The sequence below is a fragment of the Phyllobates terribilis genome, unplaced genomic scaffold (genome assembly GCF_046119375.1).
Source record: "Phyllobates terribilis strain yellow unplaced genomic scaffold, ASM4611937v1 Scaffold_11__3_contigs__length_659146591, whole genome shotgun sequence".
In the NCBI taxonomy this organism is placed as follows: Eukaryota; Metazoa; Chordata; class Amphibia; order Anura; family Dendrobatidae; genus Phyllobates; species Phyllobates terribilis.
In genome coordinates, this window is record NW_027362771.1 from 338,743,507 (window position 1) to 338,887,685 (window position 144,179).

Below are 144,179 nucleotides of genomic sequence, written 5' to 3' on the forward strand. Positions count from 1 at the left end.
TAGATATACATGCGGGTTTGCTGCGATTCAATGCAAGTCAATGGGCGTGAATTCGCCGCAGAATCGCGCTACAAATGGTCCTGCTGCGGTTTTTGCCGCAATGGTAATTTGGAGCGGAAATTTCCGCATCATGTGCACAGCACATGCGGATTACCATTGCTATACATGGCAGACCTATTATCAAGCGGTTTTAATGCGTTTCCGCGGTGGAAAAAATGCCACGATGTCCATTCCATAGTTGGTCATTTTTTCAATAAGGATGGTATGAGATACTTTGACAAATGCTTTGCTGAAGTCAAGATATACTATATCTACCGTATTTCCCTGATCCACCCAGTCAGTGATTCTGTCATAGAAGGAAATTAAGTTAGTCTGACATGACTTATTAGTTAAAAAACCTATGCTGGCTCTGGTTAATTACTGTAATCTTATCCAAGTACTTACATACATGCTGAATCATGTCACTCTGAGATTTAGATGGAAACCCCGATATAAGTGCTCAGCGTAGAGCGCAGGATAACTGTGATCCCAAATGTTATGTAAAATGTTCCCAATAAAAGCTTTAACTCCATTCACAGAAAAGACAAGTGCCCACTCAGGTCCGACATCTGTTAACGGAAATATGGAGGACTTCCACGTTACTGGTAGTACTTCCAAAATTTAAGGGCATAAAAATTAAAAGTTTGAAAATTGCTAAATTTTCACAATTTTCACCAAATTTAAAATTTTTTCACAAATAAACGTAAGTCATATCAAATAAATTTTACCACTTGAATCGAAAAAATTGACTAGTTCAGGAAGGTGAAAACAGGCTTCGGGATGAAGGGGATAAACTGGCTGTCTGCACTTACATGTGCACACAAAGATCGTTAGCATGATCATTCTGTGCGCATAGAATAATATTGTTCTTGGCAGCACATAGCACATGTACTAGTTACACAACTCACAGTAGGCTGATGACATTTAAAGGGGTACTCTGAGAAAAGTAATAAAATAATTAAAATAAATAAAGTACATTTAAATATTAAAAATTATACTAAATATCTTTCTTTAGCAAAAATTTAGCAAAAAGGTAATCTTTAGTTAGTGCGCTATCAGGATTTTAACCCCTTTACCCCCGGCAATTTTCCATTTTTACTTTCGTTTTTTCCTCCCCTTCTTCTGAGAGCCATAACTTTTTTTAATTTTCTGCACTTCAGCACTGCTATGTGTAGCAAAAATCACAACCTCTTTTGATTCACCTATGAGATTCAGGCACGGCGGTTTTCTGCATACCCCTGACTGTCAAGACAAGCCATCGGCGCCCTGCGATCACGTGACATGGGCACCAATGGGCTGGATTTGTGACGCACTTTCGGTTGGCGCGTGTTAAATGCCGCTGTCAGTGATTGACAGCGGCATTTAACATGTTAATAGCTGTGGGTGGATCTCGGATCCACTTGCGGCTGTTAGAGGCACTCGATGGCTGATTACATCAGCCATCAACTGTGGGTAAAGATGCAGGCTAAGTGCCGGAGCCCGCATCAAAGGCAAGGATATAACCGATAACATAAAAGTACGCCATTGGTCATGAAAGAGCTAAATATGTCAGCTCTCATTACGCTACACTCATCTAGAATATATATAGATATATATATACAGTACAGACCAAAAGTTTGGACACACCTTCTCATTTAAAGATTTTTCTGTATTTTCATGACATTGAAAATTGTATATTCGCACAGAAGGCATCAAAACTATGAATTAACACATGTGGAATTATATACTTAACAAAAAAGTGTGAAACATCTGAAAATATGTCTTATATTCTAGGTTCTTCAAAGTAGCCACGTTTTGCTTTGATGAATGCTTTGCACACTCTTGGCATTCTCTTGATGAGCTTCAAGAGGTAGTCACCGGAAATGGTTTTCACTTCACAGGTGTGCCCTGTCAGGTTTAATAAGTGGGATTTCTTGCCTTATAAATGGGGTTGGGACCATCAGTTGTGTTGTGCAGAAGTCAGGTGGATACACAGCTGATAGTCCTACTGAATAGACTGTTAGAATTTGTATTATGGCAAGAAAAAAGCAGCTAAGTAAAGAAAAACGAGTGGCCATCATTACTTTAAGAAATGAAGGTCAGTCTGTCCGAAAAATTGGGCAAACTTTGAAAGTGTCCCCAAGTGCAGTTGCAAAAACCATCAAGCGCTACAAAGAAGCTGGCTCACATGAGGACCGCTCCAGGAAAGGAAGATCAAGAGTCACCTCTGCTTCTGAGGATAAGTTTATCAGAGTCACCTCAGAAATCGCAGGTTAACAGCAGCTCAGATTAGAGACCATGCTAATGCCACACAGAGTTCTAGCAGCAGACACATCTCTACAACAACTGTTAAGAGGAGACTTTGTGCAGCGGGCCTTCATGGTAAAATATCTGCTAGGAAACCACTGCTAAGGACAGGCAACAAGTAGAAGAGACAAGTTTGGGCTAAAGAACACAAGGAATGGACATTAGACCAGTGGAAATCTGTGCTTTGGACTGATGAGTCCAAATTTGAGATCTTTGGTTCCAACCACCGTGTCTTTGTGCGATGCAGAAAAGGTGAACAGATGGACTCTACATGCCTGGTTCCCACCGTGAAGCATGGAGGAGGAGGTGTGATGGTGTGGGGGTGCTTTGCTGGTGGCATCTTGCAGCGGCATACTATTCCATCTGGTTTGCGTTTAGTTGGACCATCATTTATTTTTCAACAGGACAATGACCCCAAACACACCTCCAGGCTGTGTAAGGGCTATTTGACCAAGGAGGAGAGTGATGGGGTGCTACCCCAGATGACCTGGCCTCCACAGTCACCAGACCTGAACCCAATAGAGATGGTTTGGGGTGAGCTGGACCGCAGAGTGAAGGCAAAAGGGCCAACAAGTGCTAAGCATCTCTGGGAACTCCTTCAAGATTGTTGGAAGACCATTTCCGGTGACTACCTCTTGAAGCTCATCAAGAGAATGCCAAGAGTGTGCAAAGCAGTCATCAAAGCAAAAGGTGACTACTTTGAAGAACCTAGAATATAAGACATATTTTCAGTTGTTTCACACTTTTTTGTTAAGTATATAATTCCACATGTGTTAATTCATAGTTTTGATGCCTTCAGTGTGAATGTACAATTTTCATAGTCATGAAAATACAGAAAAATCTTTAAATGAGAAGGTGTGTCCAAACTTTTGGTCTGTACTGTATATCTACAATTGACAGCATTTACAGTGTAACATACATTTTTACTTAGCATAGACTGAATACAGTTTGTATAGTTTACTCCAGCTGCTCCACAGTGTCCTCCTGACCTCCAATAAACTTGTCAGACTGATGAGATAATGTTGAATCTCAGTCAGCTAGAAAGGTTATCTCCTGCTTTATTCCTCACTTGTGTTCACCTGATGTCTGTCTCAAGCAATCATCTTTACCCAATCGGTCCTACAACCTCACGGCTGGGAAACTGCTGGAAGCTGACATATTTAAAATCCTGATAGTGCACTAACTAAAAATTACCTTTTTGATAAATAGTAAAAGTATTTAATAAAGGTATTTAGTAAAATCTGAAATATTTAAATGTACTTTATTTATTTGAATTATTTATTTCTATTACATTTCTCAGAGTATGCCTTTAAGCAATCTTAAAAAATCATTTTACCCGACAAATGAAAATTTTGCTCAAACATCGGGTGATTGGCAGTCTGTTTAGATAGGCCAATAATAGGCTGGCTCCCGATTATCAGCCAGTATGCACCTTAAAGAGTAACTAAACTTTTTGGAGATTTTTTTATATGTTTTAGACCCTTCTCCTGTCTCCTAAACTGTGCACCTCTAAGAGGTCTTTTGAGCAATCAGTGGGGATTTCATGACCTGGACTCAACCCTGGAACGAAGCGTCATCAGTGACTTCGGCTTCAGAGGCTGGGCTAGTCCCTGCTCTACTAAAAAGCTGTATAATGTGGATGAATATATAGATTGTGTTGGTTTCTTCTCAGATATAAATTGGAAAAGTATTGTGTTACGCATTAGTAGCAAGCAGCTGACTACAGTTCCCTATTTAATGTAGCTGTTGTTAATAATGGTTTGTGTAATGCTTGTTTTCGAAAGTGTAGCCAGTTCAAAAAGGAAATTAATAAGTATAGCCATGAGATTCAACTGACATGACCAATAAGGACCATTACAAACACAATCTATATGACTTTTATAACTGTACCATCATTTACAAGAACAAAAGTGTCAGACTTATCAAGCTAGTATCAGTTAATGGTGATTGAAGAACAATTTTTTAAGCAAATTACCAGAGGGTTAAGAAGTGGCTGATAAGAACCGGATAGACATTTTAATCAGGATGGTCTTCATAGCCTACTAGTCACTGCTCTAGTGAGAGACTTTAGCTACACAGGAACGTCTTGAATAAATGTAAATGGATACGTCACAACAAGGCAAAATATATTTTGCTACTGTCAATGTCAATGAACAATAAACTCTTAATGTACTGCAGTTAGGAGGTGAGGAGCCAGCTGTCAATCAGCATGATATCGGCAGAAAGGCCCTGTCAATAGAGCAGAGTGAAAAAGAAGAAGCTGCTTTGTCAACGTGATGCCATGAGAAGCCACCAAATCGCCGGCCGGAGTCAGCAGAGATCGGTGCCCGGCTGAACAAGCATGTAGTTAGCCTGTAAGTTCTTAGCCACATTGCAAAAAATATACAAAGTCCCAGATAACCCCTTCAACAAAGGCCAACAATTATTTTTATGAGAAACTAGCAAATCTTGATGATGATTGGCCAATGTAAAAAAAAAAATTAAGTTTATTACAGCATAGGGACAACCTCAGTCTAGAAAGTACTCTGGCAAATGTTTATCACCTGGATATTATGAAATGCTACATTTCTCCTGTAGCTTCTATTTAAAAAGGGGATTTCTTAAGCAAGCTCTTTATCAAATGCTCATTACTATAAATGGTATTGATTGAATTCAAATAAAACCTAAATATTCCAATGTTGATGACCGCTCTATGGCAGTATTCAACAATATGTGTTTACTGTATATACAGTAATGTGTGCAGGGGAAAAGACAGGGGAAAAATCGGGCATGTGCTGGGGCATAGATGTCAGAACAGAGTCACAACAAGTACCACAATATTAACCCCTTAAGCCCCGGAGCATTTTTCGTTTTTGCATTTTCGTTTTTGCTCCCCTTGTTCCCAGAGCCATAGCGTTTTTATTTTTTGGTCAATATGGCCATGTGAGGGCTTATTTTTTGCGGGACGAGTTGTACTTTTCAACGCCATTACTAGTTTTATCATATCCTGTACGGGAAAACAGGAAAAAAATTCCAAGTGCGGTAAAATTGCAAAAAAAGTGCAATACCCCAGTTGTTTTTTATTTATTTTTTTTACCATGTTCACTGAATGCTAAAACTGACCTGCCCTTCTTATTCTACAGGTCATTACGAGTTCATAGACACCAAACATGTATAGGTTCTTTTATATTTAAGTGGTGAAAAAAAATTCCAAAATTTGGTAAAAAAAAAAATAAAAAAATAGCGCCATTTTCTAAGACCCGTAGCGTCTCCATTTTTCGTGATCTGGGGCTGGTTGATGGCTTATTTTTTGCGTGCCAGGCTGACGTTTTTATTGATAACATTTGGGGTAGATCCGATGTTTTGATCGCCCGTTATTGCATTTTATTGCAATTTTGCGGCGACCAAAAAACGTAATTCTGGCGTTTAGAATTTTTTTCTCGCTACGCCGTTTACCGATCGGAATAATTCTTTTTTTATTTTGATAGATCGGGCGATTCTGAATGCGGCGATACAAAATATGTGTATGTGGGGTTTTTTTATATATATTTTATTTTGAATGGGGTGAAAGGGGGGTGATTTAAACTTTTATATTTTTTTATTTTTTTTTATATTTTTAAAAACTTTTTTTTTTTACTTTTTGCATGCTTCTATAGTCTCCATAGGAGACTAGAAGCAGCAACTGTCCGATCGCCTCTGCTACATACAGGGGACCAGCAGATCCCCTGCATGCAGCAGAAATGGTCCTGTGCTATGAGTGCCGACCACTAGGTGGCGCTCATAGCGACAAGATCATGACAACCACAGGCGTCTGCTGCAGACCCTGGGTTGTCATGCACGCCCATCGGCGACCCGCGATCACGTGACGGGGTCGCCGGTGGGCGGGGCTTATGACGCGCTACCCGGAAGCGCGCGTTAAATGCTGCTGTCGGAGATTGACAGCAGCATTTAACTGGTTAACAGCCGCGGGTGGATCGCGATTCCACCCGCGGCTGTTGCGGGCACATGTCAGCTGTAAGAATCAGCTGACATGTGCTCGGTTCAGTGAGGGCTCAGCGCCGGAGCCCTCACTGAACCGGCGGTACGCAGATATGCGTACTAATACGTCCCCGGTAAGTAAGGGGTTAAAGGGAATCTGTCAGTAAGATTAACCCTCCTAAGCTGTCTATATGGGCATGCAGGTCAAAGAAAATTGAATAAAATGATACCTTGATATCTGTGATATGATGTCTTATTCCAGAGAAAGCCATAGTTTTAACAATATGTAAATGAACTGTTTAGGACTATGGGCCAGGCACTGATCTGTATGAGAATCTGCCTCCAAAGCTTATTATAAATGACAGGAGGCGTTACCAGTGTGAGACATGTAAAGACTGATAATCTGCTCTCCTGATCTATGTGTATCAAACTGAACCCAGGAAAAAAACAAAATGAACATATACCCAATGAGAATGAGGGCTGAGCAGGACAGGTCTCCGACTGAGACACTCATCCACGGGAACTATACAGATTAAATACTTAGCTTAGGAAGGGGGCCATGCACTTCTTTGTACAAAAACTGAGCCGGACCATAAGCTAGTGACACGCCCCATGGGCTGTGGGGTACCCGGTGCCGGGCCGGTAGATGCTGGGGGATGTCACAGTGGCGGTGACCCGGTCCGTGACCCAGGGCAGTCAATAAAAAGGGGTTATTGATAGGGGATTTATAGTGATTGTATAAAGTTCGTGACGCCACCTGTGGTATGCGACTAAGGGAGCCGCCGCTGCGGAGCCGGTCCTCTGGAGCTGATGTTACTGCAGCAGCGATGGTGTGACTCTCCACAGGTAGAGCTTAGCTCCAGGGCAGTGTAGATGTTATGATTTATGATGGGCATTGTAGTGCAGGGGTTGATGGCGCAGCAATAATCAGTCCACAACTTAATGGCGGTTTTCTCTTATCTTTACTGGTGGTGATTAGACAAGCCGGGACTAGGGTACTGGCTAGAAGTGGAAGTCCGGGCAGCCTGGAAGCAAGTAAAGAATCCTCCTTGCCAGGTGAAGTTGGAGGCCTTCCCTTTCCACTAAACTCTTTGGCCCTGCTGCTTGTAGCTGTGCGGTGGCCCTCGTCCCTGAGTGCAACGTTTCTGTGCTCACCCGTATGGCAGGCAGCTCGGGCCTTGCTGGTACGTCGCTCCCACATGGTGGTGCTGGGCCCTCTGTGCTGCTGAGCCTCCGGGCATCTGATGGGGCCAGGAGACCTGCAGTCTCCTGCCCTCCGGCTTCTGCTGCTGGGCCTTCAGTGCCCCACAGCCTTGGACTTCGGTGTCCGGTTCTTCTGTGTTGGTTCCTTCTGGGGTGAACTGCCGTGCAGCTCCACTCCCCAGCTCCTCTCTCCTCAACGTCCTCACTTCAACTTCTCACACTAAGACTAACTAACCCCGCCTCCAGATCCCAGTTGTCAAAGGGAGTAACTCCCCTTGCTGGTCTGGAGCCAGGAAAGTGTTGCATGCTTAGTATAACCTGATTAGGAGACCCTGCTTGCTTCCAGGCATGGCATCACCTCTTGTGAGGGGGGCAATGCCACTGTGGCAACCGGACCCCTGGGGTGCCACATTCCCTCCTAGTTAACTTCAGTACTCCCGGACTGAGGATACCTTTCAAAGTCAAAAATTACAAAAACCCAACAAAAATTGAAAGCAGTCACTGCGGCGCTTAGTCTTTACGCCCCAATCCTGCTAACTGTAATTTGGCTGGTGGGAACCGCATCAACCCACTTTGTGAATCGTCCCTGGGCATGGCTTCAGGGCACTCTTTTGGTGGGCCTGGTCTTCAGCCACGCCTGCGGTTTATTTTGTAGGCCGATTAGTAACTATTTTCAATATTGTCCTGACCACACCTAGTCCTGTGGCCCAATTGTCCATAAATTTAACAAATATACATTTCCAAGACCATTTAACGGGTACAACTATATACAGCATACATTTTAGTTCTCTTATACTTTATACTTTAGTTTCTCCACCGAGCAGGGAGCTGACCTTTTGTACTCCGGGTCGACCTACGTAGTACATTTGTTGTCACTGCCCTACCCTAGTCCCTAGTGTCTACCCCTGGTGTGGTGGATTCAGTGTGAATTACACTACGGGTAGTTTGAGGTAATACTGGTAAGCTGGGTAACCTCCTACGAATTCTTTGGCTCACCCTGGGTACGACAAGTTCCCTGCTAGCAGAGGGTAGAGTCTCCTGATCTATCGATGATGAAGCATCTGTCTCTGGGGCCGACTGGTCTTCCAGATGTTCTGGAGCCTCTGCAGCTTCCAGTGAGGCCGCTTGGAGAAAGGTCAGGACCGGTACCACAATCGCTTTGTTCACCTGCGTCCAAGACCGGGGAAATTCTCCGAGGACTGTCTGAACCGTTTCCTCCACTTTTTCTGTGGGCCAAGGGCTGTCTTGATCTTCTACTGTGTGTTTCAACTGTTCAAGACATATCTTCAAGTGATCTCTTGAGACTGCCGCTGAAGTTTCTCCTCCATCCTTACTGATGAGGCACACTTTGGTGTTTTCTAAATACGAGGGTAGGACGGTGTATGGCTCAACCTCCCACTGGTCATATAACTTGTGGACTCGTCTTTTCTTCTTAAGTACCTGTTATCCAGGTGATAAGGGAATGGCAGGTGCATGCTGATTATAAGTTTTCTCTTGCTTCTGTCTTGCCTGGGACAAACTTCTCTCAACACATTCTTGCACCTTGCGGTATTGCTGCTGCTGCTCGGTATCCCAATCTGCATCTGGTGATGTCATCTCTGGTGTTAAGATTCCCATGTCTAAGTCGATGGGTAGTTTACCAGGTCTTGCTCTCATCAGGTAGGCAGGTGTACAGTTGGTGGAGTTCACCGGGATGTGATTATATAGGTCCACCAAATCTGGTAACTTCTCTGGCCACAGGCTACGTTCTTCAAGGGGCAACGTCTTCAACAGGTCTATCACCACCTGGTTCATCTTTTCACACAACCCGTTGGTCTGGGGATGATACGGTGTCATCCTGATTTTCTTGCAGCCGTTTAAGTTACAGAATTCCTGGAACACCTCTGCTTCAAAGGCTGGACCTTGGTCGGTAAGCACCGATTCAGGGTAACCGTGCGGGCGACAAAAGTGCTGTTGGAACGCTTTGGCTGCCGTCTGAACCATCTGGTCTTTTACTGGCACTACTACCAGGAACCGGGAGTAGTGGTCTACTATGGTTAGAGCGTAGACATAGCCTGACCTGCTTGGGGCTAGCTTCACGTGGTCCAAGGCTACCAGTTCTAGTGGCTGTTTGGTGATGATGGGCTGCAGGGGAGCCCTCTGGCTGTCATAGTCTTTTCGTCTCAGGTTGCATGGACCACATACTCAACACCATCTCTCGATTGCTTTCCTCATGCCAGCCCAGTAGAATCGCTCGCGTAGCAGGACTTCCAACTTCTTCCACCCAAAGTGTCCTGCTCCATCGTGGTACGCTTCTAAGACCATTGACGCATCCCGCCTCGGGACTACCACCTGCCAGACCAGTTCATGTGTCCGGGAGTTGATGCTTCTTCGACACAGCTTTCCTTCGTAGATGAACAGTTTGCCCTTCTCCTTCCACAACTGTTGGGTCTCCTGTGGAGCATCTGGATCAGGGTGCGAGTCAGCTTGCGTCAGCAACTTCCTGACTAGGCGGACAGCCGGGTCGCTATCCTGCGTTTCTGCCCATCCATGGTGGGGCAATGGGTTGAACGTGGCCTCTCTGTTGGCGGAGCGCTTGTCCCTCACACAGTGTGAGCACTGGGTTACCCCATGACGATGGAAAGCGGGTATCTCTATCTCCTCCAGCTCTTCCGGGTCTTCTCCCCCATCTAGCAAGTTGGGCATCCTGGACAGCGCATCAGCATTTGCATTTTTATGCCCCGCCCGATACTTGATGGTAAACTCGTAGTTAGACAGTCGGGCCATCCATCGTTGCTCTAGGGCACAAAGCTTCGCAGTCTCCAGGTGTGTCAGCTGGTTATTGCCCATGAAGACTGTAAATTTGGAGGAGGCGAGATAGTGCTTGAAGTGCTCTCTTACCGCCCAGACTATGGCGAGAAACTCCAACTTGAAGGAACTGTAGTTGTCAGGGTTCCTTTCCGTAAGACGGAGCTTCCTGCTGGCGTAGGCAATCACTCTCTCTCTGCCTTGCTGTACCTGGGACAGCACCGCTCTTAATCCCACGTTGCTGGCATCTGTATAAAGTATAAAGGGTTGGCCATAGTCGTGGTAGGCCAGGACTTTGTCTCCGGTGAGAGCCATTTTCAGTCGGGTGAAGGATTCGTCTTCTGGTTTTACCCCATTTGAACGGAGGTTTCGGGTTCTTGGCCTTCTTGGACTGGCCTACTAGGAGGTCCTGCATGGGTGCTGCTATCTTGGTGAAACCCTTGATAAATCTTCTGTAGTAGCCTACCAGCCCGAGGAACTGCCGCACTTCCTTAATAGTGGAGGGTCTTGGACAGTCCTTGATCACGGTGACTTTTTCAGGGTCTGGCGCTACACTTTCGGTGCTTACCACATGACCTAGGTATTGCACCTTGGGCTTCAACAGGTGGCATTTGGATGGCTTTACCTTCAGGCCAAAACCAGATAGGGCTTTGAACACCTCGGCCAGGTGCTCCAAGTGGTCTTCATATGTTTTCGAGTAGACAATTACGTCGTCCAGGTACAGCAGGACAGTTTTGAAGTTCTTGTGTCCTAGGCAGCACTCCATTAACCGCTGGAAGGTTCCTGGGGGGTTGCAGAGCCCGAATGGCAAGCAGTTGAACTCGTTGAGGCCCATTGGTGTTGTAGCGGTCTTTTCTTTGTCCGCCTCTGCCACAGGAACCTGCCAGTACCCACTGGTGAGATCCAAAGTGGAGAAATAATTAGCAGATCTTAGTGCAGCTAATGACTCCTCAATCCTGGGTAATGGGTAGGCGCCCTTATGTGTAATGCGGTTAATCTGCCTGTAATCAACACACATCCTCATTGTACCATCCTTCTTTCTAACAAGAACTAATGGAGCTGCCCAGGGGCTACAACTATCTCTGATCACCCCAGCCTCCTTCATCTCCCGTAGCATTCCTTTGGCACATTGATAGTGAGCTGGGGGTACAGGCCGGTACCTCTCTTTAATGGGCGGATGATCTCCCGTGGGGATATGATGTTGAACCCCTTTTACCTGCCCAAAGTCTAGTGGGTGTTTGCTGAAGACTCGCTTATATTCTTGGACCACCCGGTATACTCCATGCTTTTGGTGCAAAGGGGTGGAGTCAGTGCCCACTTGTAGCTTCTGACACCAATCCTCCATCTGTCCCTTGGAACCATTATCCTCCACCGGTTTGGATGGAGGCAAGGTTTCCACTGTCTTTATTGAGTTGTTACTGACAGTAAATAGCTTAGCAAGGGTAGCATACCAGGGTAAATGGACCTCTTTTTCCCCACAATTCAGGATGCGTATCGGTACTCTCCCCTTGTGGACATCAACTTCCCCCCTGGTCGTCAAGATAGTGGGCCTACTGTCAGAGTACACAGGCTCTATCAGGGCCTGATAATCTTGACCCCTGAGACCAATTGCTGCTCGACACCATATCAATATTTCACTCCTAGGGGGCATTGCAATGGGGAACGGATCACTCATCCTTACACTGCCAACTTCACCCACAGACAGTTCTATCTGTTCTCTTTTCATCAGGGCTCTGATTTTTTTCTGCAGAACCCGCTGCTGACTGGAACTGGTAGTTTCTGCGATCTGTTGTAACAAAACAATAATTTCTCCAAGACAATTTTCTATCACATTAGTGCCTAAGGTTATCATGGGATGACTTTCTCGGCGATCAATATCACCAATAATCATTCCTTGTGATGGCAATTCTACTTTGCCAACTTTTATGGTCACCTCTTTATACCCCACCTGAGGCAAGGGCTGACCATTGCAGGCATAGATACTAAGATGTTCATCTGGACGGCGGGTAATGTCTGAATCAGTCCAGTATTGTTTATAAAGGATATATGGCATTGTGGTCACCTGGGACCCAGTGTCCAGCAACGCGTTCATTGGGATGCCATCAAGCACTACAGGTAGGACCGGCCGTCCCCCCACGTACTTGTCTCGCCAACTTTGTGGGCCTTGTCGTCTTACTCCTGCGGGTTGGCCCTCTGCCCCAGGTGGTGCTCGTTTAAATTGCAGAATCTTGCGTAGTGTCCCGCCTTTTGACAGCGGCGGCAGATGGGTTGTCCATCCTGGTCATAGCAATCGCTGTTCCTCCCTCTGGTTGGTGGAATTCTTCACTGTCGCCGCCACGGGACGTCATCTGGACTGGAAGCCAGCTGGATCTTTTCCTTGGGGGACACTTGAATGGCTCGCACGGTTTTGGTTAATGCAGCCACAATTTTGGTCAGCTCCTGGACCTGAAGGCGCAGGTCTGCAGACGGGTCATTGTTCAGAGTCTGCGCGTCATTGATAGGGGATTTATAGTTTGTATAGATTGTATAAAGTTTGTGACGCCACCTGTGGTATGCGACTAAGGGAGCCACCGCTGCGGAGCAGGTCCTCTGGAGCTGATGTTACTGCAGCAGCGATGGTGTGGCTCTCCACAGGTAGAGCTTAGCTCCAGGGCAGTGTAGATGTTATGGGTTATGATGGGCGTTGTAGTGCAGGGGTTGATGGCGCAGCAATAATCAGTCCATAACTTAATGGCGGTTTCCTCTTATCTTTACTGGTGGTGATTAGACAAGCCGGGACTAGGGTACTGGCTAGAAGTGGAAGTCTGGGCAGCCTGGAAGCAAGTAAAAAATCCTCCTTGCCAGGTGAAGTTGGAGGCCTTCCCTTTCCACTAAACTCTTTGGCCCTGCTGCTTGTAGCTGTGCGGTGGCCCTCGTCCCTGAATGCAACGTTTCTGTGCATACCCGTATGGCAGGCAGCTCGGGCCTTGCTGGTGCGTCGGTCCCACGTGGCGCTGCTGGGCCCTCTGTGCTGCTGCAGTCTCCTGCACTCCGGTTTCTGCTGCTGGGCCTTCAGTGCCCCACAGACTCGGACTCTGGTGTCCGGTTCTTCTGTGTTGGTTCCTTCTGGGGTGAACTGCCATGCAGCTCCACTCCCCAGCTCCTCTCTCCTCGACGTCCTCACTTCAACTCCTCACACTAAGACTAACTAACCCTGCCTCCAGATCCCAGTTGCCAAGGGGAGTAACTCCCCTTGCTGGTCTGGAGCCAGTAAAGTGTTGCATGCTTAGTAAAACCTGATTAGGGGACCCCTGCTTGCTTCCAGGCATGGCATCACCTCTTGTGAGGGAGGCAATGCCACTGTGGCAACCGGACCCCTGGGGTGCCACACTAGTATATGTGCAAAGTGTAAGAGCACGTCCACCCTGTGACCATTTCACAGACAAAATCCAAGAAAAATAAATAAATAAATAAAATGAGCATATACCCTATAACAAGTAAATAGCAATAGTACATATAAATAGCATAGAGTACTTAGTTAACGATACTTTAATCAAAAGAAGCATGAAAACCATCCCACCACAACAAGATGTACTCTTCAATGCACTCTTCAGGACGGTCATGACCTATCTCTAGTATTAAAACACTGCCATGTGTCAATCGATATCAATGTGAAGGGCAGAGCAGGACAAGGCCCCAACTGAGACCCCAATCCATGGTAAGCTATACAAATGAAATACTTAGTTCATAAAGGAAGGCCACACCCCCTGTTTGTACAAAGCACAAGAGATTACAACAAAACCAAAAAATTGAGCTGGACTTTAAGCTGATATACGTGCAAAGTGTAAGAGCACGTTCACACTGTGGCCATTTCATTTTCAAAATTTAAGACAAAAATAAAATGAGCATATACCCTGCAGTAAGTAAATCCATAAATAGTAATGGTACATATATATAACATACTTAGTTAATGCTATTTTGATCAAAAAAGCATAATATCCATCCCACCATGACAAGATGTACTCATGTCTCAAACTGGTCATGCTGCCTTTCAATTAAAATAATCTCTGGAGGCAGATTCTCAATGAGAGCTATGTCCAGCCCATAGATCTTAACAGCTGATTTACATATAAGAAAAATGTGGATTTCGAGGAATAAAACATCAGGTCGCAGATATCAAGGTATCATTTTATTCAACTTCTATCCCCTACATGTTCCTATAGAAGGCTTAGGAGGGCTGGGCTTACTGACAAATGTCTTTTAAGATACATATTTATGGCAGCAAATGAAATCTAAGAACTGGGTGAAGGAAAAGCCAACTCCAGCTCTGATGTCTCTTACTATTAGCTGACAGACTATGAAGGTTTGACCTCTAATCACTTCCACTAACGGAATGTTATTCACCGGGGCATGGAAAGATGTTGACCCATGATATTAACAAAGAAGAAAAAGAGGAACAGTGGATGTATTAAGCGCAGATCATGTGTCACAGTTCTGCTACTGTCATCACATCGACATTTTAGTGTATGGATTGCTCAGCAGTTCCTTTTTCCTTTACTTACAGCACATTACATAGTCTACAAAATTTTAGGGAAAAACAACTTGGATGCCAATAATGATATAAGCTGTATACATGTACATTAATTTAACATGTGCAATTAATTGTACTCTTTTTGACATTATAATGTATATGTGGCCATAGTTTTAGCACATCATAAATATCTTTTCATTTATCATAAATAAGCATTAATACTATTATTTATTTTAACACACCATAAAAGGGGTTGGCCACATTATCTTTGATTTAACAAATGTGTCTGGGGACATGATTTTGTGGCACATACAAATATACAGTACAGACCAAAAGTTTGGACACACCTTCTCATTTAAAGATTTTCATGACTATGAAAATTGTACATTCACACTGAAGGCATCAAAATTATGAATTAACACATGTGGAATTATATACTTAACAAAAAAGTGTGAAACAACTGAAAATATGTCTTATATTCTAGGTTCTTCAAAGTAGCCACCTTTTGCTTTGATGACTGCTTTGCATACTCTTGCCATTCTCTTGATGAGCTTCAAGAGGTAGTCACCGGAAATGGTTTTCACTTCACAGGTGTGACCTGTCAGGTTTAATAAGTGGGATTTCTTGCCTTATAAATGGGGTTGGGACCATGAGTTGTGTTGTGCAGAAGTCTGGTGGATACACAGCTGATAGTCCTATTGAATAGACTGTAGAATTTGTATTATGGCAAGAAAAAAGCAGCTAAGTAAAGAAAAATGAGTGGCCATCATTACTTTAAGAAATGAAGGTCAGTCAGTCCGAAAAATTGGGAAAACTTTGAAAGTGTCCCCAAGTGCAGTTGCAAAAAGCATCAAGCGCCGCAAAGAAACTGGCTCACATGAGGACCGCCCCAGGAAAGGAAGACCAAGAGTCACCACTGCTTCTGAGTATAAGTTTATCTGAGTCACCAGCCTCAGAAATCGCAGGTTAACAGCAGCTCAGATTAGAGACCAGGTCAATGCCACACAGAGTTCTAGCAGCAGACACATCTCTACAACAACTGTTAAGAGGAGACTTTGTGCAGCAGGCCTTCATGGTAAAATAGCTGCTAGGAAACCACTGCTAAGGACAGTCAACAAGCAGAAGAGACTTGTTTTGGCTAAAGAACACAAGCAATGGACATTAGACCAGTGGAAATCTGTGCTTTGGTCTGATGAGTCCAAATTTGAGATCTTTGGTTCCAACCACCGTGTCTTTTTGCGAAGCAGAAAAGGTGAATGGATGGATTATACATGCCTGGTTCCCACCGTGAAGCATGGAGGAGGTAGTGTGATGGTGCTTTTCTGGTGACACTGTTGGGGATTTATTCAAAATTGAAGGCATACTGAACCAGCATGGCTACCACAGCATCTTGCAGCGGCATGCTATTCCATCCGGTTTGCGTTTAGTTGGACCATGATTTATTTTTCAACAGGACAATGACCCCAAACACACCTCCAGGCTGTGTAAGGGCTACTTGACCAAGAAGGAAAGTGATGGGGTGCTACACCAGATGACCTGGCCTCCACAGTCACCAGACCTGAACCCAATCGAGATGGTTTGGGGTGAGCTGGACCGCAGAGTGAAGGCAAAAGGGTCAACAAGTGCTAAGCATTTCTGGGAACTCCTTCAAGATTGTTGGGAGACCATTTCCGGTGACTACCTCTTGAAGCTCATCAAGAGAATGCCAAGAGTGTGCAAAGCAGTCATCAAAGCAAAAGGTGGCTACTTTGAAGAACCTAGAATATAAGACATATTTTCAGTTGTTTCACACTTTTTTGTTAAGTATATAATTCCACATGTGTTAATTCATAGTTTTGATGCCTTCAAAGTGAATGTACAATTTTCACAGTCATGAAAATACAGAAAAATCTTTAAATGAGAAGGTGTGTCCAAACTTTTGGTCTGTACTGTATAAGTATGACAAGTTCTCATCCTATACTTTTTAGTTCCTCCTTCCTCACATACCGCAAAGTTCTCCTGTTCATAATATGGCCACTTATGAAAAGCAAAATGTAAAAAAGATCTACTGCGCTGGTAAACTTACTCTAAAATGACACGAGAGGGTTAATGATAAAACGAAGAATTTATTTATACAAAGAATTGTTTAAAATATATAGTTAAAATGCAGGGTTAAAATTCACAGAAGAAGTAGGGGTTCCTTGGAGAAATATGATCGGGATACCAGATTTTCCTAGTTGGTTATTCTCGGTAAATCCGGGACGTACGAGTACCTGTGAGGGGTATATATATACTATGGTAAGCTTAGGATAAGTTGGCGGATTACCTTTTTAGTATATGGAGGTTCTAATTACCTGGAGGGCAGTTAGGTGGTGGAAGAGTAATCACAGGAGTATGGACGCCTCTGGCTAGCTCTGCTGAAATGGTCAGCTGTGAGTAAAGAAGGGACTAATTATTAAGAGACAGGATGTTACCACGTTTAGAGATTAAGTTGGGTATTTACCTGTTATAGTTCGGATCTTAGATAGGTGGTAAAGCCTGTTTACATCTGTTTTGGACTGGAGAGTCTGGCCTCTCCTGCTCTCCGTCTCTAAGTCATGTGACTACCAGGACCTTACGCTACGCAGGTCCTAGTGTGATAAACGGCTTCTATCTCCGGGCGCTGTACGCAGGTGCCGGAGTCTCCGGCCGGGACTCCGACATCCCTCAGCCCCGACACCCACCCGGCCCGTCTCCACGAAGCAAGTCTTCTATCACAGGACGCCGACCAAGGTAAATACCTCAGCAGCACGCAACTCCCGGGACTACTAGGCTTTTGCACGATCTACTCTCTCTTCCCAAAGAAGCTGGGCTACTTACAGCAACATATGCTTGCTACCATCACTGCCTAAAGAAACAGCCACAAAGCGCTGTAAGCTCTTTTAACTCCTGTTACAGATAAGGATATTTACCAATAACCTGACCTTCCCTACAGCAGAATTTTATCCATCATACAGAGCCAGCAGTGGTAAGACCTCTCACCCTACTGTAGTAAAACGAAACTTTACCATATAATAATAGAATATCTTACCCTACTTTTTAACCCTATGTGTACCGATTTTTTATACTAACTAATATTGACACATAGCTTCCCTAGGTTGAAAAAATAATCTTGATGACCTGGATGACTAAATTGTGACTACATCCACCACCATTGGATACAACTACCATACAACTACCCCCTTACGGGTAAGATACTCAACTGTGTAAAAGTGTGTACTATATATCTATATGACGCACCCCTGGGCCTGTGTCACGCAGCGTTGCGCACGCGGGAGCTTACCCGGAGCCGGATCTGTTGAGGGTTGTAGTCTCGTGGCGGTGACCCGGTCCGTGCCCAGGGAGTCAGACTAAGTGGCGCTGTATTAGTGGTAGATGTTGTACGACTACGCCACCCGTTGAATGCAGCGAAGGAGCTGCCGCTGCAGGGCGGACCGCTGAGGCCGGTGGTAGGATTGTGCAGCGTGATAGTATCACCCCCAACGGGAGGGGTATGGCCTCAGGGCAGCCGACGTGGATGATGGGGGTAGCAGGAACCACTCGGAGACGGTACGGTGTAGTTCAGGGTCTTTACTGGTGACAAAGATAGACCCTCCCGGAGTACTGGCTAGCGATTGGGGCCTGGTCAGTCCTTGAGCAGATGGGATCTCCCCTGGCCAGGCGGAGTTGTAGGCCTCCCAAACTAACTGTACTCTTCTGGCTACCTTGCTAGAGGCGGGTATAAGTAGCCCACGTCCCTGAGTGTACCGTGTGGTGCTCACCCGTATGGCCGGTGACTCGGGGCCTTCTAGTAGCTTCCGCTCCACGACGGCGGTGCTGGTCCCACGCGTGTGACCGTGCCTTCGGGTTTCTTGGCCAGAGGACCTGAAATCCCCTGCCGGTCGGTTTCTGCTGCTGGATAGGAGTTAGTCCCCACAGCCTCGGACTCCGGGTCCGGTGATAGCTTCTCAGTCAGGGCGAGCTCTGCAGCTGCCAGCCCCTGACTCTTTGTAGTACTGCTCCCACAGAGCTCCTGATGTTCTTTTCCTATATCTGCTTCTCTTCTCTGTCTCTACTTCTTCTCTACTCACTAACCCTGCCTCAGCCCTAGGTTTATATAGGGGAAGTTCTTCCCCTCCCAGGACTGGGCAGGAGGTGTGGCATGCATAGGATTCCTGACCAAGAGACCTCCCACCTGCTCTCAGACACAACATTGCTGTTACTGTGGAAACCAGACCCCTGGGGTGCCACATTCCCCCCTAGTGAAATCTAGTACTCCGGGACTAAACATATTTTTAAACATAACAAGGTATAAACAATAATAGTACAATAAGAAAAACAGGTAACCACAAATAAAACAATTTATACACTTCAAATCCTCCAACGTGCGGGTAACTGGCCTCTAGTGGCCCTAGTGGACCTACGGAGCTGACTGTCTAGCCCTGAACTACAGGGTGTAGGAGCTGTCAAGGGTAAACTGGGCAGCTGTCTACCGGCTCTTTGGCTCACTAGGGGTACGGCAGGCTCACTATAAGCAGAGGGTTGATCCTCCTGTTCTGCTTGTGTGGAGTCTTCTGCCTCCTGGACCGGCTGCTCTTCCAGCTCTACCTGTTGCTCCGTAGGCACTTGGGATGCTGGTTGGAGGAACGTGAGGACGGGTACCACAACTGCACCATTGACTTGAGTCCAGGACCGAGGGAAGTCTCTGAGCACAGTACTAACCATATCCTCCCTTTCCTCTACGGGTCGATGGTCTTCTTGTTCCTCTTCAGGGTTCCGTAGCTGTTCAGGACACTTCTTCAGGTGATCCCGGGATACAATGGCTATGGTCTCCCCTCCGTCTTTACTGATGGTACAGACTTTCGGGTTCTCGTGGCTTGAGGGCAGTACGGTGTACGGGTCCTTCTCCCACTGGTCGTCCAACTTGTGGAGCCGTCTTTTCCTCTTCAAGACCTGCTCTCCGGGTATCAGGGGAACAGCGGGAGCATACTGGTTGTAAGTTTTCTCTTGTCTTTCCCTAGCCTGACAGAGACTTCGCTCCACGCTCTCCTGTACTTTCCGGTACTGCCGCTGCCTCTCTGTATCCCAGTCTGCTTCTGGTGAAGTGTCCTCGGGTGTCAGGACTCCCATTTCCAGGTCAACAGGTAACTTACCAGGTCTCGCCCTCATTAGGTAAGCCGGGGTACAGTTGGTGGAACCTACCGGGATGTGGTTGTATAGGTCCACTAGATCGGGCAGCTTCTCAGGCCACAGACTGCGTTCTTCCAGGGGCAACGTTTTCAGGAGATCCATTACCACCTGGTTCATTTTCTCACAAAGTCCATTAGTTTGCGGATGATAGGGTGTCGTCCTTATCTTCCGGCAGCCATACAGATTGCAGAATTCCTGGAAGACCTCCGCTTCAAAGGCAGGTCCCTGGTCCGTCAGCACTTGGTCCGGGTACCCGTGTGGACGGCAGAAGTGCTGCTGGAAGGCTCTAGCTGCTGTTTGAGCCGTTAAGTCCTTAACGGGTACGACAACCAAGAACCGGGAGTAATGATCCACAATGGTTAACGCGTAGACGTAGCCACTTCTGCTTGGGGTCAGTTTTACATGATCCAAGGCTACCAGTTCCAACGGATGCCGGGTGACGATGGACTGCAGGGGAGTCTTCTGGCTGGCACGGTCCTTCCTTCTTAGGTTGCACGAGCCACAGTCTCTGCACCACGTCTCGATGGTTCCCCTCATGCCTACCCAGTGGAACCGCCCACGCAGCAGGAACTCCAGCTTCTTCCATCCGAAGTGTCCAGCCCCGTCGTGGTATGCCTCCATCACCATGGCTGCGTCTCTCCGTGGCACCACTACTTGCCAGATTAGTTCATGCGTCCGGGAGTTAACCATTCTGCGGCACAACTTCCCCTTGTAAAGGAACAGTCGACTCTTCTCAGCCCACAGTTGCTTGGCTTCCTCCGGAGCGTCTGGGTCAAGGCGAGCCTCTGGCCGAGTCAGCATCTCCTTTACCAGCCGGACGGCAGGGTCACTGTCTTGCGTTTCCTCCCAGTTGTAGTGAGGCAAGGGGTTAAACGTAGCGGCTTGCTTACTCCTTACCCGATGGGAATACTGGATAGTCCCATGACGGTGGAACGCGGGGAGTTCGACTTCTTCCAGTCCCTCTGGATCTTCTCCTACGTCCGGTAGGTTTGGCATCCTGGACAGGGCGTCCGCGTTGGTATTGGAGCGTCCTGCCCGGTATTTGATTGTGAACTCGTAGTTGGACAGACGGGCCATCCATCTCTGCTCTAGGGCACCGAGTCTTGCCGTGTCCAGGTGTGTCAACAGGTTGTTATCCGTGTACACGGTGAACCGGGAAGAAGCGAGGTAGTGCTTAAAGCGTTCGGTGACTGCCCACACCACTGCCAGGAACTCTAGCTTAAATGAGCTGTAATTCTCAGGGTTTCTTTCGGTGGGTCGCAGTTTTCGGCTAGCGTAAGCGATTACTCGTTCTTTCCCCTGCTGGATCTGGGACAGTACGGCTCCTAGCCCGATGTTACTTGCGTCGGTGTAGAGGATAAAGGGCTGGCTGTAATCAGGGTACGCCAGGATTTCATCCCCCGTGAGGGCCATCTTCAGCTGGCGGAAGGACTCTTCTTCTAACTTCTCCCATTTGAAGGGCGGCTTCTGGTTCTTGGCCTTCCGGGACTGGCCTATCAGGAGGTCCTGCATAGGAGCTGCCTTTTTGGTGAAACCGGGGATGAATCTGCGGTAATAGCCTACCAACCCGAGGAACTGCCGCACTTCCTTTACACTGGAGGGACTTGGCCATTCCTTAATTGCGGTGATCTTATCAGGGTCGGGAGCCACTCCGTCAGCGCTCACCACGTGTCCCAGGTACTGCACCTTTGGTTTCAAGAGGTGACACTTGGAGGGTTTTACCTTTAAGCCGTAGCTTGCCAGAGCTTCGAACACTTCCGCCAGGTGTTTCAGGTGGTCCTCATAAGTCTTGGAATATACGATGACATCGTCCAGGTACAACAGGACCGTCTCGAAGTTTCTGTGGCCCAGACAGCACTCCATTAATCGTTGGAAGGTTCCCGGTGCGTTGCAGAGTCCGAACGGCATGCAGGTAAACTCGCTAAGTCCCATCGGGGTGGTGAATGCGGTCTTCTCCCGGTCCGCCTCTGCTACAGGAACCTGCCAGTACCCGCTAGTGAGATCCAAGGTAGAGAAGAAGTTAGCAGATCTTAAAGCAGCCAAAGACTCCTCTATCCTTGGTAAGGGGTACGAATCCTTGTGTGTGATACGGTTAATTTTCCGGTAATCTACACACATCCTCATGGTGTTGTCTTTCTTTTTGACTAAGACTAGTGGAGCTGCCCAGGGGCTACAGCTATCCCTGATCACCCCAGCCTCCTTCATGTCCCTAAGCATCCCCTTGGCGTGTTGGTAGTGTGCAGGGGGTACGGGTCGATACCTCTCTTTTATGGGAAGATGGTCTCCCGTGGGGATGTGGTGTTCTACCCCTTTGACTCGCCCGAAGTCTAACGGGTGTTTACTAAACACTCTCTCGTACTCTTGAACCACCCGATAGACTCCCTGTTTCTGGTGTGAGGGAGTGGAGTCAGTACCCAAATGTAGTTGCTGACACCAGTCCTCCATTGTTTCCTTAGAGCCGTTACCTTCCTCCGGGGAAGATGGAGGCAAGGGTTCTACGGACTGTATGGAATTTTGATTGATGGTATACAATTTGGCTAGCGTGGCATACCGGGGCAGGTACACTTCCCTCTTCCCGATATTTATTATGCGAACGGGCACCCTCCCATGGCGTACATTGACCACCCCCCGTGCTGTCAAAATGGTGGGCCTACTGTCTGAGTAAACTGGTTCTACCATTGCCTGGTAATCTCTACCTCTCAGACCAATAGCTGCCCGGCACCAAATCATCATTTCACTTTTTGGGGGCATGGCAATAGGGAAAGGGTCACACATTCTTACGCTACCAATCTCACCACCGGAGAGTTCTATCTGTTGCCGTCGCATCAGTGCCCGGATCTCTTTCTGGAGCACTCGCTGCTGGCCGGAGCTGGCGTTCTTGGCAACCTGTTGTAAAAGGAAAATCACCTCTGCAAGACAATTTTCAATTACATTAGTTCCTAGAGTTATCTTTGGGTGACTCTCGTGTTTGTCAATGTCTACAATGATCAGTCCCTGTGCTGCCAGTTCGACTCTACCGATTTTAATGGTCACCTCTTTAAATCCAATCTGTGGCACGGGCTGACCATTGCTGGCGATGATACTCAAGTCGTCGTCAGGGTAGCGCGTGATATCCGAGTCATTCCAGTACTGCTTGAAGAGCACGTACGGGATAGTGGTGACCTGTGACCCGGTGTCCAATAGGGCACTCATAGGGATGCCATCCAGTACCACAGGCAAGACTGGACGTCCTCCCACATATCTGTCGCGCCAGTTCGATGGGCCTGATGATCTTTTTCCTGGGGTTTGGCCCTCTACCCCAGGTTGTGCCAGTTTAAAGGACAGTACCTTGCCATATGTCCGGGTTGATTGCAGCGGCGGCAGATGGGTTGTCCGTCCTCGTTGTATCGGTCGCTGGGTCTTCCTCTGGCTGGTGGGGTCCTCCTTGGTCGACGCCATGGGATGTCCTCCGGTCCGGATGCCAGCTGGATCTTCCCTGGAGTAGAAACCTGTAAAGACTGCACAGTTCGGGTTAGCGCGGCAACGCTTTTAGCTAGCTCTTGGACCTGATGGTGCAGGTCTGGAGCCGGGTCATTGTTCAAAGCCTGCGCATCAGCTCCCACAGGCCCTGCCGACAAGGGTGCCGCCTCCTGGTGGTAAGTGGTAGTGGGGCGTCTGTGGGTCACAACGCCACCTGGTGCTGGTTCTCGGAGCACCCGGATGGCTCTGTCCTTGAACTGTGCAAATCCCAGATGAGGGTCCTGTAAGGCCATTGCCCGCAACTGGGTTCGGTGGGCATTGCAATATAAACCCTCTATAAATTGTTCAGTCAACAGCCTGTCCTCGTCTCCCACGCCGTCAGGGTCGGTCTGCTTAATGGCTCTCAGGGCCTCTTGTAGGTTCAGGGCATAGTCCCTTATACTCTCATGTGCCCGCTGTTTGCACCCGTAGAATCTAAGCTTGATCTCGGCTGAGGTGCGGGTATCAAAGGTGTCCCTCAGCCGGGTTAGTATCTCTGCGACAGTCCTCCTCCCAGGTGGCCAGGACTTTACCTCCCTTTGGGCTGCCCCGGTTAATTGGGCCACCAGGATGCTCACTTTTTGCTCCTCTGTGAGGGGATACACCTGGAAGAGGCTATCCAGCTTTTCTCTAAAGTCATGCAGGGTATGTGACTCCCCTGAGTACTGGGGTAGCCAGGCTGCCCCCGGGATATAGGGCATGGTGAAAGGCATGACCGCAACGGCGGTGGCGCTGGCGGGGGTTGAAGCGGTGAAGCTCTCCTCCGTATCCGACATCCTTCTCCCCCCTAGTGGACCGTGGCCTACCTTGCGATGATCCTCTTCCGTAGGCCGCGGCTCCGCAGTGGATCGTCAGGGTTGAGGACCTTCCGTCGCGCTCCTGTGACGTCAGCGTCTGCTGGGCTCCTTCCAGGACCTTACGCGACGTCTGGACGTGAGGCGGGGCTTCAGTTCTCGCACGCTTTTGGAGTCCACGCCCCTCTTCTTCCCGCGCGGCATCTTCAAGATGGCGTCCAATGGCGGGAAAACTCCACGGAAGGCGGGAAGAAGGCTGAAAATGGCGCCGGATGGCGGGAATCTTCACCGATGGCGGGAAGAAGGCTGAAGATGGCGCCGGATGGCGGGAATCTTCACCACTGGTAAGTTTGAACAGTCTTTTTCAGGCACGCAGTACCCGGTGGTTGCGGGCACGAGATCCTGCCGACTACGCCAAAAGTTGACGCACCCCTGGGCCTGTGTCGCGCAGCGTTGCGCACGCGGGAGCTTACCCGGAGCCGGATCTGTTGAGTGTTGTAGTCTCTTGGCGGTGACCCGGTCCGTGCCCAGGGAGTCAGACTAAGTGGCGCTGTATTAGTGGTAGATGTTGTACGACTACGCCACCCATTGAATGCAGCGAAGGAGCTGCCGCTGCAGGGCAGACCGCTGAGGCCGGTGGTAGGATTGTGCAGCGTGATAGTATCACCCCCAACGGGAGGGGTATGGCCTCAGGGCAGCCGACGTGGATGATGGGGGTAGCAGGAACCACTCGGAGACGGTACGGTGTAGTTCAGGGTCTTTACTGGTGACAAAGATAGACCCTCCCGGAGTACTGGCTAGCGATTGGGGCCTGGTCAGTCCTTGAGCAGATGGGATCTCCCCTGGCCAGGCGGAGTTGTAGGCCTCCCAAACTAACTGTACTCTTCTGGCTACCTTGCTAGAGGCGGGTATAAGTAGCCCACGTCCCTGAGTGTACCGTGTGGTGCTCACCCGTATGGCCGGTGACTCGGTGCCTTCTAGTAGCTTCCGCTCCACGACGGCGGTGCTGGTCCCACGCGTGTAACCGTGCCTTCGGGTTTCTTGGCCAGAGGACCTGAAATCCCCTGCCGGTCGGTTTCTGCTGCTGGATAGGAGTTAGTCCCCACAGCCTCGGACTCCGGGTCCGGTGATAGCTTCTCAGTCAGGGCGAGCTCTGCAGCTGCCAGCCCCTGACTCTTTGTAGTACTGCTCCCACAGAGCTCCTGATGTTCTTTTCCTATATCTGCTTCTCTTCTCTGTCTCTACTTCTTCTCTACTCACTAACCCTGCCTCAGCCCTAGGTTTATATAGGGGAAGTCCTTCCCCTCCCAGGACTGGGCAGGAGGTGTGGCATGCATAGGATTCCTGACCAAGAGACCTCCCACCTGCTCTCAGACACAACATTTCTGTTACTGTGGAAACCAGACCCCTGGGGTGCCACATATACACGTTTTATCTTCTTGAGTTCCCACTCTATAATATCCTATAGTCCTTCAAGCAAACCCAGGACAGGGACTCTCCAGTCCAAAACAGATGTAAACAGGCTTTACCACCTATCTAAGATCCGAACTATAACAGGTAAATACCCAACTTAATCTCTAAACGTGGCAACATCCTGTCTCTTAATAATTAGTCCCTTCTTTACTCACAGCTGACCCTTTCAGCAGAGCTAGCCAGAGGCGTCCATACTCCTGTGATTACTCTTCCACCACCTAACTGCCCTCCAGGTAATTAGAACCTCCATATACTAAAAAGGTAATCCGCCAACTTATCCTAAGCTTACCATAGTACATATATACCCCTCACAGGTACTCGTACGTCTCGGATTTACCGAGAATAACCAACTAGGAAAATCTCGTATCCCGATCATATTTCTCTAAAGAACCCCTACTTCTTCTGTGAATTTTAACCCTGCATTTTAACTATATATTTTAAACAATTCTTTGTATAAATAAATTCTTCGTTTTATCATTAACCCTCTCGTGTCATTTTAGAGTAAGTTTACCAGCGCAGTAGATCTTTTTTACATTTAGGTTTTATTCTTATGTGGTATATGGTGCCCCTTACTACTTGCTGCAGGTAGACTAAACTATACCCACCAGCGCCCTTAATAACCCCCATGTACTTATGAAAAGCATGTGACCCAACCTGTCCATTTGCCTCCTCCAATTGAAAAACAGTGAATATGGGGAAGCTGCTTTTCTGTTGGAGGCTAATGAGCTGGTCTGTTCATATGTTCCTCTCTCAGCAGTAGAGATGAGCGTTGTTAGACTCGAACTGTTCGCCAATCTCAAATTAAAGCTGTTTTGGGCGGTGTTCGAGCCGTTCGGCGATCACGAACGATTTGAGAAAAATTCGGCTGTTCGAGGTTATGTTCGATAACTGTTCGTGCACCAAAATCATAACTGGATTTTTTCTCAGTAATGATGAAAATTAATGTTAATACGCAGTTTGAGTGTACAGCGGGGTGGGGGGAGGGGCAGGGGATGGATCTCTGCAGGAATAATGAAGATCTCCATTTTTTTTTCTCTTTCCCGCATTTACAGTGGGGAGGTGCAATCTGTCAGCCTATCAGCAGCGCACACACAGAGCGAAGTGCTTTTTTTCACACAAGCAAGGGCATGTGTCATTGGCAGTGTATGTCACATGTCCTTGCCCTATAAGACCAAGCCATTTTCCCCGTCGCCACCGTTTTCTCACTGCTGCAGCTGCGTGTTAGACGGCACCGCTGTTGCTGTGTGCGCTATACCTTGTTAATTTCAAGCCAATTTTCGCACAAATCTACAGATAGCTTGGGAGTAGGGAATAGTTGTGATTGCAGTCCTTTTAAGGACTAGGTTACAGCATTTCCTACGACTTTTATCAGGCAGGTCTGTGCTCTTAAATAGATAGATTGTGGGAGTAAAGACTAATTGTAATTGCAGTCCTTTTCAGGACTAGGTTACATCAGTTCCTATCAGTTTTTGACAGGCAGGTCTGTGCCAGTGCTGTGCAAGTTTTTTTCACAGCATTTGGCTGAATCTAGCAAAGCTAATCCTTTTTGGCCTATTGCAGAGTGTGTTAGTCAGTGGAGTAGCCTATCTGTGTTGCAAGATATACCACCTGTGTATAGAATACCAATTTTTTTACTGCACCTAGTGAAGTAAAATCTTTTGGGCATAGCATCATTCTATTAGTCCATCTATACTGACCTCCATCAGGTTGCAAATTGAATATAATTTTTTTCTGCATCTAGCTCTGAAAAAATATTTGGGCTTCTAGCAGTGTGTGGGACTTGTTCTTTTAGTCCATCTATACTGACCTCCATCAGGTTGCAAACTGAATATAATTTTTTTCTGCATCTAGCTCTGAAAAAATATTTGGCCTTCTAGCAGTGTGTGGGACTTGTTCTATTAGTCCATCTATACTGACCTCCATCACGCTGCAAATTCAAAATAATTTTTTGTCTGCATCTAGCTCTGAAAAAATATTTGGCCTTCTAGCAGTGTGTGGGACTTTCTCTATTAGTCCATCTATACTGACCTCCATCAGGTTGCAAATTAAAAATAATTTTTATCTGCATCTAGCTCTGAAAAAATATTTGGCCTTCTAGCAGTGTGTGGGACTTTCTCTATTAGTCCATCTATACTGACCTCCATCAGGTTGCAAATTAAAAATAATTTTTTGTCTGCATCTAGCTCTGAAAAAATATTTGGCCTTCTAGCAGTGTGTGGGACTTTCTCTATTAGTCCATCTATACTGACCTCCATCAGGTTGCAAATTCAAAATAATTTTTTGTCTGCATCTAGCTCTGAAAAAATATTTGGCCTTCTAGCAGTGTGTGGGACTTTCTCTATTAGTCCATCTATACTGACCTCCATCAGGCTGCAAATTAAAAAATAATTTTTATCTGCATCTACCTCTGAAAAAATATTTGGCCTTCTAGCAGTGTGTGGGACTTTCTCTATTAGTCCATCTATACTGACCTCCATCAGGTTGCAAATTAAAAATAATTTTTTGTCTGCATCTAGCTCTGAAAAAATATTTGGCCTTCTAGCAGTGTGTGGGACTTTCTCTATTAGTCCATCTATACTGACCTCCATCAGGTTGCAAACTGAATATATTTTTTTTCTGCATCTACCTCTGAAAAAATATTGGGCTTCTAGCTGTGTGTGGGACTTGTTCTATTAATCCATCTATACAGACCTCCATCAGGTTGCAAACTGAATATAATTTTTTTCTGCATCTACCTCTGAAAAAATATTGGGGCTTCTAGCTGTGTGTGGGACTTGTTCTATTAATCCATCTATACAGACCTCCATCAGGTTGCAAACTGAATATAATTTTTTTCTACATCTACCTCTGAAAAAATATTTGGGCTTCTAGCTGTGTGTGGGACTTGTTCTATTAGTCCATCTATACTGACCTCCATCAGGATGCAAACTGGATATAATTTTTTTCTGCATCTAGCTCTGAAAAAATATTTGGCCTTCTAGCAGTGTGTGGGACTTTTTCTATTAGTCCATCTATACTGACCTCCATCAGGTTGCAAATTAAAAATCATTTTTATCTGCATCTAGCTCTGAAAAAATATTTGGCCTTCTAGCAGTGTGTGGGACTTTCTCTATTAGTCCATCTATACTGACCTCCATCAGGTTGCAAATTAAAAATAATTTTTTGTCTGCATCTAGCTCTGAAAAAATATTTGGCCTTCTAGCAGTGTGTGGGACTTTCTCTATTAGTCCATCTATACTGACCTCCATCAGATTGCAAACTGAATATATTTTTTTTCTGCATCTACCTCTGAAAAAATATTGGGCTTCTAGCTGTGTGTGGGACTTGCTCTATTAATCCATCTATACAGACCTCCATCAGGTTGCAAACTGAATATAATTTTTTTCTGCATCTACCTCTGAAAAAATATTTGGGCTTCTAGCTGTGTGTGGGACTTGTTCTATTAGTCCATCTATACTGACCTCCATCAGGTTGCAAACTGAATATAATTTTTTTCTGCATCTAGCTCTGAAAAAATATTTGGCCTTCTAGCAGTGTGTGGGACTTTCTCTATTAGTCCATCTATACTGACCTCCATCAGGTTGCAAATTAAAAATAATTTATATCTGCATCTAGCTCTGAAAAAATATTTGGCCTTCTAGCAGTGTGTGGGACTTTCTCTATTAGTCCATCTATACTGACCTCCATCAGGTTGCAAATTAAAAATAATTTTTTGTCTGCATCTAGCTCTGAAAAAATATTTGGCCTTCTAGCAGTGTGTGGGACTTTCTCTATTAGTCCATCTATACTGACCTCCATCAGGTTGCAAACTGAATATATTTTTTTTCTGCATCTACCTCTGAAAAAATATTGGGCTTCTAGCTGTGTGTGGGACTTGTTCTATTAATCCATCTATACAGACCTCCATCAGGTTGCAAACTGAATATAATTTTTTTCTCCATCTACCTCTGAAAAAATGTTTGGGCTTCTAGCTGTGTGTGGGACTTGTTCTATTAATCCATCTATACAGACCTCCATCAGGTTGCAAACTGAATATAATTTTTTTCTGCATCTACCTCTGAAAAAATATTTGGGCTTCTAGCTGTGTGTGGGACTTGTTCTATTAGTCCATCTATACTGACCTCCATCAGGTTGCAAACTGAATATAATTTTTTTCTGCATCTAGCTCTGAAAAAATATTTGGCCTTCTAGCAGTGTGTGGGACTTTCTCTATTAGTCCATCTATACTGACCTCCATCAGGTTGCAAATTAAAAATAATTTTTTGTCTGCATCTAGCTCTGAAAAAATATTTGGCCTTCTAGCAGTGTGTGGGACTTTCTCTATTAGTCCATCTATACTGACCTCCATCAGGTTGCAAACTGAATATATTTTTTTTCTGCATCTACCTCTGAAAAAATATTGGGCTTCTAGCTGTGTGTGGGACTTGTTCTATTAATCCATCTATACAGACCTCCATCAGGTTGCAAACTGAATATAATTTTTTTCTCCATCTACCTCTGAAAAAATGTTTGGGCTTCTAGCTGTGTGTGGGACTTGTTCTATTAATCCATCTATACAGACCTCCATCAGGTTGCAAACTGAATATAATTTTTTTCTGCATCTACCTCTGAAAAAATATTTGGGCTTCTAGCTGTGTGTGGGACTTGTTCTATTAGTCCATCTATACTGACCTCCATCAGGTTGCAAACTGAATATAATTTTTTTCTGCATCTAGCTCTGAAAAAATATTTGGCCTTCTAGCAGTGTGTGGGACTTTTTCTATTAGTCCATCTATACTGACCTCCATCAGGTTGCAAATTAAAAATAATTTTTATCTGCATCTAGCTCTGAAAAAATATTTGGCCTTCTAGCAGTGTGTGGGACTTTCTCTATTAGTCCATCTATACTGACCTCCATCAGGTTGCAAATTCAAAATAATTTTTTGTCTGCATCTAGCTCTGAAAAAATATTTGGCCTTCTAGCAGTGTGTGGGACTTTCTCTATTAGTCCATCTATACTGACCTCCATCAGGTTGCAAATTAAAAATAATTTTTTGTCTGCATCTAGCTCTGAAAAAATATTTGGCCTTCTAGCAGTGTGTGGGACTTTCTCTATTAGTCCATCTATACTGACCTCCATCAGGTTGCCAACTGAATATATTTTTTTTCTGCATCTACCTCTGAAAAAATATTTGGGCTTCTAGCTGTGTGTAGGACTTGTTCTATTAGTCCATCTATACTGACCTCCATCAGGTTGCAAACTGAATACAATTTTTTTCTGCATCTACCTCTGAAAAAATATTTGGGCTTCTAGCTGTGTGTGGGACTTGTTCTATTTGTCCATCTATACTGACCTCCATCAGGTTGCAAATTGAATATAATTTTTTTCTGCATCTAACCCAGCCAATAGTTTTGGCCTAATACCACAGTTTGGCCACTCAGCTCTGCTCGGTTCCCATCCATTGTTTTTTTGTGCAAACAACTCCAGAGTTGTGAATTAGTTAACCACCAAAATGAGTGGAAAAAGGCCTGCTGCTGGTGGAAAGGGGAATAGGCGTGTTGGGAAGGGGAAAAAAGGTTGTGTCCGTGGGGTAGGTGTTAAAACAACAGTAACATCTGCAGAAGAAAGACCATCTTCCAGCCAAACTAAAATGTCTACTTCTTTTAGCGGACAATGTGATAAGATCCCTTTCTTACGGCCACGCCAATCGCTACAAATTCCAGATGAGGCACAAAAACAGCAGGTGCTTCAACGGATATCAAGTGCTCCTTTAAGTGGGCTCTCCTCCACATCAACTTCAACATCACAAATACTCCATTCCTCAAAGGTGTCACCCCAATCGCGCTTGCTTCCTCACAGCTCCCAAATCTCCAGCTGCCCGTCTGAGTATGAGGTAGAACAGATGGTTGAGTCTGCAGAGCTGTTTACTCATACTATAGCCTGGGAATCAGAGGTCGACTCCAGCGCTTCTGTGAATCCAGACGAGGAAATGATCTGCACTGATGCCCAGAATCTTTATGAGTCGGATCCAGGACCAGACGCAGAAGGTTCTGACCATAATGTAGACCCTCATTCCCAAACTGTAACTCCTGTTGGTGGAGACAATGAGGAAGACGATGATGAGACTCAAATACCTGATTGGAGCGACAACTTTAGTTTTTTGTCAGGGCAGGAACAGGTTGGCTCTGAGGACGACGGGTGTGATAACGCACAGGGTGATGATGATGAGGTTGGAGATCCCACTTACTGTCAACCCACAGTCAGCCAAGAGATGAGGTCAGCAGAGGAGGTGGAGGAAGATGCTAGTGACGACGAGGTCAGGTTGCGCCTTCCTGGACAGAGACGTAGTACTGGAAGCACGTCAACAACTGCATCCTCAAACACAACTCTGCCTCTCACCACAAGTCGTGGTGGCTCTTCAGGTCGCATGGGTGCTAAGCCTTGCATAGCCTGGGCATTTTTTCAGATCGATAAAGATGACCCAACTCGTGTTATCTGTAACATTTGTCAGCAAAAGCTAAGTAGAGGCCAAAAAATACATAGTTTGAGTACTTCATGCATGAACCGGCACATGGACATGAAGCATAAGTTGCAGTGGGAAGCTCAGTGTGCTACAATGCGGCCTAGCCGGCCGGGCCAACCACCGTCTGCCATATCTTGTGCATCCGCGGCCTCTTCATCCTCTGTGACTGGGGGGACAGCAGTCACACCTGTTTTGGGGCACAGACCTGCCACCTCTTTACCCGCAACAGCCAGCGTGATTGGCAGGTCATCATTTTCTTTGGAGGTGGTAACACCAGCTGGTGTTGAGCGCTGTCCGACATCGATAGCACCACCTTTGGATCAAGGCAACCTAACATGTCCGCCTGCATCTTCCTCACAGACCGGCAGTTTGCCGGGGACACCCTTATCAACCCCGTCTAAGCACAATAGCCAGCCCTCGGTCCCTCAGATGTGGACAAGTAAAAGACCATTTCCTCCTAGCCATGAGAAAGCTATGAGGTTGAATTTCATCATCTGCAAGCTCTTGGCTACAGAAATGCTGCCTTTCCGCCTGGTGGACACAGAGGATTTTCGAGACCTTATGTCCGTCGCAGTGCCCCAGTACCAGATGCCCAGTCGGCACTACTTCTCAAAGAAAGGTGTGCCTGCGCTCCACCAGCATGTCGCACACAACATCACCGCTTCTTTGAGAAACTCTGTGTGTGACAGGGTGCATTTCACCACAGACACTTGGACGAGTAGGCATGGACAGGGGCGTTACATGTCGCTGACTGGGCACTGGGTAACTATGGTGACAGCAGGACAAGGGGCTGCTGTCCAAGTCTTGCCGTCCCCACGAGTTGTGCGTCAATCCTCTTTATGTCAAAGTTCCTCCACTGCTTCTGCCTCCTCAACCTCCTCTCGGTCTTCCACCTGCACCCAAAGCCTGTCTGGTCATGCCACAAGCTTTCTAACTGCACAGAAGGGATCCTGCACACCTCCTTACTATGCTGGCAGTAGGGCTCAACGTCATCAGGCGGTTTTTACTTTGAAATGTCTGGGAAATGTGAGTCACACAGCTGAGGAGTTGTGGTCAGCTCTGGAGAACCAATTTCATGAATGGTTGTCTCCACTGGACCTGAAACCAGGGAAGGCCGTGTGCGACAATGCTGCAAACCTGGGTGCGGCCCTTCGCCGGGGCAATGTCACACACGTGCCTTGTATGGCTCACATGTTGAACCTGGCTGTCCAGCAATTTTTAGCCCACTATCCCAGACTAGATGGCCTTCTGCAGAGGGCACGGTCGCTGTGTGCTCACTTCCGCCGTTCGCATCCCGCAGCTCAGCGACTTACATCTCTACAGAAGTCGTTGGGCCTGCCACTTCACCGGCTAAAATGCGATGTGCCTACCCGGTGGAATTCAACTCTGCACATGTTGCAGCGACTGTGGCAGCACCGACAAGCCCTGGTGCAATACGTTCTGACGTATAGCCTGGGCCAACGAGATCCAGAGGTGGGGCAAATCACGCTGGAGGAGTGGTCTCAGATCAGGGACCTATGCACCCTTCTGCACAGTTTTGAAATGGCGACGAAGATGTTTAGTGCTGACGATGCCATTATCAGCATGACTATTCCGGTGATTTACATGCTGGAGCACATGTTAAACAGAATTCGGAGTCAGGTGGTGGCACAAGAGGAGGTGGAGGAAGTAGAGGAGGAGGAGTTGTATGCGGAAGGGCTAACATCTGCAAGGTCCAGACGGTCGGCAGCACCAAGGCGGCAGGCATGTGAGGGTGGGGGAGATGGTTTTACCAGGGCGCATGGTAGCAGCCAAACTAGTGAGGAAGGTGCAGGAGCCCAGGAAGAAGTGGAGGACGAACTGATGGAAGACTCATCAGATGAGGGAGACCTTGATCACATTTCTGTTGTGCGAGGTTGGGGGGAGAGGACAGAGGAAGGAAGCATGATTGTTACCTCGCCACCAACACAACAGGGACTTGGTGCTCCTGGATGCGCAACACACATGAGTGCCTTCTTGCTGCACTACCTGCAACATGACCCTCGAATTGTGAGAATTAGAAATAATCCTGACTACTGGGTTGCCACACTGTTAGATCCCCGGTACAAAAGTAAATTTGCAGAAATTATTCCTGCCATAGAAAGGGATGCACGCATGCAGGAGTATCAGCAGAGACTGTTGCAGAATCTTACATGTGCTTTTCCACAAAACACCAGTGGTGCACGTAGTGAATCTCACAGTTCCAACTTGCCAACCGTGGGACCGTCAAGTGTTCAGCACTCAAACCGTAACAGAACCACAGTATCTGCTGGTAACATCAATTTTGCGGAATCATTTCACCACTTTTTTAGCCCATCCTTTGCAAGGCCACAGGAGACAAGAAGTCTGACACATAGTCAACGCCTAGAGACGATGGTACAGGAGTATCTCCAAGTAAACATTGAAGCCATGACTGTGTCACTGGACCCTTGCTCTTTTTGGGCTTCCAATCTGGATAAATGGCCGGAGCTAGCCACTTACGCCTTGGAGATCTTGTCATGCCCCGCAGCCAGCTTTCTGTCTGAACGTGTGTTCAGCGCTGCTGGTGGTGTGCTGACGGATAAGCGCACGCGGCTCTCCACTGATAATGTAGACAGACTCACGTTCATAAAGATGAACAAATCATGGATCCGAAACGACTTTTCTACCCCTGTGTCATCCTGGGGAGAGTAAAAGCTTGATGATTGGTTAAAATCACCCTACCAACCGTTTTAAGCTTTCAAATTACTAATCATGTTTATCTGTATCTTGGCTGGAAAATAATTTGGGCTTTGTAGCAGTGTGCAGCACTGATTCTATTAGGCCATCTATAATAAGCTCCACCAGATTTAAAATTACTAATCATGTTTATCTGTATCTTGACTGGAAAATAATTTGGGCTTTGTAGCAGTGTGCAGCACTGATCCTATTAGGCCATCTATACTAAGCTCCACCAGATTTAAAATTAATAATAATTTTTAGCTGCATCTAGCCCGGAAAATAATTTTGGGGCTCCGAGATGCGCAAGACACATAAGTGCCTTCTTGCTGCACTACCTGCAACATGACCCTCATATTGTCAGAATTCAAAGTAATCATGACTACTGGGTTGCCACACTCTTAGATCCCCCAAACTTTTCGATCAACCTTTTCATTTTAATAAAGACCAAAAAAATGGTCATTTTTGAAATTATAAGCATTAGCAGGTTATTAGAAACTGAAATCAAACAGTTTTCAACTCAAAACTTTATTCTAGGTGATGTTACATTTTCACATAGGACCCCTTGTTCGAAAGGAGCTTCTGAACTCTCTCGTCCATTGAATTTGTCAGGTTTTGGATGGTTTCTGCTTCAATTGTTTTGCATGAGGACAGAATACCCTCCCAGAGCTGTTGCTTAGATGTGAACTGCCTCCCGCCATCATAGACATTCCTTTTGATGATGCTCCAGAGGTTCTGAATGGGGTAGAGGTCAGGGGAGCATGGGGGTCACACCATAAGTTTGTCCCCTTTTATGCCCATATCAGCCAGAGATGCAGATGTTTTATGTGCAGCATGAGATGGTGCATTATCATGCAAAAAAATGATCTTGCTGTGAAATACACGGTTCTTCTTCTTGAACCATGGCAGGAAGTGCTGTTTGAGAAAATCCACATACATTATGGAGTTCATCTTTAGCGCCTTCAGGGATCCTAAAGGGGCCCACAATCTCTCTCCCCATGATTCCAGCCCAAAACATTACTCCACCTCCTCCTTGTTGGCGCTGTAGCCGTGTTTGCGTGGGGTGTCCATCAACCAGCCATCCTCCACTCCATCCATCTGGACCATCGAGCGCTGCACGGCACTCATCCGTGAACAAAACAGTTTTGAAATCAGTCTTCATGTAATGTTTGGCCCACTGGAGCCGTTTCTGCTTGTGTGAAGTGGATAGAGGAGGTCGACAGGATGGCGTATGCACAGCTGCAAACCTCTGAAGGACCCTGCATCTTGTTGTTCGGGGGACGTTGGAGGCACCAGCAGCTTCAAAAACTTGTCTGCTGCTATGACAAGGCTTTTTTGCCGCTGCTCTTTTAACCTGACGTAATTGCCTGCAGGAAAGAGTCCTCAATTTGCCCTTATCAGCACGCACACGTGTGTACTGTGAATCAGCTACATACTTCTTGATTGCCAAGACACTTCATCCTGATCATCGCACAATGTTGATTGTAGTCATGCCTTGATCTAAACACTCCACAATTTGTTGCTTCTCAGCAGCCGACACATCCTTTTTCTTTCCCATTTTGGCAGAAAATGTAGGCTGCTTAATAATGTGAGACAGCCTTCTTAAGTAGTCTTGCCTTTCATTGGACACACCTGCCAAACTAATTAGCACAGGTGTCTGCAATTGCTTACAGTGATATAAAGAGCCCTGACACACATCACCATCAATGAGTTTAACTGACAAACAAATTCTTCCCTTATCACTCCTAAACACTTTTTGCATAATAATTTGAAACACAGTGTACATGTGCTTTTCCACAAAACACCAGTGGTTCACGTAGTGAATCTTACAGTTCTAACTTGCCAACCGTGGTCTGTATGGAGTTGTTCAATAAAGGGCCCAAAATTAAGATAACATAGATGGGAGAGGTCTCTATGAATAGGAATTCCTAAGTATTTGATACCCTGTGAGGGCCAGGCAAAGGGAAAGTTGGACTGGATGGAATCCTATATGGATTTGGGGAGGGAGACATCGAGGGCCTCAGACTTCGCTGCATTGATTTTAAAATTTGACCATGTAACAAAGTGATCTATTTCAGCCATAACAGCATGGATGGATATATGTGATTGAGTGATATATACTAGGACATCATCAGCAAATAGAGAGCACTTGTACTCGGTGCCTCCCACCTCAATCCACCTAATATTGGGGTTATGGCGAATTGATGAGAGCAGGTGCTCCGTCACTAGGATGTATAAGAGAGGGGACAGAGGACATCCCTGCCTTGTCCCATTGGTGATTGTGAAAGGTGATGAAAATGTTCTGATGCACCCCCTGGGCCTTGGGACACCCGGAGCCGGACCCTTTTTGGTGGATGCTGGTGGTTGTAGTCTTCGTGGCGGCGACCCGGTTCCGTGGCTCAGGGTGGTCAAACCAGTGGCGGAACTATTTATGTGGTTTTGATGTTTAAATGTCCGACTACGCCACCCGTGGATTGCGGTCAGAGTGAACCGCCGCTGCAGGGCAGACCGCTGAGGCTGGTGTTGTGGGTGCAGCAGAGCGTAGCATAACTCCCCACGGGAGGAGTATAGCCTCAGGGCAGTGTATGCGGAGGATGGGGGTGATGGTGCAGGGCAGCAGCAGTAACGACACGGAGTCAGTGATGCAGTCCAGGGCCTTTACTCACAGTTCTTATTATCCAGACCACGTCTGCAGGTAACGGCTGCCCACGTCGTACTGTGCTCACCAGGTGAGGGGCTCAGACAACTCCCAGATAACTTTGGAGCGCTTCACAGGACCCCCTTTGTGTGTCCTTTGTCTGGCCTTTCTTACCAACCCTTCTGTCCGGCTGCCTCGGGCCTCCTCTTGGTAAACTTGGCGCCAGTTTCCCTGACCCTATGTGGTGACTTCCTAGCGGGTGTAGCGAGGGGCTAGCTGAGGGTCGTTTCCTGCCTCCACTAGTTTCGGGGACCGGTCTCCCCCTTTGGCCTGACCCCTCCACGCAGGTGGATTCGGGCGTGCGGTGGCGACTCGCCCGTCCGCACCCCTGGGATCCCTTCATTCCTCGTTCCTGGAGCCTTCTCCGCTCCTCTTCCTTCCTTCTCCCTCTTCCAGGCCTGGGCCTCTGTTACTAGGCCCGCCTCCGGAGCAGAGCTCATGCAGAGCCCCTGCTCCCTGCCACTTCTGCTCAGACTTCTCTGCACTGAACTAAGATGGTGCCCACCTTTTATACTCCCTTCTCAATGCACCCAGGACCTGCTTCCTCCCTGCTCCTGCACTACAGGGTTCCCCTTCCTCAGTGTTCCCTCCCCCCACTCCAGCCAGGGACAGGGACTGTCGTGCCCATCTCAGAGGCATATTGGTCGCCCTGCCCCACGGCAATGTGGTGTAATGCATGCAGGTGTCGGGTCCTGATCCACACTCCATCCTTACCTGAGAGTGAGATATCACACCTCTGGGTGAGGTGCAATACCTCCGTAGCAACCGAGCCCTCAGGGTGCTACAGTTCCATTTATCTTCAGCCTAGGTGACGTATTGTGATACAGGGCCGTGATTTTGGCTATAAAAGGGTCCCCTAGACCCCTACCCCAAGCTTTTTAAGAGAATCATATATGGCGTGCCAGGAGACTCTATCGAATGCTTTCTCAGCATCCAACGAGAGTATCTAATTACAAATTTTTAACTGCATCTAGCTCAGGAAATACTTTGTGCCTAGTAGCAGTGTCTGCTAGTCAGCGGATTATCCCGGCTGTTAAGCAAGCTACACCACCTGTAGTTTGGACACTTAATTTTTTCAAAGGAAATGCTTCGGGACCACGGGATACTCAGTGAAGAGCATCAGGAGGCACCCCAAGGCATAGGGGCTGGGACTGGCAGTAGGATGCCTTGCGGTGGACAGCCGAGCTCGATCCTTATAAAAGCTTTTTAACTGCAGCAGCTTTAGTGGACGCTACTGGAGCTGGAATTACGCGGCTGCTGGCATGAGACTTGCCCTCCAATAGATCCTTGTAAATGGATTTAAAGTGTATTCATTCAAATTAGAGAGACAATTTAAATTAAAAAGCTTAGAGCTGCCTCCACCACAGGGGGGCTCGCTCGACCCACCAGCGGACAGGCACCAGTATTGGGAGAGGGGGGCTGGCCGTCAGAGTTCACCGCGGCTCTGGCACAAACCCGGCGACACGGAGGTGGCACGGGCAGGAGCGGACTGAACGTGTCGGCTTCTCACTTTTTGGATTTTAGAAGGGCATGACATGCCTATATCTGTGTCTCCCCCTCCTTTTACTCCTCCACCTCTTTTCTTTTCGCATGACTATATGTACTTGTCACTTTTCCATGTGTTAGTTGTGTCTTCTGAGCAGTTTGTCAGCTTTTGGACACCTTTGAAGGTGTTTTCTATGTGTTTCTATGTGTTTTTGTTTGCCTGCCATTGGTTTTAACGGTGTTCGAAGGTGTTCGACGAACAGTTCGACGAACACACGGGTGTTCGACGAACCGAACCGAACTCGAACACTACGGGGGTGGCTCAACACTACTCAGCAGCCATATTTTTGGATAGGAGCTTTGTGCAGTCTGTGATCAAGGCTGAGCTAACATTTACAGAAGGATTTGTAACGGCTTGTTCACATATGTTGCGTTTTTGCCGCATTTTCTTTGCATTTAAAAAATGCAGCGTTTCACTGTGCCAGCAATAAGAAATACGATTTCTGAAATCTCGTGCACATACTTATTTTTTCCTTTGAAGATTTGAACCATCCAAGTTTTTTTTTCATGTCTTGCAGCACGTCAATTCTCTCACTATTTTTTCCCCATTCAAATGAATGAGAGAAAAACGCAAGTAAATATTCATCAAAAACACAGGCAAACACGTGTCGAAAATGTGTATATTTTATGCAGCGTTTTTCCTGCTAACACACTGAGTTTTTTTGCTGCAGAAAAATCTGCTGCAAATACTCAACATATACACATACTCTAAGGCTATGTTCACACACGTTGTGTTTTTTTCTGCTACAAATATGCTGTTAAGTTTACTCCGGCAGGAAAACAGCTGCTTTAAAAATGCAGGTTTTGTTGCGTTTTTTGTTGCATTTTTTGCTGCATTTTTTATGCTTTTTTTTTACCACTTATTACTTCATATGGGTGCAAATTCCGCAGCAAAAAACACTTGAAAAACGCATCGTGGGCACGCAGCCTTATACTTGCCAAATTTCATGACAATCATCTGCAATAAACACATTTTGGTTGCAGTCTCACCCCTTTTTAAAAACCAAACACCTCATGACCATTCCCCACCTCTCCAAACATTTCCTACTTTTCTGAATAAGGAAACCTCCCAGAATAGCTAATTTCTGGAAAATCTCAGGAAGAAATTTCAGGGTCAAGGAGACTTGTTGACTCTTCTACTGTAGGAGATCTCTCCTTATTCCAGGAGCCTCCTGGATGTTCTAAAAGAGCTGAAAATATATATATCTATATATATATAATCGTCTAATTCTGTCTGTCTGTAACAGAAATCCCGCGTCGCTGATTGGTCGCGCCAGCCGCCCGCGACCAATCAGCGACAGGTGCAGTCCGGCCGCGAATTGGCGCGGGACTTGAACCACACTTCGCTGATTGGTCGCGCCCGGGCGGCCGCGACCAATCAGCGATATTGGCGCGGCTACTTTAAATTAACCCCCCATTCTCTCAATGAATGGGCGCGCGGTGGATGCCGGGTGTGACGCGATGGGGGATAACCCAGCCCACAACCCGTCACTCACCATGGAAAGCGGAACAGGAGACCCTACAATGAGGAGTAGATGACGAGTAACAAGAATAGAGGAGGACTAAATATGCGCAAAGTTGAGGGTGGATTGGAGGGGCGCAAGCATGTTAGATAAGAGACCACAGAGCCACAGATAAATTTTGCAACAGTCTAGTATTAAATCAACAGTGTATGACAAAATTTATCATAGTCTATCTCTGGTGACTTTTTGACCTTTTGCACTGACCCTGATATTTTTTGAAAAAGTGAAGAGTCCTTAACAAAAAGGACGTGGTCTGCTGCTCCTCCACAAATCATTATAATGTACCCCAGAACACTGGCACTCATGGCAGCACATGAGCAGACCAAAGAGGTGGCAATTTTATTAAGAACCGTGTTTGCGTGCGTTTCCTCCGGGTTCTCCGGTTTCCTCCCACACTCCAAAGACATACTGATAGGGAATCTAGATTGTGAGCCCTGATGGGGACAGCGACGATAATGTATGTAAAGCGCTGCGGAATATGTTAGCTCTATATAAAAAAAAAATAAAGAAAAAAAATAAAGATTAAGAACCATACACCTCTCAATAAATGTGTTGCACCTTATCTTATGCAGGTATCAGGTTAAGATTGAAACCTTAGTCTTAATAAATTCCTGATTTAGAAAGTAAGGTTTGTATTTAGATGAAAAACTGACCTAAGAACAGTATCTACAAAGTAATGGTTAATGATTGAAAACCAATGGTGACCCAGACTTCTAAGCCAGAATAATCTCTCTATCCCCCCAATCTACCCCCCTCCCCCCGGAACTCCGAATATCGCAACGGAGTAACTGTCCGATACAAACACTGAACTTTTAACTTCAGGCACACTCATCTCTAGTGTTAATATGTGGTCTGGTCATGGTATGGCTGTATTTATCCCATGTATGTGGTATTATTGGTGTACTGGAATTGGCATAGTGGATTTGTTTAAGTGGATTAGTATAGTGGAGTGGTGTGCATGGATATAACGTTTAATTCCTCTCTGTCCTGTGAATATTACACAAGGGCAGAAATGCACTTCGAGAGGTTCTCTAGTGAAAACAAGTTAACACAGAATAGGTGATAACTGGTTGATTTGCTGGGGTCCAACTGCTGGGACCAGCACTGATCAGCAGAACGATTTTTCCCCGTTAGAATGGAGTCGCAGCCAAACTCCCTATGGGACTGCCCAGTGCTGTGCTCTGCTTATTCTGGCAGCCCAAAAGAGAATGAATGGAGAGGCAATCAGACATCCGACCTGCCGCTCCATTTTGAAATGGGGATAAAAATGCCCTCTCTGGGTTAAAAGCTCCCGGTTATGCCAGTTTGTCTGGGCTCTAGCGGTAAGACCCCCTACCAATAAGTAAGTTACTACCTATCCTATAGAAAGGTGATAACATATTTTCACTGGTGAACCCCTTTAATGCAAACCACCATAATTATACATCACAGTTATGATTTTGGCACAGTAGATGTGCAGGAGCCATCTCTGTTTTACAGACGACTCTCCACTCTGCTCTAGGGGATAATGCCTAACACAGGGGTCCACAAGTTTTTTTGGTCTGAGAGATGCATTATCATATTGAACCAACCCCAAGGGCCACAATTAAACTTGGGTATTAGTGAGTATTACCTTCTGAGGGCATATTGAAAGCATAAATATCTAATAGGTGCCGCATCTACTTTTAGTTCCCCACACCTATCTGGAGGATAATGGTTCCTTTTTCCCCATTCACAATCCAGAAAGGAAGAAACCACACATTCAGCTTTCTCCAAAGTAGTTTAAGGGGTGGTCTGGTGAAAACAAGTTGGCACCTATCTACAGGATCATGGGGGTGTGACTGCTGGATCCCCTTGCTCCATTCTTTCCTTATGGGGCTGCCGAGCGCTGTGCTTGGCTTTTTCCCCAAGCTCTATAGAGAATGAATGGAGAAGTGGTTGCGTGTCCAACCACTCCATTTTGTAACAGGGATAATAGTGTCTCATCAAGCACGTTCTACCTATCGGTGCAGGTCTCAACGGTTAGATCCCCACCGATCATTAAGTTATAACCTATCCTGTGAATAACCTCTTTAATGTGAGATGCTGAAACAGTTGAGTGTTTCCCTTCTCCCATAAACCACAATAAATGCACCAGAACTCATGCATGGTCAACAGTTATTTGCATATAGCTGTATTGAGAGCCACTGTAGTCAATTGTAGCTGTGGATCCTAGGCATCCCCGTCCTGACATTAATTGCTGATATATTGTACTTATTGGCACATTTTTTAACACTAAATTGATGCCATTTAGGTAAGGTTTCACTGAGTGCAGGAGCCAGTTCTAAGCTGCTAATGAATAATACAGTTTTGCACGGTGGCTGCAATGTTCTGTTGGGGCAGGCTCTATTCCTGGACTGTTAAGACCCGGACCTTCAGGAGGGGAATGCATGGCATTATTATGCACTGTTTTCTTCTCCTGAAAGGGTTAATGTGACTGGAATGGTTTCCCGCCTTGCTGGGGATTGGTTCAGGTAGCCAGCCTGTCAGTGAGGTGTCGCAGGGGGAAGACTACTTCTTCCCTATGCGACAGCTGCTGATAGGGTCCTAATATTTATTAAACATTGGTGGTGCAGGGTATTAAAGATGGCAGCGCCTGAGGAGAGTGTCAGACCTCAGACGCTGCTCATCTAGTGCTGCTGCCGCCACCGTGCCTGTGTCACCATGGACGCCCTGATGGAGGAGCTGCGCCGCAAGGTGGGGGAGGAAGGTGCCCTGTCGTGTATCCGTCGATACCTGGACCAGGATGAGGGAGATGTGCCCGGACCGAGTGCCGCCCGCAGACTGAACGGAGAACAGGAAGCACTGGAGGAGCGCATCACCGACGCTGAGCCGGAAGCCCTGATGACATCGTCCGGCGGCGCGGTCCTGCGCACCGGAGCCAGAAGCAAGAGGAGGAGAGTGGTATACTCTCTATCCCCAGTGAGGGCGCACGGGACACCAGGGAGGAGGCGAGAACGCAGGGGTGCCACTGATGTCACCCCACACACAAGGACCAAGCTGGCCTCAGTTGACCACCGGCTGGAGGAAGCCGTTGCTGGTCCTGAGGCTGACGGTCCGCAAGCTGGAGAGCCCGCAGAGAACGAGGTCTTCAGGCGTGAGGACAGTCAGGACGGGTTGTCTGAGGGCGGTGAGTATAGCCATCATGATACACACTACACTCTGGAACAGTTGTCACATGTATTGTCCTCATTGAGGGATTTATTACAGCCCACTGCTGTGCCTTCTAGGCCAGCTAGTCTGTCCTCCAGGGCCCCGGGTGTAGCTGAGGTATGGAAGCACTTAGACCAGGGCCTGGGAGGCGAGAGGGGGGAGCAGGAATCCATGTTAACTCCTGTAGCCTCAGGGGTTAAAGGGGTGGGGGAGGATTGTTATAAGGAAGCGTTAGTATGCACTGTCTCCCCTCTGGGTTATCACTTACCCATAACAGTGAAAAAAAAAATTTGGCGTAATGAATATTTGGATATCTTGTCTTTGCTGCCAGCATCTAAGGACTTTTTGTCCCAGTTGGAGAAAGACGATGATAGACGCAGACCGATTCCACGGTCTTTTAATAATTGGCTGCAAGCCTTTTGTATTTACGCCAGTGTTATGGGTGAGAGGTTTCCCAGCAAGTGTTCAGGGCTTTTCCAACATGTGGAAATAGTATTGGAAGCATACAAACATTTTGGTAATTTGAGCTGGTATTTCTATGATGAGAATTTTAGACAGAAACTATCGGTATACCCATCCCTTAGATGGGGGGTTAAGGATGTGGGTTTGTGGCTGAACCTTATGTTGCACTCCAAACCTGCTAATGTTCAGCGCCAAATACCAGCTCAAACTACAATGAGGAAAGGTACTTGCTTCGCTTTCAATGAAACACAGTGTAAATGGCCCAACACGTGCAAATACAAACACGAGTGCTCCTTTTGTGGAGGGTCACATCCTATGTCCAGGTGTTTTAAAAAAGCGAGCCTGTCAGGACAGCCCTCCACAAAGGAGCACATTAACAAGGGCATTGACTCCAGTAAATCTGGAGAAAATGCGCCCCTGGCTAGAGCGGTACCCAGACCGCAAGGGAGCCAGCTTACTAACTAATGGTTTTATGGAGGGTTTCTATATTCCCCAATTCCTGGGGGAAGGCTGCATATGGGCGAATAATTTAAAATCTGTGGATCTACACCCAGAGGTGGTAGAGAAGAAATTAAGTAAAGAAATAGTGGAAGGGAGAGTAGCGGGTCCCTTTAGGGTGTGTCCGTTTAAGAATTTTCGTTTATCACCTCTGGGTGTAGTCCTTAAGAAGGAGCCAAATTCGTTTAGGCTTATTCACCACTTATCATATCCATACGGGTGTTCTTTAAATGACAGCGTTGACAATAGCGTTATTTCTGTTAGCTATACATCATTTGATACGGCAGTGGAGATAGTTAAAAGTTTTGGGCCTGGGGCTTTAATGGCCAAGGCCGACATAGAATCTGCCTTTAGGCTGCTGCCTGTACACCCTAGTGGGTTTAATTCTCTTGGTTTTCAGTTTAATGGTTCTTTCTATGTAGATAAATGCCTGCCTATGGGTTGTTCAGTATCGTGTTTTTATTTTGAGGCGTTTGCTTCATTTATGGAGTGGTTGACAGCAGTCAAGTCCATGAAGGGCGGTATAGTGCACTCCTTGGACGATTTTCTTTTTGTAGGCCCAGCTGATTCTGATGTTTGTAGTGAGCTATTAGCTATCTTTCAATCAATTTGTGTGGAGTTGTGGTATCCCGCTAGCTAGAAAACTATTTATCCGGTTAGTTGTATTGAATATTTAGGTATTGTAGTAGATACAGTTAGTGGCGAGTGTTGATTACCTTTAGTTAAGATTGACAAATGTAGGAATGCATTGCTAGCATTATTCAGTAAGAAGAAAGCAATGGTCAAAGAAGTTGAGTCTGTGTTGGGTTTGCTAGCCTTTGCGTCTAGAGTTATGCCTATGGGTAGAGTTTTCAGTAGACGCTTGTCCGTGCACATTGCAGGAGTTGGGAACCCACAGTTTCATGTGCGCATAACCAAGGAGGTCAAGGAAGATTTAGAAGTCTGGTTAGATTTTTTGCAGTATTTTAATGGCCTATCAATTTGGCGGTCTGCCTTTGTTGCTGAGGTTGAATTGGAGTGGTATATGGATGTAAATTCTTCCTTAGGTTTTGGTGTCTATCTGGGTGGTAAGTGGTGTGCAGAGAAATGGCACCCTGCCTGGTTAAAAAATGGCGTTTTAAATAATATAATTTTGTTAGAAGTTTTTCCCATTTTGGTGTCAATAGAGATTTGGGGAGAGCAGTTGTCTAATAGGAATATTCTCATTCATTCCAGTAGGAAAGGAGTAGTTCTTGCTGTGAATTGCTTGTCAAGTAAATGTAAATTAGTAGTTAGACTGCTCAGGCATTTAGTTCTGTTGTGTCTCAAAAGGAACATTTGGCTGAAGGCGGTAGAAGTTGATAATAAATATAGTGCAGTTGCTGAATCACTTTCTCATTTACAGTTCTCAGATTTCTTCAGGCTCGCACCCCGCGCTCAACGGATAGGAGAGGATTGTCCATGATATTTGTGGGGAATAATCTGGGCCTAATAATGGAATTGTTGCAAAGGTCACTAGCGGGTTCAACCTGGAAGGGTTACCTGGCGGCTTGGGAGCTGTGGTCAGAATTCTGTGCGGGTGGCAGGTTGAGAGCTGACAGGTGTTCGGAGCAGGCTGCTTTAACTTTTGTGTTGACATGTATTGATAAAGGGTTTGCATATTCAACAATAGCAAAAAATGTATCCGGTATTTCTTTCTTTCTTAAAATTCTGGGTCAGCGTCCAATTAATGATTATTTTTTAATTAAGCAGGTATTGAAGGGGTACAAGAGGAAGCGTTTTGTTCACGATGGAAGGTGCCCGATTTCCCCAACTATGCTAAAAAATCTGTGTGAAGTGGCATTTACTTGTTGTTATAATGAATTTGAGGCTATTTTATTTTCCACAGCAGCAGTTTTAATGTTTTTTGGAGCTCTTCGTATAGGTGAGCTGTTACCCAGAAGTAAGACGGGCACAGAAGGATTGTCATGGCAGCATGTGAAGTTGGAAAGAAAATCATTAATGCTTTTTATAGCTAGCTCAAAGACAGATCAGTCCGGTAAAGGTTGTGGTATTCATTTAAAATGTTTTTCTGATGCAGCTATCTGTCCAGTCTGCAGGGTGAAGAGCTACTTGGATATTCGCCCGGCAAATGGAGAGAAGTTCCTGCTTCATCGGTCTGGTGAGCCTCTGACGCAATTCCAGTTTAGGAGTATTCTTAAAAAGTGTTTGTCGGTGATGCAGTTGGGAGATAGATATTTTTCTACCCATTCCTTTAGGATTGGTGCTGCGACAGAGGCTGCCAGATTGGGATTGAGTGAGGAAGTCATTAAGAGAGTGGGAAGGTGGGATTCCAAATGTTATAAGTTGTACATTAGGAGATAATTAACACTATTGTTTTTTCTATTGTAGTTTTTCTAGGTGTCACAGTCTGGATTTTGGGCCATTCATTTATCCGATGGGCTGAATGGAGGGCGCAACAGCGCTGCTACGGGCCAAATTTATCATTGTCTTCGGATAAAGTGAGAATTTTTGGTTTGGAATTAGTGGACAAAGATGGGGCGGTCTTTTGGATCAAGTGACCCTAATGGGTATTTGAGCTCCGGCCCCTGACATCATTATCGTACACCTAGGAGGAAACAACATTGGGAAGTTGGGCACTATTGACCAGTTATTCCAGATGAAGAAGAGTTTGTTAGAGTTAAAAAAGTCATCTTGTAATGTTAATATTATATTTTCTGAGGTTATTTCCAGGCTTTTGTGGGTTAGGTCAGCGGAGCTGAAGTTTTGTGAGAAAATACGTAAAAGGTTAAACAGGTCTTTGAGTAAATTCATGCCACTAATTGGTGGGTTTCCATTTAGACACGTGGATTTGGAAGGAGGTTTGCCAGGCCTTTTTCAGGTTGATTGTGTTCACCTATCTGATGTAGGTCTTGACATATTCAATCTAAATTTACAAGCAATGGTTGAGTTGGCCCTTGGTGGGGCGGGGCCATGCGTGTCTTTTTAGTCACGATGTCCGTTTGGGGTTAGTCGTTTAGGAGACTGAATGGACACCAGGTTGGTAAGGTAAACGGGCTTGAGCTTATGGCTAAGCTGCGGTGCTATAAGAGTTTTATTAAAGTTATGGTTTTTTAAGTATAAGAATTTTTAATAAAGGCCGTGGCCAAAAATTTTCCAACCAAATCTGCGTATGTCATGTTTATTGAGTGTGGTAAATAATAGTTTTTTTTTTTAAGTAAGGTTAATATGCAGTATAATGCCATGAGCTCTGAACCCATGGTGCTTTCCATGGGCCTGCTGCCTGCATGATGCTAGCCACTCCTTATTGAACATAGCCCTAGCCCTACCTTTACCAGACATGTTAATTGGTTTAATGGGTGAATTGCAAATAAAAGCTGTAGTCGACCCCGTCCAACAAAAGAATTCATGATGTGTGTTGTGTTAGCGGAAGGCCAACATTGGTAAGGGCCTCTGCAGTCTACTCAGAGCACCTGTATTTCTATAATGTTTCTCCACTAGATTCTAAGGCATTTTTCATCCTTTTCTTCTAATGATGCCAGATGTTCTGCGATCTGTATCTTGAATCTCCTTATTGCTCAACCAACATAATTGAGGCCGCACATTGCACAGGATAAAACATATATCTCATGAGTTTTCACTTTCCTCTGGATCAATAGTGGGGCACCTTTCCCTTCATCCCCATCCTCTCACTTTGCTTGGTTTGTCTTCATGGACACGTCTTTTTTCGTAGGACTAACTGTGTCTAAGTGCTTACGATTACTGTACAGCATATAAAATACATACTGCGAGCTATAATATACATACACACAAATATATAGAACATACACTGTATTGTTTTGGTAACGTCATTTTTTTATTTTGTAAAAAAATATAAACAAAAGAAATGCAGTTATAAATAAGTCTATAAATGAAGCCTTTGTACATAAAAAATATCCATTTTTTCCATTGATGCCAGCATTAAGAGAACTGTTAGAAAAATAGTCCAAAATAGAAGTACAGTTTATCTAGCAAAATAACTTCTTTATTTCATGGCTCAAAAGCTTTATTAACAAAGTAATCATTTAGAACGCAGAAATATAGGAAGCTGTGGGAATGAACACTTAAAATAAACATTTTGAAAGCCTTTAACAAAGTCACGTATGTAAAACAACGTAAATAATATAAATACAATAATAGAAAAACACTTTACTCTCTGTACATGCAAGCTGTATTAATCACTGCTTGCAGTTTCTATTAAAGGGACTCTGTCACCAGGTTTTTGCTATGTAATCTGAAGACAGCCGAGATAGAGGCTGAAACACAGAATTCAGGGATGTGTCACTTGTCAAAGTGCATGCTGTTACTAACTGTGAAGGATTTATTACTAAGAGATTAACATTGCCAGACTCCCCCTGTGGTAAGCACCTCACTGTCTATGGACTTGTATACAGATAGCCTTGTGTGGGCGGGGTTAGCTTTCTCAGCTCTGCTTCATTCTAAATCTAAAAGCTCTGATTGTGTCAGAACCACTGCACCAGGTAAACTAAGTGATACATAGTTGGATTCAGGGTCTCTTTTTCAACATCATGCTGCTCTCAGATGAGGTAGCAAAAACCTGCTGACAGATTCCCTTTAAATCGTCAAGTGCAAATATGCAACCAAACTATGATTGCCTTTAATGTTCGGCTTTAAAACGGTTTTCTGACTTAATTAATTTTTACTAATATCTGATGAATAGAGTCAGCTTTCCACTGCTCAAGCTAAAGTCTTTTTTTTAAAGGGAACCTGTCACTTAATTCATGCTGCCCAAATCATAGGCAGCAAGAATAAGAGTCTGACTTCCTCCGGCATTTTGAAGGAAATATAGTTTGTCGTTCTGGCCAGGAACCATAGGTAGCAACGAGACTAGTCCGATGCCGCACCCATCCAGCTTTTCCCAACACCAGATCAGATGATTGGCAGGTCTTTCCTGATGTACAAACATGGGGTAGACCTGTCAATCACCTAGGAAGAAGACGTCCTAGGATGGAGCCAGATTAGTCTTGTCTTTCCACAGCTGGATCTTCAAACTGTATTTTCTCTGAAATGCCAGAGTATTTCAGAGAAAAATATACTGGCTGCAATCATGCCTGGGGTTCGGGCAGCATGAATCAGCTGACAGGTTTACTATAAGGGGCAGTCCCAAGAGATGTTTCTACAAACGAGTCTGTATTCTTAAGGCCTTTGCTGTGGTCTCTGAGGCAAGTGCATGGAGGACATGGTACCCTGTTTCTACACACAGATATGCTTCTAGGAGCAATACTTCTAGAGGTCACTATGACTTTCTGTACTAGTCATATGAAATCTGACAGCTCTGGTCTAGAAAGTCTGTTCTGAAATTTTCTTCTACGAGGCCTGGTCCTTCTGAGAGTCGCATTGGAATAAATATTATCAAATGCATGGAGACTTTCACTATTTGTTGATCACTAAATGGTTTATTTCTCTTACTGACACTGATGTCTTTCTTTATTTCCGTTGAAGCTAAATCAGCATGCTATTGTGGTTTCCTGTGAGCGGAGAGCAGTGTATTTTGGGAACTCAGCAGTGGATAAACAAATTACACTGTAAGATGACATGATTGAGATAAACCACTGTCTACTTCCAAGGGAACTCAGCAGGGTTTAGGGTTCGCTCACACTACGGTACACAAAATCAGTCCCATTCTCATCCAGGAGAGCAGGATGATTTTTTCTCACTTGTCATCCGTATGCACTCCATTTTTATACTCAGCAGCTATTAATCTTTTACAGGACCATTTACAGTTTCCTAGGTACAGAAATGTAATGTATCCGTAAAAATCAGATGCCACACTGATGGTCCGAACGGCATGCAATATTTTTCTCGCACTGTACCAATTTCAGAGTGAAATCGCAGCATGCCGAATACAGCTGAGAAAAATTATGCAGATCTGCACTGCCTCATTGAATAACATTGGTCCAAGTGAAATACTATTTTTTATCGGATTACACTCATTAAATTTATACACTAGCATGAGTGAGCCCATATAAGAAGCTTTCTATAAATGGAAACCATAAGAGCATGGAATAGTGCAAAAATAATGACGCAAAGTTGCTCAACTTCTAATGGTTAATAACACAAATGTATTGTATGTATTCTTCCGTCAAATCATAAAGTTTTACTTAATTTTATCAGCAGCCTGTCTACTGTAAATTAAATTATCTTACATACATTATTAGTTTTGCTAAAGGAAACTTGTCATGTCCCCAAATGCTATTAGCCTGTAGATATGGGGTTAATCTGCAGGTCAATAGCGTTCTAAAGCACTGACAGCACAGCTACAGGGAGGAAATGAACTTTATTCCTCCAGGCAGCCTCTGGCTTACAGGCAAAGAGTGCAGCTTCAGTGACCGCTCAGTCGCAGCTCATGATTTTGGCTCTGTTAAGATAAAAACACTTACACTCAACCACCGGTGCCGGCACCGTGCCAGCAGTGTTGGCGCTTGCGTTCCCAGGGCTTATGTGAAGTTGTTAAGCCATGTGAGCCCTGCGCCCAATTAGTACCAACTTCACTGTCCCTACCTTCGGACAAATCAAACATCAAGAGAAAGTCAGAGAGCAGCCGAAGCCCGGACTTCCTGTTGATGTTCAACATGTCCAAAGGCGGGGACAGTGAAGCTGGCACTAATTGGGCGCAGGGCTTGTGTAACGTAACAACTTCTCGTGAGCCCCGGGAACACAAGTTCCGACACCACTGGAACGGCGCTGGCACCGGAGGTGAGTGTACGTGTTTTTATTTTAACAGAGCCAAACATGAGGGATGAGAAGGGGTTGTTCAAGTAATGGATAACCTCTTTAAACCTGAGATCACTTGGTTGCTTATATTATATACTGCAATTTCCACATATGAAGAAGGTTTAGTTCCTAAGCCAGTTTCATACTGCCCTCAGTGACTTAAGAAAAATTTATTTCATAGATTCTTGAGGAGTTGATCTGGTTTTTATAATAAACATTTTTAATCAGCTTTAATACTGGCTATTAGAGCGCTTAACTAAAATATCCTACTTTCTGCTGTTCATTTGCCAATTTTGCTGTTTAGACTGGATCACAGTTAGCAAAGTCATCTCATTATTATAAGAGGAAGTGACAAGCTGATACTTAAAAGAACAAACACATTTCTTCTCTATAGAAATAAAACTGAACCTAGGAAACAAACATTAAATACATGGCATTACATTTAACATTTCAAAAAAGAAAACACTTTTATGTGTTAATAAAAATTCACAGTTAATTGACTTGTCTGTTGACGGATCCACAACAAAGATATAAAGTGCAAGAAGCCAATACAGCAATAGTCACTGTTAAGGGTCCCATACTGTTCACCAAGCTTTAATGGTGAGATTTTATAGATTTATCCGCTTTTACAGTATTGTTACCCTTATGGACAGATTCTGTGCTCCATACAGTAATTTGGGACAGAGAAGTGAGTGAGTAAACTCTGCAGAGAAATTAAGAATTTTGTGGCTCTATGTTGGCCATACATGTCAAACTCTGGCACGTGAGCCAAATCTGGCCCGTAGGGTGGTTATATTTGGCCCGCAACACCAGAACCACCACCCCTATGTGGGGCTATGATTCTGTATGGAAAACTATGTGGGACCCATTATTCTGTATGGAAGACTATGTGGGGACCATTATTCTGTATGGAGGACTATGTGGGGACCATTATTCCGTAGCGAGGACTTTGCAGGGCCCATTATACTGTATACTGGTTGGCCTGCGAGTTTGTCCAAGTTTTTCATTTTGGAACTCTGTGTGTTTGAGTTCGACATCCGTGATATAGGCAATGTCAGCTACAGACAACCCCATAGAGCAGGCCCGGCGTCAGCAATCAGCGCACCCAGGCAAGTGCCGGGGCCCTGAGCAGGCAGGGGGCCCACTCGCCATCAAGCACCACTGCGCGCTATGGGACCCGTGAGCGTTGCGGTGCCGGTGCCAGTGCCCGCCCTCCCCCCGCTTGCTCAGGGCCCCCGGCAGCCGGCGGCACAATACTTACCTCTCCCCATGCCTCTGCAGCAAGTCTGATGTCTTCCGCGTCCTCTGACTGTGACATCTCAGGTCAGTGGGTGCGGTGACGTCTTTCCACCGTGCCCTCTCCTGAGCCATTACTGCGCAGAGCGGGAAGACGCCAGCGCGGGTGAGGAGTACAGAGCAGCGGCAGCAGGTGAGAAGTGAGGTACGTATTTGATTTTTTTTTTTCTTTATGTATGGACGCATGGGGCATTATATGATGTGGGGGGTGATGACATCCTGCATGGGGCGTTATATGGGGGGGTGACATCCTGCATGGGGAATTATATATGGGGGGGAAGTGACATCCTGCATGGGGTATTATATGAGGGGGAAAAAGTGACATCCTGCATGGGGCGTTATACGGGGGCGGGGGGGGAGTGAAATCCTGCATGGGGAATTATATATGGGGGGGGTTGACATCCGGCATGGGGCATTATATGCGGGGGGAAGTGACATCCTGCATGGGGCATTATATGGGGGGGAAGTGACATCCTGCATGGGGCATTATATGAGGGGGAAAAAGTGACATCCTGCATGGGGCATTATAAGGGGGGGTCACATCCTGCATGGGCTATTATATGGGGGGGGAGTGACATCCTGCATGGGGCATTATATGGGGGGGGGAGTGACATCCTGCATGGGGCATTATGTGTGTGGGGGGGGGGGGGACAGCCTGAATGGGGCATTATGTGGAGGGGCACAGCCTGCATGGGGCATTATATGGGGGACAGTATCCTGTTTGTAGCGTTATAAGGGGGCCAGTATCCTGTATGGAGCGTTATAAGGGGGCCAGTATCCTGTATGGAGCGTTATAAGGGGGCCAGTATCCTGTATGGAGCGTTATATGGGGGCCAGTATCCTGTATGGAGCATTATATGAGGGTCAGTATACTGTATGGAGCATTATATGGGGGCCAGTATTCTGTATGGAGAGTTATATGGGGCCCATAATACTGTATGAAGGACTATGTGGTGCCCATAATACCGCATGGAGGACTATGTGGTGCCCATAATACTGTATGGAGGACTATACTGTCTGGTCTGCACTGTGCGCTGCAAGGATTCGCGGGTTTCTGAGCTATTGTAGAATTTACTATAGATATCGCTCATGTAATGTAAGAAGTGAAATCTTTGGCATTGTACTATATATATATATATATATATATATATATATATATATATATATATATATATATATATATATATATTTCTCTGCCGTATCTGTGCATCATGAATCGCAGTATGTGTTAAAGGGGCCCACTGAGATTCTTTTGCCCGGGGCCCACAAAAACCTGGAACCGCCCCTGCCATAGAGCACTATAAGCAAGGAGAAATATTTCTATAACTTTTCAAAATATAAATCTCATTCACCAATTTGCTGAAAATTCTATGATACTATAGAAGTCATGTATGAGCAGTGTCGTTATAATAACCTATTGATGAACTAGCTACAGCAAAGTTACTTTCAATGCGCTGCTTAGTGCATGCTGAAAAAGCATATCTATTAAGAAAGAAAAACACCCAAATTTCTAGCTGTTGGTTAGAGAGGTAAAACTAGCTGCAGTTCTTTCATAAATATGACGTTAAGTATTGATGCTGTACTTTCAGTGGAATCAACATTACTTTTATTTTAATGACACCTCATACATGATCCAAAGCAACTAAAACTTTGGATGTGTCACATCTTTATCACTAATTGAATAGTCAATACCAGAAGCCAGGTTAACTGAAACTTTGTAGCAGTGTTACGTATATGTTGCAATTTTGCATATTCTGACTCCATCTCCTTAGCTGTACATTCTCTGGAGTTTTTGACATCCTTGATGATCAGCTTACAGGTGTCATTGTCGCAGTTTTGGACCATTTCCAACTTGCCATCTTTCGAATTGAAGGAGGGAAGCTTTGATACTTCAAGACATGTCATAGAAGAGTGAGGTTCCTGGTCTTCCTTTTGGTACTCTTTTGATGACTCTGTTAGGAAAAATTGCAAATCCGGTTTATAGCATTTGTATTTCAGATAAATATTCTAAACTAGATGGTGGCCCGATTCTAATGCATCGAGTATTCTAGAATAGGTATGCGGCCGACCGGGCGCAATTAGCAGAGCGGTGTTTAAATTTTGTGCCAAAATCGCTGATTGGTCGCGTTCGGCAACCGCGACCAATCAGCAAAGCGGTGTTTAAATTTGGCGGCAATATTGGTGATTGGTCGCGGGTGGCGGCCGCGACCAATCAGCGAACCGTGTTAGTGAGGACTGGAGAGCGTGTTTAAATTTGGCACCAAAATCGCTGATTAGTCACGACCAATCAGCAGAGCGGTGTTTAAATTTGGCGCCAATACTGCTGATTGGTCGAGGCCGCCGGCCGCGACCAATCAGCGATTTTGGCGAAAATTTAAACAACGCTCTGCTGATTGGTCGCGGCCGTCAGCCGCGACTAATCAGCGACTTTGGGTCCAAATTTAAACCCCGCTCTGCATCGCTCTGCTGATTGGTCGCGGTCGCCGGCCACGACCAATCAGCAGAGCGGTGTTTAAATTTGGCGCCAAAATCGCTGATTAGTCGCGACCAATCAGCAAAGAGGTGTTTAAATTAGGCGACAATACTGCTGATTGGTCGCGGCCGGCGACCGCGACCAATCAGCAGAGCGATGCAGAGCGGTGTTTAAATTTGGCGCCAAAATCGCAGAGCAGAGTGAGGTTTAAATTTGGCGCCAGTACTGCTGATTGGTCGCGGCCGGCGACCGCGACCAATCAGCAGAGTGGGGTTTAAATTTTGCGCCAATACTGCTGATTGATCTCGACCGCGATCAATCAGCAGAGCGTTGTTTAAATTTGGCGCCAATCTCGCTGATTGGACGCGTCTGGCGTCTGCGACCAATGAGCAGAGCGTTGTTTAAATTTGGCGCCAAGCTCGCTGATTGCTGATTGTAGCGCCAGCGACCAATCAGCGATTTTTAACACAAATGTCCGGATCTTTGTAACACCATGCGGATACTGTGGGGACATCAGCGGCTAGGGTGTGAAGGGAGGACCGGGGCGCGGCGCTGCGGGTCGGGATACTTCGGCAGTCGCTCATGTCCCGGCTTCTCGGAGTGGAAGTATCCGCACAGGCAGCGGAGCTCCCCGGTCCTCACTAATACGATTCCGCTCCCCGCTCCTCACCAATACGATTCGCTGATTGGTCGCGCTCTCCGCACGTGACCAATCAGTGATCTTGGCACTAAAGTTAAACACCGCTGTGCTGATTGGTCGCCGACGCTGTGCGCGACCAATCACCGATTTGGGCGGCACATTTAAATAGCGTCCGCGACCAATCAGTACAGCGGTGTTTAAATGTGGAGCCAAGATCGGTGATTGGTCGCGGCCGATATTTAAATTTGGCGCTGAAATCGGTGATTGGTCGCGGGCAGCGCCAGCGACCAATCAGCGTTTTTTAACACAAATGTCCGGACCTTTGTAACACCATGCAGATACTGTGGGGACATCAGCGGCTAGGGTGTGAAGGGAGGACCGGGGAGCGGCGCTGCGGGTCTGGATACTTCTGCTCCGAGCGCCCGCTCATGTCTCGGGTTCTCGGAGCGGAAGTACCCGCACAGGCAGCGCCGCTGACATCCATGCGGCTAGGGCGTGAAGGGAGGACCGGCGCTGCGGGTCCAATTGGTCGCGGCCGCTATTTAAATGTGCCGCACAAATCGTTGATTGGTCGCGGACTTGGCCCGCGACCAATCACTGATCTTGCGGCCAAAGTTAAACACTACTGTGCTGATTGGTCACGGACGCTGCCCGCGACCAATCACCGATTTGGGGGCCAAATTTAAATATCGGCCGCGACCAATCACCGATCTTGGCTCCACATTTGAACACCGCTGTGCTGATTGTTCGCGGCCGATATTTAAATGTGGTGCCCAAATCCGTGATTGGTCGCGGGCAGCGTCGGCGACCAATCAGCACAGCGGTGTTTAAGTTTTGCGCTAAGATCAGTGATTGGTCCGAAGACCGCGACCAATCATCGAATCGTCTTGGTGAGGACCGGGGAGCGGCGCTGCCTGTGCGGGTATTTACGCTGCGAGAACCCGGGACATGAGCGGGCGCTCGCAGCAGAAGTATCCCGACCCGCAGCGCCGCTCCCCGGCCCTCCCTTCCGCATGGAGGTCAGCGGCGCCGGCGGTCCTTCCGCTGATACCGCCTCGCGCCGCTCATCTCCCGGCCGCATCTCCGTCCCGCAGATGGGTCCGGCGGTCGGGTTCCTTCTGCTGTTGCCGGCCGGGAGATGAGCGCCTCGCGGCACTCATCTCCCGGCTGCATCGCCGCTCAGCTCCGTCCCGCAGATGAGCCGCTAACGGCCGCCATCTTTATTCAGAAATCCCGTGGCGCTGATTGGCCGCTGCCGGACCAATGAGCGACGAGGGATTTCCTGGACAGACAGACACACAGACAGACAGACAGACGGGATAAGACGATTATATATATATAGATATTCAACATGCACTTTTGTTTTTACGTTAACATATCTCTACTGTTGCAAGATAATACAGACAAAACACACAAAAATAAAAAAGAGTAACGAACTAGTGAGATTTTTCTGGCTGGTTTTCTACAGCTACCCCCGAGTACATGTGATACCTTTAACTTGGGGAACAGAATGAGCAGGGCTCAGGCGGCTGATATGTACAGTTGAAACCAGTAGTTTACATATACTATATAAAAAGACATATATGCATGTTTTTCTCAATATCTAACATGAAATCAGAATAAACCTTTCCCATTTTAGGTAATTTAGGATTACCATAATTTTTAATATTTGCCAAATGCCAGAATAATGAGAGAGAGAGAGAGAATGTTTTAAGACATTTTTATTACTTACTGCAAAGTCAAAAGTTTACATACATTTCATTAGTATTTGGTACCATTGTCCTTAAACTGAATGACTTGGGTCAAACGTTTGGGATATCCTTCCACAAGCTTCTCACAATAGTTGGTGGGAATTTGGGCCCATTCCTCTTAACAAAACTGGTGTAACTGATCCAGGTTTGTAGGTCACCTTGCTCGCACCTGCCTTTTCAACTCTGCCCATAAATTTTCAATAGGATTGAGATCAGGGCTTTGTGATGGCCACTCCAAAACATTGACTTATGTGTCTTTTTATATAGTGTATGTAAACTTCTGGTTTCAACTGTATCCGACTTCCCCCACATAGTCCAATACAAAAGGCACTAAACAAGTCTTATAGGGAGTTTCTCTGACAAAATGACTGTTCAAACAAAACACAGGGTTGAGTATTTCAGTGCACCGTCACATCTGTTTTCCTTCTTCGTCCTCCCTTCTCCAGCTTCTGTAAAGCCAGGGCTTTCAATCTAATAAGAGAAGGTGGAAATAGATGGAAAGCAAGTAGATAGGTAGGTGCACTGGACAGTTTGGCCACACCAAGGGTGCAAGAAGCACCTGTGCTTGGTTTGAACATTTGTGTTATTTTGTTCACTTTAAGTCACTTTCTAACGGTTGTAAAGCAGGTGCATATTATACATAGTAGCATCATCTCCTTATAGTTCCTCAGAACCAATTTTTCAAAAACCATATTGTAAATCTATAGAAGTTTTCTGAAAGGGGCAAAGTGGTGATGTTTACTATAAAATGGCAGAATGCTGAGGTCTGAAAAATTGTGAGAATGTAATAAAGAATTAGAAAATTCTATATAATTTCATTATGCAAAAAAATATACTTGCTCAATTCATAATAATTTTTTGGAGTATAACTCTGGTTTTAGGTGAACAACCTCCTCGTCCCCCTCCCTTCTCCATAGACTTTTGTAAGCAGCAACATCCTATCCCTCAGTGAGCAGAAAATCTGTTTTGACTGAAGACAGGTTTTATCAGTGAAATGTGAGTGAGTAATCAGTTCAGGAGCAAAAAAAGATAATTTATCTGGTGAGAGAAAATGTCTTGTTAGGCTAGGCACTGTTAATAGCAAAATCAGTCATCTTAAAGGGATTTTGTCAGTACAGAATGACCGATCAAATCAAGGCCAGGCGTTTGGTGCTCAATGGTGGGGCCAATAATTTATATACACCTTCACATCTGCTTGGTTTCCATCTATTTCCACCATTCTCTGGCCCAGTGAAGCCAGAGCTGTCAATCAAAGAAGAGGTGGCAGAGATAGATCTAAAACAAGCAGGTGAGAAGGTGTGTTTTAATGATTGGCCACGTCTTAGTGCACCGCGTGGTGGGACTTGGTTTAATCAGTCATTCTGTGCTGACAGAGTCCCTTTAAAATTTCTATTTCCAACATTAGTCAATAGGAAAAACTACAAACAGTAGTGAGAAGGTTAGGAGAAGCCATATTGTATTCTTTTAGAGATAGAGACACACGTGTGTAATTCTACAACTAATATTCCCCATTCATCCTATTGTAGCATGTCTCAGGTGGAAATAAGCAGCTGAGTCAACCATATAATGTGGTAATCCACACTGCCTTTGCATTATGTGGAAAAGATCTGTATAAAATGGCAGATGATGTTGAATGGAAGTTTCCCTTTATCTGTGATATTCTATTTGCCCGTCTGATAACGCATACCCACCTTTTTGCAATGCACATGTTGCATTCAGGTTCTGCTGCTCCAAGGAGCTGTTAAAAGGAAATGAACATGTTAGTTGCATGTATAGAACTATTGAGTAGTCACAAATGAAGCCGTTTTTGCAGCATAGTGAATCCCACATCACCAGGCACACACAGCGACATTCCCTTCTCCATTTGATCCATTGTTCATGACATAGGGTTACATTCAAATATGTTGCTTTCAGGACATGTATTTTGATTTACAAGAAAAAGTCAGACTGCTCGTCAAAGGAACGCAGTAGGCCTAGGCGAGAATCAGCGTGGTCACTTTAAGTGGAAGAAGTTAAATAGAAACTTCCTGTAACGCTAAAAAAAGATAAGTAAAACATGCAGAATTTTGGTGCTTTATCTGAAGCACAAACATAGGAAATGGCTGTAGACGGTACAGAAGTAGCAGTAACACGTAGGCCCTGGTACGTGATCAAGCCCAAAGGCTGAACAATTCAGATAAGGCTTTTTCTACCCACATTACAGTTCTTTCCAGGGTAAGAGAAACATACAGATATATTCAATTTGACTCTTGATTCATAAGTACAAAGCTGACAGAATTAGATTAAGCCTACATTAAAATCGCAGCGACACATTGCAACATTGGTGGTAATGATTTCCTGTTTCTTAGGCATTCCTCACATATATTAAAGCTGTCAAACAGTCACAAATCATGAACACAGCGCGACTCAAACATAACACCTGAGCACGCTGAAGATACTCGGCGAGCACCCGAGCATGTTCGCCGAAAGGGTTAACAGAACATACTCGCTCATCACTACTTGGCACTCAAGAAGGATTGCAGTAAAACAGAAGAGATGTTTATTCAGGCAATCGTAAATGGTTAAACGTTTCGGTCCTATGGCTGCACTTTCATCAGAACTGATTGCCGGTGGGTGAGGGGTAGGCTGCCTTGCACAAGCGCTGGGAATGTGACGCATGTCGCTGCAGGGAATGTGTTCCCTTAGTGTTGGAGAAAAGATATGGCCATTTATGCATTGCTCTATGAAAAGCTGGTTTACAACCCATAGGAAGGCAGTTCATGCAAACAAGCACCTGTTATATTAGTGTTTTTCAGCCTGCCTTATACAGGTTCGGGTATATGTTGTCTGTACTCAGCGTTGTTAGACAATCTTCAAACACTATGGTTTTATTGCAGTTTTACCAAGATTTTCAGAAAAACTGAAAAATGCTGCTATTTTTTTCTGTAATATATTCAGAAATCATGGCAAAACTGTGATCATACTGTGATGTGTAGAGACAGCCTGCATATTCAGTATAGGTCAACCCTTCCCCCTCCTTTTGTGAAATGTGAGCAGAGAACATGATAAATATAATGGCTTCCGACCCAAGATCTTGACCTAGAGAGGGAGCTGCTTTGTAAGTTTACCTGGGTGGTTGTGCGTGTGTCTTTGTACAGGTGTGAATACCTGTGTACTAAGGTGTCTTCATGTATTTGGATATTTGCATGTCATACATTTCAATATGCCTCATAAAAACCAGTGCTTACTCACCTAAGATTAACATCCTCCACAAACTTAACTTTTTTCTTCCTGTCTTCAGGACTTTTCTTAATCAGCTCCTTTCACATTGCCCATGTTTTTGCCCATGTTCGTTGGTCCCGTCAGGGCTTACATCTGACTGCCCCGTCCAGGGATTTGGGCGTATGTGCCAACAGGGCCATAGACTATAATGGTGCCGACAGAGTCAATGTGCTGACTGATATGCATCATTTTTGGGCGTATACGCCTAACTGGAGTCGGACACCCGGATGTAGTCGACGTGGTCAAAAACGCAATGTGAAAGGAACCTTTGCCATGCGCTAACACAGATGATTAGGATATTTGCCAATATCCTCAGTTTAAGTGTGTCCTTAAAACACATCCTCACTTTCACTAATACAACTCTTCTCCATCCTCTTTATCTCTTCCAACATTGTTCTTCACAGCCCAATCCCTTCACTTAAAAAATTATACATGAAAATCATAAAACTGTTTAATTGATTATTCTCACATCTTCAGCTTCAATTCTTTAGGCTTAGCCTAGATTTATTTAAGCCAATATTAATAAATATGATAAAAATATCCATTATATCGATCTTGTAAATATACTCAATAAACCCACAATATTGCAGCTGGAGCACGGCTATAATACACTGCCAGACTTCGGCCACAGCTGTCGGCATCCAGAACAAGCCCTCACCTAGCAACATTGAAAGAGGAAATAAAAAAAGCTATTGTTCAGAGAATACGAGGTTGAAAAAAAATGACTGTCACTAATTGCTTTAAAGGCCAATCAGACCTGGTCTTTATTGGGTTAAAAGACATCTGAATAGACTACACACGCATTTTGCTCCTATAGTCATTTCCTGGGCTGATCTCATTCATGTGCTATTCATATGGCTGGTGATACAATGAGTGTGTGCTGGTGATCACTGTATGACATACCTGTTATGCTGTAGGACTGATTCACATTTCCCTTCAATCCAGCTACAATAGGGGCCCATTGACTGAATACAGCTCGTGCAGTTGTTGTAGGAAGTGCAGTTATTCAGTGATAGTCTGGAAAATTCCCGAGTAGTTCCCACGTACAGGACGTGCTGCACAAAGAGAACTCAGATGTCAGCGACTGAACAAGCATTTCAGTAACCAGATCTCTCCTCCTTCTTAGTACCACATCCCACCAGAATAAATCATTTATACTTCCATTTTTATACGAAAAGAACCTACATCTGCTGACACATCCAGAGGCAATAGGAGAATATCAAGCTACAGAAACCAGAGATTTCTGAGGTTTCATAAAAATTTCTCTGAAGAAATGAGTCACAAACCACAAGAAGTCATATCCTACTCAGACCTAAGGTCACAGCAGTCATCTATACGATATGTTTATCCATATTCCTCCAGTCACCAGTTGTTATAAATGTATGAGACGTATGGGTTAATACTATGGTTAGCTGTAATCTGGTACAAAACCCTGCAAATATATAACTGCACATCTGCCATTAGAGCCATCAGCTGAAATGTTGTCTCTGGGGTATCTAGCATTTGTTGTACTTCTCACCTCGTTCGGCTTCAGTTCCATGAACTGTAGTTTTGCTTTTAGTTTGAAAGGCTGCACTTCCGTAATTGAAAAATGTCCATCTTCCCGCTCTAGAATCTTGTGAACAGCTCCATCATCTTAGAAAGTAAAATTAAAGGGGACGTTAACTAGTTTTCATCCACCAAGTACTATAGCAACTAAAAATCACCAAAAATATATGATATAAATTCATGACTTATGCCGTTAAGATATGATGAATAAAGTTTAGATGTTAAAGTGCACTTTTATAGGGGTGGTCTGGGCAAAATCAAACTTTTCCGGTAGGCTTGGTAAATTTAAAAAAACAGCAAATGAAGCTATGCTTACCGGCACTTTCTGGGATCCCGCACAGGCTGCTCCATGAAGTCACCACCGCTCAGAGAGGCAACATGACCAATGGGACTTGTGATTGGCTGCTGAGGTCAGGTGTCTTCAGCAGTGCGTCATTGGTGATATCAGCTGCAGCTTTGAACAGTGACAACTTACTTAGGTTTGTAAAAACTGACCACGGAGCAGACTGTGCTGGATTCTGATAAGTGGGGTCGAACACTCGGCACCCTCACCAATCAGCTGTTATCAGCTCCAGCAGCGGCCGGATGTAAACAGGTGCACATCTGAACAGCTCTGTCAGTTGTTTAATGGTCAGTTCCATATTTTCACCGCATTTGACCTGTTGTTCCATTTTAAAAGTTCCCCATCAGGGATAAAAATTCCTTGTTCTGCCAATTGGACCCAGTACTTGGACCCCCAACAAATCATTAAGATATCACCTATCCATAACATGTTTGTTACATAATGCAGGCTCACTGGGTGAGGTGGATACACTAATCCCAGGGTCCAGGTGGGCATATGGGCCACGAGCGTCAGTGCAGTAGCTAGGTAGAGCAAGCAGAACACGACAGCAGAGGGACTGGAAACCGCAATTAGACAGGTAGAATTCTGGATGCTGGAAACTGCAGGCAAGTGGGAGACATCCAGGAGACCACAGGCAAGCAGACTGGATGCTGGAAACTGCAGGCAAGTGGGAAACCTCCAGGAGACCACAGGCAAGCAGACAGGATGTTGGAAACTTGGAAACTGCTGGCAGGCGAGAGACATACAGGAGACCACAAGCAAGCAGGCAGGATGTTGGAAACTGTTGGCAGGCGGGAGACGTCCAGGAGACCACAGGCAAATTTCAAAGTTACAAAAGACCTCAGACAGATTGCAGAGTTACTGAAGAACATAGGCAGTCTGGAGCTCAAGGACTGGAAGCCGCAGGCAGACAGGAGGCGTCATGAAGATACAAACAGGAAGCAGACAAAACTCTGGACTAACAAGCAAGTCCAAATACCATGGAAGTTGTAGATGGCCAGGAGATGTCCAGGAAACCACCAGACATGCAGTAGAGGTCCTAGAAGACTGGGAACCGGTAGTAGAAAGAACTCCAGAGTAACTAGAAAGTCTGAAAACTATGGAACCTGCAGGCAGATAGGAGAAGTCCTCCACTGACAGGTAGCAAGTTTACTGAAAACTGCAGACAAGCAGGTGAAGTCCTGAACACCACTGATAGGTATCAAGGTTACTGGAAACCGCAGACAAGTAACTCATGGACGTTAAACCACAGACAGCCAAAAGACGTCCTGATGCCCGTGGACTGGAACTGTGCACAGACCAACTAAAAGAGTTGCTAGAAAGTCTTAATACAATACCAAGACCCAGGTGTGTGCCTTGGGAGGCCTTATATAGGCCGAAGAAATACAACACATAGTTTTAAAGCCAAACGTGGAGCACAAAAAAATCTACCGAACCGATAGTATGGCGTAACAATGAATTAACCGCACAACCCCATTAATTAAACAGGACAGCTGGGGCCAGAATACTTTTACATTTTGATTGCTATAATGTGGATGAAACGATTTAATAATCATTTGTCTCACTGCATGTGTCATTGGATATAATGTTGGGTCTGATTAAGTTACCTGTGCCTAAGATGAGAACCCTAGAGATGTTCTGGTTTACTGCAACTATTTCATCCACCACTATCTTCCTGTAGCAGACTAGATTTTGGAAAACAGTCCTATTTCTTGATGGCCACAACCATTTTGTCAGTTCTGGATGACTGAATACTTCTTCTGAAGTGTCCTCAGGGGTCAAGGTAGGCGGTGGAAGACACTGTGTTTGAAGGACAAATAATGTTAAGAGAAAAAAGAAACTATAAGTGGAATAATAAAGGGAGCACTGCCTAGCAAAAAGGTGGTGATATTAAATTATATTACAATATACTTCATTTGTGCAATGCATTGGATAATATTTATACTATATGTGTTCATTCACCATAACGTCATAATTGCTACAAGTAGTTGTTTTATCCATGTTCATTAAACGTGCAGCCACTATAAGAAATATATACTACAGAATCAAGAAGCATCAGAAAGGGACTTTGCCTACATAAGCAATAAATATCAAAAATTTGTTTTACTGACAGGCATAGCCAAATTTTTAGGTATTGACCTACTACTGCTAAATTCAACCTACTGAAATGAAATGTACTCAGTCTAGGATTGGAAGCTATGTTTCGGTAGAACCTGATGTTCCTGAGCTTTCTTCACATCTGTGGCCCTCTTAAATTACTTGAGATTCTGATTTTTCACATAAAATATACTTCTTATGGTATGCTTAGCATTTAGAAGATAATAAGTAAGCAGTAATCATGTGTTACCATCCCAGGACGAATCTTTAGTTCATTTTTAGTAGAGCCCAATAAACTTGAAGTGTTGAAATGAAGCTCAATATCCTGAACCTTATAGGAGCACACAGCACTGTGATTCCTACAGAGATGTGAAAAATATAGTCAAATGTGATATGTGAAAAAGCCAAAGAAAACAGGGATGTTGGTTGTAGTGACAAATCGCATTTCAGTTGATATATCCACAAAGTCACAATAGTTTACATCACATAAAATGGAGGCATATCACTAGGAAATGCCATCATTTTATGATCACTTTGGGCCCAATTGTCGATACTCCCAACCATCCTGACAATGAACGGGCAACAGAGCGGCTCAAGTTCAAATCAAAGTTCTCTCTCGAAACCCCAAGACTTGTCAATACCCAGAAAAAAAAACATGAGAACCAAAATGCCCAACCCACAACAGCTCTTTTTAAATGCAATTTTTATATAAGGTATCACTGATCTAGATCCAATGGACAATCTGTTCTCATACTGATTTCATAACAAGCATTCCCCGATGGCCCCATTCACAGCGGCAGTCAGGGCCACCAGCCATGTGGTGAACATTGGACATGCATTTTTGTATTGTAGCCCCTTCATACTCAGAATGGACAATTTTATGAAAGAGTAGTAATAGTATATCCTAGCAATGTGCCATCATTTTCTATGTTGGAAAGACCCCATGAAATAAATATTTTAGAAACACCAAAATAATATTACTACATGTGGCCCCATATAAATTCTAACACAAGTAAAAAGAGCAATTGTCCATAGCTACCAGTCAGTTCCACCTTTTATTTTGTCAAAATAGTTGGAAATGGAATGGCTGATGCCTTTAATACAAAGATTTATTTACTTATGTTATTTTTTTTTTCAGAATTTGATCAATGTTTAAGTGGTGTATATGTATATGAGCTACATTCAAGCTTCTCACCATGAATTTTTGAAAAGTCCATAAATCACATTCTCAGCTTTTCCTTGTAAAAAGTAGATATCTTGTAGGTGTGGATAATATTGCCCAGTTAACTGGTTTCCACATATTAAACGTGATTTCAATGCCGTGCTAAATATATAGCGAATACTATTTTTGTCAGATCCTTGGTCATCCTAAGGAAGTAAAATTTAGATACAAACGTTGTAGTGTCTTTACCAAATGTGGAAGAAGTGAACAGAATAAACAAAAAAACTAAATATACCATTGATTGGGCAAACTTTAAAAGAAAAGGGAAGTTTTAGTATTTAGAAAAATTATAAAGAAACACAGTAGAAATACCATACTTCCGACATGTGAAAATACACCTATTTTATTCTTAAAGGTGTTGTCCAGGATATTTATATAAATTGTCACGGAGTCTGACGTGGAATCCTAACACTGTGTAGTGTACTCACTCTCAGGATTCCTTTCTGTTCACGGTTACGTGCCAACCACTTTTTCTTCAGCTTCCCTCAGTTGTCTCGATTGTGAGAAGTGGAAGAGAAAGCGGTCAGTGAGTTTATTACATTCCCTACCAAATTTTATAAATGTCCCAAACAACTCCTGTAAAGGGAATATATCATGCAGTTAATTTTAGTTTTGTTAAATAAATATGAAGGAGAGATATAATAGGGTAAATATATTATGTGAGTGGTATATCAGTATCTTTCCTCCAATGTAGTGTGTATCAGATTGATTATCAGGTCAGACATTTTGTAGTTATCCACCACTACTACTAAGTGAAAAGGTGGGAAAAAAAAGTATTATTCAATTTAAGAGCTGCTAGTCATGAGTTTAACATCTTTCTTTGCAAAGTAAATGGGATGTCCACTTAAACAGTTTATACCAAAGGCTCCTCCTGATATCCACAGCACCCACTGTGCATGGGCCACCACTAACCGTCTTACCTTACAAAGTTGAGCCACCATTGACAGTCTATTCTCTGTTGTTCTGGTTTGAGTATTGTCCTCATTGAAAAAAAGAAGAATCTTATCTTGTACTTTGTCTTCTTTCTCCACAACTAGAGACTTCACAAACTCCGGCTCTATTAAAACCACACCAAAAAATTTATTTTAAATGCTGTATATTCCCCTGCTCCTCTTTTGAGGATGATTCAGAGAAGTACTCCAACATACTGAATAAAAAATAAGTATGTATAAAAATAAATAAATAATAAAATAAAGAACATTGAAAGGTAACCATCCTGTTCAACATGCAGTCCAATCTGTGGATCTCATGGTATAGAGAAAAAGAAGCTGAGCAGAATGATATATTGTAATGCACACGCCCGGGCTGAGCGGCGTGTGCGTGTGATTCCACAGGACCGTGCCGGAGAGTGAATGCCTGGAGGGGCGTAACTAGGTATTCACCCGATCCGACCAGGGTCGCACGACGGCATACGACGCCAGTGCACCAAGGAGGAACCGAGCAGAGGGACCAGGTGCTACTCCAGGACAGACCCCGGACACGGCTGTTGACCCACACAGGGGAATACAGGAACAGACTGGTTAGGCTGGCACACAGACTGGTGGGAATAGGCAGGCACGACTGGTATGCAGGCAGGCGGGTATGCAGGCAGGGGGGTACAGGCAAGCACGGCTAGAGTGCAGACAGGAAGGCACTAGCAGGTAGGAACACAGGCGGGATAGGACCCAGTACACACTGGGACTCTGGAACAGAACCACAGATGTGGCGGACAAACACAGCAGAGTGAGGCCGCCCAGAGAGGTGAGCGAGAGCAGGGCAGGACGAGACCGCCCGGAGCGGTGAGCAAGAGCAGGGCAGGACGAGACTGCCTGGAGCGGTGAGCAAGAGCAGGGCAGGACGAGACCGCCTGGAGCGGTGAGCAAGAGCAGGGCAGGACGAGACCGCCTGGAGCGGTGAGCAAGAGCAGGGCAGGACGAGACCGCCTGGAGCGGTGAGCAAGAACAGAGCAGGACGAGACCGCCTGGAGCGGTGAGCAAGAGCAGAGCAGGAAGAGACCGCCTGGAGCGGTGAGCAAAGGGTCAGAGCTGAGCGAGACTGCCGGAGCAGTGAGCAAGGAGTCAGAGCAGGACGAGGCCGCCTGGAGCAGTGAGCAAGGAGTCAGAGCAAGACTGCCGGAGCAGTGAGCAAAAGGATAAGAGCGGAGCGAGACTGCCGGAGCAGTGAGCAAAAGGGTCAGAGCGGAGCAAGGCAGCCGGAGCAGTGAGCAAAAGGGTCAGAGCGGAGCAAGGCTGCCGGAGCAGTGAGCAAAAGGGTCAGAGCGGAGCAAGGCTGCCGGAGCAGTGAGCAAAAGGGTCAGAGCGGAGCAAGGCTGCCGGAGCAGTGAGCAAGGAGTCAGAGCAGGACGGACAGGGCTCTGTTCACACGGAACAGACAGGAAGGGAAAGGCAGAGCCAGACACCCACAGGGCACCCGCAGTGAAGCAGCGAGTGGACCACAAACTCACAAACGGCAGTACAGAGACAACAAGCAGGAGTTAGGTACGAGTTCAGACTCTGCAGAAAAAGGAAAGGAACGGACATAGAGGCAAAACAGGTAAAGGATAGGAGAGAGTTCAGACTGGAACTGAGTGTACGGAAGAGACCGACACTGCAGCGGGATACAGGAGCGGGTCTGGGAATATGGCCCCCAGAGAGGCGGGACGAACAGGCAAGGAGCGTGTTCAGACAGGACAGACAAGATACAGGAGCGGGTCTAGGTAATCGGCCCCTAGAAGGCGGGAGGAACAGGCTAGGAGCGTGTTCAGACAGGACAGACAAGATACAGGAGCGGGTCTAGGTAATCGGCCCCTAGAAGGCGGGAGGAACAGGCTAGGAGCGTGTTCAGACAGGACAGACAAGATACAGGAGCGGGTCTAGGTAATCGGCCCCTAGAAGGCGGGAGGAACAGGCTAGGAGCGTGTTCAGACAGGCCTGGAAATACAGCCTCCAGGATAGGCAGAAAAGAGAACACAGAACGGGACCTGGCACCTTCAGAGTGCAAGCACACACTGAATGAAACACAATGCTCAGGCAGGGATTGATTGGAGCAGCTGGGTTATATACCAGGTGACAGACAGCAATAGGCTGAGGACGCACAAGGGGTGTGACCCACAGCAGGTACAAAAAGCAGGAAGTGATCGGGCACCGCCCTTAAGCAGCAGAAACAGACACAAACAGACAGCATGGAGGGAAGCCAGAGAGACATTCTGGACTGGAGATCAAGTGCGCGCTCTTGCACAGTGGGAGATGGACCACCATGCAAGGGCGCCGCCAGGTATGTTACATATATGGGTTGCTGGGAACAAAATCAGTGTAACTTGCATTTTATTCATGGCAATCTCTGGTGTTTGTATGCATATGAGTCCAGTGGGCGGTCCTACTCAGTGATTGACAGCTATCTCTGCCTGCACAGTCATACTGGGAAGTCGGTCGCTCACTGAATAGGACCGCCCACTGGACTCATGGGCATACAGATACCAGGGATTACAATTAATAAAATGCAAGCTTTACTGAAAGCTTTCCCATAAAAATGTATATCGATCTGATCATCGTCTCCTGTTCTATAACGTCCTGCCTGCAAATCAGATTTCATTTTCAACATTGCTTTTATGGGGAAAACCTCTCGAAATAATCTTCCATCATGTCACAGATAAATATTAGATCATATTGGCGTCCTTCAGTTACAGCCCGAAGTTCTGGAATTTAGTTCACACGGATCTAATGTGACCCTTTTTTTACTGGATTTCCCCTTTCCACATCAAACAACTGCAGTCTGATAGGGTTAAGTTTCTGTATATGCAACCATTAAATATATACGAATTACGAATTGCATTACAGCAGTATAGTCTCAACTTATAAATGAGAATCTACTAAATAAACCTTTGATCCATAAATGCACGAGGCCTGTATGTACGAGAAGCCAAACTGAAAAATAGTTATTGCAGTGCAATAGTCACTATTCCACTTGTAGAAGAATAGAGGGCAGGTACCACAATTGTTTTGGTTCAGGTTGTGTAGCTTCAACTTCTAGTATCAAAACAAGATGTAAATTGTGGATAATACATTAGAACCTCTATCCACACTGCTATCATTAGAAATTTGTAGTGTTCTGCATTTTAGGCATCACTTACGTCTCAAGAACTCATCTCCTGTGTATAGTAATGGTTCATCACCAGAGATTTTGCTAAATATAGTTTTCTTCCCAATCACGCCATTGTTGGATTTTCGGGGTAATGTAGAGAACACTTGATCGCCTAAAAATAATATATTTTCATATATAAATATATCTGTACAGAAATGATAGATGATAAGATGAGGAACAGGTTTATGAATAGAAAACATGATGTGCTAAGTCAGAAAATAAAACAAAACAAATCACACTTTGGGGGCAGATTTATTAAGGCTTTTGCTCCAGTTTTCTGGCATCAGAAATTTATAGGCCAGAGATTTATGTATCACAAAAAAGTGAGAAGTCCCGACTCATCAAGACCGGCATCTTTCACAACAGTCTTGATGAGGCGGTGGGGTGGAGTGCGAGGCTACTGATTCATTAAGAGGCATATGAGCCTGGAATAAGATTTGTGCTGTAAAGAATGCCACCATTCATCATGAATTTGAAACGTGGGGGTCCCCACGCCCCATTCCGCCCCAGCTCTGACAAAGTGTCATGAAAAATGTTGCAAAAACACCAAAAGTCGCAACATTTTGTGCAACCTCGCGTTGCGCAAAAATGTTGTGACTCTTCACAACTTTTTACACCACAATTCAAGTGAAAAAATTATGATTAATCGGGTCACAGTTCTCATTCCAGCAGAAAACTAGGGAAAACTTTGAGAAACAATTCTAGACAAGAGTTGTATTTAAGAGATATGTCAAATTTATCAAACGGCAAATTTTCAGCAAAACTTACTTAAAAAATAGTCTGCGTCTGGTTTCTGCTGTTTGGTGCCATTCACGTCAGTGAACGAAAACAAAAATACAAGATGCAGCCCTAGGTCAGAAGTAGTGCTGTTTATGGGAACTAAAGAAGATCTATTTTTTTCTTATTTCTCAAAAACTTTTTTATGCTACTTGAAGCTGACATAGAAGAGGTTGTATACACTGTAAATTAAAAGATTTGCATTAGTCACCTGCAATTAAAATGGCATAATTGGACACTGGAGTGCGAGGAGCCAATTGATAAGCCCACGAGTCTTGAAGCTTGTTAAATGTTTCACCAACCTGAAACACACACCTATGTATCAGTACTTTTGCGATTCATCTCTGTTTCAGAAAGAATTCACCAAAATGAACATATCTTATTCTTTATTGAATGTTAAATCATATAAAATCAAAAAACAACCTCGCAGATAATACTTCATTAGGAGACATTAGGGACATAACATACACATAGATAGGCACCTAAAAACTGCCAACATAATGCTAATAAATAATATGGACTTATAAGGTGAGATTTATCAAAGCTTTTAAAGCAGAATTCTGGTGTAAAAAGCTTTGAAAACTCACAAAATTTGGGCAAAATGGGAGGCCATCCTAAAATCTTATGCCATTCTTGCCCAGCTGCAGCAAAGTAAGAGGAGCTGGGGCGGGAGAGAGGCGTTGCAACTCCTGCTCATCAAATTCATGACAAGCGTTGGCATTCCTTATGCCACAAATCTTACCGGAGTAAGATTTGTGACAAGGCGCAAACGTATTTGCATGCCACTTTTCAGACACCCCAGATTCATTAACTGACTTCAGCACGCCTCCTCATCAAGGTGGAGGTTTGCTTTAATGCATATTCATTTGCATGTGCTATGCACCAGTGGTGCTTAACACACAGTTAGGCACAAGGGGTGAAGAGGTAAAATTTGGCATGATCTAAAATGAGGAATAAAACTTGTGTGTTTGGGATTTATGAATAAAGTGATGTTGTGCAAATAGCAATATGAACCCAATGAAACAAAATATCTGATTTTTCAAATGCAAGAAGGGGAGGTACCATAATGTGACCGTCCGCTGGAAACAATGGGCCTGATTTATGCTTTGTAAAGTCACATAACTTTTCGCAATTGGAGGCTGCTCAAAAACTATGCGACTGTTGGCGTTCTCACTCCATTTTTGCCCAACTCAGACAAAGTGTGCAAACCTAGGGTGGGGTGGGGTGGGATGGGGTGTGGTGATCACCGCTTGTCAAATTCATGATGAGCGACGGCATTTGCTATGCCACAAATCTTACTCTAGCAGGGACCATAGTAAGATTTTTGGCGAGGCGCATACAAAAGATGCAAGCCACTTGTCCGATGCTCCTGATTCATGAAGAGCATCTACCACCAGCACATCTAATCAAGACTAATATGAACAACGCCAGTCTTTACACTGTGTGCAGAATTATTAGGCAAGTTGTATTTTAGAGGATTATTTTTATTATTGATCAACAACTATGTTCTCAATCAACCCAAAAGACTCATAAATATCCAAGCTTAATATTTTTGGAAGTTGGAGTGTTTTTTTTTTTAGATTTGGCTATCTTAGGAGGATATCTGTTTGTGCAGGTAACTATTACTGTGCAGAATTATTAGGCAACTTAATAAAATCCAAATATAATCCCATCTCTCTTGTTTATTTTCACCATGTAAACCAATATCAGTGCACAAAATTTAGAAATAAACATTTCTGACATGCAAAAACAAAAACCAAAAAAATTAGTGATCAATATAGCCACCTTTCTTTATGATGACACTCAACAGCCTTCCATCCATAGATTCTGTCAGTTGCTTGATCTGTTTTCGATCAACATTGCGTGCAGCAGCCACCACAGCCTCCCAGACACTGTTCCGAGAGGTGAATTGTTTTCCCTCCCTGTAGATCTCACATTTTATGATGGACCACAGGTTCTCTATGGGGTTCAGATCTGGTGAACAAGGGGGCCATGTCATTATTTTTTCTTCTTTTAGACCTTTACTGGCCAGCCACGCTGTGGAGTAGTTGGATGCATGTGATGGAGCATTGTCCTTCTTGAAAATCATGTTTTTCTTGAACGATACCGACTTCTTCCTGTACCACTGCTTGAAGAAGTTGTCTTCCAGAAACTGGCAGTAGGTCTATGAGTTGAGCTTCACTCCATCCTCAACTCGAAAAGGTCCCACAAGTTCATCTTTGATGATACCAGCCCATACCAGTACCCCACCTCCACCTTGCTGGCGTCTGAGTCGGAGTGGAGCTCTCTGCCCTTTATAGATCCAGCCTCTAGCCCATCCATCTGGCCCATCAAGAGTCACGCTCATTTCATCAGTCCATAAAACCTTTGAAAAATCAGTCTTAAGATATTTCTTGACCCATTCTTGACGTTTTATCTTATGTTTCTTGTTCAAAGGTGGTAATTTTTCAGCCTTCCTTACCTTGGCCATGTCCCTGTGTATCACACACCTTGTGCTTTTTGATACTCCAGTAACGTTGCAGCTCTGAAATATGGCAAAACTGGTGGCGAATGGCATCTTGGCAGCTTCACGCTTGATTTTCCTCAATTCATGGGCAGTTATTTTGCGCCTTTTTTGGCTAACACGCTTCTTGTGACCCTGTTGGCTATTTGCCATGAAACGTTTGATTGTTCGGTGATCACGCTTCACAAGTTTGGAAATTTCAAGACTGCTGAATCCCTCTGCAAGACATCTCACAATTTTGGACTTTTCAGAGCCCGTCAAATCTCTCTTCTGACCCATTTTGCCAAAGGAAAGGAAGTTGCCTAATAATTAAGCACACCTTATATATGGTGCTGATGTCATTAGTCAACACCCCTCCTCATTACAGAGATGCACATCACCAGATTTACTTAATTGGTAGTTGGCTCTCAAGCCTATGCAGCTTGGAGTAGGACAACATGTATAAAAAGTATCAAAGTGATCAAAATACGCATTTGCCTAATAATTCTGCATGCAGTGTATGTATCAGGCCCCATGTCTGTCTGTTGTGCAGATTTGCAATGGTTGTAAATATTTATGTGGATACATATTTTTAATTAATTTTCAAAAAGCTGAATGGACTTTATCCATACTAAACACATTTTTGTTAATCCGTAGTCCATTCAAATTTATAAAAATTTAGATCACATACAGGGTCCATTAAACAAATAAAAAAGTCATTTTATGAATATTAATCTAGTGAAGGCCCATTAGAATATTGAAACCTACCATAGCCCAGCAGCCAGGCTGGTACGCATTGGTACCACAGACAGTGAGTTTTCCTAATAGCAGACCAACAAATGTTACATAATTCTTACAATAAGGCTGCAAGGAAAAGAAAATCAGTTTAATGTATTGGGATTTATGAGATAAATAAAATGGTAATTGTGAGTACAGAAAGTGAGTATGAGATTTCACATGATTGTGGAAAGACTAGTAACTTACCTTTCCCATACAGTTTTTCGGCTGAGCTTCAATCTAGAAAAATAATGAAGTATTGAGCATAACGGATAAATCAATTCTATTTATCTAGTATTGTTTAGTAGTAAGAAGACAATTATATACCGAGTAATTCTTCATGGTCTCAAAATTAAAATGATACAAAATCTCTTCTCCTCCAATGTACAAAGAATTATTTTCTGATAGGTAGAAGACAGCATTAGGCTCCTCTGTGGGTAGAGAAAAAGACCATTCCCCTGTTGGGAAAATGAAGAGCGTTAAAAAAGAAGAAGAAGAAGAAGAAGAAATAGCAAACTGACAGCACTGCTTAGATATCAGAGAATGGGAACATGGATGATCAGCAAGTGCACCAACGTACCAACGTGCAAAGGACAGAGACCTAGATATTATTTGCATCTAAGAACAGAGGGAAATAAATGTTATCCTGAATTAAAGGGAATCTGTCAGTAGGATCAACCTTCTTATATGGGCAAGTAGGTCATAGGAAGCTGAATAAAATGATGCTTTGATATCTGTAATGTGATATCTTATTCCAAAGAAATCCGCATGTTTCTTATATATAAATGAACTGGTAAGATCCGTAGGTGGGACATAGAACTTCCTGAGACCCTGCCTGTCCATCAGTATCCTCCAACTGTAAAACATTGCAATTGAGAAGCTGCTTTTAATTAGAGGAGGCTGATTGAACAGTCATATGGCCCTTCAACTGCAGAGAACATAGAATACTTAGAGATTCGTAAGTGCCACAAAATTATTTCCCAAACACATTTGTAAAAAAATGTAAACTGGATAGCCCCTTTAAAAGAAAATTAAAGTAAACTAAAGTAGCGAAACTAGGTACTTTTAATGCCACATGATGTATATTACTGTCATTCAAAAAAGAGGAATAACACCTACAAAAGATTGTTTGCACTTCCCAAATTTGAACAATGAAAATATTTATTTAGCAACAAACACAAAAGCCTCAACAAGACAAAAACATTTACAATTGCGCACATCACGCCAGAACCTGTTTCCTAGGTGAAAAATTGGCTCTGAGCTACAACCCTTATGACTGGCATGATAACCAATAAAGCCATGTAAATGTGGTGGCTATCTGAGATAAGTATGAATGGACAATACCCCTAATGTGATGTCAAGCAGTATTCGGTAAACATGCACAGACAGTAAATAATGCAGTATCAATATAATGTACAAAAGTAAATGAGCAATGACTTTATGCAATACAGTGTAATGTGCAGAGTCACCTAGCTAAATTATCTAATACAAAAAGCATCATATGGGACTCTAGCGTATCGCCGTGAGAGGTGGCTTCCTCAGGGGTTCAGGGGCTAGGATAGGGCTTTATATACCAAACATTTTTGAAAAAATGATTTGACCTGCATGATGGGTACTGATGGTATATTTCTGCCATGCCTATAAGCTACTTCCGTCTTGATGATGTTTATATCCTACTGATCGCATGAGTACTGCTACTTTACTACCAGATTAGTGGAATTAAAGCATTAGTTAGTTTAACCCATTAGATGCGTTAGTCAATAGCAACCATGGCATCCAAAAGGGTAGTCAGAAGGATGGGGCAGCCTATACCAGCCCACTGCCTCGTTGCAATGGAATTGAGATCTGCTGATATATTATTATGATAGCTGGGGCCCTACTGATCACCCACAGCACTGCTATCATAGTGAAGACAAGAATGTGCCTTATGGACACAATCATATTGACTTAGTGTGTTGCCATGTTCTGTCGGGTGTCAAATAAGAGATTTAGCCCCAATGCCATATAGTGGGGCATACCCCAATTTCATTATCTGTCAGACTTATATGTATATTCCTTTGGTGTGAAAGCAAAGTGTTTTCATCAAACCATATAAAGGCAATGCTTCAGCTATGAAGTAAGCAGCCAGTAACCAGTAAGCAACCAGTTAAGTTACAACATTGTCGTAATGTCGCATTAGGTTTATGAAATGTTTCCTGGTAAATTTCTAGACAATTACTTTATTTCCTCTTGTAAAGAAACGCCAAATGTTATTTTCTTAAGCTAGACCAATGTTTTTTCTTGAATCCTAATTGACTTGGCTGCATATAGCCAGTTAATAACCAGTTAATTTTCTAACAGCTTGGTCTCCCAGAAGATGGCTACATAGAAGGAATATGTTTTCTATAGTAACCAAAAATAATTGAAAAGCAAATTATGAAAAATAGCAGATATGAGCTGAACGGCCTAAAAATGTATTTTGATAGGCTTACAAATACTGATGGAAAATATGAACCAAAATACTCCTGTATGAAAATGGCCTAAATCCTAATTGTAGGAAATTAAGATAAATTAGTGTCCAGAACAGTCAAAATTAAAATAACACTACGAACAAGTTCAAAAAATATATCTGCAAAGTGAACCTCATACATGTTTTTCTGCAACATGTTTCATGAAATTGCCCAATAAATACTGGATTTTCATTTTGGATGTCTGGATCACTGCTATGTTATATAATTGAGAGCTGATGAGGAATTTGGAAACTTCTGTTCAGACAACAGCTGGGCTAGACGCCTACTGACAGATTATCTCTAACTGATATAGCTGCTTTTTCTATAAAGACTTTCCTACACTTTGTCATATAACAAGCCATTTATAAAAGTAGTTCTTTATACAACGATGGAACTGTTAGATTATTGATAGCATAAGACAATTACAGGTTGAGAGACAATGAGAACATAAAAATGAACAATGGTTGTACACACATTGTTCTTGCTGATACAAAAGATATCCATCTGAAAGCAATTATGTCGTTAATTAAAAAAAAAATAGTGATAACACATTGCTCATTTTGGCTGTGTGCCCACGTAGCATTTTTCAAGCGTTTTTGATGCGGAATTTCCGCAGCGTAAACGCTTGAAAAACGCTTGGTAACACGCACCCCATGGTCCCCAATGGGATTCCGCAAGTTCTATGCACATGCTGCGGATTTTTCCGCAGCGTTTATGCTGCGTTCAAAAATCCGCAGCATGTCATTTAATTTTGCGTTTCCGCAAGCAGAATTGCCTTTGTTCAATGCATAAAAAACGCAAGGCAATTCCGCATGTGGAAAACGCGTGATAAACGCGCGAAAAAAGCGCGATAAACGCGTGCGGAATTCCGCATGCGTTTTTCCGGGAGAGGACTTGCATTTATGCAGCAGAAATTTTCTGCTTCATAAATGCAACGTGGGCACATAGCCTTTCACTCATCAACCAAACCAAACACAAAGGATGGCACGTCTCCATATCCTCTCCCAGAAATGTCAAAATACAGTATATTGTACCACACCTTAACAAGAAAAGTCCTCTGAAATGACAATCTCAACCCCAATAATTCAAATGGAGCATGCTATTTTAATATACGGGGTCATTTCCTACATATAAAAGAATTTTAAAGAATGGTGCGTATTTATGAAACAAATCCAGTGGGATAACAAAAGTACTAAGTGATTTCCACATAGAGATCACCCCCTTACTTTTAATCACAGCATGCACTAGTCTGATCCATTTTTTTTAACGAGGCATACCTAGGGGCAATGGGTGCACACAGAAAATGCATGCCATACGGCCGCCATCTGCATGGCATCTATTTTTATTGGATCCAATTATTAACACATGCAACAGTATTTAAACCTGTATAATTCTTATTGATGTATAAAATCACAAACCATAAGGATGCCAAAAATGGACATACAGATTAAAGCTAATTTCATCAGAAGTCAAGCACTATGTGACTTTGTAATTATTGGTGTTCTTACACAAGTTTTGGCCAGCTCTGACAACATTTTGAAAAGTGGATAGAGCTTGTCCAAGAGGGTGTGTTGCTTAGCGCATCCTACAAATGCGTCATAAATTCCAATGGAAACCACAGAAGGTCCATACAGATGTTGAACCCAAAGCCCAAGTGCTGCAAAGTCACAATGCTATCTACTACTTTGAATCCAGGTGCACACACAACAACAAAAAATGCTTCACTACTGCTAAATAATCCTTTATGTGAACAAGATTTCCCAAATACTCTACTTGCAAGATTAAATCGATAGCATTTCAATAAATTATAAGGCTTTGCTCGCACCGCGTTTGGCACTATGTATGGCTTAAAGGGAAGCTTTCATCAAAAAGTGTTTACATCAGGTTTTTGTGTTAAATGTGTTTACAAATACATTTTGTAAATTTTTCTTTTTTTACTCATCACAATCTATTAAAAATAAAAATAGTAATCTTGTCATTTTCACACTGGCCATTGGAGCTTTTTTACCATTACTTCCTTTTATTTAAGGAAACAACACATGTACCTAACCACAATGAACAGAAGCCAACCCAATCTTTTGTACTGATGCAACTAATGAGCATATGCAAGGGTCATTGTGAAAGGAGTGGGAGCAGGTCAGGTGTGACATTGTCATTGGTGGATCCTGTGTTATCAGCTGTGTATAGAGGTGTTACCTATCATTGTAATCCTGTCTCTGATGATATGGAACCTTGCTGATAACTCTTCCTGACAGGACAGTAAGTATGAGTCTAAAAAAAAAACAGTGACCAGTGTGAAAACTGCAAGATTACTATTTTTTTTAATAAAAATCGTGATATAAAAAAAAAGTTACCAAAGTTTTTTTTTTAAATACATGTAACATACAAAATCCCGATATAAACAATAGGTCATTCTCTGATGATAGCTTCCTTTTAAACATTTCCGGCCGCCGGGTGCATTAAGGTCAGAACTGTTGCTCCTGACTCCCTGAGGCCCAGTGAGTAGAGACAAAGAGAGGGGGGGCCCGGGCTGGCCGGGGGCACGGTCCCCAAGAGCCCGGGCTTGCCGGCCCCCCCTTTTGCTTCTGTTCACCAGGCCCCATACAGTAGTAAGGGCAGTAATGCCCTGATGGCGGCCCTGGACACAAAGCACATTTTGGTGGAGCTGGGAAAAACTGGTGTGAAAACGTCAAAAGTCGCAACATTTTTGCGCAACTCTGAGTTGCAAAAAATTCTTGCGACTTTTCAAAGTAATTGAAGATACAATTCTGGCAAAATTACTGTGAGGAATCAGGGCCCTAGTGTGTAACTATGCATTGACGTCAGACCAAAAGAAGGTACTAAACACTCCTAATAGGGAAATATAAAACCATGTATAATCAGAATATCAAAACCACTGGATAGAAAATGCCAGGGTCAGACTGGGGCACTGGGACACCGGAGGATTTTCCGGTGAGTCACGGGTCCTCGGTGGGCCCCCGAGCAGAATGTAGAGGGGGGGCCCACTAGTTTCAACTGAATGTACACCGCAAGACAGTGACATCACCGGCGTATGACCTCACTGTACCTGAACCTGAAGTCATCCGCCGGCGGCCATTTCACCACGACCACGTCAGACCTGAAGGAAGAGAACACCGCGCGGCACCTGGAGCACAGGCAGGTAAGAAGAATCTTTTTTTTTCTTTCTTCCTCAGTGGATGCGGCATGATGTGGGCCCAGAAGAAGGGGAATATGGGGCTCAGGCAAAGGGGCATATGGGGCCCAAGAAAAGGGGCTCATGGGGCCCAGGAGAAAGGGCTTATGGGGCTCAGGCAAAGAGGCATATGGGGCCCAGGAGAAAAAGCTTATGGGGCCCCGGAGAAGGGGCTTATGGGACCCAGAAAAAAGGGCATATGGGACCCATGAAAAGGGACATATGGAGCCCAGGAAAAGGGGCATATGGGGCCTGGAAGAAGGGGTTTATGGAACCAAGAGAAGGGGCATATGGGGCCCAGTAGAAGGAGCTTATCAGGCCAAGGAGAAGGGGCTTTTGGGGCCAAAAAGAAGGGGCTTATGGGGCCCATGAGAAGGGCCATAGGGGGCCCATGAGAAGGGGCATAGGGGGGCCCAGGGCAAGTGGAAAAGGGGGCTCAGGACAAGGGGCCTAGTGGGCCCAGGACATATTTGCCAGGACAAGGCATATAGACAAGATGGGGCAACATGGGGTCCCTGGATGGTGGGTTGGGGTTCATGTTAGTTGCCAATATATGGCTGACATGAACCCCAACCCTATTACCCCACTTGCCACTGCACCAGGGCAAGTGGAAAGAGCGGAGGCTAAGCACCAGATTTGGCACATCTTATGGATGCGCCAGTTCGGGGGCCACTGAGAGCTGATATTATTAATCTCCGAGGGGGCCAGGATCCATGGCCCCTTCCCTGGCTATTAATATCAGCCCATAGCTGTATGCCTAGCCTTTGCTGGTTAGATTTTATAGGGGAACCCTACTTCAATTTTTTCTGGGGTCTCCCTGTAATCTAGGCAGTAAAGGCTAAGAAAACAGCTGTGGGCTATTATTTATAGGCAGGGAACATTTTTGGCTAATTGCCCCTTGCCCAGCTAGTAGTATCAGCCCTCAGTGGTTGGCTTTCCCTCTGTTGATTATGAAAATGATGCAGGAGCCCACGCCATTTTTTTAATTTAAGAGTATGTGCCCACGATCAAGACTTAGCAGCGCTTTAGACGCAGCAATTTCTGCAATCAAATACTGAAAGTGTGCACATAGCCTTACTGTGAAAGGGGTGGCATGTCAGTTGTAGGGGAGGAGATATGAGAATTGGGATAATGGGGTATAGAGGTAATAATATTGGATGTTAGAGATAGTAGTGATTAGAGAAGGGTACTAGAATATTGAGAATAAAGAGATGGTAGTAGTGGTAGTAAATGCAGAGGGTAGAGGAGGGTAAGTGTGGCAGTCAGAGGGAAACGGGGTATAGGTAGGAGTCACAGTCGGTTAGCATGCGGAGGTAGGTTATAATACAAGTTGGCAGAAGTTATAGAGGTGTAAAGAGGTGGAGTAAAAAATAATAATAAATGCACGTGGAAACGACTGGTGGTGACCCTGTGTCCTGAAGTCAAGGGGGAGAATTGAACAGCGCTGCACGCGCTCCAGGGTTGGTATGATCCTGGCCTTGGACGGGGCAGGTTAAAAGGCCGCTTGGGGTGGGACTTTGGTTTGTCGTGAACCAGAAGTGTGACGTGGAGGGAACGTTATTGCCTGGGCTTCCCAGTTCAACTTGCACCCCCTCATCACACTGAGTGCCCACCATATCTCTCTACATATATGTATATTTACACACGCACTCCTTCCTAGAAATACAGCCAATATCAATAAGTCACGAACAAGAGTTTAAAGTCAGATAATAACACAGGATTCTATGCATATATGAAATTTCCAGTTCGCCAAAAGTAAGAAAAAGCCTTTAGAAGGAGAACGATGTGTGCCCAATGAAGGTATAGCCAATGCCAAATCTATGGTGGTGGGTAAATGGGGAGACCCTGTGGGGAAAAATCCAGCTTCTTCAGGAGATCAAGCTTCCTTTTAAACATTTAAATAGTGACATGGAAGGTATGTCCTAAAAGTTTCTAAAAGTATTTTTACACAGTAGCATATGCCTGCCATTGACTTTCATGGTTCAAAAAGCATATAAAGTATAGAGCGCGTTTGTTTCTGGAATCTACTTGTATTGAAAAGTGAAGTTGACTACACTTTTTAATACACTAAAAAAAGCAAGTTTAAACTAAATGGTTAAATAATGGATTACACCTGACACAATAAACTTGTTGTCCCTTTTGGTGACATTTTGACCGTACAAGCATCACATTTTGTACCAACTGCTGTCGTTTCATCAAGTTTACCAGTATACAGAGGATACAGAGAGTAGTGATGGAGCAAAACAAATTTTTGTGTGTTGTTTTTGTTACATTTTTTAACCTTAGGCTGTTCTGCATCAATTAGCTAAATTAGGTCAATTGTATTTTTAATTTTGCTTTTTTACATGCATCTCTATCGTGTTTTTCAGCTGCGGATTAAGCCTCTGTTTGGCATGTCATGTTTTTAATAAAGTTGATTTGTTTTCCAAACTCACTGTTTCCTCAGTTTTGATAAGACTTTACTGATAAAGTCATGTGCGGATTACATGCGTTTATATTGGAGAAATACTTTTCTATATCTGTGGTTTTTCTGCATCTCACTCAACTCTGTGGGGAATTTTGCGCAAAAAAATAAGTGGAAAAACTGCACCAAATACTAATCATGGGAACTTAGCTCTAGAGGGATGAGGGAACCAAGCCTCCATAAAGTGACAAGTCCTAATAGAAATGGGTTTCATAAATTGAACAAACCATTAGTAAACTATGCAATCGCATATTTTTATCCAACATTATAAAGTGCATGCAACCTTTAAACAGCCTACTCAAAATTAGTTCATACACTTGCAGTTTTGCAAATCATCATATACAAATTGCACATTGTTTTTTATAGGAAACTGTCAAGAAGCTCACAGGTGCAGAAATATAAGCATAAAAATGTACTTGTGTGGCACATTTGGGTTGCCAACCGTCCAGAAATTCCAGGACGGTCTATAAAAATGTATGACTTTTTTGCTCGGTCCTTAAAAGAAATATAAGCTGTCCGTGCTTTTTTTTATGCTGAAGAAACTTATACAGATTATTTTGACTGTAATTATCATAATTTTACAGAGAATCCAGCTGATGTCTTCATATGAGAATTATGGGTTGTAGACATGGGTCACTTATAATCATAATGATTTATTATGGTTTTCCAATGTGTCCATAAAAAAATATTTTTTTGATAAGCTGTCCAGAAAATACACTGCTCAAAAAAATAAAGGGAACACTCAAATAACACATCCTAGACCTGAATGAATGAAATATTCTCATTGAATACTTTGTTCTGTACAAAGCTGAAAGTGCTGACAACAAAATCACACAAAAATCATCAATGGAAATTAAATTTATTAACCAATGGAAGCCTGGATTTGGAGTCACCCCCAAGATTAAAGTGGAAAAACACACTACAGGCTGATCCAACTTTGATGTAATGGCATTAAAACAAGTCAAATTGAGGCTCAGTATTGTGTGTGGCCTCCACGTGCCTGTATGACCTCCCTACAATGCCTGGGCATGCTCCTGATGAGGTTGTGGATGGTCTCCTGTGGGATCTCCTCCCACCAGACCTGGACTAAAGCATCCGCCAAATCCTGGACAGTCTGTGGTGCAATGTGACGTTGGTGGATGGAGCGAGACATGATGTCCCAGATGTCCTCAATCGGATTCAGGTCTGGGGAACGGGCAGGCCAGTCCATGCTTCGATGCCTTCATCTTGCAGGAACTGCTGACACACTCCAGCCACATGAGGTCTGGCATTGTCCTGCATTAGGAGGAACCCAGGGCCAACCGCACCAGCATATGGTCTTACAAGGGGTCTTAGGATCTCATCTCGGTATCTAATGGCAGTCAGGCTACCTCTGGTGAGCACATGGAGGGCTGTGCGGCCCTCCAAAGAAATGCCACCCCACACCATTACTGACCCACTGCCAAACCGGTCATGCTGAAGGATGTTGCAGGCAGCAGATCTCTCTCCACGGCGTCTCCAGACTCTGTCACGTCTGTCACATGTGATCAGTGTGAACCTGCTTTCATCTGTGAAGAGCACAGGGCACCAGTGGCAACTTTGCCAATCCTAGTGTTCTGTGGCAAATGCCAAGCGTCCTGCACGGTGTTGGGCTGTGAGCACAACCCGCATCTGTGGACGTCGGGCCCTCATACCACCCTCATGGAGTCGGTTTCTAACCGTTTGTGCAGACACATGCACATTTGTGGCCAGCTGGAGGTCATTTTGCAGGGTTCTGGCAGTGCTCCTCCTGTTCCTCCTTGCACAAAGGCGGAGGTAGCGGTACTGCTGCTGGGTTGTTGCCCTCCTACAGCCCCCTCCACGTCTCCTGGTGTACTGGCCTGTCTCCTGGTAGCGCCTCCAGCCTCTGGACACTACGCTGACAGACACAGCAAACCTTCCTGCCACAGCTCGCATTGATGTGGATGTGGATTGATCCTGGATGAGCTGCACTACCTGAGCAACTTCTGTGGATTGTAGAGTCCGTCTCATGCTACCATGAGTGTGAAAGCACAACCAACATTTAAAAGTGACCAAAACATCAGCCAGAAAGCATTGGTACTGCGATGAGGTCTGTGGTTCCCACCTGCAGAACCACTCCTTTATTGAGGGTGTCTTGATAATTGCCAATAATTTCCATCTATTGTTTATTCCATTTGCACAACAGCATGTGAAATTGATTGTCAATCAGTGTTGCTTCCTAAGTGGACAGTTTGATTTCACAGAAGTTTGATTTACTTGGAATTATATTCTGTTGTTTAAGTGTTCCCTTTATTTTTTTGAGCAGTGTATAAGTAGTCAGGTTGGCTACCCTGCGGCACATATTGTGGTATCACATTTTAGGAAATGAAAGAGAATGCAAATATAATACGCAAATGTGTTTTACGCAGATATTACTAGTGACAGCTCAGAATTTCCCCTGAAAAGTTTTACAATAAAAATCATAAGTTTCACAGTATCGTTACCACATAATTGAAAAAGATCAAAAAGTCCTTGTACAATAGGAACAGAAACTTCGAAACTGTAAAAATGTTGAAATGTGAATTGCAATAAGAGAAATATTAGTAAACTGTGAAGAACTAGAAGGATCGCACTCAATTCTAGAGAAGTAACAGCTGAACAATAATTACCCACCTCAGCCGTTTACAGTAAGGGGATAATACGACTCCGTACGTGGGTAGAGTTACCAGATTACTATTTTACAACCATCAGGTCACCATGACTCTAATTAATCATTTATAGTATTATATTCTCACCACACTACACAGCTACCGATAAAAACAATTTACTAAAAATGTGAAGCCACCCTGTCATGTATGTCATTCTATCATATTCAGCAGTCACAGAATTGTATCCAGCCTTGCAGTATATTTCCAGTGCCAGACCCAGGCTCATCTGCAACCAGTGTGACGAACAGACACCACTCACCTTGAACACTTGTGCAGGTTATTCTTGGATCCCTCGATGAGAAGAGAACCAGGAGTACAGGTACGTACAGCTTCATGGTGGAGCACTAAATGCATAAATGACGAAGGAGGACATTCAATAAACCAAATAGATGTATAAGCAGCTGCTCCCTCTGGTGTTCAGAGAGCTATACTACTCAGCATACTCTGAATGTGAAGATTGTTCAATCCCATGAAGAGGATCTGTCACTACTTCTGACACTAGATGAGAGGATCAATCTGCGGAGGATCGCGTTGGAGTCAAATTTCCTGAAATTCACGGGTTCACATGAATTCAAACCCATTGAGATTTGATTTGCAAAAAAAAAAATGTGTCCGGTACCATTTCTGCTGAAAGCTAATGTCATTCTGTGTGGCTGGGTGGGCTTCCCCATAATGCCTGGCAACTATGACAACTAGCAGATTATCATACCTGGTGCAGTGGTTGTCAGTATCTGCGCCATCACAGATCAACGGTTCCCATTGGAGCAGTTTATACAGCAGAGTCGTTTTTCATCTCCAGAGTGACTGGGTAAATCTCTCTCCTGTAGAGTGTAAGCTCTTATGGTCAGTTGGGTCCTCTCTCTCTCGCCTGTAGAGTGTAAGCTCTTATAATCAAGAGGGTCCTCTATAGGGACGTAACGATCGCGGTCGCAGCGATTGCCGCTGCGACCGCTCCCGGCAGGTGAGGGGTACGCCGATGCCAGCAGAAACTTCAACTGGATGTGCATTGTACTATATGGAATACTATGGGCTGTGCATTATATTACATGGATGACTTAAGGCTGTGCATTGTACTATATTGATGACTATGGGCTGTGCATTATACTATATGACTATATAGAGGACTATGGAGGGTGTGTTATACTATAAGGAAGACTATGGGCTGTGCATTATACTATATGGAGGACTATGGGGAGGGCATTATACTTCTGCTATGGGGCGACATGACTTCTATGAACCTTCCTGGTGAGTATAATGGTTTATTTTTTTTTATACATTAAGAACAGCGGTAGAACAGGGGATGGGGGATATATATACCAGGACGGGCCAGTATAAGGACATATACCAGAATGGGGGATATATATACCAGGGGGGAGTCAGGATGAGGGACATATTCCAGGATGGAGGGCGTATAAAAACTGTATGTATACTGTATATACTCATGTATAAAAAGACTTTTTCAGCACATTTTTTATGCTGAAAAAGCCCCCCTCGGCTTATAATCGAGCATATACTTACATTCCAGCTGTGGAAGGTGGTGGGGGGGTACGGCGGCGGAGGAGCGGTGCACAGGCAGTAGTCGGCTGCTCCAGCTTCGTGTGCCTGCTGCTAAAGAAAACAAATATTCACTCTTCTCCACGCCCATTAGAGTGGAGAGGAGTGAATAGTCATTTTCTTTAATAGCGCACACTGTAGCCGCAGCTGCAGCTGCCGGCTTCCAGCTGCGGCTCAGCTAACCTATGTGCCCGCTATTAGAGAGTATGAATATTCACTCTTCTCCACTCCCATGGGTGTGGAGAAGAGTGAATATTCATTCTCTTTAGTAGCGGGCACACAGGATCGCTGAGTTGCAGCAGGAAGACGACAGCTGTGGCTACAGTGTGCGCTTTTAAAAGAAATGAATATTCATTCCTTTCTACGCCCATAGTCCTGGCGTGGAAAGGAGTGAATATCCCCGCAGCTCACCTCAGCATCTGAGGGCGCTTGGCCTTTTGCCACATTTCTGGCTTCAAACATAAAGATATAAAATTCTATTTTTTTGGGAAGAATCAACAACAAGTGGGACACAATCGTGATGTGGAACGAAATTTATTGAATATTTTAAACTTTTAAAAAAAAAAAAAAAAAAAATGAAAAGTGGGGCGTGCAATATTATTTGGCCTCCTTGAGTTAATACTTTGTAGCGCCACCTTTTGCTGCGATTACAGCTGCAAGTCGCTTGGGGTATGTCTCTATCAGTTTTGCACATTGAGAGGCTGAAATTCTTGCCCATTCTTCCTTGAAAAACAGCTTGAGCTCATAGAGGTTGGATGGAGGGCATTTGTGAACAGCAGTTTTCAGCTCTTTCCACAGATTCTCGATTGGATTCAGGTCTGGACTTTGACTTGGCCATTCTAACACCTGGATACGTTTATTTTTGAACCATTCCATTGTAGATTTTGCTTTATGTTTGGGATCATTGTCTTGTTGGAAGATAAATCTCCGTCCCAGTCTCAGGTCTTTTGCAGACTTCAACAGGTTTTCTTCCAGAATGGTCCTGTATTTGGCTCCGTCCATCTTCCCATCAATTTTAACGATCTTCCATGTCCCTGCTGAAGAAAAGCAGGCCCAAACCATGATGCTACCACCAACATGTTTGACAGTGGGGATGGTGTTTTGAGGGTGATGAGCTGTGTTGCTTTTACGCCAAATATATCGCTTTGCATTGTGGCTAAAAAGTTCGATTTAGGTTTCATTTGACCAGAGCACCTTATTCCACATGTTTGGTGTGTCTCCCAGGTGGTTTGCGGCAAACTTCAAACGAGACTTTTTATGGATATATTTGAGAAATGGCTTTCTTCTTGCCACTCTTCCATAAAGGCCAGATTTGTGCAGTGTATGTGACGCGCCCCCTGGGCCTGTGCTGTGCAGGGGATACCCGGAGCCGGATCGCTGGGGGTTGTAGTCCTCCGTGACTGTGACCCGGTCCGTGCCCAGGGCGGTCAAACCAGTGGCAGTCTTAGTAATGTGACAAATATCCGACTGCGCCACCCGTGGATTGCGGTCAGTGGGGACTGCCGCAGCGCTGCAGACCGCTGAGGCTGATGTTGTATGCGCAGCCAAGTATGGGATAACTCCCCACGGGAGAAGTATTGCCTCAGGGCAGCTAGTGTGGATGATGGGAGTGATGGTGTGAGCGTCCCAGTGCTAATGGTGCGGCGATGAAACACAGAGACATGTGGTGCAGTTCAGGGTCTTTACTGATGGAATAATGCAGACCCTCCCGGGAGTACTGGTTAGCAGTAGGGGCCTGGTCAGTCTGTAAGAAAGTAGGATCTCCCCTGGCCAGGTGGAGTTGTAGGCCTCCCCGACTATCTGCACTCTTTCCTGGCTACCTTGCTGTGTGCGGGTAGAAGTAGCCCACGTCCCTGAGTATACCGTGTGGTGCTCACCCGTATGGCCGGTGACTTGGGGCCTTCCGTTAGCCTCCGCTTCACGATGGCGGTGCTGGTCCCTTGCTTGTGACCGTGCCTCCGGGCTTCTATGGCCAGAGGACATGGAATCCCCTGCCGGTTGGATTCTGCTGCTGGACCTGGATGTCCCCACAGCCTCGGACTCCGTGTCCGGGTTTAGTGTCTTCAGCCAAGGCGAGCTTTCTAGCTTCCAGCCTCTGGCACTCGCTCCTGCTCCTACAGAGCTCCTGGTTCTTGCTTTCCCTCTCCAGGCTCTGACTCTCAGACTCTGTCTCCTCTGCTTGTTCTGCAGGCTCTGTCTCTGTCTGACCTAATCCCGCCCCAGACCCAGTTTATAAGGGCAGATTCCTCCCCTCCCAGGTCTGGGCGGGCAGTGTTGCATGCTTAGGGATCCTGACCAGAGAAACCTCCCACTTGCTCTCAGACATAATATTTCTATTGCTGTGGTAACCAGACCCCTGGGGTGCCACATATGACTGATTGTTGTCCAATGGACAGACTCTCCCACCTCAGCTGTAGATCTCTGCAGTTCACCCAGAGTGATGATGGGCCTTTTGGTTGCATCTCTGATCAGTCTTCTCCTTGTTCAAGATGAAAGTTTAGAGGGACAGCCAGGTCTTGGTAGATTTGCAGTGGTCTGATACTCCTTCCATTTCAATATGATCGCTTGCACATTGCTCCTTGAGATGTTTAAAGCTTGGGAAATCTTTTTCTATCCAAATCCGGCTTTAAACTTCGCCACAACAGTATCTCAGACCTGCCTAGTGAGTTCCTTGGTCTTCATGATGCTCTCTGCACTTGAAACAGAAACCTGAGACTATCACAGAGCAGGTGCATTTATATAGAGACTTGATTACACACAGGTGGATTCTAGTTTATCATTACCAGTCATTTAGGACAACATTGGATCATTCAGAGATCCTCACTGAACTTCTGGAGTGAGTTTGCTACACTGAAAGTAAAGGGGCCGAATAATATTGCACGCCCCACTTTTCATTTTTCATTTTTTTTAAAAAAGTTTAAAATAGCCAAAAAATGTTGTTCCACTTCACGATTGTGTCCCACTTGTTGTTGATTGTTCCCCAAAAACATTTGAATTTTATATCGCTATGTTTAAAGCCAGAAATGTGGCAAAAGGTAGAAAAGTTCCAGGGGGCCAAATACTTTCACAATGCACTATATATATATATATATATATATATATATATATATATATATATACAGTGGTGTGAAAAAAGTGTTTGCCCACTTCCTTCTCTTATTCTTGTGTACGTTTGTCACACTTACATGTTTCAGATCACAAAACAGATTTAAATATAAGACAAAGATAACACAAGTAAACAAAAAAATGCTGTTTTAAATTAAGGGAAAAAGAAATCCAAACCTACAGAGCCATGTGTGAAAAAGTAATTGACCCCCCCCTTAAAACATAAACCACAATTAATTTATCACATCTTTGGGTAGCTAAGTTCAATTTCCCTAACCACACACAGGCCTAATTATTGTCACACCTATTCTCAATCAAGAAATCACTTAAATAGGACATTCCTGATAAAGTGAAGTAGACCAAAAGATCTTCAAAAGCTATACATCATGCTGCATTCCAAGAAATTCAAGAACAAATGAGAAACTGATGACGCGCCCAGGGGATGGGGATGACTCGGCGCCCGGGCCTTGTTGCCTGGTCTTGGGGATGTCGCGGTAGTCGGCTCCCGGGCCCGTACCCTGGGCCTCTCTTTAAAAGGGTGGATAATTATATGAAAGTTTGTGACGCCACCTGTGGTGTCTGGTGAGGATCACCAGCGCTGCGGCAGCCCACTGAGGCCGGTGTTAAGGCAGCTTGGGTGGTATAGCTCCCCACAGGTGAAGCTAGGCCTCAGGGCAGCGTGGATGTAGGGATGCAGGACAGGGGGGGGACCCAGCCGGGTCTGAAGAAGGATAGGCAAACACACAGTTCACTTCAGTACCTTTTACTGATGGATGTTCAGGCACATTCCGGAGCACTGTAGGGTGAAGGGTGCATATCAGGATTCTCCCCAGTGAGTGGGTATAGGGCCTCCTGTTTCTTGCCTTTGTGTAGTAAGTTTCTGACCTGCCTGGAGCTAGGCCTAACTTTGTCTCTGTCCTGCACCGGCTGACTTTGTGGTAGGGCCTTCTCTTGGAGTACACGCTCCCAGCTTGCAGGGCCTCCGTGACTCCTGGCTCTGGTACGCATCAGCTCTTGGGTGATCCTGGGACCTGAAGTCTTCCAGGGGTCTCCGGTTGTCTCTACAGGGGGGTATACGGCCCTGTAGACGCGGACCCGGTGTCCGGTATATGTTTTCTGGGGTGAGCTTGTACAGCTCCTCTGCCCCCAATGCTACTCACTCCTCTAGCCTTCAGCCTCGCTCGAGGCCCTCACTAGGCTATACACACTAGCGGCAGCTTGCCACGCTTCACCACTCTTATGGCGCCGGCACGCCTTGGGCTCACTAACCTGAGCTCTCACTGGACTGAGCTCCACTCTGTATTCAGACCTGTACTTGCTGAGCTCTCCAGAGGAACTTACTGCCTAGCTCCACCTTCCCTATTTATATCCCTAACGGGCTCCCTCTGGTGGTCTGAGGTGGAAGGTGGAGGTGTGTGCATGCTGCGAGGGCCTCTTGTGGAGGAATCCGTCCATGCACCCCTCTAGGATCTGTGGCACTAATGCGCAGCAGGGCGCCACACTAAGTAAGTGAGATCTATCAGTCTGGAAAAGGTTATAAAGCCATTTCTAAAGCTTTGGAACTCCAGCGAACCGCACTAAAACCATTATCCACAAAAGGCGAAAACATGGAACACTGGGGAACCTTCCCAGGAGTGGCCGGCCGATCAAAATTACCCCAATATAGCAGCAACGACTCATCCAAGAGGTCACAAAAGACATCACCACAACATCTAAAGAACTGTAGGTTTAGCTTGCTTCAGTTAAGGTCATTGTTCATGACTCCACCATAAGAAAGAGACTGAGCAAAACTGGCATGCATGGCAGAGTTCCAAGATGAAAACCACTGCTGAGCAAAAGGAACATAAAGCTCGTCACAGTTTTGCCAGAAAACATCTTGAGAATCGCCAAGACTTTTTGGAGAATACTCTGTGGACTGATGAGACACAAGTTGGAATTTTTGGACGGTTTATGTCCCATTACATCTGGCGTAGAAGTAACAGCATTTCAGAAAAGGAACATCATATCAACAATAAAATATGGTGGTGGTAGTGTGATGGTCTGGGGCTGTTTTGCTGCTTCAGGACCTGGAAGACTTGCTGTGGTAAATGGAACCGTGAATTCTGCTGTCTACCAAAAAAGCCTGAAGGAGAATGTCTGGTCATCTGTTCATGACCTCAAGCTAAAGCGAACTTGGGTTATGCAGAAGGACAATGATCCAAAACACACCAGCAAGCCAACCTCTGAATGGCTTAAGAAAAACAAAATGAAGACTTTGAAGTGGCCTAGTCAAAGTCCTAATCTTAATCCAATTGAGATGCTGTAGCATGACCTTAAAAAGGCGGGTCATGTTTGGAAACCCTCTGATGTGGCAGAATTACAAAAGATGAATGGGCCAAAATTCCTTCAGAGTGTTATAAAAGACTCATTGGCAGTTATCGCAAACTCTTGATTGCAGTTGTTGCTGCTAAGGGTGGCACAACCAGTTATTAGGTTTAGGGGCAATCACGTTTTCACACAGGGCAGTGTAGGTTTGGCTTTCTTTTTCCCTTAATAAAAAGACGTTCATTTAAAAACTACATTTTTTGTTTACTTGTGTTATCTTTGTCTTATATTTAAATTTGTTTTGGGATCTGAAACATTTAAGTGTGACAAACATGCAAAAGAATTAGAAATCAGGAAGGGGGCAAACACTTTTTCACACCACTATATATATTATATATATATATATATATATATATATTTTATATTCAGGATGGGAAGGGGCCCCGGTCCAAATCCCATCAGACTCTAGTTATGCCACTGGTCCTCTGGCTGTCTCTTCAGTAGAGTGTAAGGTCTTATTGTCAGTGGAGTTCTCTCTCTCCCCTATAGAGTGTAAGCTCTGATGATCAGAGGGGTCCTCTCTCTTTCTCCTGGAGAGTGTAAGCTCTTATGGTCAGCGGAGTCCACTCACTTTCTCCTGTAGAGTGTAAGCTTTTATGATCAGCTGGATCCTCTCTCTCCTCTCCTTGATGTGTCTTTTCCAAGCAACTATAAAAGTTTCCCAGTATTTAGATTTGCGCAAATCAAATTCTTTGGGAAAATTCAGCAAAGCCAGCGAATTTAAATTTCAAAAGATCATTCACCTCTACTCAAGATGTATGTTAAGATGGATTCACACTTTTGTGTGTCATGGTCCAAGTACTGACTGGAGCAATACGTGGTCTGGCCATGTGTCTCCTGGCCCAAACTTGACAGCCTGTTACAGGGCTGGGACAAGGTATTTTTGGAGCTCTAGGCAGTTGAAGCCAATGTCCCTCCCCCAATGAACCTTCAGCCTCCAAGTAAAGGAATGAGTCAAAGACTAAGGTAAAAGAACCCCTTACTCCGTCTCTGATGGGTCAGGTAACAAGTTCTGACAACAACTTCCATTACAATTGTTACCTTTTTCACCAAAACATACCAGCAAAAAAAAAAAACCCTGATGTACGTTAGAGGTGAGGCTCAACAGGGAGTGTTTTACAGGGAGTTAGATATAGAATTATTCATTGTTTGGGAACCATTTAGACAATACCAGAGACAAATAGTGATTTTCATCCCTGGTATCCTATCTTTTATATGTCAGACACAAGGACAGTTATGAAAACTAATATAACTTAACTATAATGCGGGCCAATTGGTTTTAATTAAGGTGTCCAGCATTTGGCAAATACCCTAATAGAAACTAAACAGACCCCATTATAGATAAAGGGATACATATGATGGTTTTTATATCCGCCATGCGACAAATACAGTTTGCAACACAACTGATGGTGGTTCTTGTACCATATTCCTATACTGATGGTGGTTCTGGTGACATATTCCTGTACTTATGGCGGTTCTGATGATGTATTCATACAGGTGATGGCTGTTCTAGTGCTATAATAATGTACTACTTATGGATGTGGTGATGTATTCATGTAGTGATGATGGCTCTGTTGCCTTATTCATCACCAGTAACATCATCAGTACAGAAATACAAAACCAAAATCATCATCAGTACATAAATAGAACACCAGAGCCATCAACACTACATAAATACATCACCAGAACCATAATCAGTAAATAACCAGGTCACTAGGACCACCATCAGTACATGAATACATGATCAGAACTACCATCAGTGCATTAATGAGTCACCAGAACCTCAATAAAGTACATGAATACATCATGAGAACCACTGTGAGTAAATACAGTTAGGTCCATATATATTTGGACAGGGACAACATTTTTCTAATTTTGGTTCTAGACATTACCACAATGAATTTTAAACAAAACAGTTCAGATAAAGTTGAAGTTCAGACTTTCAGCTTTCATTTGAGGGTATCCATATTAAAATTGGATGAAGGGTTTAGGAGTTTCAGCTGCTTAACATGTGCCATCCTGTTTTTAAAGGGACCAAAAGTAATTGGACAGATTAAATAATTGTAAATAAAATGTTCATTTCTAGTACTTGGTTGAAAACCCTTTGTTGGCAATGACTGCCTGAAGTCTTGAACTCATAGACATCACCAGACGCTGGGTTTCCTCCTTTTTGATGCTCTGCCAGGCCTTCACTGCGGTGGTTTTCAGTTGCTGTTTGTTTGTGGGCCTTTCTATCTGAAGTTTAGCCTTTAACAAGTGAAATGCATGCTCAATTGGGTTGAGATCAGGTGACTGACTTGGCCATTCAAGAATATTCCACTTCTTTGCTATAATAAACTCCTGGGTTGCTTTGGCTTTATGTTTTGGGTCATTATCCATCTGTAGTATGAAACGACGACCAATCAGTTTGGCTGCATTTGACTGGATCTGAGCACACAGTATGGCTCTGAATACATCAGAATTCATTCGGCTGCTTCTGTCCTGTGTCACATCATCAATAAACACTAATGACCCAGTGCCACTGGCAGCCATGCATGCCCAAGCCACCACACTGCCTCCGCCGTGTTTTACAGATGATGTGGTATGCTTTGGATCATGAGCTGTATCACGCCTTCGCCATACTTTTCTCTTTCCATCATTCTGGTAGAGGTTGATCTTGGTTTCATCTGTCCAAAGAATGTTCTTCCAGAACTGTGCTGGCTTTTTTAGATGTTTTTTAGCAAAGTCCAGTCTAGCCTTTTTATTCTTGATGCTTATGAGTGGCTTGCACCGTGCAGTGAACCCTCTGTATTTACTTTCATGCAGTCTTCTCTTTATGGTAGATTTGGATATTGATACGCCTACCTCCTGGAGAGTGTTGTTCACTTGGTTGGCTGTTGTGAAGGGGTTTCTCTTCAACATGGAGATTATTCTGCGATCATCCACCACTGTTGTCTTCCGTGGGCGCCCAGGTCTTTTTGCATTGATGAGTTCACCAGTGCTTTCTTTCTTTCTCAGGATGTACCAAACTGTAAATTTTGCCACTCCTAATATTGTAGCAATTTCTCGGATGGGTTTTTTCTGTTTTTGCAGCTTAAGGATGGCTTGTTTCACCTGCATGGAGAGCTCCTTTGAGCGCATGTTTACTTCACAGCAAAACCTTCCAAATGGAAGCACCACACCTCAAATCAACTCCAGGCCTTTTATCTGCTTAATTGAGAATGACATAACGAAGGGATTGCCCATACCTGTCCATGAAATAGCCTTGAAGTCAATTGTCCAATTACTTTTGGTCCCTTTAAAAACAGGGTGGCACATGTTAAGTAGCTGAAACTCCTAAACCCTTCATCCAATTTTAATGTGGATGCCCTCAAATGAAAGCTGAAAGTCTGAACTTCACTGCATCTGAATTGTTTTGTTTAAAATTCATTGTGGTAATGTCTAGAACCAAAATTAGAAAAATGTTGTATCTGTCCAAATATATATGGACCTAACTGTAAATACACCAGTACCATCATCAGTAGATGTACAGTACAGACCAAAAGTTTGCACACACCTTCTCATTTAAAGATTTTTCTTTATTTTCATGACTATGAAAATTGTACATTCACACTGAAGGCATCAAAACTATGAATTAACACATGTGGAATTATATACTTAACAAAAAAGTGTGAAACAACTGAAAATATGTCTTATATTCTAGGTTCTTCAAAGTAGCCACCCTTTGCTTTGATGACTGCTTTGCACACTCTTGGCATTGTCTTGATGAGCTTCAAGAGGTAGTCACCGGAAATGGTCTTCCAACAATCTTGAAGGAGTTACCAAAGATGCTTAGCATTTGTTGGCCCTTTTGCCTTCACTCTGCGGTCCAGCTCAACCCAAACCATCTCGATTGGGTTCAGGTCTGGTGACTGTGGAGGCCAGGTCATCAGGCGTAGCACCCCATCACTCTCCTTCTTGGTCAAATAGCCCTTACACAGCCTGGAGGTGTGTTTGGGGTCATTGTCCTGTTGAAAAATAAATGATGGTCCAACTAAACGCAAACCGGATGGAATAGCATGCCGCTGCAAAATGCTGTGATAGCCATGCTGGTTCAGTATGCCTTCAATTTTGAATAAATCCCCAACACCATCACACCTCCTCCTCCATGCTTCACAGTGGGAACCAGGCATGTAGAGTCCATCCATTCACCTTTTCTGCGTCGCACAAAGACACGGTGGTTGGAACCAAAGATCTCAAATTTGGACTCATCAGACCAAAGCACAGATTTCCACTGGTCTAATGTCCATTCCTTGTGTTCTTTAGCCCAAACAAGTCTCTTCTGCTTGTTGCCTGTCCTTGGTAGTGGTTTCCTAGCAGCTATTTTACCATGAAGGCCTGCTGCACAAAGTCTCCTCTTAACAGTTGTAGAGATGTGTCTGCTGCTAGAACTCCATGTGGCATTGACCTGGTCTCTAATCTGAGCTGCTGTTAACCTGTGATTTCTGAGGCTGGTGACTCAGATAAACTTATCCTCAGAAGCAGAGGTGACTCTTGGTCTTCCTTTCCTGGGGCGGTCCTCGTGTGAGCCAGTTTCTTTGTAGCGCTTGATGGTTTTTGCAACTGCACTTGGGGACGCTTTCAAAGTTTGCCCAATTTTTTGGACTGACTGACCTTTATTTCTTAAAGTAATGATGGCCACTCGTTTTTCTTTACTTAGCTGCTTTTTTCTTGCCATAATACAAATTCTAAAAGTCTATTCAGTAGGACTATCAGCTGTGTATCCACCTGACTTCTGCACAACACAACTGATGGTCCCAACCCCATTTATAAGGCAAGAAATCCCACTTATTAAACCTGACAGGGCACACCTGTGAAGTGAAAACCATTTCCGGTGACTACCTCTTGAAGCTCATCAAGAGAATGCCAAGAGTGTGCAAAGTAGTCATCAAAGCAAAAGGTGGTTACTTTGAAGAACCTAGAATATAAGACATATTTTGAGTTGCTTCACACTTTTTTGTTAAGTATATAATTCCACATGTGTTAATTCATAGTTTTGATGCCTTCAGTGTGAATGTACAATTTTCAAAGTCATGAAAATACAGAAAAATCTTTAAATGAGAAGGTGTGTCAAAACTTTTGGTCTGTATTGTATATATCACCAGAACCGCAATCAGTGCATGAATACATCACTAGCTTAGTACAGTAATAAATTGTAATATCAAATCAGGCCCATATACATTTGTATCTCATGAACCTACACCTCCCAGTATATCCTTAACAATGGTAAGGAGATGCTGACAGTTGTTATCAGTCTTTATCAAACTGTGGACCATACAGGAACCGCAGTACTGATGAGACGTAGTCAGTATCAACAAGTTAACATGAACATCCAGGTACCTTATAGGTGACATCATCTCTGATTAAGACCTTTCTTTCTTTTCGTTTACATCTTGTCCAGACACCATGATGACTTTTCACATCCACAATTCTTCTCTGATGATTTCTTTTTCTCTGCTTTTGTGAAGCATATCCTAACCAGGTGTCCTTAAAAATAAGAATGTTATTAAAATGCCCTCTGTATAAAAATATCTGACCATACTATGCCCTAAATAAGCCTCCTATGGTATATGGACTCCACACTGTCAGCTTTAATGATCTATAACTGCCACACTGTCTGCGATCATCAGCTATAACCACCACTCTGTTCATCCTTATGAACCACAGCCTATACCATGGCTGTTCCATCTCCACTTTTTTCCCTTACACTCTTAATATCTCCACACTGCCCTCCCACCATGCCATAATAATAATAATAATAATAATATTGTGCCCTCATTTAGTAACATAGTAACGTAGGGTTGAATAAAGACCTAGGTCCATCCTGTTCAACCTTTCTCCCCCAATTGTACTCCCTACACTAACTTACTGGGACTAGGCCTCACAAATGTATTATTACCACTTTTATTATTGCTGCACTATTGCAATTAAAAATGATCACACTGCCCCCTCTCCATATTCATTCTGTGCCACCTTTCCTCACTATGCCATCATACTGCCCACCATGTTGTCCTCTCTAAACTGTACTTCCTCCTAATACAGTCCCCCACATGGTATGTTGGTCATCACAGCCGCCCATACAGTGTGATATCCACAGCACCCCCACAAAATACATTATGTCCACCCCAGCCCCACAATTTACAGTATGTGCACCACAGTCCCATATACAGTATAATGTCCTCAACAGCCCCCTATACAGTATGGTCACCACAGTTCCTAATACAGTATGATGTCTTCACAACCCCAGTATAATGTCCCTACAGCCCCCTAATCAGTTTGATGCCCCCACATATCCTTTGTAGTATGATATCCCCACAGCTCCCAGTATGTTCCCCAGTCTCCCATATAATATGATGTCCTCCACAGACCCTCTTATTTCCCCACAGCTAGCTCCTCGTCTGTACCCACAGTCTGCCCCACGAAGGTCCCCACATCCAGCTCCACATAGGTCCCCACAGAAAGCCTCAAGTAGGTCCCCACAGCCAGCCCCTCTTGTTATGTCCTCCATTCATTTGCAAACTAATAAAAAGAAAAAAAAAGATTATACGCACTGAACACAGGCTCCCCATCCAGCGCAGCCTCCGTCTTTTATCTTGTACAGCAGTAGACACTGATCGGAACGATGCAGTGATGTCTCCTGCGTGCGCCATCTCCTTCAGTGTGAAGGCCGGAAGTGGCCTATGTTCTACTGGAGTTCCCGGAGGAACAGGGCACTGATAACAGCTCCTCTGCTCCTGTCCCGGGTGGCGCAGACATCAATTGTATTCGCATCTGACAGCCACGAATACAGTTGAGTGAAGAGAGGGAGCGACGGCTGGGGCACAGGTAAAGAGAGGGGTGAGCGGTGTCAGCGGCTGATTCCGCTCACCTGTGTGCCTGCACCACGTCCGTCACTGTGCTGAATGCCTGCAGCCGAAGGAAGGTGCCAGGTGGAAGCAGGCATTCAGCGATATCACTTTTCTCTACCAAAGTGCGCCCCACTCGGGGAGGCAATGCAGGAGATAATGGCCTAGGCGTGTGCCTACCCTGGGAGACCTGCGTCTGGCTTGTGAATCATGGATGTTTAAATGCAGCCTTATTGTAAATACTTCTATTTATCATTAAAATAATTCTTAGGCCGGGTCCAGACAAGTTTATGAAAGATCGTCCCATATTCATCCAGAAATAGACGTGAATGGGAGAGTCTCATCAGAAATACAGAAGAGAATAGTGCATGCTGTATTTTTTTTTTCTACATAAACACTCAGTTTGTGTCAAAAAACTGTCATCTGAATAGCCCTATTGAATAACATCAGTGTGCTCTCTGATTTTTACTCGGACAGCAAAAGTCCATATTATATGCTGACAAGCATTACAGAACCAGCCATAATATTTTCTTAACACTGTATTGCGTGTTTTATTATTCCTACTGGAAATGTAGGAATATTTTTTTTTTACAAAGTAGGGTGCGGATGTTGCCCACTCTCTACTGGTGACAGCATCAGACTGTGCCAAATAGTTGTCAATTTATTCATACATTTCTAATTGGTAAACCAGAGGAATGGGACACTGCAGGGTTATAAAAAATGTTCCAGAATTGTTATTTAATGGGAAATACAAGTATTTACTGTATTTGTCTATACTGACGGATATGTCATGGGAACGGACAGGTCCTCTTTAACTCTTTAAAGGGACTCTAGCTTTGTAAAGACACAGTTTATCAAAAATCTCTTGAACAATTGAGGTAAAAACACTATGTACAGTAGTGTTCAAAATAATAGCTGTGTGTTCAAAAACATGAGTTAAGCACAAAATCTTTATACTAGTTTTATTTCCATGCATTGGGAACATTGCACACTGTTTTCTAATTCAAAACATGAAGAGAAATATATATAAATTTTAACTACTTCACAGAAAATAACAAAAAATGAACATTGGGCTGTTCTAAAAAATAGCGTCTGTATTTTTCTTTACATTACAATATGTACTCTTTTTAGGATTTAGCATTCTTGTGAACCACTAAACTAATATTTAATTATTATCTAATAGTTTTTTTTAGAACTGCTTCACATCTATGTTGCATAGAGTCAACCCACTTCTGGCACCTGTCAACTGTTATTCCAGCCCAGGATGCTTTCACTACATCCCACAATTTTTTGACATTTGTTGGTTTTGCCTCAGAAATTGCATTTTTGAAGTCACCCACAAGTGTTCTATTAGATGAAGATCCGGGGATTGGGCTGATCACTCCATAACCTCAATTTTGTTGGATTGGAACCAAGATTTTGCTCGTTTATTGGAGTGTTTAGTTTCATTGTCTTGGTGAAACACCCATTTCAAAAGCATATCCTCTTCAGTGTAAAGCAACATGACCTCTTCAAGTATTTTAATATATGCAAACTGGTCCATGATCCCTGGTTTGTGATAAATAGGTACGGCATCATAGTAAGAGAAATATGCCCATATCATGATGCTTGCAATACCATGCTTCACTGTCTTCAGAGTGTACTGTGGCTTGAATGCAGAGTTTGGGGGTTGTCTGATGAACTGTCTGTGGCCCTTAGACCCAAAAAGAACATATTTTACTTTCATCATTCCAAAAAATGTTTCTCCATTTCTCTTTAGGCCAGTTGATGTGTTCTTCGGCACATTGTATCCAGTTTAGTACATGTCTTTTTTTTAACAGTAGGACTTTGCGGGGACTTCTTGCTTAGATATTAGCTTCACACAGGCATCTTCTAACTGTCACAGTACTCACAGGTAACTTGAGACTGTCGTTGATCATCCTGGAGCTGATCATTGGCTGAGCCTTTGCCATTCTGGCTATTCTTCGATCCATACGAACGGTAGTCTTCTGTTTTCTTCCGCGTCTCTCTGGTTTTGTTTTTCATTTTAAAGCATTGGAGATCATTTTAGCTGAACAGCCTATCATTGTCTGTACTTCCTCATAAGTCTTACCAACCCAATCAACTTTTTAATCAAAGTACGCTGTTTTTATGAACAATGTCTAGAATGACCCATATTTCTCAGGCTTTCAAGAAGAAATGCATGTACAACATGTGCTGGCTTCACCCTTAAATAAGGGCCACCTGATTCACACCTGTTTCTTCACAGAATGATTGACCTCACTAATTGAACTCCACACTGCTATTATTTTGAACACACCCCCTTTCAATTAATTATTCAAATACACAGAAATATGCAGATCATGAATGCTTAGTCTGTTGATTTTCTTAGAATCTACTGCACCAACTGGTAAATTGCTTGACATGTGGTAATATAATTTATACCAAAAACAGTGATTAATTTAGTTAGTCATATTGGACTGCTATTATTTTGAACACCACTGTAGTGTTCGTTAGAAGTACTCTGCCAGCACAGATTGACTGTTCAAACTAAGTTCCGCCACTAGGTGCTTCAAGATGGGGCCAATCCTATATATACACACCTTTTCACCTGCTTGTTTTCCCTCAATCTCCACCCCCCTCCCTCTTCTTTGATTGACAGCTCTGGCTTCATAGGGCCAGAGAAGAGTGGAGATAGATCGAAACCAAGCAGGTGGGAAGGTGTATACAAATGACTGGCCCGTCGTGAAGCACCGAGTGCCTGTACTTGGTTTCAACACTCATTCTGTGCTGACAGTCCCTTTACCAATCACTATATAGTGTTTGTTTTCACTTCAGTTGTTCAAGAGATGTCTTTTGATAAACTGTGTCTTTACTAGTGTTGAGCCACCCCCGTAGTGTTCGAGTTCGGTTCGGTTCGTCGAACACCCGTGTGTTCGCCGAACTGTTCGTCGAACTGTTCGTTGAACACCTTCGAACACCGTTAAAACCAATGGCAGGCAAACAAAAACACATAGAAACACATAGAAAACACCTTCAAAGGTGTCCAAAAGCTGACAAACTGCTCAGAAGACACAACTAACACATGGAAAAGTGACAAGTACATATAGTCATGCGAAAAGAAAAGAGGTGGAGGAGTAAAAGGAGGGGGAGACACAGATATAGGCATGTCATGCCCTTCTAAAATCCAAAAAGTGAGAAGCCGAGACGGCCAGTCCGCTCCTGCCCGTGCCACCTCCGTGTCGCCGGGTTTGTGCCAGAGCCGCGGTGAACCCTGACGGCCAGCCCCCCTCTCCCAATACTGGTGCCTGTCCGCTGGTGGGTCGAGAGAGCCCCCCTGTGGTGGAGGCAGCTCTAAGCTTTTTAATTTAAATTGTCCCTCTAATTTGAATGAATACACTTTAAATCCATTTACAAGGATCTATTGGAGGGCAAGTCTCATGCCAGCAGCCGCGTAATTCCAGCTCCAGTAGCGTCCACTAAAGCTGCTGCAGTTAAAAAGCTTTTATAAGGATCGAGCTCGGCTGTTCACCGCAAGGCATCCTAGTGCCAGTCCCAGCCCCTATGCCTTGGGGTGCCTCCTGATGCTCTTCACTGAGTATCCCGTGGTCCCGAAGCATTTCCTTTGAAAAAATTAAGTGTCCAAACTACAGGTGGTGTAGCTTGCTTAACAGCCGGGATAATCCGCTGACTAGCAGACACTGCTACTAGGCACAAAGTATTTCTTGGGCTAGATGCAGTTAAAAATTTGTAAGTAGATACTCTCGTTGGATGCTGAGAAAGCATTCCATAGAGTCTCCTGGCACGCCATATATGATTCTCTTAAAAAGCTTGGGGTAGGGGTCTAGGGGACCCTTTTATAGCCAAAATCACGGCCCTGTATCACAATACGTCACCTAGGCTGAAGATAAATGGAACTGTAGCACCGAGGGCTCGGTTGCTACAGACGTATTGCACCTCACCCAGAGGTGTGATATCTCACTCTCAGATAAGGATGGAGTGTGGATCAGGACCCGACACCTGCATGCATTACACCACATTGCCGTGGGGCAGGGCGACCAATATGCCCCTGAGATGGGCACGACAGTCCCTGTCCCTGGCTGGAGTGGGGGGAGGGAACACTGAGGAAGGGGAACCCTGCAGTGCAGGAGCAGGGAGGAAGAAGTTCCTGGGTGCATTGAGAAGGGAGTATAAAAGGTGGGCACCATCTTAGTTCAGTGCAGAGAAGTCTGAGCAGAAGTGGCAGGGAGCAGGGGCTCTGCATGAGCTCTGCTCCGGAGGCGGGCCTAGTAACAGAGGCCCAGGCCTGCAAGAGGGAGAAGGAAGGAAGAGGAGCGGAGAAGGCTCCAGGAACGAGGAATGAAGGGATCCCAGGGGTGCGGACGGGCGAGTCGCCACCGCACGCCCGAATCCACCTGCGTGGAGGGGTCAGGCCAAAGGGGGAGACCGGTCCCCGAACTAGTGGAGGCAGGAAACGACCCTCAGCTAGAAACCGGAGGCTCTGACATTTTATGTGGCGCAGCCCCTTGCTCCACCCGCTAGGAAGGCACCACATAGGGTCAGGGAAACTGGCGCCAAGTTTACCAAGAGGAGGCCCGAGGCAGCCGGACAGAAGTGTTGGTAAGAAAGGCCAGACAAAGGACACACAAAGGGGGTCCTGTGAAGCGCTCCAAAGTTATCTGGGAGTTGTCTGAGCCCCTCACCTGGTGAGCACAGTACGACGTGGGCAGCCGTTACCTGCAGACGTGGTCTGGATAATAAGAACTGTGAGTAAAGGCCCTGAACTGCATCACTGACTCCGTGTCGTTACTGCTGCTGCCCTGCACCATCACCCCCATCCTCCGCATACACTGCCCTGAGGCTATACTCCTCCCGTGGGGAGTTATGCTACGCTCTGCTGCACCCACAACACCAGCCTTAGCGGTCTGCCCTGTAGCGGCGGTTCACTCTGACCGCAATCCACGGGTGGCGTAGTCGGACATTTAAACATCAAAACCACATAAATAGTTCCGCCACTGGTTTGACCGCCCTGAGCCACGGAACCGGATCGCCGCCACGAAGACTACAACCACCAGCATCCACCAAAAAGGGTCCGGCTCCGGGTGTCCCAAGGCCCAGGGGGTGCGTCAGAACATTTTCATCACCTTTCACAATCACCAATGGGACAAGGCAGGGATGTCCTCTGTCCCCTCTCTTATACATCCTAGTGACGGAGCACCTGCTCTCATCAATTCGCCATAACCCCAATATTAGGTGGATTGAGGTGGGAGGCACCGAGTACAAGTGCTCTCTATTTGCTGATGATGTCCTAGTATATATCACTCAATCACATATATCCATCCCTGCTGTTATGGCTGAAATAGATCACTTTGTTACATGGTAAAATTTTAAAATCAATGCAGCGAAGTCTGAGGCCCTCGATGTCTCCCTCCCTAAATCCATATAGGATTCCATCCAGTCCAACTTTCCCTTTGCCTGGCCCTCACAGGGTATCAAATACTTAGGAATTCCTATTCATAGAGACCTCTCCCATCTATGTTATCTTAATTTTGGGCCCTTTATTGAACAATTCCATACAGACCACGGTTGGCAAGTTAGAACTGTAAGATTCACTACGTGAACCACTGGTGTTTTGTGGAAAAGCACATGTACACCGCGTTCCAAATTATTATGCAAAAAGTGTTTAGGAGTGATAAGGGAAGAATTTGTTTGTTTGTCAGTTAAACTCATTGATGGTGATGTGTGTCAGGGCTCTTTATATCACTGTAAGCAATTGCAGACACCTGTGCTAATTAGTTTGGCAGGTGTGTCCAATGAAAGGCAAGACTACTTAAGAAGGCTCTCTCACATTATTAAGCAGCCTACATTTTCTGCCAAAATGGGAAAGAAAAAGGATGTGTCGGCTGCTGAGAAGCAACAAATTGTGGAGTGTTTAGGTCAAGGCATGACTACAATCAACATTGTGCGATGATCAGGATGAAGTGTCTTGCCAATCAAGAAGTATGTAGCTGATTCACAGTACACACGTGTGCGTGCTGATAAGGGCAAATTGAAGACTCTTTCCTACAGGCAATTACGTCAGGTTGAAAGAGCAGCGGCAAAAAAGCCTTGTCATAGCAGCAGACAAGTTTTTGAAGCTGCTTGTGCCTCCAACGTCCCCCGAACAACAAGATGCAGGGTCCTTCAGAGGTTTGCAGCTGTGCATACGCCATCCTGTCGACCTCCTCTATCCACTTCACACAAGCAGAAACGGCTCCAGTGGGCCAAACATTACATGAAGACTGATTTCAAAACTGTTTTGTTCACGGATGAGTGCCGTGCAGCGCTCGATGGTCCAGATGAATGGAGTGGAGGATGGCTGGTTGATGGACACCCCACGCAAACACGGCTACAGCGCCAACAAGGAGGAGGTGGAGTAATGTTTTGGGCTGGAATCATGGGGAGAGAGATTGTCGGCCCCTTTAGGATCCCTGAAGGCGCTAAAGATGAACTCCATAATGTATGTGGATTTTCTCAAACAGCACTTCCTGCCATGGTTCAAGAAGAAGAACCGTGTATTTCACAGCAAGATCATTTTTCTGCATGATAATGCACCATCTCATGCTGCACATAAAACATCTGCATCTCTGGCTGATATGGGCATAAAAGGGGACAAACTTATGGTGTGACCCCCATGCTCCCCTGACCTCTACCCCATTCAGAACCTTTGGAGCATCATTAAAAGGAGTGTCTATGATGGCGGGAGGCAGTTCACATCTAAGCAACAGCTCTGGGAGGGTATTCTGTCCTCATGCAAAACAATTGAAGCAGAAACCATCCAAAACCTGACAAATTCAATGGACGAGAGAGTTCAGAAGCTCCTTTCGAACAAGGGGTCCTATGTGAAAATGTAACATCACCTAGAATAAAGTTTTGAGTTGAAAACTGTTTGATTTCAGTTTCTAACAACCTGCTAATGCTTATAATTTCAAAAATGACCATTTTTTTGGTCTTTATTAAAATGAAAAGGTTGATCGAAAAGTTTGGGGGATCTAAGAGTGTGGCAACCCAGTAGTCATGATTACTTCGAATTCTGACAATATGAGGGTCATGCTGCAGGTAGTGCAGCAAGAAGGCACTTATGTGTCTTGCGCATCTCGGAGCCCCAAAATTATTTTCCGGGCTAGATGCAGCTAAAAATTATTTTTAATTTTAAATCTGGTGAAGCTTATTATAGATGGCCTAATAGGATCAGTGCTGCACACTGCTACAAAGCCCAAATTATTTTCCAGTCAAGATACAGATAAACATTTTTAGTAATTTGAAAGCTTAAAACGGTTGGTAGGGTGATTTTAACCAATCATCAAGCTTTTACTCTCCCCAGGATGACACAGGGGTAGAAAAGTCGTTTCGGATCCATGATTTGTTCATCTTTATGAACGTGAGTCTGTCTACATTATCAGTGGAGAGCCGCGTGCGCTTATCTGTCAGCACACCACCAGCAGCGCTGAACACACGTTCAGACAGAACGCTGGCTGCGGGGCATGACAAGATCTCCAAGGCGTAAGTGGCTAGCTCCGGCCATTTATCCAGATTGGAAGCCCAAAAAGAGCAAGGGTCCAGTGACACAGTCGTGGCTTCAATGTTTACTTGGAGATACTCCTGTACCATCGTCTCTAGGCGTTGACTATGTGTCAGACTTCTTGTCTCCTGTGGCCTTGCAAAGGATGGGCTAAAAAAGTGGTGAAATGATTCCGCAAAATTGATGTTACCAGCAGATACTGTGGTTCTGTTACGGTTTGAGTGCTGAACACTTGACGGTCCCACGGTTGGCAAGTTGGAACTGTGAGATTCACTACGTGCACCACTGGTATTTTGTGGAAAAGCACATGTAAGATTCTGCAACAGTCTCTGCTGATACTCCTGCATGCGTGCATCCCTTTCTATGGCAGGAATAATTTCTGCAAATTTACTTTTGTACCGGGGATCTAACAGTGTGGCAACCCAGTAGTCAGGATTATTTCTAATTCTCACAATTCGAGGGTCATGTTGCAGGTAGTGCAGCAAGAAGGCACTCATGTGTGTTGCGCATCCAGGAGCACCAAGTCCCTGTTGTGTTGGTGGCGAGGTAACAATCATGCTTCCTTCCTCTGTCCTCTCCCCCCAACCTCGCACAACAGAAATGTGATCAAGGTCTCTCTCATCTGATGAGTCTTCCATCAGTTCGTCCTCCACTTCTTCCTGGGCTCCTGCACCTTCCTCACTAGTTTGGCTGCTACCATGCGCCCTGGTAAAATCATCTCCCCCACCCTCACATGCCTGCCGCCTTGGTGCTGCCGACCGTCTGGACCTTGCAGATGTTAGCCCTTCCGCATACAACTCCTCCTCCTCTACTTCCTCCACCTCCTCTTGTGCCACCACCTGACTCCGAATTCTGTTTAACATGTGCTCCAGCATGTAAATCACCGGAATAGTCATGCTGATAATGGCATCGTCAGCACTAAACATCTTCGTCGCCATTTCAAAACTGTGCAGAAGGGTGCATAGGTCCCTGATCTGAGACCACTCCTCCAGCGTGATTTGCCCCACCTCTGAATCTCGTTGGCCCAGGCTATACGTCAGAACGTATTGCACCAGGGCTTGTCGGTGCTGCCACAGTCGCTGCAACATGTGCAGAGTTGAATTCCACCGGGTAGGCACATCGCATTTTAGCCGGTGAAGTGGCAGGCCCAACGACTTCTGTAGAGATGTAAGTCGCTGAGCTGCGGGATGCGAACGGCGGAAGTGAGCACACAGCGACCGTGCCCTCTGCAGAAGGCCATCTAGTCTGGGATAGTGGGCTAAAAATTGCTGGACAACCAGGTTCAACACGTGAGCCATACAAGGCACGTGTGTGACATTGCCCCGGCGAAGGGCCGCACCCAGGTTTGCAGCATTGTCGCACACGGCCTTCCCTGGTTTCAGGTCCAGTGGAGACAACCATTCATGAAATTGGTTCTCCAGAGCTGACCACAACTCCTCAGCTGTGTGACTCACATTTCCCAGACATTTCAATGTAAAAACCGCCTGATGACGTTGAGCCCTACTGCCAGCATAGTAAGGAGGTGTGCAGGATCCCTTCTGCGCAGTTAGAAAGCTTGTGGCATGACCAGACAGGCTTTGGGTGCAGGTGGAAGACCGAGAGGAGGTTGAGGAGGCAGAAGCAGTGGAGGAACTTTGACATAAAGAGGATTGACGCACAACTCGTGGGGACGGCAAGACTTGGACAGCAGCCCCTTGTCCTGCTGTCACCATAGTTACCCAGTGCCCAGTCAGCGACATGTAACGCCCCTGTCCATGCCTACTCGTTCAAGTGTCTGTGGTGAAATGCACCCTGTCACACACAGAGTTTCTCAAAGAAGCGGTGATGTTGTGTGCGACATGCTGGTGGAGCGCAGGCACACCTTTCTTTGAGAAGTAGTGCCGACTGGGCATCTGGTACTGGGGCACTGCGACGGACATAAGGTCTCGAAAATCCTCTGTGTCCACCAGGCGGAAAGGCAGCATTTCTGTAGCCAAGAGCTTGCAGATGGTGAAATTCAACCTCTTAGCTTTCTCATGGCTAGGAGGAAATGGTCTTTTACTTGTCCACATCTGAGGGACCGAGGGCTGGCTATTGTGCTTAGACGGGGTTGATAAGGGTGTCCCCGGCAAACTGCCGGTCTGTGAGGAAGATGCAGGCGGACATGTTAGGTTGCCTTGATCCAAAGGTGGTGCTATCGATGTCGGACAGCGCTCAAGACCAGCTGGTGTTACCACCTCCAAAGAAAATGATGACCTGCCAATCACGCTGGCTGTTGCGGGTAAAGAGGTGGCAGGTCTGCGCCCCAAAACAGGTGTGACTGCTGTCCCCCCAGTCACAGAGGATGAAGAGGCCGCGGATGCACAAGATATGGCAGACGGTGGTTGGCTCGGCCGGCTAGGCCGCATTGTAGCACACTGAGCTTCCCACTGCAACTTATGCTTCATGTCCATGTGCCGGTTCATGCATGAAGTACTCAAACTATGTATTTTTTGGCCTCTACTTAGCTTTTGCTGACAAATGTTACAGATAACACGAGTTGGGTCATCTTTATCGATCTGAAAAAATGCCCAGGCTATGCAAGGCTTAGCACCCATGCGACCTGAAGAGTCACCACGACTTGTGAGAGGCAGAGTTGTGTTTGAGGATGCAGTTGTTGACGTGCTTCCAGTACTACGTCTCTGTCCAGGAAGGCGCAACCTGACCTCGTCGTCACTAGCATCTTCCTCCACCTCCTCTGCTGACCTCATCTCTTGGCTGACTGTGGGTTGACAGTAAGTGGGATCTCCGACCTCATCATCATCACCCTGTGCGTTATCACACCCGTCGTCCTCAGAGCCAACCTGTTCCTGCCCTGACAAAAAACTAAAGTTGTCACTCCAATCAGGTATTTGAGTCTTATCATCGTCTTCCTCATTGTCTCCACCAACAGGAGTTACAGTTTGGGAATGAGGGTCTACATTATGGTCAGAACCTTCTGCGTCTGGTCCTGGATCCGACTCATAAAGATTCTGGGCATCAGTGCAGATCATTTCCTCGTCTGGATTCACAGAAGCGCTGGAGTCGACCTCTGATTCCCAGGCTATAGTATGAGTAAACAGCTCTGCAGACTCAACCATCTGTTCTACCTCATACTCAGACGGGCAGCTGGAGATTTGGGAGCTGTGAGGAAGCAAGTGCGATTTGGGTGATACCTTTGAGGACTGGAGTATTTGTGATGTTGAAGTTGATGTGGAGGAGAGCCCACTTAAAGGAGCACTTGATATCCGTTGAAGCACCTGCTGTTTTTGTGCCTCATCTGGAATTTGTAGCGATTGGCGTGGCCGTAAGAAAGGGATCTTATCACATTGTCCGCTAAAAGAAGTAGACATTTTAGTTTGGCTGGAAGATGGTCTTTCTTCTGCACCTACCCCACGGACACAACCTTTTTTCCCCTTCCCAATACGCCTATTCCCCTTTCCACCAGCAGCAGGCCTTTTTCCACTCATTTTGGTGGTTAACTAATTCACAACTCTGGAGTTGTTTGCACAAAAAAACAATGGATGGTAACCGAGCAGAGCTGAGTGGCCAAACTGTGGTATTAGGCCAAAACTATTGGCTGGGTTAGATGCAGAAAAAAATTATTTTTAATTTGCAACCTGATGGAGGTCAGTATAGATGGACTAATAGACCAAGTCCCACACACCGCTAGAAGCCCAAATATTTTTTCAGAGCTAGATGCAGAAATTTTTTTTATTCAATTTGCAACCTGATGGAGGTCAGTATAGATGGACTAATAGACCAAGTCCCACACACTGCTAGAAGCCCAAATATTTTTTCAGAGCTAGATGCAGAAAAAAAATATTTTTAATTTGCAACCTGATGGAGGTCAGTATGGATGGACTAATAGACCAAGTCCCACACACTGCTAGAAGCCCAAATATTTTTTCAGAGCTAAATGAAGAAAAAAATTATTTTTAATTTGCAACCTGATGGAGGTCAGTATAGATGGACTAATAGACCAAGTCCCACACACTGCTAGAAGCCCAAATATTTTTTCAGAGCTAGATGCAGAAAAAAATTATTTTTAATTTGCAACCTGATGGAGGTCAGTATAGATGGACTAATAGAACAAGTCCCACACGCTGCTAGAAGCCCAAATATTTTTTCAGAGATAAATGAAGAAAAAAATTATTTTTAATTTGCAACCTGATGGAGGTCAGTATAGATGGACTAATAGACCAAGTCCCACACACTGCTAGAAGCCCAAATATTTTTTCAGAGCTAGATGCAGAAAAAAATTATTTTTAATTTGCAACCTGATGGAGGTCAGTATAGATGGACTAATAGACCAAGTCCCACACACCGCTAGAAGCCCAAATATTTTTTCAGAGCTAGATGCAGAAAAAAATTATATTCAATTTGCAACCTGCTGGAGGTCAGTATAGAAGGACTAATAGAACAAGTCCCACACACTGCTAGAAGCCCAAATATTTTTTCAGAGCTAAATGAAGAAAAAAATTATTTTTAATTTGCAACCTGATGGAGGTCAGTATAGATGGACTAATAGACCAAGTCCCACACACTGCTAGAAGCCCAAATATTTTTTCAGAGCTAGATGCAGAAAAAAATTATTTTTAATTTGCAACCTGATGGAGGTCAGTATAGATGGACTAATAGACCAAGTCCCACACACCGCTAGAAGCCCAAATATTTTTTCAGAGCTAGATGCAGAAAATTTTTTTATTCAATTTGCAACCTGATGGAGGTCAGTATAGATGGACTAATAGACCAAGTCCCACACACTGCTAGAGGCCCAAATATTTTTTCAGAGCTAGATGCAGAAAAAAATTATTTTTAATTTGCAACCTGATGGAGGTCAGTATAGATGGACTAATAGACCAAGTCCCACACACTGCTAGAAGCCCAAATATTTTTTCAGAGCTAGATGCAGAAAAAAATTATTTTTAATTTGCAACCTGATGGAGGTCAGTATAGATGGACTAATAGAACAAGTCCCACACGCTGCTAGAAGCCCAAATATTTTTTCAGAGATAAATGAAGAAAAAAATTATTTTTAATTTGCAACCTGATGGAGGTCAGTATAGATGGACTAATAGACCAAGTCCCACACACCGCTAGAAGCCCAAATATTTTTTCAGAGCTAGATGCAGAAAAAAATTATATTCAATTTGCAACCTGCTGGAGGTCAGTATAGAAGGACTAATAGAACAAGTCCCACACACTGCTAGAAGCCCAAATATTTTTTCAGAGCTAAATGAAGAAAAAAATTATTTTTAATTTGCAACCTGATGGAGGTCAGTATAGATGGACTAATAGACCAAGTCCCACACACTGCTAGAAGCCCAAATATTTTTTCAGAGCTAGATGCAGAAAAAAATTATATTCAATTTGCAACCTGCTGGAGGTCAGTATAGAAGGACTAATAGAACAAGTCCCACACACTGCTAGAAGCCCAAATATTTTTTCAGAGCTAGATGCAGAAAAAAATTATATTCAGTTTGCAACCTGATGGAGGTCAGTATAGATGGACTAATAGAATGATGCTATGCCCAAAAGATTTTACTTCACTAGGTGCAGTAAAAAAATTGGTATTCTATACACAGGTGGTATATCTTGCAACACAGATAGGCTACTCCACTGACTAACACACTCTGCAATAGGCCAAAAAGGATTAGCTTTGCTAGATTCAGCCAAATGCTGTGAAAAAAACTTGCACAGCACTGGCACAGACCTGCCTGGCAAAAACTGATAGGAACTGATGTAACCTAGTCCTGAAAAGGACTCCAATTACAATTAGTCTTTACTCCCACAATCTATCTATTTAAGAGCACAGACCTGCTTGATAAAAGTCGTAGGAAATGCTGTAACCTAGTCCTTAAAAGGACTGCAATCACAACTATTCCCTACTCCCAAGCTATCTGTATATTTGTGCGAAAATTGGCTTGAAATTAACAAGGTATAGCGCACACAGCAACAGCGGTGCCGTCTAACACGCAGCAGCAGCAGTGAGAAAATGGTGGCGACGGGGAAAATGGCTTGGTCTTATAGGGCAAGGACATGTGACATACACTGCCAATCACACATGCCCTTGCTTGTGTGAAAAAAAGCACTTCGCTCCGTGTGTGCGCTGCTGATAGGCTGACAGATTGCACCTCCCCACTGCAAATGCGGGAAAGAGAAAAAAAAATGGAGATCTTCATTGTTCCTGCAGAGATCCATCCCCTGCCCCTCCCCCCGCCCCGCTGTACACTCAAACTGCGTATTAACATTAATTTTCATCATTACTGAGAAAAAATCCAGTTATGATTTTGGTGCACGAACAGTTATCGAACATAACCTCGAACAGCCGAATTTTTCTCAAATTGTTCGTGTTCGCCGACCGGCTCGAACACCGCCCAAAACAGCTCGAATTTGAGATTGGCGAACAGTTCGAGTAGAACAACGCTCATCTCTAGTCTTTACAATGCTACAGAAAACTGGCTATATGGAGTATCATGTAGCGACAAGTTGGACATCTGGACACTCAGAAGAAGGGCAGAAGTGTTTTTATTTTTTAACATTTCTACTTATTTCCATCTTAGCCCCTTACCAACATATGACGTACAGTTAGGTCATATGCCGGCTCCTTGACTTTGATGCAAACTCAGTAACTGAGCTCTCATTTTTCCCAGGAGATGTAGGCTATGATATTCAGTGATCTGCCTCTAAAAGCCAAGCATGGAGTAGGGCGCCACCCAAGGCTGTTAATCTGTTAAATGCCTCTGTCAATCTCTGAAAGCGACATATATAACATGCCGGTAGTAAGGCGTGTCATTTCATGCGACCATTGGCACCCCTGTGATGCGATCGTGGGGCACCAATGGGTTGCCATGACAGCCAGGGGTCTGCCGAGGCCCCCCATGCCTGTCATGAAGGTATGTCTGTGAATGCTAGCTTCTGGCTGGTGTTCATATGAGATTGTGATTTTTGCTATATAAGGCAATACTGTGGTATGATTATATGATTGCAGGTTCATGTCCCTTAAAAGGGACTAAAAAGTACAGTGAAAACAGAAATGTTTTTAAAAATATAAAAAATATATAAAAGTTCAAATTGTTGGCATATACAACAGATTAGGACTTATTATAAGTGAAAGGAGGACTTTATACTAACCAGACAGCAGATGGCGATAGTGTGTAAAGTTATATGCTTGCTGTAAAATGGGGGAGAAAAGCTCTCAATTGTTGGTTGTTTTTACTTCCTGTGTTTTTCTTTCTTTCCTGAATGTGTTATGTAAGCAGCACACGGACTGTGTGACACTGAATTGTATCTCATGTTTAACCAGTATGAAGTAAATACTGTTTACTCAAGATATCTTGCTAATTGAAGCTCTCGTAAGTACAGTGGTGACTATAAGAAGATGCACTCTGCGACAGGTTATGGGCCCAGGCCGGAACCCAGACACTAAAGCCCAGACACTACAGGCCCGCACTACAAGAGGATCCTGGTTTATAACCCCAGATAACGGAGCACACAGATAAGCTCTGTAAACAGAAGGAAATAAATCCAGATACAGAGTGACAGAGGAATTCATGATCCCAGGAGTTGGATATAATTACAGAGAATTCAACACAGGCAGGACATACAGGAACTATCAGCAAGAAGAAAAAAAACAGGAGAATATCTTCAGTACAACTCTCTAAATAAGTAAGACTATATAAAGATGATGAGTAACACAGAACTGAAATTCACAGTAGCTAAACTGAATAGTGAAAATTATCAGTTATGGAAATTCAAAGTAGAGATGTTGTTATCTAAGGATGATTTATGGGAAGTAATTGTTACAGAAGGACCAGATCAAGATAATCAGACATGGCATAAGAAGAATAGACAAGCGAGAGCCACCATTAGCTTATTAGTGGATGATGCTCAATTAATACATATAAGAAATGAAGAAACAGCTAAAGGAATGTGGGAAGAATTAAGAAAACTGTATGAAAGACCTAGCTTGAATCACAAGTTATTTTTATTAAGAAAGCTTTACAGTATGAGATTGAGTGCAAATGACGACATGCAGAAGCGCATATTCTCAATGATAGAAGTGATATCACAGCTAAGATCTATTGGTGAAGACATTAAAGATAGTCATGTAGCAGCTATATTATTGTGCAGTTTACCAGATTCGTATACAGCCTTGATAAATGCCCTTGAGACGAGACCAGAAACTGACATTACATTAGATTTTGTGAAAACAAGACTAATAGATGAATATCAGGGAAGAAAAGAACAAAGAAATGATTCTTCTACTGAAAAGGACAGTGAAAACGCTCTTAAAGCTACAGAATTTAAAAAACCCTATAATAAAGAGACAAGAGAATGCTTCAGATGTAAGAAAAAAGGTCATTTAAAGAAAGACTGTACCATATGGAAAGCAGAACAACAAAAATTACAACATAAAAAGCATACACAGAAAGTAAAAAACACAATTTCCGATTCATGTGAGAATAATTGGAATGTCACATTTAAAGTAACAGACAAGAAATCATCACTTGGTTGGTTTATTGATTCAGGAGCAACGAGTCATATGACAAGTGACAAGAATTTCTTTACTGATCTTGATTTAGATAAGAAAGAAGCCATTTATCTTGCAGATGGAAGCAAAATAACCGCAGAAGGTATCGGACAAGGTATGCTAAATTGTTCAAACAAGTTCGGACAAGATTCAAAGATACTTGTACAGGATGTGTTGTATGTTCCAAAATTGGAAGGCGGATTATTATCTGTGAAACGTTTAACAGCAAAAGGACTTACAGTAAAATTCAAAGACAATGAGTGTGCAATTATTGCAGGAAACAAGGTGATAACCAAAGTCAAGGCAGATGAATAATTATATCATTTTGACACACCAAAGGAACAGATGAAGGTATGTACACATGATCACAAAAACTGTATTCACATGTGGCATAGACGTCTAGGACATAGACACCCTGACAGTATAAGGGAACTACAGAGAAAAGAATTGACAAAAGATTTAAAGATATCAGATTGCTCAATTACAATAAGATGTGAATGTTGTATAAAATCCAAAGCCACAAGGATATCTATTCCAAAAGAAAGTGAGATGAAAAGCGAAAGACCACTTGATTTGGTGCATACTGACATTTGTGGACCGATGAAAGTGACTACATCAGGAGGCAATAGATACATGTTGACTTTTATAGACGACTACTCAAGATACACAGTCACATACTTAATTAAGAACAAAAATGAAGTTTTTGATAAACTTGTAGACTATGTAACAAGATCAAGTAACAAATTTCAAAGGAAGCCAATTGTCATCAGAAGTGATAATGGAGGTGAATTTACAGGTCACAGAATAGAAGAATACTTAAGACAAAATGGAATAGAACACCAGAAAACTGTTCCATACACACCTGAACAAAATGGAGTAGCTGAAAGGAAAAACAGAACTCTAACAGAGATGATAAGATGTATGCTGACGGATTCCAAACTACCAGAGAAATATTGGGGTGAGGCAGCAATGACAGCTACATATCTACAGAACCGACTTTTTTCCAGAAAACTGACGAAAACTCCATATGAACTGTGGCAAGGTATGAAACCAAGTGTCAATCATTTAAAAGTTTTTGGATGTAAAGTTTTTATATTCATTCCAACAGAAAAACGTTCCAAACTTCAAAACAGATCCATGGAAGGAATATTCGTTGGATATAGTGAAAATTGCAAAGGATATAGAATCCTAGATCCCAAAACAGACAGAGTTACGGTGAGTAACAGTGTGACATTCATTGAAGATTTAAATGAAGACATTATGATTTCAGTTGAAACAAAAAATGAGAAAAACAATAGTGACATAACTGAAGAAATATCTGATGAGAAAGAAGTAGAAATTAATGAAGAACAAAATACTGAAAGTGAAAAATCACAACTACAAACAGACACAGAACCAAGACGTTCAATGAGAGAGAACAAAGGAAAACCACCAAAACGTCTCTCATACAAGACAAGCATAAGAAAAATCTAAGAGCCTACCTCTTGGGAACACATATCTAAACTTCCTGAAGAAGAAACTAATAAATGGATAGAAGCAACAGAAACAGAAATTAAATCCATGCATGATTCAAATACATGGACACTAACAGAGTTGCCAGAAGGAAGAAAAGCCATAGGATGTAAATGGATTTTTAAAGTAAAATACCGAACAGATGGCACAGCTGAAAGATACCGAGCAAGACTAGTAGCTAAAGGGTATTCTCAAAAATATGGAGAAGACTATGATGAGACATTTGCTCCAGTTGTCAAACACACTACAATAAGAACTTTACTTACAGTTGCAGCAATGAAACAGATGGAACTGAGACATCTGGATGTAAAGACAGCTTTTTTGAATGGAGATTTAACAGAAGACATTTACATGGAACAACCTCCAGGATTCAAAGATGAAAGAAATCCAAACAAAGTTTGCAAACTACAGAAAAGCATATATGGTTTAAAGCAAGCAGCTAAAGCGTGGAATGACAAAATCACGGAAGTACTTACAAATGAAAAATTTCAAAGAAGCAAAGCTGATCCATGCTTGTACACAAAAAGGCTGATTAATAGATGGATTTATGTACTCATATATGTAGACAACATTTTGATTTGTTTTAAACAAGAAAGGGATAAAGAAAACATTCTAAAAATCATGAAGCAACATTTCAAAATCAAAGACTTGGGAAATGTGAAACAGTACCTAGGAATACAGGTAGAAAGAGAAGAAGACGGAAGTTTCCTACTGAATCAAAATCACATGATTCAAGACATAACAGAAAAATTTGGATTAAAGGATGCAAAAACAGTAAAGTCTCCAATGGAAACTAATTATCTCAAAGAGATGAACAGTGAAAAAAAATATGCTACCAAATAATGAAGAATACAGAACAGCAATAGGAAAACTACTGTATCTAGCGACCGTTACAAGACCAGACATCGCAGCAGCAGTAGGAATCCGGAGTAGAAAGGTATCAAAACCAAATAAAGCTGATTGGAATGCCGTGAGGAGAGTAATGCGTTATTTGAAAGGAACTAGCAATGTTAAGCTGAAATTACCCACAAGTGATAATTGCATTTTAAAAGGATATGTTGATGCAGATTGGGCTGGAGATCCAACTGACAGAAGATCTACCAGTGGACATATTTTTTTTCTTTCAGGTGGACCAATAAGTTGGACAAGTAAGAAACAGTCAATTGTGACACTGTCTTCAGCAGAAGCAGAATATGTTGCCGCAGCACATGCGAGTCAAGAAGTACTGTGGTTAAGACAATTGTTGACACAATTAGGACAACCACAGTTGGAACCAACAAAACTGAAAGAGGACAATCAAGGATGTCTTGTTCTTGCTCAGATGGAAAGAGTCAATCCAAGAACCAAGCATATTGATGTGAAATAGCATTTCTCGAGAGATCATCAGGAACAAGGAGTCTTGAAGTTAGAGTATTGTCCTACTGAAGAAATGACAGCAGACATCTTCACGAAGGCGTTGAATGCTGATAAACACCAGAGACTAATAAAAAAGTTGGGTTTGATTGAATAAGTCCTTACTGTTGAGAAAGGGTGTTGGCATATACAACAGATTAGGACTTATTATAAGTGAAAGGAGGACTTTATACTAACCAGACAGCAGATGGCGATAGTGTGTAAAGTTATATGCTTGCTGTAAAATGGGGGAGAAAAGCTCTCAATTGTTGGTTGTTTTTACTTCCTGTGTTTTTCTTTCTTTCCTGAATGTGTTATGTAAGCAGCACACGGACTGTGTGACACTGAATTGTATCTCATGTTTAACCAGTATGAAGTAAATACTGTTTACTCAAGATATCTTGCTAATTGAAGCTCTCGTAAGTACAGTGGTGACTATAAGAAGATGCACTCTGCGACAGGTTATGGGCCCAGGCCGGAACCCAGACACTAAAGCCCAGACACTACAGGCCCGCACTACAAGAGGATCCTGGTTTATAACCCCAGATAACGGAGCACACAGATAAGCTCTGTAAACAGAAGGAAATAAATCCAGATACAGAGTGACAGAGGAATTCATGATCCCAGGAGTTGGATATAATTACAGAGAATTCAACACAGGCAGGACATACAGGAACTATCAGCAAGAAGAAAAAAAACAGGAGAATATCTTCAGTACAACTCTCTAAATAAGTAAGACTATATAAAGATGATGAGTAACACAGAACTGAAATTCACAGTAGCTAAACTGAATAGTGAAAATTATCAGTTATGGAAATTCAAAGTAGAGATGTTGTTATCTAAGGATGATTTATGGGAAGTAATTGTTACAGAAAGACCAGATCAAGATAATCAGACATGGCATAAGAAGAATAGACAAGCGAGAGCCACCATTAGCTTATTAGTGGATGATGCTCAATTAATACATATAAGAAATGAAGAAACAGCTAAAGGAATGTGGGAAGAATTAAGAAAACTGTATGAAAGACCTAGCTTGAATCACAAGTTATTTTTATTAAGAAAGCTTTACAGTATGAGATTGAGTGCAAATGACGACATGCAGAAGCGCATATTCTCAATGATAGAAGTGATATCACAGCTAAGATCTATTGGTGAAGACATTAAAGATAGTCATGTAGCAGCTATATTATTGTGCAGTTTACCAGATTCGTATACAGCCTTGATAAATGCCCTTGAGACGAGACCAGAAACTGACATTACATTAGATTTTGTGAAAACAAGACTAATAGATGAATATCAGGGAAGAAAAGAACAAAGAAATGATTCTTCTACTGAAAAGGACAGTGAAAACGCTCTTAAAGCTACAGAATTTAAAAAACCCTATAACAAAGAGACAAGAGAATGCTTCAGATGTAAGAAAAAAGGTCATTTAAAGAAAGACTGTACCATATGGAAAGCAGAACAACAAAAATTACAACATAAAAAGCATACACAGAAAGTAAAAAACACAATTTCCGATTCATGTGAGAATAATTGGAATGTCACATTTAAAGTAACAGACAAGAAAACATCACTTGGTTGGTTTATTGATTCAGGAGCAACGAGTCATATGACAAGTGACAAGAATTTCTTTACTGATCTTGATTTAGATAAGAAAGAAGCCATTTATCTTGCAGATGGAAGCAAAATAACCGCAGAAGGTATCGGACAAGGTATGCTAAATTGTTCAAACAAGTTCGGACAAGATTCAAAGATACTTGTACAGGATGTGTTGTATGTTCCAAAATTGGAAGGCAGATTATTATCTGTGAAACGTTTAACAGCAAAAGGACTTACAGTAAAATTCAAAGACAATGAGTGTGCAATTATTGCAGGAAACAAGGTGATAACCAAAGTCAAGGCAGATGAATAATTATATCATTTTGACACACCAAAGGAACAGATGAAGGTATGTACACATGATCACAAAAACTGTATTCACATGTGGCATAGACGTCTAGGACATAGACACCCTGACAGTATAAGGGAACTACAGAGAAAAGAATTGACAAAAGATTTAAAGATATCAGATTGCTCAATTACAATAAGATGTGAATGTTGTATACAATCCAAAGCCACAAGGATATCTATTCCAAAAGAAAGTGAGATGAAAAGCGAAAGACCACTTGATTTGGTGCATACTGACGTTTGTGGACCGATGAAAGTGACTACATCAGGAGGCAATAGATACATGTTGACTTTTATAGATGACTACTCAAGATACACAGTCACATACTTAATTAAGAACAAAAATGAAGTTTTTGATAAACTTGTAGACTATGTAACAAGATCAAGTAACAAATTTCAAAGGAAGCCAATTGTCATCAGAAGTGATAATGGAGGTGAATTTACAGGTCACAGAATAGAAGAATACTTAAGACAAAATGGAATAGAACACCAGAAAACTGTTCCATACACACCTGAACAAAATGGAGTAGCTGAAAGGAAAAACAGAACTCTAACAGAGATGATAAGATGTATGCTGACGGATTCCAAACTACCAGAGAAATATTGGGGTGAGGCAGCAATGACAGCTACATATCTACAGAACCGACTTTTTTCCAGAAAACTGACGAAAACTCCATATGAACTGTGGCAAGGTATGAAACCAAGTGTCAATCATTTAAAAGTTTTTGGATGTAAAGTTTTTATATTCATTCCAACAGAAAAACGTTCCAAACTTCAAAACAGATCCATGGAAGGAATATTCGTTGGATATAGTGAAAATTGCAAAGGATATAGAATCCTAGATCCCAAAACAGACAGAGTTACGGTGAGTAACAGTGTGACATTCATTGAAGATTTAAATGAAGACATTATGATTTCAGTTGAAACAAAAAATGAGAAAAACAATAGTGACATAACTGAAGAAATATCTGATGAGAAAGAAGTAGAAATTAATGAAGAACAAAATACTGAAAGTGAAAAATCACAACTACAAACAGACACAGAACCAAGATGTTCAATGAGAGAGAACAAAGGAAAACCACCAAAACGTCTCTCATACAAGACAAGCATAAGAAAAATCTAAGAGCCTACCTCTTGGGAACACATATCTAAACTTCCTGAAGAAGAAACTAATAAATGGATAGAAGCAACAGAAACAGAAATTAAATCCATGCATGATTCAAATACATGGACACTAACAGAGTTGCCAGAAGGAAGAAAAGCCATAGGATGTAAATGGATTTTTAAAGTAAAATACCGAACAGATGGCACAGCTGAAAGATACCGAGCAAGACTAGTAGCTAAAGGGTATTCTCAAAAATATGGAGAAGACTATGATGAGACATTTGCTCCAGTTGTCAAACACACTACAATAAGAACTTTACTTACAGTTGCAGCAATGACACAGATGGAACTGAGACATCTGGATGTAAAGACAGCTTTTTTGAATGGAGATTTAACAGAAGACATTTACATGGAACAACCTCCAGGATTCAAAGATGAAAGAAATCCAAACAAAGTTTGCAAACTACAGAAAAGCATATATGGTTTAAAGCAAGCAGCTAAAGCGTGGAATGACAAAATCACGGAAGTACTTACAAATGAAAAATTTCAAAGAAGCAAAGCTGATCCATGCTTGTACACAAAAAGGCTGATTAATAGATGGATTTATGTACTCATATATGTAGACAACATTTTGATTTGTTTTAAACAAGAAAGGGATAAAGAAAACATTCTAAAAATCATGAAGCAACATTTCAAAATCAAAGACTTGGGAAATGTGAAACAGTACCTAGGAATACAGGTAGAAAGAGAAGAAGACGGAAGTTTCCTACTGAATCAAAATCACATGATTCAAGACATAACAGAAAAATTTGGATTAAAGGATGCAAAAACAGTAAAGTCTCCAATGGAAACTAATTATCTCAAAGAGATGAACAGTGAAAAAAAATATGCTACCAAATAATGAAGAATACAGAACAGCAATAGGAAAACTACTGTATCTAGCAACCGTTACAAGACCAGACATCGCAGCAGCAGTAGGAATCCGGAGTAGAAAGGTATCAAAACCAAATAAAGCTGATTGGAATGCCGTGAGGAGAGTAATGCGTTATTTGAAAGGAACTAGCAATGTTAAGCTGAAATTACCCACAAGTGATAATTGCATTTTAAAAGGATATGTTGATGCAGATTGGGCTGGAGATCCAACTGACAGAAGATCTACCAGTGGACATATTTTTTTTCTTTCAGGTGGACCAATAAGTTGGACAAGTAAGAAACAGTCAATTGTGACACTGTCTTCAACAGAAGCAGAATATGTTGCCGCAGCACATGCGAGTCACGAAGTACTGTGGTTAAGACAATTGTTGACACAATTAGGACAACCACAGTTGGAACCAACAAAACTGAAAGAGGACAATCAAGGATGTCTTGTTCTTGCTCAGATGGAAAGAGTCAATCCAAGAACCAAGCATATTGATGTGAAATATCATTTCTCGAGAGATCATCAAGAACAAGGAGTCTTGAAGTTAGAGTATTGTCCTACTGAAGAAATGACAGCAGACATCTTCACGAAGGCGTTGAATGCTGATAAACACCAGAGACTAATAAAAAAGTTGGGTTTGATTGAATAAGTCCTTACTGTTGAGAAAGGGTGTTGGCATATACAACAGATTAGGACTTATTATAAGTGAAAGGAGGACTTTATACTAACCAGACAGCAGATGGCGATAGTGTGTAAAGTTATATGCTTGCTGTAAAATGGGGGAGAAAAGCTCTCAATTGTTGGTTGTTTTTACTTCCTGTGTTTTTCTTTCTTTCCTGAATGTGTTATGTAAGCAGCACACGGACTGTGTGACACTGAATTGTATCTCATGTTTAACCAGTATGAAGTAAATACTGTTTACTCAAAATATCTTGCTAATTGAAGCTCTCGTAAGTACAGTGGTGACTATAAGAAGATGCACTCTGCGACAGGTTATGGGCCCAGGCCGGAACCCAGACACTAAAGCCCAGACACTACAGGCCCGCACTACAAGAGGATCCTGGTTTATAACCCCAGATAACGGAGCACACAGATAAGCTCTGTAAACAGAAGGAAATAAATCCAGATACAGAGTGACAGAGGAATTCATGATCCCAGGAGTTGGATATAATTACAGAGAATTCAACACAGGCAGGACATACAGGAACTATCAGCAAGAAGAAAAAAAACAGGAGAATATCTTCAGTACAACTCTCTAAATAAGTAAGACTATATAAAGATGATGAGTAACACAGAACTGAAATTCACAGTAGCTAAACTGAATTGTGAAAATTATCAGTTATGGAAATTCAAAGTAGAGATGTTGTTATCTAAGGATGATTTATGGGAAGTAATTGTTACAGAAAGACCAGATCAAGATAATCAGACATGGCATAAGAAGAATAGACAAGCGAGAGCCACCATTAGCTTATTAGTGGATGATGCTCAATTAATACATATAAGAAATGAAGAAACAGCTAAAGGAATGTGGGAAGAATTAAGAAAACTGTATGAAAGACCTAGCTTGAATCACAAGTTATTTTTATTAAGAAAGCTTTACAGTATGAGATTGAGTGCAAATGACGACATGCAGAAGCGCATATTCTCAATGATAGAAGTGATATCACAGCTAAGATCTATTGGTGAAGACATTAAAGATAGTCATGTAGCAGCTATATTATTGTGCAGTTTACCAGATTCGTATACAGCCTTGATAAATGCCCTTGAGACGAGACCAGAAACTGACATTACATTAGATTTTGTGAAAACAAGACTAATAGATGAATATCAGGGAAGAAAAGAACAAAGAAATGATTCTTCTACTGAAAAGGACAGTGAAAATGCTCTTAAAGCTACAGAATTTAAAAAACCCTATAACAAAGAGACAAGAGAATGCTTCAGATGTAAGAAAAAAGGTCATTTAAAGAAAGACTGTACCATATGGAAAGCAGAACAACAAAAATTACAACATAAAAAGCATACACAGAAAGTAAAAAACACAATTTCCGATTCATGTGAGAATAATTGGAATGTCACATTTAAAGTAACAGACAAGAAATCATCACTTGGTTGGTTTATTGATTCAGGAGCAACGAGTCATATGACAAGTGACAATAATTTCTTTACTGATCTTGATTTAGATAAGAAAGAAGCCATTTATCTTGCAGATGGAAGCAAAATAACCGCAGAAGGTATCGGACAAGGTATGCTAAATTGTTCAAACAAGTTCGGACAAGATTCAAAGATACTTGTACAGGATGTGTTGTATGTTCCAAAATTGGAAGGCGGATTATTATCTGTGAAACGTTTAACAGCAAAAGGACTTACAGTAAAATTCAAAGACAATGAGTGTGCAATTATTGCAGGAAACAAGGTGATAACCAAAGTCAAGGCAGATGAATAATTATATCATTTTGACACACCAAAGGAACAGATGAAGGTATGTACACATGATCACAAAAACTGTATTCACATGTGGCATAGACGTCTAGGACATAGACACCCTGACAGTATAAGGGAACTACAGAGAAAAGAATTGACAAAAGATTTAAAGATATCAGATTGCTCAATTACAATAAGATGTGAATGTTGTATAAAATCCAAAGCCACAAGGATATCTATTCCAAAAGAAAGTGAGATGAAAAGCGAAAGACCACTTGATTTGGTGCATACTGACGTTTGTGGACCGATGAAAGTGACTACATCAGGAGGCAATAGATACATGTTGACTTTTATAGACGACTACTCAAGATACACAGTCACATACTTAATTAAGAACAAAAATGAAGTTTTTGATAAACTTGTAGACTATGTAACAAGATCAAGTAACAAATTTCAAAGGAAGCCAATTGTCATCAGAAGTGATAATGGAGGTGAATTTATAGGTCACAGAATAGAAGAATACTTAAGACAAAATGGAATAGAACACCAGAAAACTGTTCCATACACACCTGAACAAAATGGAGTAGCTGAAAGGAAAAACAGAACTCTAACAGAGATGATAAGATGTATGCTGACGGATTCCAAACTACCAGAGAAATATTGGGGTGAGGCAGCAATGACAGCTACATATCTACAGAACCGACTTTTTTCCAGAAAACTGACGAAAACTCCATATGAACTGTGGCAAGGTATGAAACCAAGTGTCAATCATTTAAAAGTTTTTGGATGTAAAGTTTTTATATTCATTCCAACAGAAAAACGTTCCAAATTTCAAAACAGATCCATGGAAGGAATATTCGTTGGATATAGTGAAAATTGCAAAGGATATAGAATCCTAGATCCCAAAACAGACAGAGTTACGGTGAGTAACAGTGTGACATTCATTGAAGATTTAAATGAAGACATTATGATTTCAGTTGAAACAAAAAATGAGAAAAACAATAGTGACATAACTGAAGAAATATCTGATGAGAAAGAAGTAGAAATTAATGAAGAACAAAATACTGAAAGTGAAAAATCACAACTACAAACAGACACAGAACCAAGACGTTCAATGAGAGAGAACAAAGGAAAACCACCAAAACGTCTCTCATACAAGACAAGCATAAGAAAAATCTAAGAGCCTACCTCTTGGGAACACATATCTAAACTTCCTGAAGAAGAAACTAATAAATGGATAGAAGCAACAGAAACAGAAATTAAATCCATGCATGATTCAAATACATGGACACTAACAGAGTTGCCAGAAGGAAGAAAAGCCATAGGATGTAAATGGATTTTTAAAGTAAAATACCGAACAGATGGCACAGCTGAAAGATACCGAGCAAGACTAGTAGCTAAAGGGTATTCTCAAAAATATGGAGAAGACTATGATGAGACATTTGCTCCAGTTGTCAAACACACTACAATAAGAACTTTACTTACAGTTGCAGCAATGAAACAGATGGAACTGAGACATCTGGATGTAAAGACAGCTTTTTTGAATGGAGATTTAACAGAAGACATTTACATGGAACAACCTCCAGGATTCAAAGATGAAAGAAATCCAAACAAAGTTTGCAAACTACAGAAAAGCATATATGGTTTAAAGCAAGCAGCTAAAGCGTGGAATGACAAAATCACGGAAGTACTTACAAATGAAAAATTTCAAAGAAGCAAAGCTGATCCATGCTTGTACACAAAAAGGCTGATTAATAGATGGATTTATGTACTCATATATGTAGACAACATTTTGATTTGTTTTAAACAAGAAAGGGATAAAGAAAACATTCTAAAAATCATGAAGCAACATTTCAAAATCAAAGACTTGGGAAATGTGAAACAGTACCTAGGAATACAGGTAGAAAGAGAAGAAGACGGAAGTTTCCTACTGAATCAAAATCACATGATTCAAGACATAACAGAAAAATTTGGATTAAAGGATGCAAAAACAGTAAAGTCTCCAATGGAAACTAATTATCTCAAAGAGATGAACAGTGAAAAAAAATATGCTACCAAATAATGAAGAATACAGAACAGCAATAGGAAAACTACTGTATCTAGCGACCGTTACAAGACCAGACATCGCAGCAGCAGTAGGAATCCGGAGTAGAAAGGTATCAAAACCAAATAAAGCTGATTGGAATGCCGTGAGGAGAGTAATGCGTTATTTGAAAGGAACTAGCAATGTTAAGCTGAAATTACCCACAAGTGATAATTGCATTTTAAAAGGATATGTTGATGCAGATTGGGCTGGAGATCCAACTGACAGAAGATCTACCAGTGGACATATTTTTTTTCTTTCAGGTGGACCAATAAGTTGGACAAGTAAGAAACAGTCAATTGTGACACTGTCTTCAACAGAAGCAGAATATGTTGCCGCAGCACATGCGAGTCAAGAAGTACTGTGGTTAAGACAATTGTTGACACAATTAAGACAACCACAGTTGGAACCAACAAAACTGAAAGAGGACAATCAAGGATGTCTTGTTCTTGCTCAGATGGAAAGAGTCAATCCAAGAACCAAGCATATTGATGTGAAATATCATTTCTTGAGAGATCATCAGGAACAAGGAGTCTTGAAGTTAGAGTATTGTCCTACTGAAGAAATGACAGCAGACATCTTCACAAAGGCGTTGAATGCTGATAAACACCAGAGACTAATAAAAAAGTTGGGTTTGATTGAATAAGTCCTTACTGTTGAGAAAGGGTGTTGGCATATACAACAGATTAGGACTTATTATAAGTGAAAGGAGGACTTTATACTAACCAGACAGCAGGTGGCGATAGTGTGTAAAGTTATATGCTTGCTGTAAAATGGGGGAGGAAAGCTCTCAATTGTTGGTTGTTTTTACTTCCTGTGTTTTTCTTTCTTTCCTGAATGTGTTATGTAAGCAGCACACGGACTGTGTGACACTGAATTGTATCTCATGTTTAACCAGTATGAAGTAAATACTGTTTACTCAAGATATCTTGCTGTTTGAAGCTCTCGTAAGTAGTGTTGAGCGATACCTTCCGATATCAGGAAATATCGTATCGGATTGGATCGGGCCGATACCCAAAAAGTATCGGATATCGCCGATTCCGATGCCGGAAACCAATGCAAGTCAATGGGACACAAATATCGGAATGAAAATAAACCCTTTCTTTCCTTGTAGGTTAATTCTACATGAAGTAAAACAACTAAGAATAATGTAGAATGACATGAAAAGCCGGCAATTCATCAGCGGCATGCACCAGTACCCGACAATTTACAACAGAAAGAATAGAGCTTCACACATAGATTAGATAGATAGAAACATGTCAGTCACATATATATGAAGTACAGTGACAGTGTTGCTTACTGTACTTGTCATTTAGTGTAAAGGATTTATTTTAAAAAATATTAGTGTTTTCGTGCACCGTCTCTTTAAGAAAGCCGGCCGGCAATTCAGCATCTGTACCCGACAATTTAGAATAGAAAGAATAGAGAATCACACATAGATTAGATAGATAGAAACATGTCAGTCACATATATATGAAGTACAGTGACAGTGTTGATTACTGTACTTGTCATTTAGTGTAAAGGATTTATTTAAAAAAATATTAGTGTTTTCGTGCACCGTCTCTTTAAAAAAGCCGGCCGGCAATTCAGCATCTGTACCCAACAATTTAGAATAGAAAGAATAGAGAATCACACATAGATTAGATAGATAGAAACATGTCAGTCACATATATATGAAGTACAGTGACAGTGTTGATTACTGTACTTGTCATTTAGTGTAAAGGATTTATTTAAAAAAATATTAGTGTTTTCGTGCACCGTCTCTTTAAAAAAGCCGGCCGGCAATTCAGCATCTGTACCCAACAATTTAGAATAGAAAGAATAGAGAATCACACATAGATTAGATAGATAGAAACATGTCAGTCACACATATAAGAAGCACAGTGACAGTGTTGATTACTGTACTTGTCATTTAGTGTTAAAATAAAGGATTTATTTAAAAAAAAATTGGCGTGGGGTTCCCCGTAATTTTAGGCTCTAGCGGAGGTTAAGCAGACGGCTGGGGCAGATGTTTGAAGCCTGGGAAGGGGGTAATACCCACGGAGCTTCCCAGGCTACTAATATCAGCCCCCAGCTGAATACCTAGCCTTTACTAGCTATTAAAATGGGGGAACCCCCCCAAAAAAATAACGTGGGGTCCCCCCTAATTTAATAGCTAGCAAAGGCTAGGCAGACAGCTGGGGGCTGATTTTAATAGCCCAGGAAGGGTGCCATGAATATTGGCCCCCTCCCAGGCTAGAAACACCAGCCGTCAGCCGCCCCAGATATGGCGCATCCATAGGATGCGCCAATTCTGGCACTTAGCCTCGCTCTTCCACGCTGCCCTGGTGCGGTGGCAGGGGGTAATAGGGCTGGGGTTGATGTCAGCTTATAATGCCAGCTGACATCAAGCCCAGGTTAGTAATGGAGAGGCGTCTATAAGACACCCCCATTACTAACCCCATAGTCAAAGTTAAAGAAAAACACAAACACCCAGAATAAAGTCCTTTAATTGAAATAAACACACAATTCTTTATTGTTCTAAATTAAACCATACTTACTGGCACGCCCATTCCAGCTGAAGCCAACGATCTCCTGCAATAAAAGAAAAATAATAAAGCAACCTCATCCTTACCTTTCCATGGTTCCCACGACAGCTTCAGCTCTGCTACATCGAGATGACAGGCTGGACCGCAGCAGAACGCTGCCATCCAGCCTGTCATCCCGCAGACACTGAGAAGCGCAGGCGTGCTTGCGCTCCTCAGTGTCTCTCTGTGACGTCATCCAGATGAGCCGAGTTCATGTCCAATGACCTCAGCTCACCTCATGCACGTCACTGACAGCGTGGGAAAATTCTCACGCTGAAGCGCTGAGTGCAGGAGAATTTTCCCACGCTGTCAGTGACGTGCATGAGGTGAGCTGAGTTCATTGGACATGACCTCGGCTCATCTTTATGCCGTCACAGCCAGACACTGAGGAGCGCAAGCATGCCTGCGCTTCTCAGTGTCTTCGGGATGACAGGCTGAATGGCAGTGTTCTGCTGCGGTCCAGCCTGTCATCTCGATGTAGCAGAGCTGAAGCTGTCGTGGGAACCATGGAAAGGTAAGGATGATGTTGCTTTATTATTTTTCTTTTATTGCAGGAGATCGTTGGCTTCAGCTGGAATGGGCGTGATGGTAAGTATGGTTTAATTTAGAACAATAAAGAATTGTGTGTTTATTTCAATTAAAGGACTTTATTCTGGGTGTTGTGTTTTTTTAAATACTTTACTAGAAATTCATGGTGGTCATGTCTAATATTGGCGTGACCCCATGAATTTCGGGCTTAGGGCCAGCTGATAATGCCAAGCTGGCCTTAACCCCTTTATTACCCAGTGAGCCACCACACCAGGGCCCTGGATGAGTTGGGTAGAGCGCCAGAAGATGGCGCTTCTATGAACGCGCCATTTTCTGGGGCGGCTGCGGACTGCAATTTGCAGCGGGGATGGCCAAGAAAGCTTGGGCCTCCCTGCGCTGCGGATTCCAGCCCCCAGCTGCCTAGTTGTACCTGGCTGGGCACAAAAATAGGGCGAAGCCCCACGCATTTTTTTTTTTAATTATTTCATGAAATTCATGGAATAATTAAGAAAAAAAGGGCTTCCCTATATTGTTGTGTCCAACCAGGTACAAATAGGCAGCTGGTGGTTGGGGGCAGCCCATTCCTGCCTGCTGTACCTGGCTGGACACAAATATAGTGCGAAGCCCCACGTCAATTTTTTTTTAATTATTTAAATTAAATACAACAATATAGGGAAGCCCTTTTTTTCTTAATTATTCCATCATGCTTTGGGGCTGTGTGGTCAATGCCGGCACTGGGAATCTTGTTAAAGTTGAGGGACGCATGGATTCCACTCAGTATCAGCAGATTCTTGGCAATAGTGTTCAAGAATCAGTGATAAAGTTGAAGTTATGCAGTGGATGGATCTTTCAGCAAGACAATGATCCAAAACACCGCTCCAAATCTACTCAGGCATTCATGCAGAGGAACAATTACAATGTTCTGGAATGGCCATCCCAGTCCCCAGACCTGAATATCATTGAACATCTGTGGGATCATTTGAAGAGGCTGTCCATGCTCGGCGACCATCAAACTTAACTGAACTGGAATTGTTTTGTAAAGAGGAATGGTCAAAAATACCTTCATCCAGGATCCAGGAACTCATTAAAAGCTACAGGAAGCGACTAGAGGCTGTTATTTTTGCAAAAGGAGGATCTACTAAATATTAATGTCACTTTTCTGGTGAGGTGCCCATACTTATGCACCTGTCAAATTTTGTTTGAATGCAGATTGCACATTTTCTGTTAGTACAATAAACCTCATTTCAAGGCAGAAACATTACTGTATCCAACAGTTATTACATATATCAAACTGAAATAGCTGTTGCAAAAACACCAATTTTTATAAAACATTAAGCTTAAGATTAATAGGGGTGCCCAAACTTTTTCATATGACTGTATATATATAATCGTCTTATCCCGTCTGTCTGTCTGTTTTTCTGTCTGTCTGTCTGTCTGCCTGTCCAGGAAATCCCGCATCGCTGATTGGTCCGGCCGCGGCCAATCAGCGACGCGGGATTTCAGAAAAAGATGGCGGCCGTTAGCAGCTCATCTGCCGGACGGAAGTCAGCGGCGATGCAGCCGGGAGATGAGCGGCGCTAGCCACTCATCTCCCCGCTGCTGGCAGCACAAGTACCTCGACGGGCGGCGCCGCTGACCTCCATGCGGCTACCGTCGGGAGATCAGCGGCTTGGGCCGGCGGCCGCGACCAATCAGCGATTTTGGCGCCAAATTTAAACACCGCTCTGCTGATTGGTCGCGGCCGCCAGCCACGACCAATCAGCGATTTTGGCGCCAAATTTAAACACCGCTCTGCTGATTGGTCGCGGCCGCCAGCCGGCCGCGACCAATCAGCGATTTTGGCTCCAAATTTAAACACCCCTCTGCTGATTGGTCGTGGTTGCCGGCCACGACCAATCAGCGATATTGGCGCCAAATTTAAACACCCCTCTGCTGATTGGTCGCGACCGCCGGCCGCGACCAATCTGCACTGTTGGCGCCTAATTTAAACACCGCTCTGCTGATTGGTCGCGACTGCCAGCCGCGACCAATCAGCGATATTGGTGCCAAATTTAAACACCGTTTTTCTGATTGGTCGCGGTCGCGACTAATCAGCGATTTTAGCGCCAAATTTAAACAAGCTCTCCGGTCCTCACTAACACAGTTCGCTGATTGGTCGCGGCCGCCACCCGCGACCAATCACCGATATTGCCGCCAAATTTAAACACCGTTTTGCTGATTAGTCGCGGTTGCCGGCCGCTACCAATCAGCAATTTTGGCGCCAAATTTAAACAACGCTCTGCTGATTGCGCCCGATCGGCCGCATACATATTCTAGAATACCCGATGCGTTAGAATCGGGCCACCATCTAGTTTATATATATATGCCTTAGTGTGTCCTGTGTCAGTTTGTAACAGAAATGCTGCAACCATGAGGCTGGATGACACATGACATGGTGAGGCATTTATATATGTGGCTAATAGAGGGAGGACTTGACACCTAATTGTTTATACTGTCAAGGATGCTGTGGGTCACATTCACCATCCAGGGGAGGGGGGGGTTTGAGGGAGAAGAATGCCACACCATCCACTCAGCAGTGTAGTAGAGAGCAATATCCGCTACACTAACCTGTGCGTTAGCAGCCCGCTTCATCAACCTGTGGCCAGCCGCTCTTTCTGCATTCAACGCCAACATAGAAGCGCTGTTCCTAATTCCACTAAGTAATTTTCATGGGCATGGATATTTCTATATATAGACTGCAGTTGTCGTACTGGGACAAGAACTCTACCATTAGAGGTTGTCTGATCTTAGGCTACAAGTCTGCAGTCACTCTATGTGACTGCACACTTGTAAATCCTCACAGCGCATGCACTGTGATCTGTGAGTGGCGGACGTGTGACCGCAACTATGCGATTTGCATACATGTGGTTACATATTAATGAGATGTGTGCAGCCTCGCAGGTGAATTCATAGAATCATAGAATGTTAGATTTGGAGGGGACCACCACGGTCATCGTGTCCAACCCCCTGCTCAATGCAGGATTCACTAAACCATCTCAGACAGTATGTCCAGCCTCTGTTTGAAGACTTCCATTGAAGGAGAACTCACCATCTCTCATGGCAGCCTGTTCCACTCATTGATAACACTCATTGAGCAAGGGCAGGCACATTTAGTCACAATATGGCCAAAAGTATTCAAATCACATACTTGCGGTCACATGACTGCCCGCTTCCAGCACCAGTGACTGCAGACATATACCCCAAGGCCGGCAACCCTTTTAAGTGGATGCATTTTCTATTAAAATCACAGTCCTGGAACTACTACAGTCATGGCTGAAAGTGTTGGCATTCTTGAAATTGTTCCAGAAAATTAAGTATTTCTCCCAGAAAATTATTTCAACAACACGTGTTTTGTTATACACGTGTTTATTTCCTTTGTGTTTATTGGAACAACATAAAAAAAGAGAAAAAAAAAGGCAAATTGAACATAATTTCAGACAAAACCTCAAAAATTGGCCAGACAAAATTGTTGGCACCCTCAACTCAATGTTTGGTTCCACACCCTTTGGAATAAATAACTGCAATCAATCACTTCCTATAACCATCAACAAGCTTCTTACACCTCTCAACTTTATTCTAGGACCACTCGTCTTTTTGCAAACTACTCCAAGTCTCTCATATTTGAAGAGCGCCTTCTCCCAACAGCAATTTTAAGATTTCTCCACAGGTGTTCAGTGGACTCCTTGCTGGCCACTTCAGAACTCTCCAGAGCTTTGTTTCCATCCATCCATTTCTGGGTGCTTATTGAAATATGTTTGGTCTCATTGTCTTGCTGGAAGACCCATTTGGTAATCTTCCAATTTCATGATGCATTGCGCACAGTCAAAACACCCAGTGCCACAGGCAGTAAAACAACCCCAAAACATCTTTGACACTCCACCATATTTGACTGTAGGTAGTGTTCTTTTCTTTGTAAGCTTCATTCCATTTTCAGTAAACAGTAGAATGATGTGCTTTACCAAAAATGCTCTATCTTGGTCTCATCTGTCCACAAGACACTTTCCCAAAAGGATTTTGGCTTACTCACGTACATTTTGGCAAACTGCAGTCTACCTTATTTATGTCTCTGTGTAAGTAGCTGGGTCCTCCTTGGTCTCCTGCCATAGCGTTTCATTTTATTCAAATATCGACAGATAGTTTGCGCTGGCACTAATGCACTGTCAGCCTGCAGAACAGCTTGAATTTCTTTGGAACTTGATTGGGGCTGCTTATCCACCATCTGGATATCCTGCGTTGCAATTTTTCATCAATTCTTCTCTGCCATCCATGTCTGGGGAGATTAGCTACAGTGCCATGGGTTGTAAAGTTGTAAATGTCTTGATTATGTTACAGACTGTGGACAAAGAAACATCAAGATCTCTGGAGATGGACTTGTAATCATGAGATTGTTGATATTTTTCAACAAATTTTGTTCTCAAACAGTTCTCTTTCTGTTTTCCATGCTTAGCAAGGCACACACAGACACACAATGGAAAGATTAAGTCAGCTTCTCCCTTTTTATCTGGTTTTAGGTGTGATTTTCAGTTAGCCCACACCTGTTACTTGCCACAGGTGAGTTAGAACGAGCATCAATACTTGAAACAAAGTTGTTTACCTGCAATTTTGGAAAGGTGCCAACAATTTTGTCCAGCCCTTTTTGGGGTTTTGTGTGAAATGATGTGCCATTTTCTTTTTTTTCTCAGTTTTTTGCCCTGTTCTAATAAACACAAAGGAAATAAACATGTGTATAACTAAACATGTGCAACTGCAATAATTTTCTAAGAGAAATACTTCATTTTCTGGAACAATTTTAAGGGTGCCAACACTTTTGGTCAAGACTATAGTTGTATTTAAAAATCGGTATCAAACTCTATTCTGCTGTAATTTTATTACATATTTTCTACATTTTCAACCCAGGTCCTGTAACAGCGTGTCCCTCTCCCGGCCTGTGTTCCTGGACTGCAATGTAATTAGGCCTGGGTCAACATCTAGTGGGGGATTCTGACTTTGTTCTTTTCAGCATAAGGACTCATCCAAAATAAGCCTGTAGCTTCTGGAAACTTCTCAAGGTAGCCACATGTTCAAAATAGGTGGGACCCCTCCCCCATCGATGGGCTGATCCCAGGACACAGAACAATAGACACATGGCTTTGGCTAGTTAGTTGTGTGCTGCCGTGAAAAGGGCTAGGATCTTATGCTGAGGCGAGATCCTGCTGTCCGTGTGTGGATGGTTAAAAGCTGCCACGTGGGATTGTGTTGTGTCCCTCATCTGCTGGATCCATCAAACTCATCCCAGGATTATTTCTACCATTTCCCTGATGTCGGATTGCCGAGTGACGCCCCCAGAACTATTCCCTTTTGGCGTGGACTCATTGTGGACTCTATGGAACAATCTTGATATTTGATGTTCTATTTTCCCTGCCTCAAAAAATCTCGTTGGATTGATCATCGGCCTGGTGTCCCTTCCTGCTGTGTCGCACACCCCATCACAAACTGGTTGGCAGCCGTGGGATCAGAGCAGAAGGAATGGAGGACAGCGGCCCATCAACATCTGGGACCAGAACCTCAGGATACAGGAACTGGACTGTGTTGAGCCTACAAACAAAGGCCCGTGACGTAGGAGTCGGCTACAAAGGACTGTCCAAGGAGCAATTAATTGAGGCTTTGGAAGAAGCTTGCCGGCATGATGGCACCGAGGAAGGATTTCCACAGCAGGGGGAGGAAAGACGGGAGCTGGAGGTAAAAACCCAAAAAAGTCAGTGGGTTGTGTGGTATGAGGAGGAGATGGCATTGCTTGGAGATGAGGCCACCATAGAAGATAGGGAGGCCATCTGCACAGCTAAGGAGAGGCAGCACATAGTGGAAGCAGCTAGAAGCTCCAGACAGGCTGTAACCACACACCCACCATGAGGGAATTCCCAAGAGTGTCCCGTAAGGACTTCAAGCCATTTAATGAGGCTGCAGGTGACATTGAGGGCTTCTTCCAGGACTTCGAACATCAATGTCGATTAATGGAAGTCCCGGAAAGGGAGCGAGTCAGACATCTAGTGGGGCTCTTAGAGGGGGGAGCTGCTGAAGCTTATAGAGCTATGGACTCTCGGTGGAACTGCGATTATGGGAACATTAAAGAGACCATCTTGGAACATTATGCTGTAACTCCAGACACTTACAGGGCTCAGTTCCGCTCCTTAGCCTGTGAGGGGGAAGTGTCTTTCAAGATGTATGCTCACAGGCTCAAACAAGTATGTCATCGCTGGCTGGAGGAAGAGGGGGCCTTAACTTGGGAGACCTTCCTCCAAGTCATCCTAAAAGAACAATTCTACGTCAAGTGCCCCTCTGAGTTCCGGGAACGGGTGCGTGAGAGGAAACCAGCGACAGTGGAACAAGCTGCTGCTCTAGCTGATGAGGTTCTCACCATCAAACCTCAGTGGAAAAAAACTACTAGTCAGTGAGAAGAAAGCTACCAGCTCCCCAACCTTGGCGACCTCCAATGTTCACTGTACCACTAGACTACCAACTCATGGGGGACCCTGTGTGAATGTGCCTCCCATTACTCCTGCCTCCTCTTTGGGAATACGACGTGGAGAAAAAAATCAGAGAACGCAGATGTTATGGATGTGGGCAGCCTGGTCATCTTCAAGCCACCTGTCCAGGTGTTCGGAGGCAGAATAGCTACAAATCACCTTTGCCTGTCCATTATCTACAGACACCTTCAACAGGAGAAGAGCTGGATTCACCCCCTTATGATTGGCCAAGTGACTCTGATATATTGGCTCCCCTACCAGGAGTTTATGGGGTGCGTGCCACAGCTACCTGTTCGTCTGATATGCAGAGTAGGATTCCCAAGTGACATTCTGTCAGACCAAGGCTCACAGTTCATGTCAGAGCTGGTACAGTGTCTGTGGCGCACTTGTGGAGTACGAGCAATCCAAACAACACCTTATCATCCTCAAACAAATGGACTTTGTGAACGATTCAACGGCACTTTGAAGAATATGCTAAGGGCCTTCACAGACAGGGATTCAGAGTGGAAGAAGTACCTACTCCATCTCCTGTTCACTTATCGGGAAGTCCCCCAGGAGTCCACTGGGTTCTCCCCCTTTGAGCTTCTCTATGGAAGAAAGGTCAGAGGACCTTTAACCCTGCTAAAAGAATATTGGGAGGGGCAAGTTGAAGATACAGGAACTCCTGTTGTTCCATATGTCCTGAAGCTTCAGGAAACCTTTGCTCAACTTGCTAGTTTTGCTCAGGATCATGTGCGGATGGCTCAAACCAGACAGAAGACGTGGTATGACCGCAAAGCACGCTATCGGGAGTTTGCAGAAGGACAACAGGTCTTAATGATTGTTCCCCATCGGCAAAATAAACTGCAGACAACATGGGAGGGTCCCTTCCAGGTTCTCAAGAAACTTAATGACACCAACTACCTTCTTGCTTTAGATGACCAGGGTTTAAGACAAAAGACTGTCCATGTGAATATGATTAAGGAGTACCATGACCGGTCACTACCACTGATAGCAAGCTGTCGGCTTGCTTCAGAAGACAGTCAGGAGGAGGAGGATTCACTACCTGATCTTGTGGAAGCAGGGAGGGCCCCATCCACTGTGGAACAGGTTCCTCTGAGAGATCACCTGGATTCCTTACAGAAAACCCAGATGCTAGGAGTGCTCCATCAAAGACAGGCTGCTTTCTCATCCCGACCAGGTCGAACCACAGTAACCCAACATCATGTGGACACTCCGGGCATCCGTCCCATACAGCAGGCCCCTTTCCGAGTACCAGAATCAGTTAGAACCACCATGCAGCACGAACTGGAGGTGATGTTACAGCTCGGGGTAATTCAGGCCTCCCATAGCCCTTGGGCTTCTCATGTGGTGCTAGTACCCAAGAAAGAGGGGAGTACTCGATTTTGTGTAGACTACAGATGACTAAATGACCTTACCATCAGTAATCCTTACCCAATGCCCCGTATTGATGAACTTCTAGACCGGCTAGCTGGGGCCCGATATGTCACTACCTTGGATCTCAGTAAGGGATACTGGCAAATCCCTCTAACGGAGGGAGGGAGAGAAAGGTTGGCTTTTATAACCCCCTTTGGTCTGTATGAATTTCTAAACATGCCTTTCGGAATGAAGAATACCCCTGCAACCTTTCAGAGAATGTTGGACCAGATCCTCAGGGGATATGGCGACTTTGCTTGTGCCTACTTAGATGATATTGCCATCTTCAGCCAGACGTGGGAGGAACATTTGAATCAAGTAGCAGTTGTTCTTGACTGGATTCTTGCAGCAGGCCTAACCATTCGACCCGATAAATGCCAATTGGGGATGGGTAAAGTCCAGTATACAGGGCATAGAGTAGGAGGGGGGAAGCTACGGCCTGAAACTGCCAAAATCCAGGTCATTAGAGATTGGCCTGTACCCCAAACCAAGAAACAAGTTATGGCTTTTTTGGGCAGTGCTAGTTATTACCGAAAATTTGTTTCTCATTTCAGCACTGTGGCCAAGCCTCTTACAGACCTCACCAAGAAAACGATGCCCAGGGTGGTAACCTGGACTCCATTTTGTGATGAGGCATTTAACCGGCTTAAGGACGCCCTGGTCTGCGACCCTGTTCTGGCTGCTCCAGACTACAAGAGGAGATTTATCGTGCAGACAGATGCCTCTTCTTATGGACTTGGAGCTGTACTCAGCCAGGTGAATGCAGCTGGGGAGGAGCAGCCCATTGCCTACCTCAGCAGGAAACTGCTGGACCGGGAAGTGGCCTATGCAACTGTTGAAAAGGAATGCCTGGCTGTAGTATGGGCCCTTAGGAAACTAAAGCCATATCTGTATGGACGAGAATTCACTGTGGTTACTGATCACAATCCACTCACCTGGCTGAACAGAGTCTCTGGGGACAATGGACGCTTACTACGATGGAGCCTGGCTCTGCAACCCTATAACTTTACAATGCAATATAGAAGAGGCAGCCAACACCAAAATGCGGACGGGTTGTCCAGGCATGAGGAGCCCTGAGTCAGGTCAGCCATGACTACGTGTACTTGACAAGCAACCTGTAGAGGTCACTAGTCCGTACACAAATTGAGGGGGGGAAGGGGTTGTAACAGCGTGTCCCTCCCCCGGCCTGTGTTCCTGGACTGCAATGTAATTAGGCCTGGGTAAACATCTAGTGGGGGCTTCTGTCTTTGTTCTTTTCAGCACAGGACTCATTCAAAATAAGCCTGTAGCTTCTGGAAACTTCTCAAGGTAGCCACATGTTCAAATTAGGTGGGACCCCTCCCCCATCGATGGGCTGATCCCAGGACACAGAACAATAGACACATGGTTTTGGCCAGTTAGTTGTGTGCTGCCGTGAAAAGGGCTAGGATCTTATGCTGAGGCGAGATCGTGCTGCCCGTGTGTGGATGGTTAGAAGCGGCCACGTGAGATTGTGTTGTGTCCCTCATCTGTTGGATCCATCGAACTCATCCCAGGATTATTTCTACCTTTTCCCTGGCGTCGGATTGCCGAGTGACGCCCCCAGAACTATTGCCTTTTGGCGTGGACTCATTGTGGACTCTAAGGAACAATCTTGATATTTGATGTTCTATTTTCCCTGCCTCAATAAATCTCATTGGATTGATCATTGGCCTGGTGTCCCTTCCTGCTGTATCGCACACCCCAGGTCCACAGTGGACTTTTCCCACAGAATGTAAACTCGAGCTCATTGATGAAACACACAGTCAATTGTTATATGCAATGTGAATTCAAACAGAACTAGACATAAAAAAGCCAGCCTTTTCTGGAATTGTTTCTGAGCACTGAATGCACATTACTGCTGCCAAAACATTATGTATGTCACCATGCAAGATGCCCCTTTGTTGCCAGACGACTACTGAGATATTTTACTCAGTGTACTCTAATAGTTAAAAAAAGAGAAACTTCATCATACAACCCATTTATGTTTTATAAAATACTACATATTTTATCAAGGTACAAACACAAACCAGTTATATCAATTTCTGAGCAACACATATACGGTTAAGTCCAGAAATATTTGGACAGTTTTGACACTTTAGCTGTTTACCAAAGCATATTCAAGATACAGTTATATAATCAACATGGTCTTAAAGTGCAGACTCTCAGCATTAATTTATTTGAGGGTATTCATATCCTAATTGGACTAAAGGTTTAGGAATTATAGCTCTTTAATATGTAGCTGCCTCTTTTTAAATGGACCAAAAGTAATTGGACAGTTATCTCTAAAGCTCTTTAATGGGCTGCATGGTCTATTCCTTCATTAATCCATCATCAATAAAGCAGTCAAAAGGTCTGGAGATTATTCCAGGTGTGACATTTGCATTTGGAAGCTGTTGCTGTAAACCCACAACATGCGGTCAAAGGACCTCTCAATAGAAGAGAAACAGACCATCATTGGGCTGGCTGAAAAAAAGGAAGAAATCCATCATAGAGATAGCAGAAATGTTAGGAGTGGCCAAATCAACAATTTAGTACATTCTGCAAAAAAAAAGAGCGCACTGGTGAGCTTGGAAAGGCAAAATGGCCTGCGCATCCCAATAAGGCAACATGGTGAAGTAAAAAACCCCTTCACAACATCCACCCAAGTGAAGTACACTCTCCAGAAAATAGATGCTTCAGTATCTAAGATTACCATAAAGAGCACACTTCATGAGTGTTCACCACAAGGTACAAACTATTAATCAGCCTTAAAAATAGAAAGGCCAGATTAGACTTTGCCAAAAGAAAACATCTAAAGAAGCCAGCCCAGGTCTGGAAAAGCATTCTTTGTACAAATGAAACTAAGATCAACCTGTACCAAAATGATGGGAAGAAGAAAGTATAGAGAAGGCTTGGAACGGCTCATGATCCAACGCACTCCATTTCCTCTGTAAAACAAGGTGGAGGCAGTAAGGTGGCATGGGCATGCATGGTTTCCAATGGTGCTGGGTCCCACTGTTTATTATGTTACTGAAGACAGAAGCAGCTGGATGAATTCTGAAGTGTACAGGGCTATAATGGTCTGCTCAGATTCAACCAAATGCAACAAGGATGATTGGACGGCGCTTCACAGTACAGATGGGCAATGACTCAAAACATACTGCAAAAGCAACCCAGAAGATTTGTAAGGCAAAGAAGTGAAATTTTCTGCAATGGCCGAGTCAATCACTAGATCTCAACCCCATTGATCATGAATTACCCATGCTTAAGCCAAAACTTAAAGAGGTTGTCCACTACTTGAAAAACCCCTTTGTTAAGCCCATTGGTGGCGCACGTGGATTTGTGTTCAAAATGTTTTAATTGAAATTTTTTTTTCGAATATTATGGGGGAAGTGGTACAAAAAAGAAAAGGGGAAGTCATTAGGAAAAGCATGGGGAAACAAGGAACAAATAGGAAAAAAGGGTGAAAAAAGGATACTTTGTAAAGCATACACTATAAGGATCAAGAAATGCATTATATTCCTTTCATATAATAGCTGTTAATAAAATATTCAAATGCAATATCGTAGCATGAAGATAACAAAAATTTTTTTTTTTTGGACTCAGTTGAACATAAATTAGGCATAAATTTTTTGGACTAAGGAAGCCATCTTAAATTGTATCTTCCGAAATTTTTGTGTCTTAGTGCAAAATTGTATTCATAGACATTGTGTGCTGAAACACTTTGGATTATTTCAGTAATGGTTGGGATTTGTGTTTGTTTCCATTTTGTAGCAAACAAATGTTTGGTAACTAACAAAATATGACATATTACATGTCTATATTTATTTGGAAAAGATTCAAGATCTGTAGAAAAGAGGACAAGTTGCGGGGAAAGAGTAATATTAAGCTGAGAAATGTTATATATCAGACTTTGAATTTTCTGCCATAGCAGATTTAATTAAGGGCAACTCCAAAATATATGATTTATGCTTCCTATCTCTCCGCCTTCTCTCCAGCACAATGGGGAATGATTTTGAAAAGTTCTATTTAGTTCTTGGAGGGTAAAATACCATCTGGAAATTATTTTGAACTGTGTTTCCTGAAGAGAGGCACATGTTGAGTTGGAGTAAATTGTATTTAAAGCTTTTTGCCACTGAGCAGTAGTAAAATTTTGTTGAAGATCCTTTTCCCAATTAATTATACACTGGTCAAAAAAATAAAGGGAACACTCAAATAACACATCCTAGATCTGAATGAATTAAATATTCTCATTGAATACTTTGTTCTGTACAAAGTTGAATGTGCTGACAACAAAATCACACAAAAATCATCAATGGAAATCAAATGTATTAACCAATGGAGGCCTGGATTTGGAGTCACCCCCAAAATTAAAGTGGAAAAACACACTACAGGCTGATCCAACTTTGATGTAATGTCCTTAAAACAAGTCAAAATGAGGCTCAGTATTGTGTGTGGCCTCCACGTGCCTGTATGACCTCCCTACAACAACTGGGCATGCTCCTGATGAGGTTGTGGATGGTATCCTGTGGGATCTCCTCCAGGCTGGCACATCAATGCGAGCTGTGGCAAGAAGGTTTGCTGTGTCTGTCAGCGTAGTGTCCAGAGGCTGGAGACGCTACCAGGAGATGTGGAGGGGGCCGTAGGAGGGCAATAACCCAGCAGCAGGACCGCTACCTCCGCCTTTGTGCAAGGAGGAACAGGAGGAGCACTGCCAGAGTCCTGCAAAATGACCTCCAGCAAGCCACAAATGTCTGCACAAATGGTTAGAAACCGACTCCATGAGGGTGGTATTGTCAAGGTAAAATATATATATTATAGAAAATCAATTTGTTTCTTTTAATAGATTACGTAATCAGTGTGAATCAATATAGAGATGATGGAATAATCTATGTGTATGTATGTATGCAAATGTGTATATGCACATGGATTATGTTAATAGTTAATAAATATATAACTAACAGCTTCTATTCTTATTGTAGATACGAACAACTAAATGATTTCCTGGGAATGACGTATGTGACGCGCCCCCTGGGCCATGTTCAAGGGACACCCGGAGCCGGATATGGATAGGGATAGTAGTCCTTGTGGCGGTGACCCGGTCCGTGCCCAGGGTGGTCAAACTAAGTGTGTGGCAGTCTTTGTAGATGTTGTTTAAGTGTCGACTACGCCACCCGTTGATTGCGGCTAGGAGGCCGCCGCTGCAGAGCAGACCGCTGAGGCCGGTGGTAGGTTTGTGCAGCAAGGATGGTATAACCCCCAACGGGAGGGGTATGGCCTCAGGGCAGCAGATGTGGAAGTTGGTGGTTGTGATGGTGCAGCAAGGAAGCTCAGAGACAGGTGATGCAGTTTCAGGGTTTTTACTCACAGGTGTTGCTCCGGTCACTCCGGCCTTGAGTGACCACCCGAGCCGTGCTGCGTCCACCAGGTGTGGGACTCGGCCAACTCCCAGGCAGTCCAGAGCGTGGTCCTGAGCTCCCTTCTCTCTCTCTCTCTGCTGGCCGTTCCCACCAGGGATCCACCTTTGTCCGGCTCCCTCGGGCCTCTTGGTGGTAAAACCTTCTCTCTGGCTTTCCTGACCCTATTCGTGGTGTGCCTTCCTGGTGGATGTGGTGAGGGTCGTGGCAAAACTTAACCACGACCTCCGGTTCCTGGCTAAGGATCATTAGCCTCTGCCAGTTAGGGTTCCGGTACCCGTTTCTGCCAACCCTTCACCCTTTTGGTTTACTTCTGGGATCTCAGGGTTCCCTCTTGTCTTGTGTCTCTGGGCCTTTCTTCCTCCTCTCCACTACAGGCCTGGCCCTGGAGCTGGGCCCAGCCGGAGCCACAGCTCCCTGTCAGCCCTCCTGGCTGAGCTCCTCTGCTCTGCTCCTCCTCAGTCTGACTGACCCTGTCCTAAGATGGTGCCCACCATATATACTCCCTCTATGTGTGAGCCCAGGTGACTAGCACCCAATGGGCTCCTACCTCTATGCCCAGAGTCCCTCCCCTATCTGCCCCTACACTACTGGGATGTTCCTCCCCCCCTCCCACTCCAGCCAGGGACAGACGCTGTCGTACCTGCACATCTAACTGGTGGGAGTACCGTAGTTCTGTCCCCCGGAAATGGGATGAGTGTAGTGCATGCAGCTGTCTGAGCTCAGTCCCACACTCCATCCTTACCCGGGAGTGGAATACCACACCTCTGGAGTGAGGTGCAATACCCCTGTAGCAGCCGAGTCCTCAGGGTGCTACATATGCACGTGCACGGCTGATAACAGAGAGATTCATGTCGAGTTGGCAAAGATGGCGCTGAGAGACAAACTCACCCCTCCCATCGGAATTCCTAAGGCGTTACTGAGGTCAAAAGATACATGGACGAACAAATTACAGCGTGCCGAGTTATCAGAAAAGAGCAATCAATTTTACTAATCCCACCTAGAAGGAGAATGCTATTTAACCCCATGTCTACGTAATATATTATATAAATTCTGGAATGTATGGATTTCCTATGCAAGCCTGTGCCCAAGCGATAGTCCAAGCTATACGGGAGTATAGATGACTAACTACGTTGGAGGAGATAAGACTA

At 43.9% G+C, this 144,179-nt stretch overlaps 1 protein-coding gene across 3 annotated transcripts; it reads right to left on the bottom strand.

Annotated features, from left to right (window-relative positions):
• Window positions 1-48,662: 48,662 nt before the first annotated feature.
• SEMA7A (semaphorin 7A (JohnMiltonHagen blood group)) lies at window positions 48,663-85,625 on the bottom strand. 3 transcript variants are annotated; one of them, XM_073652774.1, is made up of 14 exons: window positions 85,481-85,625; window positions 74,716-74,846; window positions 74,596-74,628; window positions 74,380-74,475; window positions 71,341-71,431; window positions 70,342-70,464; window positions 67,154-67,290; window positions 66,207-66,379; window positions 65,262-65,370; window positions 64,522-64,714; window positions 62,543-62,658; window positions 61,927-62,078; window positions 59,454-59,500; window positions 48,663-54,850 (listed from the first exon to the last, which is right to left on the bottom strand). In XM_073652774.1, the coding sequence occupies exons 1-14, from the start codon at window positions 85,554-85,556 to the stop codon at window positions 54,558-54,560; spliced, it is 1,770 nt and encodes a 589-aa protein (XP_073508875.1). In that variant the 5' UTR covers window positions 85,557-85,625; the 3' UTR covers window positions 48,663-54,557. The 3 variants fall into 3 exon arrangements, with proteins under 3 accessions (XP_073508875.1, XP_073508877.1, XP_073508876.1); XM_073652776.1 differs by lacking the exon at window positions 48,663-54,850 and adding an exon at window positions 57,886-58,233; XM_073652775.1 differs by lacking the exon at window positions 48,663-54,850 and adding an exon at window positions 58,281-58,800.
• Between the last annotated feature and the right edge of the window lie 58,554 nt (window positions 85,626-144,179).

Bases quoted from the DNA above. Each gene is read 5' to 3' on its own strand.
- SEMA7A (XM_073652774.1), bottom strand. From the start codon at position 85,556: ATGAAGCTGTACGTACCTGTACTCCTGGTTCTCTTCTCATCGAGGGAT. The intron at 74,847-85,480 runs GTGAGTGGTGTC...TTTTCCCAACAG, and splicing joins AACCTGCACAAGTGTTCAAG to GGGAATGGTCTTTTTCTCTA. The intron at 65,371-66,206 runs GTGAGAAGCTTG...ACATCTCTGTAG, and splicing joins GGACTTTTCAAAAATTCATG to GAATCACAGTGCTGTGTGCT.